We start from the raw sequence: 144,179 nt of genomic DNA on the forward strand, positions 1-144,179 counted from the left end.
ACAAGGTCCTCAGTGAGGGGGATAGAGCATGCCAATTGAATTTTCCATCTTGAATTCTGGAGCCTACCACCAAATCTCTATTGCTTTGATTGATCCAAACTGCCTCAGATTTACCTGGATGCAATTTAAGCCTGTGGGCATCCAGCCAGTCAGTCACTGCATTCCAATATGCATTCAAATTAGATAAGGCTGCAACCTGATCTGGACCCACATGAGCAACTAACTGAATATCATCTATAAAACTATGACAACAAATATCAGATTTATCACTTATATGATGAATAGGTCCCCAGTGGAAACATGAGAGTGGCAGTGCAGCTGATCACACCTCTAGAGTGACACTAATAGCAATAAAGCAGGGCAGCGGGCACTGAACTAAAACAGCAGGATGGTCAGCAGTAAAATCTGGAGCAGTCATGGCAATAGGGATGTGCATTCTCTTCAATAACATAGGAAATATCAACAACATTTCCCATATCATTTGGGGTCTTTTTCTGCCAGAAACAACAGGAAAGAACCTGAAATGTATTTTCCACATCGTAAATAGTCCACACTGCTCACGAAGAATGTGCTCTCTTCCCCAATACTGTGTATGTGCGAATTGTGTGGGTGTGTGCACATATCAGGAAAGAGTGCACAATATCCCCCCCCCCCCCCCGATTCTATATAGCACGACTTAAGTTGTATGCGCAAATCAGACATATTCTGGATTTGTACATGCAACCAGGGGCGTAGCTATGTGGGGCCACGGGGGCCTGGGCCCCCATAGATTTGGCCCTGGCCCCCTGCCGATGACCCTCTCGACCCCCCTTCCACCACCAACCCACCGTCAACCTGCCATCACCGTCTGCTACCTTTGCTGGCGGGGGACCCCAACCCCTGCCAGCCGAGAGCCTCTTCTTCCTTCATTCTGTTTCTGAGTCTGACGTCCTGCACATACAACGTGCAGGACGTCAGACTCAGAAACAGAACGAAGGAAGAAGAGGACCTTGGCTGGCGGAGGTTGGGGTCCCCCGCCAGCAAAGGTAGGCGATGGCGACTACGGGGGAGGGTTGGCGGCGGGAGGAGGGTCGAGAGGGTTGTCAGCAGGGGGGGTCAAAGTTGTTGTTGTTGGCGGCGGCGGGGGGGGTGTCAGCAATGGCGGGAGGGGGTTGGCAGCGCCGGGGGGGGCTAAAATGTGCCCCCTCAACTCGGGCTCTGGACCCCCCTCCCGCAGAAGTCTGGCTACACCCCTGTATACAACTTAATTAGTTCACAAGTCAATCAGCGCTGTTAATTGCCAGATAACAAGCAATTAATGACACTAATTGGCATTGATTAGAATTCATGTGCACAACTGTTTAAGTGTACTCTGTAACATGATGCATCCTTCTATTATGCATCCTTCTATTATGTTATACTTAATTTCCTACTTTACATAACAAAATTCTGTGTTACCTATTACTATGTAAGCCACATTGAGCCTGCTTTTAGTGGGAAAGTGCGGGATACAAATATAATAAATAAATAAATTCTAAGTTGCCTAGTTGAAAAGGGGGTGTGGACATGGGTGTGGAATGGGTGGGTCATGGGCTTTTCTAAAATCTATGCACGTTGTTATAGAATACACCCGGTCCACCCCTAATTTAGGCATTAGCATTTACACCAAGTTTTACTTGGCGTTACTGCCTGTGACTAAATTTAGTCGTGCAGATGGGCGCTCAGTGTATTCTATAAACCACATGGAAATTTAGGCATACTTTAGAGAATACACCTAGGCGTATTTTTTTGGCACTGATTTTTTACAGCGCCATATATAGAATCTAGTCCTACGTACCAACAGTGCACGCTCCTTGCAAATAGTGTACACTCTGCCTAAAACAGTGCACACTGCTAGCAAAAATATGTTTTAAACCCCTGAACATAATATACTTTCAAGGTCTCCTCCCTCCCACCCTTCTACAATTTGATCAATAATCCGCCATTGTAGATCTGCAGTAGAATGATGATATATTAAATTACAAAGAGCAATATTGGATATTTACTCTGGATACGATTGAGCCTTCTGGACTAAATCGAGAAATTGATTGGCAGACTCTTATATGAATGATATACAATGAGAGCTGAGCTTCTGTGATTATTTTGACTTTTGAATTTCTATCAGCTGGCGGTCTGGGAGGTTGGGAGTGACGTTATACGTTGGTATACGTTAGTTTACGTCAGTATACGCTACCGGATATATAATCCGTAGAAAGCTTATGTCGGCCATCCCTGATGGAGACAGTTTGACAATAGCGTGGTGAGTAAAGCTTAACTGCAGGTCAAAACATAGTGCTATATATAAATATATATATATTGATTATAAATTTTTTTATATATAGGAGACTACCTTGAAACAGCGTTTTATAACACGAAACATGGATCTGTGTCGGTGTGACATCTGGTCTCCAGTCTTTGAAAATAAAAATAAGTGAATACCGGATATGGGAAAATCGGATAAGCTAAGTACCTGAAAATATTGTTTAACTTGGTGAAACTTTTGGATACATTAACTGAAAATAGAGATAAATGATTTAAAAAGAAAAAAAGATATATATATAAAAAAATATGGAAGGATCAATGAAGATTGCGCTACGCCCCTTCTAGACATATGCTAGGCTCATTTAGCCTTATTAGGGGAAGGTGCGCTGATCTGAGAGATCCATTTACAAAAATATCTATATATAAAAAATATCTATATAGATAAATACTGTGGTTTTGAACTCAGTAAGCTATGATAAAGGTATGTTGGAAATAGACCGAAGTAGAGCACTTTTTTTGGTTATCAGGAAGAAGTAGGCATGTAGCATTTTGCCTATTCCAGATGCCACTGATAAAATACATATAGTAGCCAGCTATGCCTGCAGCTGGGCATAGCGCTGATTATAAACACTGGGGATAATCCCTCTGGAAGCCACTTGTTAATTGGAGGTTAAGAGATGCAGTAGCTTCTTAAACCCTACATTCTCACCACCTGCATAAGTTGTCTATACAGGGCAATTATTTCCTTGATGCGCAGTGTCACTGCCTTTGTTGATATTAAATTCATGTAATGCCTTCATTTATACTCCACCATGATCACAGGGTTCAGAGTTGATTACAATAAAATAAAACAAAATGCAATTGCACCAGTAAGAGCATAATCTTTTCTCTATAACCCTAAACCTTTCCCATACTATTTCTTAGGACATTTAAGAATACATGTGCTGCACTGCTGCCTTCCCTCAGGATAGTCATGCCTAGCATCATTCCATCTCCACTGTGGTTCCGTGGTTAAATAGATATCAGAGCAACTCACATGCCACCTCATGGGTGAAAAGGCTGGGGGCTCAGCTTGGGAAACAGATTTCTTCCATTTGGAGCTTTCCTACTGTTGCTACTTGCAGTGCAAGATGGAGGTGCCAGCCTAGAATCAGCATCCTCCATTGATCCTAGCTTTAAAAGGCGCTGCTTCTGCAACATGCCCTTGTTTGAAAGATGGCTATTAGCTTTTCTGTACTAATGGTCTTCCAACAGTACGTGCATTCAGCATAATGCAGATCCTCTCTTCTTTCTTGGGGGCTGCTGCTACTACTGAGCCTGTGGCTGAGGGGGGAGCAGATGAAAGGCCAAGGGCATTGTTCACACTCTCCACTACCTCCTCTACCTATGGGATGTTCTTGGCCCTGGCAGTGTTATTTCCTACTTCCTCACCACTTATCATGCCAACAACTAGATTTTCCACAAACCTTCACAGTTACCAAAATTTCAATATGTAATTACTGGAAATCTATCAGAGGAAGTTTCATCAGATTCTATATCTGCCATAACCATCTCTAAATATTTGTCAACATGGAATACAGTGCACCTGCTATTCTGCTCTGTTTGACTTACCTGCTGCTGCTGATCTCTTGCCTTCCCCACTCTCTACCCTGTACTGTCTCTGTTTGTTTCTCTGTAGAGAAAGGAGCAGCCAACTGGTCTTTCACATTTCCACTGGAAACTGATGCTCTTTGGTACAGACATTTTGGAGACCTGGGATTATGTGGTGAAGAAAGGGAGGCACAGAAAATTCAGAACTCATATTGATCTTCAGTCCCTTCCCTAATTTATTCTCCCTTCCATTCTCCACTTTTCCTTGTCCCCTCCTACTTCTGGTCCTCTTCATCCTGAAAGCAGCCAGTACTATGAAGAGAGAGCAAGAGACTATATATGTTCACAGGCCCTTCAGTTGCTGCTTCTGCCTGGTTTGCAGAGCACTTATGGGGAGGAGAGGAGAACAAAGAGGCATGTGTGGTCTCAAGTCTTTCCTCTAGTCCCTGGTGTTGCTTTGGTTTTGCTCATGCTCAATGCTCATGCTACCCTTCCAGGGAGACTGGCAGAGGAAAACTCAGCTGGATGTCTCTACACCCAGGAGAATAAGCAATGGGAGAATTCAGGAAGTGGGAGGGGAGGCAGGCAACCAAACAGTCTCCCAGAATATGCAGGAAACATAGACCACCCGCTAGTACCCAATATGAAGCAAAGTGTGCGGGGGGGGGGGGTGATGAGAAAGGAAATAAAGTTGCATTTCAAATGTCAGAATAAATGGTGTTTGTCTTATGGATTTTGAACGATTAAAAATGAAAGCCATCACCATGCATTGATACATCTGTCCTTGAGCTGCAGCAGAAATCTGACTTTGTAGTTCTTCAAGCTGGAGCAAATGTCAAGCCAGGACTGTGCAGGGGATTAAAACCAAGCTTTGTGAAATAGCTGGAAAGTTACTTATGTTGAAACTGAAGAACAGCAGATAACCTATTCAATAAGGCATACCACAACGATCCATCCTAAACACCAGACAACGAATCTTATACCAGAACTGGACTTAACCTAACTCTCTATACCTGACTGCTTCATCTACTTTGTCACTGATGAACTTTAATGCAATACCACTTTATTTCTCATTCTGAAAATGAATTCTCTATACTTAACTGCTTAATCTACGCTGTTACTTATGAACTTTAACGCAATACCTATTTGTATTTCTTCATGCCCGAGATGGCGATCGCCATTACGGAATAATGTAAGCCACATTGAGCCTGGAATAGGTGGGAAAATGTGGGATACAAATGCTACAAATAAATAAATAAACTTAAGATGTGCTCTGCTGGGTAGAACCAATGCTTCATCAAGTCCAGCTTCCGGTCTCCAACAGTGGTCAGACTAGGTCTTCAGAAAGTATTCCAGTAAACCCTAATAGAAAAGTCCATTCCTTGGAGTCAGACATGGAGGCAACCTATAACTAAAATAGACAGATCCCCATGACATCAGTAGATAACATCTCTGCATGTCCAGCACCAAACCCTACATGTCCCCTATAACCTTTCCTTATCCCAAAGTGATAATGAAGCCTGCCCTTCTTTTAACAGACGTGTAACACCTCATTCAAACCCAAATGTACTTGAAAGAACAAGATGCTTCCTTTGCACAAGGAAACAAATGATGATTAATGTGCTAGTTGTAATTAATCTACAGTGACAGATTAGTGCTGCAGCTCTGTCTCCTCTCTTGCAGGAGCTTGCTCTGATAGGACAGGTGGTGCGAAGGGACACAGAATTCAATTTGCTCCTCATTTGCATACATATGACAACCATCTGCGCTAATAGTACTGCAATGTCTCTATTAGACACTGTTCTGGGTATGCAGACTGATTGCACTCTGCACCAATTAAGCTTTTAAGTGGGGATGCTTAAAACGTAAATATTTGTACAGGGAAGGGAATGGTTCAGTGAGTCATAAAATATTCCTCTTTGTTTTTCTCTTGCCTTGAAGATTGACTCCATTCCAAGTCATTCACCAATAGCCCCTTATACTTCAGGATGTTCTCTTAGGGATTCTTTTAAAATACCTTTTCTCATTGTCCCTAGTCTTTAGGAGACAAGGAGGGGACACAAAAAGAGAGCACCGTTTAATTAAATCTTTTTTTTTTTTTCATTGGGTGGTCTCCTATCAGTTTCCAAGACAATTCCCCTCCTTTCCAGCAGATTTTGCAGAGAAACTTTCTTTGAAAAAAATCTGTTCATTGTGAAATAATTAAGAATTAATAAAGAGACAGTCTGGGTTTTAGTGTGTTCAATAAGTAATGAAGGACAGAGGTAGGCAGAAATTATTTTACTGATTAGTGATGCTCAGGGTGGTTCAAAGCTTTTTGTTCTCTGCCCACCAGCACAACATGCTGCTGCTGCCTCAGTACATTTTTAATATAAGGGAAGTTAACTAGGGAGGAAGGTCTCGTATCCAGTTAACTCACACTGATCAGGTCACTGTTCGGAAAACAGGATACTGGGCTAGATGGACCATTGGTCTTACCCAGTATGGCTACTCTTACGTTCTTATGTTCTAATATCTGCTCAGACAACCTTGGAACTATTTGGTTAGTGTTGGAGGGCCAGGGGCAGAGCCAAGTTGGCAGAGCCAAGAAGGAGTGGAGGAGTGGCCTAGTGGTTAGGGTGGTGGACTTTGGTCCTGAGGAACTGAGTTCAATTCCCACTTCAGGCACAGGCAGCTCCTTGTGACTCTGGGCAAGTCACTTAACCCTCCATTGAGCCTGCCATGAGTGGGAAAGCACGGGGTACAAATGTAACAAAAAAACCCAATATTCACCGATGGGTACCCGGATAACTACCGATTAGGACAGAGAAAAGGCCATCTTAAGTTAACTGGATGGGGAGTTATCTGGGTATTACTGCTGAATATCAATAGCACCTGGATAAATCCCAGCAGTCACCTGATACCCAGATATTCAGCACCACTACCTGGGATTCAGCCTGTTGCTGAATGGGTATAGGAAAGCCAGCAGTGGTCAGCATTAAAAAAGAAAATCTGACTGCTGCACCCCTAAGAGTTTTGGGGCATTAAAGAATTTTGAAATGAAAAGGAGTAGTTCAGATTTTGATGCTCTCAGGGCACCCAAGTGATACTAAGTCATCAGTGAGCTTATTTTCTGTTTTGAATTTACTGTCCAGGAAAGTCCAATTTTTAAAATCCTCCTTCTCAAACAGATCTGAATCCTGCAAAGAGACCTCTCTCTACCGTTGACTGTCTGGTCCCAGCTCACTTTGGAAGAAGAGAGTGAGAAAGAAGAGAGAAATAGGGGTGACATCATAGGGATGTAGAAGCAGAAAAACTAACATAGTCCGAGCTGAAGAGAGAAAAGGAGAGACCAACAAACAAAAGGAAAAGAAATGCTAGTGGGAAAAGGGAGAGAAGCTGGAAATCAGGCAGAGAAGAGTAAAAGGAAATAAATCCTTGGGGGAGACACTTAAGGTCCCTTTTATAAAGTGGTGGTAGAGCTACCGCTACTTTGCAGTATGCCAAATCGGCAGTGGCGATCCTTGCTGCGCACCCCCCCTCCCCACCGGGTGCAGCGGTGTCCATCCTCCCCAGGTGCAGCACGACACCCCCGGCACATCAGCGTATCACCCCCTCTAGCGTATCACCCAAGCACCCCTCCCCCCCCCCCCCCCCGGGTGCATTCTTACCTGCTGGGAGCATCCGCAAGGCTGTCGGTTCCACTGGATCCCTGCTCCCTCTGCCCCAGAACAGGAAGGAAGCAGAGGGAGCAGGGAACCAGCGGAGCCGACAACCACAAGGCTGCTCTCTGCAACCCTCCAGCAGTGTGCACCCGGGGCGGACCGCCCCCACCGCCCCACCCTTGGTACGCCACTGCAAATCGGGACTACCGCTGGGCTACTACAGGAGCCTGGCAGTAGTTCCCACCCCCAGTGCATGCCATTTCTGGTGCTACAAAAATATTTTGTATTTTTGCAGAGCTGGGACTTACCCGGCAGTAATTAGGCAGCGCTTTGAGCTGCCCGGTTACCACTGGGTTAGCACAGGAGCCTTTACCATCACCTAAATCGGTGGCGGTAAGGACTTCCCCCAGAAATGGCCACACGCCAGTCCCTGTGATTAATGCACAGTCATTTCCTTTTTTTTTTTTTTAAACCCAGACTTTTACCTGCTGAGGTAAAAGGGGGCCTTGGCGTGCATCAAAATCATGTGCCGACACTATTGCAGGCCCCCTTTTACCGCAGCTTAGTAAAAGGGGCCTTTACTAAAAGGAGATTTTGAGTACATGAAAGAGAAGAGAAACATCCTGAAAGTAGAGAGTAAGGAGACAAGGTAAAGAGTAAGGAGTAAGGTTTGAGAGAGGGAATGAGGAACTTAAGAGAGAGAGAAAAGGTCGTAAGGACCCGAAGGTGGCACAAGTCATAGAAGACAGAAAGACTGGGAACAGAGAAGCAGTGATGGGGGAAGGAGTGAGAGGAAACTGATAAACTGGGTTAGACAGAGAGAGAGAGTGGTTTGGTAGAGAAGGTCCCACCCGTAATTCAGTGCTCTAAGCACTACATCTCTTCATGCAATGTTTGCCGTTCCACTTCTGTACACAAAGCCTGCAGCATCCACAAAGGATTCTCTGTTTTCATTTGTAATTGTACTAAACAGAGTAGCTCCTACAAAAGGGGTAATAGGGGTAATTATGGAGAGGGCAGATTGGTTTTTGTTCCCCTGTCAGCTGTAACATGAACCTTAAACCCTGCTTCAACAGGACATGCTGGAGGAAAGGGCTCTCCATGTATTGCAAGAGAAAGTAATTATCTTGTCTCAAGGTTTCAGGGCTTGTCCACCTTTTGAAACCGGGGTCCATTGCATCACATTAAACTGGATCCCATCACAAATCCACACCAAGGGCAGCATCAAGTTTCATAAAGAAATTGGAGCGGTTTTAGGTCCAGATAAGCTTTTAGAATTTTTTTTTATTGTGCAACTACCAGTCTCTCTCTCTCTCTCTCTCTCTCTCTCTCTCTCTCTCTCTCTCTCTCTCTCTCTCACACACACACACACATGCAACACAGAACTTCAGCTGTCTTTCTTTCTTTATCCAAATAATACATCTAATACTCAGTTTTATCAAATCAAAATTTACTAAAGAAATGTATAATAATGAATACAACTATTCCTAGAAAACTCCAGGTGTATTCTCTCCTCCTAAAGAAATAGGGCAGGATGAGCTCACAGGTGAGCATCATAGCAAGTTCAACTTATCAAAATTAGTTTAATTTGCTGAACTCTTGGCAGACAAATCCAAAACAAACCAGCCCAAGGGATCTGATGTCCTACCTAGGCAAACCTTCAGTTGTATGCCCCCTCCTCTAGGGGCAACCTAGGACCCTCCTCCCTGCCCACCATGGTCCAGCATCCCCCTTTCCCTTCTCTACCCCATCCCCCTAGTCCAAGATCTCCCCTTCCCTTCCCTTCCCTTCCCCCACCCCAGGTAGCCAGCAAGTCTCTTTCTCCTCCCTACTGCCCCACAAATGACTAGGAACCCAACATTCCCCTCCCTCTCTTCCCTCACTAAGTGGTGAGTATCTTATCTCCCTTTCCCTTCCCCCACCCCAATGAGAACGATCTCCTTCCTCTTCCTTTCCAGGCCTCCTTCACTGCTTTCTCTTTCCATGTTGAAAATGTTCTTGTTTTTTATTTATTTATTTATTTATTACATTTGTATCCCACATTTTCCCACCTATTTGCAGGCTCAATGTGGCTTACAGAGTTTGGTTATGACATAATCGTTCCATGATATCAGATACAATTAGTGATGTACAAAGATTGAGTAAGGGAAGAGAGAAGGAAGGTGTTAGGCAGGATAGAAGGTGGACTTTAATGATTGGGTGGATTGGTGAGGTAGTTGTGTAAGGCTACGGGTTCTCTTTGTAGGCCTTGTTGAAGAGATGTGTCTTCAAAGATTTGCGGAAGTTAGTTATTTCATCGATCCTTTCAGGGCTGTAGGTAATGCATTCCACAACTGCGTGCTCATGTAAGAAAAGGTGGTGGCGTGTATCAGCTTGTATTTCAGTCCTTTATAGCCTGGGAAGTGCAGATTGAGAAATTTGCGGGATGCCTTTTTGGCTTGAGTTCCAGAGAAACAGGGACTCCTGTTGGATTTCTGAGGATAAGCTTTTCCACACCTCCTGTCTATGTTTTGGCACTCTCTCTACTAGTTTTATCAGAGTCACCTCAGTGATCTAGAAGCACTTGGAAGTTAATCCTTTCACTGCTGGCAGAGGCAGAGCAAGTTCAGCAAATTCCTATGAGTGACTTTACTATGGTCTGAATGAATCCAATTAGGTTTTGCCATTAGCTGCCTGCAGGATTTGCGTGTGTCCCACAGCAAGCAACAATGTCTCTGTTTCAGGTTTTATTTCATTTAAAAAAAAGAAAACTCCAAAGCTTAACAAGGTTAATACTTAGTTCTTTATCAGTTCACTGGAACCTCTTTTAGTTGAGAGCCTCACAGTGGCATGACATTTAGCATGTGCTAATTCCTGTATTAACTGACAAACATGAATTGGGGTGGGAATGAGGCTGGAAATGGGTGAGGACTATACCTTACACTTAACATATGTATGGTACATGATAACTGTTAATGTAGTAGTTAAGAACAGTTATTTCCACATCATAAGTACATAAGTATTGCCATACTGGGAAAGACCAAAGGTTCATCAAGCCCAGCATCCTGTTTCCAACAGTGGCCAATCCAGGTCACAAATACCTGGCAAAATCCCAGAAAAGTACAAAACATTTTATACCTCAATAGGTCCCATCAAGACATGACAGGAGCTCTTTGGCCCTGGAAGCTGGAAGCAGTAGAAGTAGGGGTGCCATGTGGCTCCAGAAAAAGGAGGACAGGTTGAGCCAGTCTGCGTTTTACTTCCATTCCTTTCAATGGAAGCAAAACCCAGACTGGATCAATGTGTCCTCCTTTTTTTGGAGCCATATGGTAACCCTAAGTAGAAGGACCTCTGAGCTGGAATTGTGCCCTCTGTCCTCCCCCCCCCCCCCCCCCCCCCCACCATCCACTTCCCACCCAATGTGTGTTGAGTGCTAAATGTGAGCATTTTGAGATGTCACTATATATATATATATATATATAGTGCTAAATGTGAGCATTTTGAGATGTCACTATATATATATATATATATATATATATATATATATATATATATATATATATATATATATATATATATATATATATATATAAGTAAGTAAGGGAAAGGTTTTTTAAGATCAGGAGTCTCAAACTCTGGTCCTCAAGGACTGCAGAAATGGTATTTAATGCTGACAAATCATAGGAAGAAAAAAAAATCTCTGAACCTGGAAGATGTAATAGGGTAAACTAACAAACTAAGAAATAGGAAATTACCTGGGCCAGATGGCATATATCCCAGAGTACTGAAAGAACTAAAAAATGAAATTGCAGATATATTATTAGTAAGGTGTCACCTCTTATCAAATTTGTCTACGGTGCCTGAAGATTGGAAGGTGGGCATGTTGTAGGTGAGGTTATAACACATAAGTACATAAGTAATGCCATACTTAGAAAAGACCAAAGGTCCATTGAGCCCAGCATCCTGTCCCCGACAGCGGCCAATCCAGGTCAAGGGCACCTGGCAAGCTACCCAAACGTACAAACATTTTATACAAGTTATTCCCGAAATTGTGGATTTTTCCCAAGTCCATTTAGTAGCAGTCTATCGACTTGTCCTTTAGGAAACCGTCCAACCCCTTTTTAAACTCTGCCAAGCTAACTGCCTTCACTACGTTGTCCGGCAATGAATTCCAGAGTTTAATTATGCGTTGGGTGTAAATCATCACACTAACCATTCAAAAAAGTAGATAAACCTACCTAGGTTGGCATATTGAATAGTGGAACCAATATTCAAAAGCATTCATGCAGAGAGTAGCAGCCGCTATTGGGATAAGTGCCCCATCTGGGCTGTAGTTGTGAATGGTGCCACTGAAAACTCCTACAGTACAGACCATCTTGACACTACCTGGATTGTACTGAGGAAGAGAGTGTGGGAGTTCTGTCTAATGTTATGGATAGTTGGTGATATTCACTCACTAAGGAGGGGGGAGGGGGAGAGAATTCAATAAATGGCACCCAAAGTTAGGCACCTGGATGATCCGTGCTAAGAAATTATTCTGTAAAAGGTGCTATACACAGAATAACCTTTATAGAATACTAGCTTAGCATGTATTTGGCATCTAAGTTTGGGCACAATTATTTATGTCTGCCAAAAGCTAACTCACACCCAACTAATGGCAGTTTGACATGTAAATGAAAGTACTCTATAACATTCGATTTTTCAGACCACGGAACATAGATGGGCTGTCTCCCGTGGTCCGTGCTGAACCCAGATATTCAATGCTGGGTTGTTTCCGGTGACCGGCATTGGATGTCCAGTTTAGCTTTAGCCAGTCCAACTTTAACCAGCAAAGATGATATTCAGTACTGGCCGGTTAAAGTCAAACAGGTCAAAGTTATTCCACCTATTGTGGTAACCAAATATGGCCGCCAAACTTGGCTGGTTTGACTTTTAAAATCGGCAGATATCTGGTTATATCGCACGATATAACCAGCTATTTTTAAGCCGCTAACTGGCAATATTCAGCGCTGGATAGTTGGCTATCTGGGACTGAATATCACTGGATAGCCGCCTAAGTGCCGTTCTAGCGGCAATATCCTTCTGAATATCAGCCTCATTTTGCCTGATTTCTTGGATCGCCCCTGACCCCCCCCCCCCCCATGCCCCTCCCATGGCCATGCCCTCTTTGGAGTTGTGCGCTATGAAATTTAGGCACACATATTATAGAGTAGGGAAGATCCTCACATAACTTCTAATTACTGCCAATGAAGGGATCCTTTTACTAAGGTTCACTGAAAAATGGCTTGTGGTAGTATAGGTGTGGGTTCTGGGCACACGCTGATCCAGTTTTTAGTGCACCTGTAAAAAAGGCCCCTTTTTTGCCAAAAATGGACATGCAGCAAAATCAAAATTACCACGCATCCATTTTGGGTCTGAGACCTTACTGCCAGCCATTGACCTAGCAGTAAAGAATCCGAGCACTTGCGTCAAATACCACTTGGCGCGCGCCCATTACACGTGCCCAAAAATTAAAAAAATATTTTTCAGACACGCATATTGGACGATTTCCAAAAATGAAATTACCGCAAGAGCCACGCGGTAGTCGGGCGGTAACTCCATTTTGGCACGAGTAGATGCTTATGCGGCTTAGTAAAAGGGCCCCTAAGTGCTTAACTCTACTAATTGATTGTTAGTACCTAATTAGCTAATTAGTTTATGCACGGATCTGGGATCTGCACCAAAATGTAGTGCCTGTGGACGACCTGTACAGTATCCGATGGTATGTCTATGGTTATGTAGATAAAGTTAAAACAGAAGAAAGGCTGTGTTAAATCTGCAAAGTTATCTGAATAGTGCCATTCACCACTGACTACATACATTCAGCGTCGTCACTTCTGCGGAGAGCAGCACTGAATATATTTGGACAATTTAATGATTTTGCCAGCATTTTTAACATTTACTGCCTGCTGCATTTGAATATTGATTGGATTGATTTTAGGAGCAGGGGCGTAGCCAGGCAACAGATTTTGGGTGGGCCTAGGCAAGAAGTGGGTGGGCACCAAGTGTTGTCCTTCCCCACCCCCACCAAAAAAATATCTCAGTTGGCAGGAAAACGCTTCTTTATGCGCTGAAAACTGAGCAAGTGCAGGTGCCAGTATCATGGAGAGTAGCATTTTCATTACCATCAGGGAGAAGTCTTCAGCTGGTGGAGCTTGGGATCCCTATCAGCTACCGCTAAACGTGTGCTACTGTTGGGTGGGCCTAAGTGGGTGGGCCCTGGCCCAACCAGACCTACCTGTGGCTACGCCACTGCTTAGGAGGTATGCTATACACAGTAAAAGAAGAAGAAACATAGCAAAACATCATGTCATGCTAAAATCTAGCTTGTAATATTCATTGCATTGAGGCAGGCGGCATTTCATGTGACAGTTTGGAGTTCGAATAACCCCTGAAATAGGCATTTAGTGTGCCACGACATGGCCAGCATCTGGTTTATTTTTCCAACTACAAGTACCATGTGGTTTTTCTGGCATTAACAAATGTCTTTTAATACATTTTGCATTTTAGATTAAGGGCCAGATGTGCAAAGGCTTTCCTCCATTCTGTGTCGACGTGAAAAATGCCATAGTACATCTGGCCCTAAAATTGATTATTTTGGAAATGATTATAATAAGTAGGTCATCGCTGCAATGCTACAGCACAGAACCACAGCTCTACATGATACCAGCTGGGAAAGAAACGTTCAAAAGCTATTTACCCAGATAAATACCAAGCTTTTTTATTTTAATTTATTTCAGTTTTTACATATGCCAAGAATATAATCTTGTAACAGGAATAAAGGGAATCGTGGAGGAGTGGTTAGAGTACCAGTCTTGCAATCTAGAGGTGGCTGGTTCAAATCCCACTGCTGTTCCTTGTGATCTTGGGCAAGTCACTTAACCCTCCATTGCCTCAGGTACAAACTTAGATTGTGAGCTCTCCTGGGACAGAGAAATATCCAGAATACCTGAATGTGACTCACCTTGAGCTACTACTGAAAAAGGTGTGAGCAAAATCCAAATAAATTATTTGAGATTCTGTTGCTACTGTCTGAAATTTTACATGGAATGTTGCTACTATTTGAGATTCTACATGGAATGCTCCTATAGTGGAGGAGCGGCCTAGTGGTTAGAGCACCAGTCTTGCCATACAGAGGTGGCTTGTTCAAATCCCACTGCTGCTCCTTGTGATCTTGGGCAAGTCACTTAACCCTCCATTGCCTCAGGTACAAACTTAGATTGTGAGCTCTCCTGAGACAGAGAAATAACCAGAGTACCTGAATGTAACTCACCTTGAGCTACTACTGAAAAAGGTGTGAGCAAAAGTAAATAAAATTAAAGAAAGATAAACAATAACTATATCCTCTTCTAAATCTAGTCCCCAAACTTAGGGCCCATTTTACAAAGCAGCAGTAAAGGAAGTACCGCAGGTCTACCACAGCAGCCCGGCAGTAGTTCCCACCTCCAGCACGCATCATATCCGGCACTACCAAAATATTTTTTATTTTTGTAGCGCAGGTGTGTACCCGGTGGTAATTTGGCAGTGCCGCATGCTGCCTGGTTACCGCCAAATTAGCGCAGGAGCCCTTACTGCCAGCATCAGATGGTGAGATTTGCATCAAAAGATGTCTAAAGTCACAAAATCTCATGAGACAAAATTTGTATATATTTTTTACTAAATAAACATGTTAATCCACTTTTTTTCTTTTATTAAGTACTTGTTCGAAAAAGTTTAACTGAAGAAGACTAAAAGCAGTGGCATAGCCACAGGTGGGCTTGGGTGGGCCAGGGCCCACTCATTTATAGCTCAGGCCCACCCAACAGTAGCACATGTTTAGTGGTAACTAGTGGGAATCCCAAGCTCCGCCAGCTGAAGATTTCCCTCTGATGGTAACAAAAACGCTACTCTCCACAACACCGGCACCTGCGCATGCTCAGTTTTCAATGCATTACTGCTGCCAAGGTGGAAAGAAATGTTTTCCCACCAGCTGAGATTTTTTTTTTGGAGGGGGGGAGAACACTTGGTGCCCACCCAATTCTTGCCTAGGCCCACCCAAAATCTGTTGTCTGGCTACGCCCCTGCTAAAGGGACCAATTAATGATAGAAATCATGTTTTGTCAGTTCTGCTTCAGGGAAAATGGTCACCTTAACAGCAATTTAACAATTCTTCACAGTGGCTGCTTACTTAATACTTCTAGCATTAAGCCATCTCTCCACTCTATACCACCACCGTGAAGAATGTGTGGAAACTAAAATCATAAAACTGTATCCGCACTGGTTTCATTTATTGTTTCATTTCGGAAAACAAATATCCAACCTGTCCTTCTTCAAACTCAGTACATCTGAGTCATGCAGGGCTGTCCTTGGTCTCTCAGCTGAACTTTACAAGGACTGGATAGGTAAAGCAATACATTTATTTCTGATTTCCGAAAGAGGTAAGGATCACAACAAGCTAGTGACGTTATCAGGGTTGATAAAATAATGGAAAACAATTTTTGAGGGAAAGGGGATGGCATTTGATATACTGCCTATCTGTAGGTACAACCAAAGCAGTTTATGTATTATATACAAGCATTTATTTTGTACCTGGGGCAATGCAGGGTTACGCAAGTTGCACAAAGCCGCAAGGAGCTGCAGTGGGGATCAAGCCCACTTCCCCTGTTACACAGCCCACTCTATGAATCATTGCCTTTCGTTTTTAATCTTTGGGCTGCTTTTTCTAAAACCAGGATAATAGTGGCTGATTTTTGCTTACACTTGTATATGCACTGAAGCAATATAGGAAAGGGAAGGGAAATGGGACTTGATATACTGCCTTTCTGAGGTTTTTGCAACTACATTCAAAGTAGTTTATTACATATATTCAGGTACTTCTTTTGTACCAGGGGCAATGGAGGGTTAGGTGACTTGCCCAGAGTCACAAGGAGCTGCAGTGGGAATTGAATTCAGTTCCCCAGGATCAAAGTCCACTGCACTAACCACTAGGCTACTCCTCCACTAGCAACATTCCATGTAGAAGCCTGCCCTTGCAGATCAGCAACGCGGCCGCGCAGGCTTCTGTTTCTGTGAGTCTGACGTCTTGCACGTACGTGCAGGACGTCAGACTCACAGAAACAGAAGCCTGCGCGGCCGCATTGCTGATCTGCAAGGGCAGGCTTCTACATGGAATGTTGCTAGTAGAATAGCAACATTCCATGTAGAATCTCAAATAGTAGCCAACATTCCGTGTAGAATCTTAGATAGTAGCATCATTCCATTTAGAATCTGAAATAGGGAAAGGGAAATAGGACTTGATATACCGCCTTTCTGAGGTTTCTGCAACTACGTTCAAAGCTGTTTACATATATTCAGGTACTTATTTTGTACCAGGGGCAATGGAGGGTTAAGTGACTTGCCCACAGTCACAAGGAGCTGCAGTGGGAATGAACTCAGTTCCCCAGGATCAAAGTCCACTGCACTAACCACTAGGCTACTCCTCTACTATATATAGTCCACTATATAAACTCAGCTGTACCTCAGGACAATAAACTAAACCTGTAGCTTAAGCCTGCACATCTTCCCTGTCGAAAGCTTTGTAAGCGGACAGTAGTGATTTTCATTTAACATTTTACCACCCCAGACATTTTCCTTTTAAAGATCAAAAGACAAATTTATCTCCTTTAAAGCCATTCCTTTGAGGCAAAATCCAAATATCTCCTGCTATTAGGCCTTGAGAGACCTCCTTGAATTGTGAGTAAAGTTCTCTCTGAGCTGTGCAGGAGAAAAACAGCAACAAACACTTAATGGAAGCACTTGGAGACAATGATATGAGTCACAATGAATGGACAGAAGAGCTCCACCTTGAAGAATACAGTCACTGTGTCATAAGAGTTTTCTCAAATGTGCTTTAAAATTGAGCCATCGAAAGGCTGAAATAGAATTGATTAATTTATAGAAAATTATGAAGGAAGAAGTTAGAGGTCCTGGTAGGGGAAATGACAGTGCATCCCCCCCCCCCCCCCCCCAGACTATTTTCAGCCTCTCTCTAAGGCTGTTTCCCACTTTCCAACTCAATGTTTCTCTCTTCCTGATTTCTTCCTACTACTACTACTACTTAACATTTCTAGAGCACTACTAGGGTTATGCAGCGCTGTACAAATTAACGAATAAGGACGGTCCATGCTCAGAAGAGCTTACAATCTAAAGGACGAAATGTAAAGTTGGGGTATATGAGATTTCCCCTGAATTAGCACCTACCTTTCCTAAGTCCCTTCTTTACTATTACAGTTTAAATTCTCAAGTGTGGCGTTAGCAACCTGCGGTTGATGTGCGTGCTGGCATGGCTTCAGGGGCAAAGTGGGCTACATGGAGGTTCAGGAATTGGCCTCCATTTACATGGCCAGAAGATGAGAGGAGACATGATAGAGGTCTATAAAATAATGAGTGGAGTGGAACAGGTAGATGTGAAGCGTCTGTTCACGCTTTCCAAAAATACTAGGACTAGGGGGCCGCTTTCCAAAAATACTAGGACTAGGGGGCATGCGATGAAACTACAGTGTAGCAAATTTAAAAGAAATCGGAGAAAACTTTTCTTCACCCAACACGTAATTAAACTCTGGAATTCGTTGCCGGAGAACGTGGTGAAGGCGGTTAGCTTGGCAGAGTTTAAAAAGGGGTTAGACGGTTTCCTAAAGGACATGTCCATAAACCACTACTAAATGGACTTGGGAAAAATCCACAATTCCAGGAATAACATGTATAGAATGTTTGTACGTTTGGGAAGCTTGCCAGGTGCCCTTGGCCTGGATTGGCCGCTGTCAGGGACAGGATGCTGGGCTCGATGGACCCTTGGTCTTTTCCCAGTGTGGCATTACTTATGTACTTATGAGAAGGGAGTCAGCAACACAGATCAGCATGGCATGCCCAGGCCATATCTGGGATGTCTGGATTAACCCCACAAAGGCAGGAGCACAGACACAATGGCAATAATAGAAGACAGGAAATGGAACAGTGATCCAGTTGTGCTGGGGGAGCTAGGGCTGAGGTTCTGCAGGGTAAGATAGGTTGGGGTGTGGTACAGCAGAGCAAAGGGCTGTTATACAGCATAGCTTGCAAATGTCTTTTAGATGTCAACTAGTCTTTATGTAGGGACCCTTTTACTAAAGTGTGCTAAAATTTGCAGTTAATGCATTTTAACATGGGATTTTACCACATGATAAATGCAAATATTAAGTGGCACTTTTGAAGGCTTTCCCAGGTTCCTTGTTTTGCACATGGTACCCGTAGAGAGTTAATGCATGACACCAGAGGCATAGCCACAGGTGGGCCCGGGTGCACATGGGCCCACTCACTTTGGACTCAGACCCACCTAGCAGCTCTGCTCCCTTGACAATGCATGCATAGGGGGAGTAAGCTGGGCTCCGGAGGCTCCCATGGTCTTGCATTTCCCTCCCTTCTTTCCTTAACAATCGGTTCTTGTGAAAGGGTTGTTGGCAGCAGCAGTGATTCTCACATGCTGCCTGCGGCTAACCCGGAAGTTTCCCCTCACTGCATCATGCCCCCACTTGATGCAACTTCCTGTTTTTTGCCTAGGGGAATGCAGCAGAGGGAAGGCTTTGGGGTTAGTTTTGGGCAGCATGTGGGAATCACTGCCGCTGACAGCAGTCCTTTCACTAGAGATGTTTGTGAAGGTAAATGGGGGGGGGGGGAGATTCAGATCAAGAATCAGACTGGCAGAGAAATGCATGGGGGTGGAGGGGAGGGGAAGGAAAGAAGGAAGGAAAGAGGCGCTGCATGTGGGGAGGGAAGAGAGAGAGGGCTAATTATTGGATATGGGAGAGGGATGGAAAGATGTTGCATGGGGTGAGGGGAAGAGAGAGGAAGAATTGCTGGACATGGAGTGGAGATGTTGCATGGGGTGGAAGGAAGAGATTCTGCATGGGTTGGGAGGACAGGGAGAATTGCTGGATATGGGGTAGAATGAGAGGGAGAGATGCTGCATGGGTTGGGAGCGAGGGAGAATTGTTGGATGTGGGGTGGGGTGGGAGGGAGGGAGAGATGCTGCACAGGGGGAAGAGGAGTGAGAGAGGGAGGAATATTAGACATGGGGTGCAGGTGGTGGAAGGGAGAGGGAGGGAGGAAGGAAGAGAGAAGTGCATGTAATTCAAAAGGAGGCATGGCCATTGATGGGTCAGGGATTTCACAAAAGGTGCATAGTGTTACAGGATAGCAGGTTTCAACTGTGCATGGAATTTGGCGCTCAAGGCTATTCAATAAAGAGTGCTCATCCTGGACCACCCTTTATAGAATAACATTGAGCGCCAATTGTTATCAGTGTCTTAATTTTCGGCACCATTTATAGAATTTCTCCCTAAGTGCTTATCACACTTTAGTTAAAGGGCCCCTTAGTTAAATTTCTACACAACCAAATCAGTGCAATGCGACAGGTAATAAATACACTGCATTTAAATAACAGTAAGCATCTACCTGCAGACATTATTCCAGTTCTCAAAGGGAAAATGCAAGCATTGTTTCCCTTTTGAAAAAGTACAGGTACATATGCTCTATAAGACAACATTTACCATTGTATGGCCCCGAAAGCTTTGACCCAAATTGTAATATGAATATTAGGCGATGCCCTAATGAGTATCCTTCTCAATGCATGAAAATAAAGCCTAGATCCTTCAATAATCCCCAGTATCCAACACCTTGCATTTTCACAAATTTGGTAAGATTTGTTGAAGGAACAATGGAGAAATATACAGAAGAATATGGGGTTGATGTGCACTAATCCCACCATTGGAAAATAGGTATAAGGTTTTGTTTTGGTGGAACCTAACTCCCTTAGAGTTAGATAGGGGTTTTGTAAACTGTTCTCTGCTATGCCAAAGAATGTGGGGGAAAGAGGTCAGTGTTACGTATCTAGTGGGGTTGCCCTAAAATAGCTACATTTTGGCAACAAATTCTACATCTTCTGAAGGATAAGTGCAGATCAAGGTCCAATGGGACCCTGAGTATGTAATATTGAATGCAACCAGGCTTGGGTAGCGGCAGGGAAGTATTAGCACAATACCTTTTGATTGCGACTGTGTGCTGTTTAGGGGCGGCCTGGAAAAACACTCAAACTCCATCACTGGAGGAGCAGGGAGGCAGATTACAGGAGGTCTACATAATGGGGGCACATGTGGCAGAGATGAGACAGAAACCATTGTTCTTGTAATGGGAAATTCTATGGAAACACTAGAGGGAATGCAAAGGGAGAGAAGGGAGGAGTGGCCTAGTGGTTAGGGTGGTGGACTTTGGTCCTGCAGAACTGAGATCAATTCCCACTTCAGGTACAGGCAGCTCCTTGTGACTCCTGGCAAATCACATAGCCCTCCATTGCCCTGTGTAAGCCACATTGAGCCTGCCATGAGTGGGAAAGTGCAGGAAGTGCAGGGTACAAATGTAACAAAAATAAAATCGATACTATTGGAGATTCTACATGGAATGTTGCTATTCCACTAGCAACATTCCATGTAGAAGCCTGCGCGGCCACATTGGTGATCTGCAAGGGCCGACTTCTACATGGAATGTTGCTAGTGGAATAGCAACATTCCATGTAGAATCTGAATAGTAGCAACAGTGGAGGAGTGGCCTAGTGGTTAGGGTGGTGGACTTTGGTCCTGAGGAACTGAGTTCAATTCCCACTTTAGGCACAGGCAGCTCCTTGTGACTCTGGGCAAGTCACTTAACCCTCCATTGCTCCGTGTAAGCCACATTGAGACTGCCATGAGTGGGAAAGCACAGTGTACAAATGTAACAAAAAAAAAAAATACCACACCTGTATCAAGCAACCAAATGCAAGAAAGTAAAGAGATTATTTTCCTTTCTAAGACCTCTGGGAAGCAACATAGTGAGGTGTTGCACCAGGGTGGGGTTGGTTATTCTTTCTCTTGTATAGTGGTGGGGTAGATAGGGGGAAACTTCAGGAATGCAAAGAGATGCTATTACATCTGTATTGAATAAAACTTTATTTTCCCTTAACTACTATATTCTGCTCTTCATCTTATTAGAAAAGCTAAAGGTGTCCTCCATTTTCTTTTCATTCCTCCTGTACCATCGTGAAGATACTTAACATTTCCAAAAACTCTAGAAACTGGTGAATACGTCTTTTGGGGTGAAAGGACATATGATCTGTTGCTTATTAACATAGCCTCTTTTCAAAAATACACAGATCTTCCACAAGCAAAGATAAATGACTCTTTAAACATATCACAGATTTGGAAGAAGAACTCAAACTTCAGCTCGTGCCTTGTATTTCTGGTAGAGTTACCCCTGGTCGGATGTTTGTGCCCTCAAAATCTTTTGCATCAAAATTCTAAAGCAATACCTAAGTCACAGTGCCTCTAGAGCTGTTTTTTGTTATACAACCTTTAAAAAAATGCTAGCTCTCAGATTTCAAATGCATTTATCATAATTTAAGAAACTACATTTTCCACAAAGATATTTGGCTTCTGACTTTCAGAAACAGTTTTAACAGCCAGCCATTGTATTGTCATAATGGAACAAACTCTCACATGTCAAATGACATCATAAGATTTATTCTTTGTTTCATTATCCATATTGGATTGCAGATAATTGAACTATGATGTCTTTTAGGATGTGACAGACTGTCTTCGGTGGGGCTTGGATTCATTGGACCATTAATGCTATTTGCAGAATCAAAACAGAATCTTAAAACTATGTTGAGATAAATGATCATTTATTAAAAAAAAGGTGTTCTAGTAAGGAAGAGATGCCTACCCTGATCCTTTCCTCTTTTACATAAATTGCATGTGGTGTGTGGCTGAACCTTGATAATCTCATCCATGGAATGTGTGCAGTTGTGTACTTCTAAACCAGAAGCAGCACTGCAGAATATTATGCAAGAAGGAAAGAACAGAGTGCAGTGTGGAACTCTGGTTTCCTAGGTTATCCCTTCATTTAAAAGAAGGTTACTGAATGGGTGTGGGGCGGGCTCAGCTGGTGCAATAATGAAGGGGCTAACCTTTTCCTGAGGTGATCCAATGAGGTCTAGACAGCCGGGGCAGCTGCCAGCTGGAGGTTTTTGTGGTTAGTCAGGTGCAGAATGCACTGTGAGGTGTCTGTGTTGCATGCACAAATCCTTTCCTGCAGCAGACATCCCCCTCCCCCCCCCCCCCCCCCCCCCCCCCCGGGCCGAAAAACATTATTCATTTTCTCCCAAATTCTATAAATAGCGCCCAAAGTTAGGTGTGAAGGTATAGAATAGGGCCAGTTATGCGTGTAAAATTAATAACTAATTGGCACTAAATTGATGAGAGATACCAATTATTTGCATTAACAAGCATTGCCGCTAATTGCCATTGTGCATGCAACAGACATACCTCTAGTTCATGAATAGTGCACCTAGGGTCCCTTTTACAAAGCGGCAGTAAACCCAAAGCAGGCTTACCACACGCTAATCTGGAGCCATCGTCAGCCCAACGTGGCGCCGATGGTAGTTCCAGCAGCAATGCACGCCATTTCCTGCACTGGGGAAAATAGGTCTGTAATTTGGTCTGGTAGTAATTGGGCAGCATCGTGGGCTACCTGGTTAATGCTGGGTTAGCACGGGAGCCCTTACTGCCACCTCAATCAGTGGCAGTAAGTGCTCCCCTTCACATGGCCACATGGTAAAAGCAATCGTACTGCGTGGTTATGGCTATTTTCAGCCTTTTTACCCGCTGCAGTAAAAAGGCTGCAGCACATGGCAAAAACAGCACCCGCAGCTTGATAAAAGGACCCCTAGCTTCTCTCATGCACAAATGTGGAAAGGACATTGGTTTGTTAGGGGTGTTCCAACTATTATTGCATGAACTTTATGGAATAGTTGTATTTACACACTGAAATACCACATTTAGGTGCCACCATTTCACAGATTTCATGTTGTGAATGAGGGACAGGGCCAGTAAAATTATCTATGAACTGTCATCTTGCCTTCCTGCTTTCTACTTTCAGTTTTCTTGCTGGAAGTGGCCATGATGCTGCTTTTTTATCATGAGTAAGTGATGTCTTTCAGTACACATCGTGTGGAAGGCCTTCGTGCAACCAAAAGTCTGCAAAATACTCAAAGCCCATGAGTGCATAGTTCCAGTGGCGTAGGAAGGGGGGCGGTGGGGTGGTCCGCCCCGGGTGCACGCCGCTGGGGGGTGTCGGCGCCTCGCTGCGCACCCCCCTGGGTGCAGCGCGGCGCACCCTCCCCCCTCCGGAGTGCACCCCCCTCTGAAAACATACCTGGAAGGCAGTGAGGGGCGGGCAGGAGAGCCAATCCGCCGAGTGCACTCCGCTGGGGGGTGTCGGCGCCTCGCTGGTTCCCTACTCTCTCTGCCCCGGAACAGGTTACCCCCAGGGGGGTGCGCAGCGAGGCGCCGACACCCCCCAGCGGCGTGCACCCGGGGCGGACCACCCCACCGCCCCCCTTCCTACGCCACTGGAACTATGCACTCATGGGCTTTGAGTATTTTGCAGACTTTGGTTGCACGAAGGCCTTCCACACGATGTGTACTGAAAGACATCACTTACTCATGATAAAAAAGCAGCATCATGGCCACTTCCAGCAAGAAAACTGAAAGTAGAAAGCAGGAAGGCAAGATGACAGTTCATAGATAATTTTACTGGCCCTGTCCCTCATTCACAACATGAAACCTGTTCCGGGGCAGAGAGAGTAGGGAACCAGCGAGGCGCCGACACCCCCCAGCGGCGTGCACTCGGCGGATTGGCTCTCCTGCCCGCCCCTCACTGCCTTCCAGGTATGTTTTCAGAGGGGGGTGCACTCCGGAGGGGGGAGGGTGCGCCGCGCTGCACCCAGGGGGGTGCGCAGCAGCGACCCGCCCCGGGTGGCAGTTGCCCTCGCGACGCCACTGCATAGTTCCAACATGCTACATGCATGTCACCTTTGCCTTCATAGAATGGTCTCCCAGAAAACCGGACACAGCAGTGAAGGAGAAAAACCCAAGAACTGCATTGATGATAGAGGTGTCAGTGTTATGTGATTGTTCTGTGAATTGTGTGGAAAGAGAGAAGAACCTTAATACCAAGCAATGCAGTCAGAGACCAAGAAAATGTGGCAGAAAGATACAGAAATAGTTCCCATTCTTTGGGTGCCACAGGCTTGATCAAAAAGAATTTCCAAGCATGCCTGGATAGGTTGCTTATACATGTTATGTCTTATGAACTCCAGAAGCAGGGCTGACCTTAAGCAAGGGCAACAGGGGCGGCTTCAAAGGGCCTTGTGCTTAACTGAGTCAACTGTGCAACTAGTGGCTGACCAAAAGTTAAAGTTTCTTTTCCTTTTCCATCTGTCTCCTTCTCTCTCCCTTGGTAATTGTCCTCCTCAGTAAGACAATCTATATTCCTCCCACCGCACTACCAGCCAGCCCTTACATCTCCTCCCTCTCACTCCCCCTCTGGTTTCACTCTTCTCTGATGGATAACGCCTTTTTATTACCTTTTTTGTGCATGTTCTTTGGGTGGGCCCTGCAGTAGCGCCAATTAAACTCTGGAATTCATTGCCGGAGAATGTGGTAAAGGCGGTTAGCTTAGCGGGGTTTTAAAAATGTTTGGACAGCTTCCTAAAGGAAAAGGCCATAGACCATAATTAAATAGCTACCTTAAGCACCCTTCTCCTTCTTCTTTCTATCCTCATCTAACCTCTGCACAATAATAAATGTATATGTCACCTTGCAATGACAATGTCATCAAAACTATGTAAGCCACATTGAGCCTGCAAATAGGTGGGATAATGTGGGATACAAATGCAATAAATAAATAAATGGACTTGGGGAAAATCCACTATTTCTGGGATAAGCAGTATAAAACATTTTGTACTTTTTTGGGATCTTGCCAGGTGTTTGTGACCTGGATTGGCCACTGTTGGAAACAAGATACTGGGTTTGATGGACCTTTGGTCTTTCCCAGTATGACAATACTTATGTACTTATACAACTTGAATAAATGAATAGATTCCCAACAATGTTAAGGCCCAGGTGGGGGGGGGGGGGGGGGGGGGTACACTAAACTGGTCTGCACAGTGCCCCACAATTGCTAAGGCTGGTCCTGTTCAGAAGAAAGCTCACTTTAGCATGATGCAAGTCTATAAGTACATAAGTAATGCCATACTGGGAAAAGACCAAGGGTCCATCGAGCCCAGCATCCTGTCCACGACAGTGGCCAATCCAGGCCAAGGGCACCTGGCAAGTTTCCCAAACGTACAAACATTCTATACATGTTATTCCTGGAATTGTGGATTTTTCCCAAGTCCATTTATTAGCGGTTTATGGACTTGTCCTTTAGGAAACCGTCCAACCCCTTTTTAAACTCTGCTAAGCTAACCGCCTTCACCACTTTCTCCGGCAACGAATTCCAGAGTTTAATTATAGAGAGTGTTAGCAGTAAATTAGGAGTGGAGGAGTGACCTAGTGATTAGAGCACCAGTCTTGAAATCCAGAGGTGGCCAGTTCAAATCCCACTGCTGCTCCTTGTGATCTTGGGCAAGTCACTTAACCCCTCTATCGCCTCAGGTATAAGCCTAGATTGTGAGCCCACCTAAGACCGAGAACTGTCCATTGTACCTGCATGTAACTCACCTTGAGCTACTACTGAAAAAGGTGTGAGCAAAATCCAAATAAATAAATTTGAGACTGAGAACCTATTCACATACAATAGTTTAGGAGTGAGGTTCATTACTGTCATAGTAATTGCAGAACTAACTCATTTGGAGATGCTTCCCAAGAGAAACCATGGGGCCAATATTCAGACCATGGAGCCCAGCTAACTCCCAAGATGAGCAATCAGCCTGGATATTCAATGCCAGGCCAGTAACCAGCATTGAATATCCAGTTTATTTTTAGCTGATTTAATGTTAACTGGCTAGGTTGATATTCGAAGATAACCGGTTTAACTTTAAACCGGCTACAGATATACCAGCATTTAAGTGGCCCAATGTGGTCGCTTACAATAACAGGACATGGATTGAATATTCAGGGATAGCCGGCTATATCGCACGATATAGCCGGTTATCTCCTAGGTGCTACTTGGGAAAATTCAGCGGGGAATAACCAGCTATCACCCGCTGAATATCGACCGATAGCTAGTTAAGTGCCATTTAACAGGACAGGTGCTGTTCTTGGCCAATTAAATGGTTTTGAATATCGGGGGGGGGGGGGGGGGGGGCATGACATTTTCATGTTGTGCTGGCCTCTCAGGCTTCCATGTGACAGAGGTTTTCTAATCAATGAAATTTTTTATTCCCAGTTATCAGACCATTATTGCATTCTTATCTCTGACCTTTTGTTTTACATGTCTTATTCGGGCACTTCTCTGTTCATGTGACCGCCATACATTTTGTATTAAAAAAACGTTTTCTTTACACAACGTCAAAACATATCTTCTGAAAACTTAGCAGACACAATGGAAGTTGAAGTGAAACATGGGACAGAGCCCTTGGTAAGAGATCAAGTGCTACATGTGTACATGGCAATGGCGTGCTGTGGAAGATGAAATATGCACTGTACATACTGAAGGGTATAGATTTCCCTGCAGAGATGCAGTATGTGAATAGCTGCCATGTGTCAGCTATGAAGAATGGATTATGTCAACCACATTTAACACCATAACCCATATATAGTCATAGGCACTAACAGATTGTGAGTACTCGCAGGTGTTTTCATTCATTTCAAGGAGACAGACTTTATCTACCCCACGACACCCAAGTAGATGGGCAAGTGAAACACAGAAAATAATGTCTGAACAATGTCAAGGTTGTATAACACACAGAAACAGCTTTAAGATTATTCTGGAAGCACACATTGGACTGCAGCCTTGTTTAGTCTTCAGAAGCAAAGGGCCACTGTCCTTTCATTTGTGATTTTAAACCACAGGGATGAACATTTTAAGTCCTCTACAGAGTTTAATGACATTTTTAAGCTTTAGAAAAGTTGTAGTTGCTAAAACAGTTACTTTAAATGCAGTGGTATGGGAAAAGAAACTGAAGGGGAAAGCAGTGGGAGAGGAAAGTAAAGTACCAATCCAGAAATCAGCTTTTGGATGGACACAACTGAATGACTGGTATAGAGTAGGTTTGTCTGCAGTGTCTACAACAAGGTGAGTTTTGGGTGGTGGTGTTCTGCAGTGGCATACGGAACTGAGAAACTTGGATATCCAACCTCAGCGGTCGGAATTTTTGAATGTCTGGATTCACTGGTGACCCACTATCTGGATGGTGGCAATATTAAGATCATTATACTGATATCACACAAAATAATTTTAGGACAGCTTTCTTGCTGTTCTAACTTTATCCATGGACTACTCTGGCACTACTACTACTTATCATTTCTAAAGCGCTACTAGACGTACACAGCGCTGTACACTTGAACATGAAGAGACAGTCCCTGCTCAACAGAGCTTACAATCTAATTAGAACAAACAGGACAAACAAGAGATAAGGGAATATTAAAGTGAGGATGATAAAATAAGGGTTCTGAACAAGTGAATAAGGGTTAAGAGCTAAAAGCTGCATCAAAAAAATAGTGAGCTTTTAGCTTAGATTTGAAGACTATCCAGATAGTCTATAAGGATAATCAGAGACACTGTTTACATAGTGCTGTTGAATATCCCTGGATAGCCCCAGCAAAGAGAAATATCCAGATAAATGCTGCATTTTTTCTTAGATATTTCCTTTTGAGTATTGGGCCCCAGATTCTAGTCCTATCTCCACCCATAACTCATTATCTTCAACTAGTCCTTTAACATCATTCTATGGCAGTTTTACTTCAAGTGGGTCAATATTCAAAAGCAATTACTGGATAACAGCACCTGGATAAGAGCTACTGACTGGGTTTTCCAGAGGCGCTATCCAAAAGAACATAAGAATAGCCATACTGGGTCATACCAATGGTCCATTCAGCCTGGTATCCTGTTTCCAACAGTGGCCAATCCAGGTCACAAGTACCTGGCAGAAATCCAAATAGAAGCATCATTCCATGTGACCAATCCCAGGGCAAGCAGTGGCTTCCCGATGTCTATCTCAATAGCAGACAAAGGACTTTTCTTCCAGGAACTTGTCCAAACCTTTTTTTTAAACAAAAATGCACTAACCGTTGTCATCCTCTGGCAACGAGATCCAAAGCTTAAATATTCATTGAGTGAAAAAAATATTTCACCCTATTTGTTTTAACAGTATTTCTATGTAACTTCATTGAGTGTCCCCTAGTCTTTGTTCGCCAAATAGCAGATGTTTCAAGGACGTACCCCCCCATGTTAACTGCATGCCATACATGCCGACAAAAATCTTCACTGTCGTCATTAAAAAAATCATTAAAAAATTACAGATAAGGACCAATGACGACTCTGGGTGCTCAAATATGTCATTAAAGTCTATTAGCAATTTGATCCTCATACTGAGGTCTGTAAAAAACAAAAAAATTGGTGTGCTATATATACAAGCTCAGAGTTATTACTGCATGAGACACGCCTAAAGTAGGGCATGCAATGGCCGACTTAAGCTCTATTCTGTAACGGCGATGTGCAACTGCCATTTTAGAATTGGCATTTAGCATCCATGGGGCCAATATTCAAAGAGATTTAAGCTGGCAAGAGCCTTTTCTGCATGCTTGAATCGCTTTCTCCCGCCTAAATGGGGATATTCAGGAGCACTTAACCGGATAGTGCCACTGAATATTATCTCTGACCACCCAAACAAAATGTGGGCAGCTTAGGGGTGGCACTGGGGAGGATCTCCAGGTTATGCGGGTGACAGCAACATTCAGTGCCGGCACCTGCCTAGCTAAGCGGCTTCATTTAGGACAACTCAAGAGACTTTGAATATTGGGCCAGCACCCGCATAACTTTTTTTTCTTTAAAAAAAAAGTCCACGATCCCCCTCCCACCCACCCCCAACAGTCCCCTCTTTCCCTCCCCCTCCCTCCAGCCCAAATCAAGACCCCCCTCGCACGCCCCCCCCCAAACTGTAAAGGGCTTACCTACATCGCTGGTGGTCCAGCGGGGACATTTTGGGCAGGAGCGCAGACCCCTCGTTCCTTCACCTTGCAGCACCTCTGTATAATGGCTTCCATGACCTCTCCGGGGAGCTCACTGTACTTTGTGTAGTACATCAAGTTGTCGTGAGAGGTTGCGGCAGCCATTTTACAGAGGTGCCACAAGGGCCAGGAGTGAGGGTGCTCTACTCCTGCCCCAAACAACACCACTGGACAACCAGGGATGTATGTAGGCCTGGGGGGGGGGGGGGCGGGGGTCTTGATGAGGGCTGGGGGAAGGAAAGAGGGGACATTGTCAGGGGGGTGGGAGGGGGATCGTGTTTTTTTGGTTGTTTTTTTTAGAAAAAATAAGTTTTGCAGGTGCCGGCCTGATATTCAGAGCTGGCACCTGCATAGCTAAGCAGCCTGGTTAGGACACTGCCAGCACCCGCATAACCTGGGGCTCCTCCCCAGTGCCACCCCCAGCGCCGCCCTTGACCTGCCCACTTTTGTTTGGGCGGTCTCTGGGGATATTCAGTGGTACTGTCCTGTTTTGTGCCACTGAATATCCCCAGTTAGGTGGCAGGAAGCTATCTAAGCTCCTCCAATACTTCTTTAAGGGGTATGTTTACTAAGGTGCGCAATTAGCATTTTTAACACTTGTTAATAGTTGATGCAAGTAAAACGCTAATACACCCATGTGAAATGTATAGGCGTGTCAGCGTTTAATGTGCCTTAACTTTAAAGGTGCATTAAAAACACTAATGTGCCTTAGTAAACATACCCCTAAATATATACAGAATTCTGGAAGACGTTCTTGTAGGTAATCGTGAGTCTTATTATTTTGCATTTCATGCACCATATATATTGTCTAAAACTACTTCTATTAGAATGTCCAAAGCAACTGTTAACATACAGATATCACGGAATGTTGCAATCAGTTAATTTACCCCGGACAGTTTGGTTTTTTATTTATATATATCTAATTAGAGAGCTGTTGTTTCCTCTGCCAAGTACCATGCTTAATACCAAGTAATGGTAAGTCCAAAGCACGGAAAAGCACAGCTGCCTAAATCAATTCATTTCCAGTTTACAAAAGAAACAACAACACAGGCTTTCCAGAATGCTCACACCAATAAGGAATTTTTTTCTTCTTTTAATACATCAGACATTTCCTGGAGGAAAGAGCTCGCTTGTTCATCTAATGCCACATTCTGATTTCTGTCAGATTAATTTTCATGCACTGCTATGACATTAATATCACTATTTAAGTTGTTGTAAACACCCATGTTCTTCAACAGCTGCCTTGTACTGCAAAACATTTTCCCAGGTGTGTGACTAGTTGAGGTTTGTGTTTGTTTGTAATCTTTATGTTCCTGGTTTAATTTAATTTGTTTATAAAGCAGCTCTGTGGACTATAAGATAAATGGCTTGCTACTCCCGTTGTGAAGTAGGTTTCTTGTCCATCTACATGCATGGTTGAATGATGAGCAGTAGGTTTTGGCAGGCTGTGAACTAGATCCCAGCAGTCTGTGATATGGCTCATCTTGAAGAAGGTTCTCAGTCTCTACCTCTGCCAACAATCTTCTCATGCCAGTAGCTGTGAACTAGATCCCAGCAGTCTGCGATATGGCTCATCTTGAAGAAGGTTCTCAGTCTCTACCTCTGCCAACAATCTTCTCATGCCAGTAGCAGGGACAAGGCAGTGATTTAACAAAGTGCTATTTTCCTCAGTAGGTGGGACTTCTGACCTCACTGCTTTAAGGATGCCAGTACAAAATGGATATGCCTTGCTGTGGCAGCACAGAAGAGGTGTCAGACAGTGCAATAATCTGTGAGAAATAGGGAAGGTGGTTTGCAAAGGGTTTAGACAATCAACTTTGTGAGTCAGCAATCTAATTCACTGTCTAATTTTATGCCTCTTCTTTCACTTTCAGGCCGATGCTCAGAACTCCCACGGTAAAGCCAGCAGCGCAGAACCCATACCGCCGGAACAGCGTAGAAAACTAGCCCGCCAATGCTCAAAGGAAATGGTATTCAAAATTATAAGCACATAAGAGTAGCCACACTGGATCAAAGCAATGGTCCATCTAGCCCAGTATCCTGTTTTCCAAATAGTGGCCAAGCCAGATCACAAGTACCTGGCAGAAACCCAAATATTAGCAACATTCCATGTAGAATCCCTAAGATTAGCAAGATTCCGGAATCCCAAAGTGTAGCAACATTCCATGTAGAACCCTTAAGAATCTACCTCATAACTACCAAAATTCCACCTGAGCGCTATTCTGTAAATAACCACTTAACTAACACAGCACATATGTGCAAGGGGTGTGTGTACAATACTGTATTAAGAACATAAGAATTGCCATACTGGGACAGACCAAAGGTCCATCAAGCCCAGTATCCTGTTTCCAACAGTGGCCAATCTTGCCAGGTCACAAGTTCCTGGCAAGATCCCAAAACAGTACAATACATTTTATGCTGCTTATCCTAGAAATAAGCAGTGGATTTTCCACAAGTCCATCTTAATAATGGCTTTTGGACTTTTCTTTTAGGAAGGTAGCCAAACCTTTTTTTAAACCCTGCTAACTGCTTTTACCACAGTCTCTGGCAACAAATTCCAGAGTTTAATTACACGTTGAGTGAAGAAATATTTTCTCCAATATATTTTAAATTTACTACTTTGTAGCTTCATTTCGTGCCTCCTAGTCCTAGTGTTTTTGGAAAGAGTAAACAAGTGACTCATATCTACCCATTCCACTCATTATTTTATAGACCTCTATCATATCTCCCCTCAGCCGTCTTTTCTCCAAGCTGAAGAACCCTAGCCATTTCAGCCCTTCCTCACAGGGAAGTTGTCCCATCCCCTTTATCATATCGTCGCCCGTTTCTGTACCTTTTCTAATTCCACTATATCTTTTTTTGAGATATGGTGACCAGAACTGCACACAGTATTCGAGGTGTGGTTGCACCAGGGAGTGATACAAAGGCATTATAACATCTTCATTTTTGTTTTCCATTCCTTTCCTAATAATACCTAACATTCTATTTGCTTTCATCGCCACTGCCGCACACTGAGCAGAGGGTTCCAACTGATCATCAACGATGACCCTTTCCTGGTCGGTGACTCCTAATGTGGAACCTTGCATCACATAGCTATAGTTCAGGTTCCTCTTTCCCACATGCATCATTTTGCATTTGCTCACATTAAACGTTGGGAGGCGGGGATAGTGCTGGGCAGACTTATATGGTCTGTGCCAGAGCCGGTGGTTGGGAGGCGGGGCTGGTGGTTGGGAGGCGGGGATAGTGCTGGGCAGACTTATATGGTCTGTGCCCTGAAGAGCACAGGTACAAATCAAAATAGGGTATACACAAAAAGTAGCACATATGATTTATCTTGTTGGGCAGACTGGATGGACCATGCAGGTCTTTTTCTGCCGCAATCTACTATGTTACTGTTACTATGTATCTGTGGCATTTAGGTGCTTTACACCAGCTCTGTGGCTGGTGTAAATGATCGCACCTAGCTTTTAAGTGCATATTTAAGCAGTTAGGCTAGTGTTCTATAAAGGAAAAGAGATGCCTTTGTTCCAGTACAAAATAGGCTCCTATACTTTGCCCTCTTTACAGGTGCCCTGTTATACAGAAGTGCTAAGATTGTAGGAGAGTGGAGGTTGTGAAGAGAGCGGGGTCTGGAGGCTCCCCTGCTGATATTTTGTGGGGGTTGGCAGCATTAGGTAGCCATTTTTAGCCAAGTCTGCACGTATGTGTAGGTAGCGCTCTTTCAGATCTATATCCCCTTTCTTTCTCAGACCTTCTACTCAATGGTCTCCTTGTCCAGCTAACATACCCGAACTCATTTCTTTCACCCAGTTGCTGAATCCCCACTCTCTCCCTACCCAAAAGGTAATAGGCACATGATGCAGCATAAGACAGGAGTGGGCAACCACGATCCTTCAGGGCCACAACCCAGTTGGGTTTTCAAGAATTCCACAATGGATATGCATGAGATCTATTTTCTTTTCATGTGAGAAAGTGCTATGGAGAATTGAACCTCTTGCTTGAGGAAGATACGAAACTTGGCAATGTTATAAGTATTGCCACACTGGGACAGACCAAAGGTCTATCAAGCCCAGCATCCTGTTTCCAACAGTTGCCAATCCAGGTCTCAAATACCTGGCAAGATCCCCCAAAAGTTCAATACATTTTATGCTGCTTATCCCGTTACCGGAGACTCCGATTCTAATGGTTACTTTTGACATCAAGTCCTTATACACCATGATACCACAAGAAGAATTATTAAATATCATCTTTGACATCTTAAATGCCCGCCCTAATCCACATCAAGTCCCTACCAGTTTTATACACGAACTGGCAGAGTTGGCATTGTGCAATAATTTTTTCAGCTTTCAGGATGTGTTATACATGCAAAAATCGGGAGTGGCGATGGGAGCCACATTTGCGCCTACCTTAGCAAATTTATACATGGCGTCATTCGAAAAGAAATGGCTGCGTATTTCACCCTACAAAAAAATGCTGGGTACTTGGAGGCGGTATATAGATGATATCTTTGTAATATGGTATGGCAGCGTAGAAGAATTACAAGAATTCCATCAGTGGCTCAACCAACGTCACACCAGGATTCAATTTACTTTAACATGGTCCAATGACAGGATTCACTTCTCAGATGTAGAGATTTTGTTGTCCAAGAAACAGTTCATCACTAAAGTATTCACCAAAAATACAGACCGTAACACATTCCTGGAATTTGGTAGTTGCCATCCCAAAGCATTAAGGCAAAGTCTCCCCTTTTCTCAGTTTTTGAGATTCAAGCGCATCTGTACTACTGAGGATGATTATAAAGTACATTCAGAAGAATTTGGTACCAAACTACTACAAAGAAATTATCCACGTAAAGTAATCAAGCGTGCATACACTAGGGCAAAATTCAACAATAGAGATTTACTACTACAGGGATCACAACAACGACAGCAAGATGATCATATTATGACATTTGTCACCAGATACACCCCAGGTGGTGAATCAACAGCAGGGATAGTCAGAAAACATTGGGATATTATCAGATCCCATCCCGTGTTTGCAGACTATAACATAAGAACTGCATTTTCACGTTCTAAAAATCTTAAAGAGATTTTGAGTCCTGCTGTTTTGCCGACTATATCAAGGAATAACGGGCAGGTGAAACCTATAGGGCATTACAAATGCATGAAATCACGGTGCAAAACATGCCCAGCCACTATTGAAGGTACAAGCTTCACCCTCAATGATAGAACATTCACATTGAAAAGCCACACCACTTGTCGTTCAGTGGGCATTATTTATTATATAGTATGTCCGTGTGGCAAATATTACATTGGCAAATCAACTAGATCTTTACATGAAAGATTGATTGAACACCGCTCACGTATAAACGCCCAAAATTTCGGAGCACCTCTAGTCCATCATTGGGTGTCCCTCAAGCATACTATAGAAGATTTAAAATGCATGGTAGTTGAGCAAGTACTCCCCCTGAAAAGGGGAGGTGATCTCAATAGAAGAATTTTGCAACGTGAAACCTATTGGATTTTCACATTAGAAACAATAGAACCAGCAGGATTAAATACATATATCCAATGGGGAAGTTTTTTCTAACATATCCCTTGTAGGTTTCTTACAGTTTTTTTGAGTACATCTCCCCTTTGGTTCTTTTAAGTTCTGAACCAAACGTTTTGACAAGTTTTTATAATGTTTTTCCACGATGTTCTTTAATGCTTGTCGTAGCTACTGGTTCCAAGCTGTTTCTAAGATTCGTTATACCTTTAAGAGTCTCGCAATGATCCTCACGTATTAACGTTTGACGTAACATCATCAGCTGTGTATATGGTAATAAAAAGACGCTGTCGCCATTTTGTTTAGTTCAAACCATACAAGCTAGCACACATAAAAGCCTGGGGCAGGAATCGGGTAAGCCATTAGCCGTTTTAAGAAAATGTATGCGAATATTTAGATAAGTTAAACAATAGAGCTAAGGTATATGTATAAGAGACTTGACGTCTGTTTTTTGATTGTCTCTTTTTTTCTTTGACAGAACTGTTGTCACTCCCCCTTGACAAAGTCAATACGAAACGGGAACCTGTCGGGGTGTTAAGAGGGCACCAATCTGCCTAAGATAAGTGCAGTGTGCTTTTTTTGATAAGTACACACATATATTTAAAAAAAGCAGTGCAAGTCTTTTTTTGTTATCACAATTGGGATGGTGGAGGCTGAGTCAATGATTATGACATGAATACATGTAATGTATTCACCTATTGAGTGAAAGCAATATTACTAAGTACTTTGTATGAGACTCCCCTCCACTTTAGTCTACAATCATCTAAGACTATTATATTTGCATTTACACACTCTGTGAATTTTGTTTGATATTTCAATATATGGGACAGAGTGACGGTCTCAACTAATCAATAGTTATCCCAGAAATAAGCAGTGGATTTTCCCCTAGTCAGTTTAATAATGGTCTATGGACTTTTAAACTCCGCTAAGCTAACCGCCTTTACCACATTCTCTGGCAATGAATTCCAGAGTTTAATTACATGTTGAGTGAAGAAAAAATTTCTCCAATTCATATTAAAGTTATTACTTTGTAACTTCATCACATGCCCCCTAGTCCTAGTATTTTTGGAAAGAGTAAACAAGCGATTCACATCTACCCATTCCACTCCACTCATTATTTTATAGACCTCTATCATATCTCCCCTCAGCCATCTTTTCTCCAAGCTGAAGAGCCCTAGCCTCATAGGGAAGTCATCCCATCCTATGTCAGTGGAGGTTCTCACGGTCTTCAAAACAGCTGCAAGTTAAGTAGTGTCAATTGTATTAAAAAAGCTTTGAAGACTTTTGGACTGCTCTTAAAAAATTTTTTTATAAAAAGCTAACCAAAAAATTAAAATAACAAGTCAAAATGATGGATCGATGAAGATTTGCACATCGTTACTTTTGAATCTTTAGATAGCAATGTTGATGCTGTGAACTCTGATCCGTAAAAAAAAAAATTTAACTTTATGAGAATATGTGAAATTGTTTGTTAATATTTTGAAAAACTGGGGAAAAATATCTTTTGAAATGCGATTGTTCCTGCACTGTATTTTTGTTTAAGGTAGTTGATGGGATTTTTTTACTAATGCACCCCCTGGCATAAAGCATTACCTAATAAGGGTTAACTCTGTTTTCAAGCACCTTCTTCTTGGCACTTCTCAGGAGCCCCAAAATTCACCAGGAGACAGTGAAAGAAAAGGAAAAATACATCAAAGTATACTGCCCCCAAAATGTACTGACCTCTGAAATAAACCAATTGTGGGTGAATGTGCTCTCTTTCCTTTCCACTCAAGAAAGAATGACAGCAGGAATAATGTGGTGTTATGATCAATGGTGCTTCTGAATTATACAGCAGCGCTCTGGTATCTGAGAGAGGCAAATATGCTAATTACTCTTCACTGCTGAGAGGCCCTTAATACACTCTCCATACAGATTTCTTGACAGTAGAAAGCATCGCATACTTCACCGGCCTAATCACGAATCCTCAGCCTAAGCAGTATTTGGACTGTCACTAATTCTTCCAATATAAACAGGGGTGGGATGTTGACAAAATGCTCCCTGACAGTAAGGTTTCAAGCATCTGGAAAAAAAAAAAGGCTTATTTTGTTAAGGGATTCTGTCTGCTGTCAATCCAGATGGAAATTATGGAGCCAAGACATAATGAATTATCTAAACACTGCTGAAGAAATCTGGATGGAATGTTTAACAGCTGAGGACTATGGAAATGCTGTGTGTGAGCACCGAAGGCATCCGTTGAAGTGGTTTCGACCTATGCTAAAGACAGGACTAGTTAATAAAAGTGACTGTTTAAATTTAAGATCTGTAGGAATTCGTGTTTGTCATGGTTACCGGTACACAGTAGGACACTAGGGTGTCAATATTCAAAGTGATTTAACTGGACAGGAGAGGCTCCTGCCCGGCTAAGGGGCCTTTTTTACTAACGTATGGCGAAAAATGGTCTGCGCTGGTGTAGGCGCATGTTTTGGACACACGCAGGTCCATTTTTCAACAAGCCTGTAAAAAAGCCTCTCTTTTGTGGCCAAAAATGGATGTACGGCAAAATTAAAACCAGTGTGTGTCCATTTTCGGCCTGAGACCTTACCACCACCCATTGACTTGGCAATAAGGTCTCAAGCGCTAACCGGGCAGTAAGCATCAACGAGCATACACTGCCGATTAGCACCCGGTTAGTGCCACCCAGATTCTTTACCGCTAGGTCTATGGCTGGCGGTAAGCTCTCAGACCCAAAATGGATGTGCGGCAATTTTGATTTGGGGTTTAAAAAAGGTTTGGACAAGTTCCTGGAGGAAAAGTCCATAGTCTGCTATTGAGATGGACATGGAAGAAGCCACTGCTTGCCCCAGGGTTGGTAGCATAGAATATTGCTACTAAATGGGTTTCTGCCAGGTACTTGTGACCTGGATTCAGTGGTGTGCTGGAGCAGGCTCTCACGGGCTCGCGAGAGCCGTTTGTTAAGTTTTTAAGAATTTGGGGAGCCGGTTGTTAAAGTAGGCCTCCCCATGGCTACTTTAACAACTGACTCCCAAAATGTGGGCTTGGGCCCCCTCCTGAATTCTCTTTTACTTTGCTGGCAGTGATGCTGGCCCCACCAGCCAAGTAAATAGACTGCTGCTGCTCCCTGCTCCTTGTTTCTGACTCTGAGCATCAGGCTGGGACTTTTCATGCAAGCGCAAGAAGGTTCCATCATGCTGCTCAGAGCCAGAAACAAGCAGCAGAGAATGGTGGCAGTCCATTTATTGGCTGGTGGGGCTTGGCAAAGGTATGCCTAGTGTGCCCGCACAAGGGAGGGGAGAGAGAGGCATGTATTCCCCCCCTCCCCCCAAATTTCAGGGCCGGCTATGTCCGGAGAGGGAGCCCGTTGTTAAAATTTTACCAGCACACCCCTGCCTGGATTGACCACTATTGGAAGCAGGATACTAGGCTAGATGGACCATTGGTCTGACTTAGTTTGGCTATTCTTATGTTATGTTCTTATAAGCCAATTAATGAAGATTATGAATGATCACAGTGGATAGGATGTTTTGAGTATATAATAAGTTGTGTAATCATACCAAACCAAATAAATACTTGTATTATAGACCTTTGCTGAAATAATTACCCCAATACCTCCTATAACTAATATTGTTAACTAACTCCCAAAATATGTGTAGTTAAGAATTCATCTCACCCAAGAATGTTCCAAGAATGTGGAGTGTACCAGGCGGCAGTTCCTGGGGATTCCTTATCTTCTTCCTCCTCACGGTTGACATGTTCCTTCTGTGCTTTCTTTGTTGTTACTGCTTTTTTCTGCTCTCTGATATTATTTCTTCTGCTTCCAACTTTTTTGACACAAGACCACATTCGCTAGATGCTGGCCTAGTTCTGTTCCAATGACATCATGCAGGGTTAGAGAGGGAGGATAGAAGGTTCTGAGGCAGACATGACCTTTTTGTAGGGTCTTGTCATTCTGCAAATCACAATCTCACTGCCCCTCTTGCCCCCTGCACAGAGAGGACCAGGCCAAAGGTTAAACATTTCAGACATCAGCTGTCAGTTGCAGACACTTTGAAGATATTCTTGGACAATTTCAGACAGAAAGTACAAGTGCACCTGCAGCTGGGGTGTTGCTCAGTCTTTTTTTAACATATTGGTTAGTGTGTGACCTCAGCACTACTTGTTCAGCATTGAAGGGGGGAGGGGGAGTGGTTCAGGTCCACTCGCGGTATAACAGTGCTAGATTTCTGCCCTCGCCTCCCTTGCTACAAGCGCCCTGAACTTTTGCTTTTCTCTAGCTGTGTTCTGTTTCTGTAAGCAGCTGATCATACTTTGCTGTCATTTCCCTTTAGCCAAGCATCTATGAAGCAAATCATGCAACAGGCTCTGGCATTGATTGTTCATTGTCAAATGGAATTTTATGAATATCAAAATGGATTTTGACAATGCTCTCGTATTGTCCACAGGCCTACAGTAGACTCCACAATTTGAAGCTCTCTACCCCCTCTTTCTGTCTCCTAAAGCTTCAAAAGAGGACACTGTGACCCTTATCTACTACATCATTTGGAGTATTGTATATGTAAGAGCCAACATTTAATGACTTGCTGATTTGGCAACGTACATGTGTATATTTAATTTAATTTCACACTTATAACCCACTTAATCATTGTCATTGCTCAAGGCAGGGTATGATAAGAATATTGCAAATAAAAGCATCATTGACATAGGATCATCCTTGTCATTACAAAACATAAATTCATAGTATCCACTTATAACTCAGTTGCATCTCACCACGAGGGAACAGGAAATGATGTTGTTGAGGGCGGGGCCCAGCAGAGGGAATGCCTGCGGAGTTCCACAGGCAGCGAAAATGAGTTGCTGCGGTTACTGGAGATGCCTCTGGGGTACACCGGGGAGGGATGGGGCAGGGGGGGTTAGAGAGAGGGGCAGCTACTGGTCCGTGGATGGGCGGAGGGGCTGAGAAGGTTTAAAAAGAACACAGTAGTTTATATATCTATGGGGGGGGGGGGGGTAGTATGTAAGGGCTCACCTAGGTTAACACTGGGCCCATTCAAAACACTAGGTGTGGCTATGCCACTGGCTGGTGCAAATCCTATATTTTACAACACACAGTTGACACTTATTCCTGCCTCAAGAATGGTGTAGATGCTGGTACCCACCTTTTTTAGATATATATGTGTATTCCAATTAATTGGAAATAAGTAAATACTTTTAATTTTTACTCAAACCATTTAAAAAGTGCCTATGATAGTGAAAAACTGGGCTAGTACGAGCATTATTATTTATTGCTCTTGTATCCCACATTATCCCACCTATTTGCAGGCTCAATGTGGCTTACATAATTTTGTTATTATATTATCATTACAAGATATTAGGTACAATTAGTAAAGTATTGAAATTGGGTAAGGGAAGAAAGAAGGAAGTGTTTAGAAGGAAGTGTTCAGATGGCTTAGTGAAGCTCTTGGTTCTCTTTGTAGGCCTTGTTGAAAAAATATGTCTTCAGAGATTTGCGAAAGTTATTTATTTCGTCAATTGATTTCAGGTCTTTGGGTAGTGCGTTTCATATCTGCGTACTTGTGTAGGAGAAGGTGGTGGCATGCATCAGCTTGTATTTTAGTCCTTTACAGCTGGGGAAGTGCAAGTTGAGAAATTTGCGGGATGTTCTTAAGGCGTTTCTAGGAGGTAATTCCACGAGGTTTAGCATGTATATTGGGGCATCTGCGTGAATGATTTTGTGTATCATTGTACAGATCTTGAACGCAATGCGTTCCTTAAGTGGGAGCCAGTGGAGTTTTTCTTTTAGGGGTTTTGCACTTTCATATTTAGTTTTGCCAAATATGAGGCTGGCGGCAGTGTTCTGGGCTGTTTGGAGTTTTTTGATGGTCTGTTCTTTGCAGCCAGCATACAGTGTGTTGCAGTAGTCCAGATGGCTTATTACCATTGACTGTACCAGGGTGCGGAAGATGTGTCTCAGGAAGAAAGGTTTTACTCTTTTGAGTTTCCGCATGGTGTAGAACATTTTTTTCGTCGTGTTCTTTGCGTGGGTATCGAGAGTGAGGTTTCGGTCAATAGTAACCCCAAGGATTTTCAAGTTTTGTGATACAGGAAGAGAACAGTATGGTGTGATTATGGTGGAGAAGTTTTTTGTGTTATGTTGAGAGGTGAGTACAAGACATTGTGTTTTTTCTGCATTAAGTTTTAGTTGAAATGCATCCGCCCAGGTGTGCATGATTTGGAGGCTTTGGTTGATTTCGTTGGTGATTTCATTTAGATCATGTTTGAACAGGATGGAGATTGTGACATCGTCAGCATATATGTAGGGATTGAGGTTTTGATTGGCTAGAAGTTTGGCTAAAGGTATCATCATCAGGTTGAACAAGGTTGGTGAGAGGGGGGATCCTTGGGGGACTCCGCATTCAGGTGTCCATGGAGGTGATCTTTCTGCGTTTGTTGTTACTTGGTATGATCTTATTGTCAGGAATCCTTTGAACCATTTGAGGACTGTGCCTCCTACTCCGAAGTATTCTAGTATATGTAATAGTATTCTATGATTGACCATGTCAAAGGCATTGGACATGTCGAATTGTAGGAGGAGTATGTTGTCACCCGTTGCAATTGCTTGTTTGAATGAGTTCATTGCGGACACCAGAACAGTTTCAGTACTGTGATTTGACCGGAATCCTGATTGAGAGTCATGCAAAATTGAGTGCTTATTTAGGTATTCGGTAAGTTGTTTCGTCACTACTCCTTCCATGAGTTTGGTTATGAGCGGAATGGATGCCACTGGGCGGTAATTGGTTAGGTCCAGTGTGTTTTCTTGGCATCTTTTGGTAACGGTGTGAGTAGCATCAGATGGGCAACACAAATTTTTTTTGACTGGTATGAGGGCAGAGCTCAAGCTAGCAAAACTAGAAGGCTGACTAGCAGAGTATCCACTCACTCCTCAAACTCCTTTCAAGTCAATAAAGAGTCTCACACAGTTAGGTATGCTTCAAACTGCAGTTAGTTTAGTTAAATAGGGACACTGCTTCCAACAGCTATTTACATTGCATAGTCCATTCCAGAAAAGTTGTTCAAAACAGAAATCAGCACTTTCAAATCCACAATAGTCTTCTTCCTAATTCTTTTTTCCTATTTACAGTCTCATAATATAGCTGGTTCCTTCCAGATGGAAGTCTGCAGGATAGAGAGTCTTTATCTTGGGTGTTCTGGATCTTGGTTTTCTCTTCTCTCTGCTCCTCTCAGGCAATGTTGGAGAAGAAGCCCCCATACCTGTGCTCTGTGGAAGCAGTCCAGCAGCTTGGTAGGCTCTGAGGCTGGTTCCACTCTTGACTTGTCAGGGTCAATAATTGTGTTAGAACCAGACTGGTTTTCCCCTATTATTTATTTATTTAACACATTTGTAACCTGCATATATCTAAGTGGGAATACAGAAAAAAACATACAAAATCAATCATAAAACATGAAAAATCAACAGTATAGAAACATACTTCATATAAACCATAAAAAAACAGAAAGCCAACAACTTACAGTGTACTAACATTACATAATTTTCTCTAAGCCTCCAGACCATATACACACATGAAGAACACATATTTAATACGTTTTTTAAAGCTGAGTGTATCAGACAATGATCTAATATACCTAGCTAGGTGGTTCCAACACTCAAGACCAGAAAAAAAAAGGCACCACTTGTCTCTACAAGACAAAAATTATTTTAGGTATTTATAAATGAATTTGCTGCAGCTTGGAGGTTAAAAATGATGGTTAATCTCCTTGCATGATTCTGATGCAATAGTCAGGGGATGAAAGACCAAGACAAAAAAACTTTCCCTTGGGCTGGATATATATATGAGACCAAATTTCCCTCCAAGGGCTGGATCTTCCCACCCTGCCAGTCAAGCAGGGAGTCACAGCTTCTCTTCTGGAAAGTGCAGGGGTTAGTGAAGGGTCAAGTTTTTTTTTTCCTGGTAGCGCACTGGAGGTTCTGGTACTGCTGTACAGGCAAAAGCTCAGTTGCCTCTACACAAGCTTTCCTCATATCTTTTAGCTTCCTCACCTCCTCGCCCATTGGATTTCTTATATCTTGCCTCCACTAAGATTTTGGGTGAACATTGAAGGTTTCTGGCAGGTGGGTGAGGAAGCAGAACATCTCAGCCCTGTCACATTTGTGATAGATCCTCCAGTGACCCATTGCTTTGTGGTTTCCAGGGCTACAGAAGGAAAGAAAATTTAATTTTGGATCCTGAGGGGCAGGCCCTAGCCTACAGATGACATTTCACCCTCACATTTGTCTTCCATTCTCACTCCCAACAGTCCATTTTTAAAGGAAACAAATTACTTAGTAATTGTGGTTAAAAAGGATAGTTTACTGGATTAATCAAAAGAAAGCAGTTCATATGTTACTTCATATCCACAAATTAAAAGGATATGAAAGGAAATTCAAGTAGAATATGGAAGGAGAGACATGGGATACTTGTAGTATAATATTTTCCTCATTAATCTCTTCCATTGCACTCAATACATGGTCTGTCCATTCAGCTACTCCTCTATTACAGTATATCTTGGATGATCCTCTGGCAGGATTTCTCAAAGCAAGTTATATTCAGGTACGTAGGTATTTTCAATTACTATATAGCAATCATCCTTAATAGTTTCAAAGTTCCTTCCTGGATACTAGAAATAACTTCTGTGTAAATGGTCCTGGGATCCCCTATTCCTCTGGGACAATCCTTAGTACCTGCACTCCAAAGACGATGATGTGCTATATCCTTTTCTCTGTTTCTTAGTGCCTGAAGAACACACTCTTCAGGATCTCTTCTTCACTCCTCTTGATGTGAATAACTGAATGATACTATTGGGAACATTTTCGAAAGAGAAGGACGCCCATCTTTTGACATAAATCAGAAGATGAGTGTCCTTCTCACAGGGTCGTCCAAATCGGTATAATCGAAAGCTGATTTTGGATGTCCCCAAATGCTTTCCGTCGCAGGGATGGCCAAAGTTCAAGGGGGCATATCAGAGGCATGACTAACACTAGGACATCCTCGACCCATAATTGAAAGAAACAAGGACGTCCCTGACGGACACTTGGATGACTTTACCTGGTCGTGTTTTTCTTATGACCAAGGCAAAAAAAGGTGCCCGAAATGACCAGATGACCACTGGAGAGAATCGGGGATGACCTCCCCTTACTCCCCCAGTGGTCACTAACCCCCTCCCACCCTCAAAAAATATCTTTCAAAATATTTTGTGCCAGCCTTAGATGTCATACTCAGGTCCATCACAGCAGTATGTAGGTCCCTGGAGCAGTTTTAGTGGGTGCTGTGCACTTCAGGCAGGTGGACCCAGGCCCATCCCCCCTACCTGTTACGTTTGTGGAGGAAACAGCGAAGCCCTCCAAAACCCACCAGAAACCCACTGTACCCACATCTAGGTGCCCCCTTTCACCTGTAAGGGCTATGGTAGTGGTGTACAGTTGTGGATAGTGGGTTTTAGGGGGGTTTGGGGGGCTTAGCACACAAGGTAAGGGAGCTATGTACCTGGGAGTGAAGTCCACTGCAGTGCCCCCTAGGGTACCCGGTTGGTGTCCTGGCATGTCAGGGGGACCAGAGCACTACGAATGCTGGCTCCTCCCATGACCAAATGGCTTGGATTTGGTCGTTTCTGAGATTGGCGTCCTTGGTTTCCATTATCGCCGAAAATTGGGGACGGCCATATCCAGGGACGACCATCTGTAAGGTCAACCTAAATGCAGAGATTTGGGCGTCCCGACCATATTATCGAAACGAAAGATGGCCGCCCATCTTGTTTTGATAATACGGGATACCCCGCCCCTTCGCGGGGACGTCCTGCGAGGATGCCTTCAGGAAAACGTGGGCACCCCGTTTGATTATGCCCCTCTAAGTGGATTAATGCAGGCAAAATTTCTACTCTTGGCAAAAATTTCTAACATGATTCAATATGGTTTCCAGATCCTGTTCTGGCACACCCACAGAAGCCAAAAATACCCAAAAAATACAAAAGAGAAGATGAACAGAAAGGTGGTATATTAAATCCATGACCTTTAAAATGGGATCTGGAAGCTTCTACCTCCTCTTCCCCTCCCCACCCCCCAACCACCAAATGACTATAATATAAGTATATAAGTGTTGCCATACTGGGACAGACTGAAGGTCCATCAAACCCAGCATCCTCTTTCCAACAGTGGCCAATCCAGGTCACAAATACCTGGCAAGATCCCAAAAAAGTACAAAACATTTCATGCTGCTTATCGCAGAAATAGTGTTTTTTCCCCAAGTCCAATTTAATAATGGTCTATGGCAGGGGCACAGCTACTATGGGGCCACGGGGGCCTGGGGCCCCGTAAATTTGGCCCTGGACCCCCCTACCGCAACCCTACCGCAACCCTCTCGACCCCCCTTCCCACCGCCCAAAACAGTACAATACATTTTTTGCCACTTATCCCAGAAATAAGCAGTGGATTTTCCCAAGTCCATCTTTATAATGGCTTATGGACTTTTCTTTTAGGAAGCTATCTAAACCTTTTTTTTAAACCCCGCTAAGCTAACTGCTTTTACCACATTCTCTGGCAACGAATTCCAGAGTTTAATAATAATCTTACAGGAGTGGGTCTAGAGCCTACAAACCCATATAAATGGAGCCTGCTGCCCTGCACAATACATAACAATAGCTTTCAACTCAATTCAACTTTGACTCTTTGGAATTCTCCATAAATAGGCACCTAACACTCCGGGATGTACCACTACAGCAGACCTAATGGGGGAAGCACAGCAAAATCAAATCATCCCATACCATACACTATCCCAGTGCTTCTCAACCCCCTCCTGGAGGCACACCTAACCAATTGAGTTTTCGGAATCACCACAATGAATACTGAATATGCTTGAGATAAATCTGCATATAGCCAAGATCCATTATAAGCAAATCTAACTCATACGTATTCATTGTGATGATCCTGAAAAACCTGACTGGCTATGTGTGCCTCCAGGAGAAGGCTGAGAAGCACTGCGCCTGATAAAGAATTAATAAGTCTCTTTTATTTATTGTATGTGTTATACAATACATTCAAATTTAGTTCACAATATGAGGGCATTTTTAAAAACATTGTTTTTGAGAACCTGTCTCCCACCCAAGGAAATGCATGTATGTTGTCCACAGATACAACACGGAGGGCAGAAATAGGCTGATCTGGCTGAAATAAATGCTGGGATTTAATTTTGGACACCCTGGTATGTTTGTTACCCTGTACACTTTGCACCTGCAAACTATGTAGAGTTTGAATATTCCAACAGCACTGGGATTTGCAAATCAGATTGCATGCCAGCAGCCACCAAAAACTGTCCTCTTGATGTATGAATAACTTTGTCTAACTCAAATAACATATACTGAAATTGACTCTCCCTTGCAGTATCAGTTTCTAGAACTTCCTGAGACGAAAGCTGAAATTAATTTATTCATTTAAACTTTAGTTTTCAAAAGAAAAGGTAAATAGAGGCAGAAGAAGGAAAGATCTCCAGCACAGTGATGCCAGAATTTCAGCTGAAAAAAAGGTTTCATGTGATATTGTATATAATTTTGGTCTCCTTTCAAGCTAAACAGCATCGCCGTATTCTGTTACAGAAGGAACCAAGTGTGATTGAGGCAGCAGTGCCAAAGGGATGTACATAAAACAGATGTTTTATATATTTTGCCTTCTATCTTTTATTTTTAATTTCCAATAATTTTATGGGATTTTAGGTTATTTCCACTTGGGGTCTACGATAAACAGATTTACATCTCCAAGCATACTGGGATAACACTGAATTCCTTCTCTTTAGTCAACGGAAACTCAGATTCCATAGTACAAGGGTAGATTATTGATTGTAAAAGAGTAAATAGAAACAAAGCTGGAAAAATGAGTGGACAGTAGGAGGGAATAGTCTTCTGCGGATTAGGTATTGGTTATTGGACAGAAAACAGAGGGTAGGGTTAAATGGCCATTTTTCTCAGTGGAGGAGGGTGAACAGTTTCTCAGTGGAGGAGGGTGAATAGTGGAGTGCCGCAGGGATCTGTACTGAGACCGGTGCTATTTAACATATTTATAAATGATCTGGAAATCAGAACAACGAGTGAGGTGATTAAATTTGCAAGCAACAAAAAACTATTCAAAGTTGTCAAAATACGTACGGACTGTGAAAAATTGCAGGAATACCGTAGGAAACTAGAAGACTGGGCATTCAAATGGCAGATGAAATTTAATGTAGACAAATGCAAAGTGATGCACATTGGGAAGAATAATCCAAATCATAGTTACCTGATGTTAGGGTCCATCTTGAGAGTCAGCACCCAAGAAAAAGATCTAGGTGTTATTGCAGACAACATGCTGAAATCTTCTGCCCAGTGTGCAGCGGTATCCAAAAAAGCAAACAAGATGTTAGGAATTATTAGGAAATAGATGGTAAATAATACCAAGAATACAATAGTGCCTATGGTGTAACCTCACCTAGAGTATTGCATTCAGTTCTGGTTGCCGTATCTCAAAAATGGCATAGCAGAATTAGAAAAGATTCGAAGAAGAGCAACCAAAATGATAAAGGGGATGGAACTCCTCTCATATGAGGAAAGGCTAATGAGGTTAGGGCTTGCTTGGAAAGAAGATATGATTGAGGTCTACAAAATCCTGAGTGGTGTAGCATGGGTAAAAGTGAATCAATTTTTACTCTTTCAAAAAGTACAAAGACTAGGGGACACTCAAAGTAGCTACATGGAAATAGCTTTAAAACAAATGGCAGTGCACATTCAAATTGTTCAACTAATGCAGTTCACAAAAAAAAGAGTATAGGGCATTGGGAGCTCTGTGAATATTTTACAGTACTGTCACCGCTGACTGCAGTTTTGAGATAAGTAGTTGCTATTTTTTACATCCTACTACATATCAATGTTTTAGCTGTTTTTTGTATTTTGAATGAAATAAAATTGAATAAAAATTGACTGGGTACTGTTAGCTTTGAGGCACATGATTGATAAGCGAGACAGAAGCTTTGATCTGAAATAGCTGTTAAAGATTTATCTGATACCTCTAATATAACTATTTAGATTTCTGCCAGGTCCTTGTGACCTCAATTGGCCACTGTTAAGAACATCTAAGGGCCCTTTTACTAAGAAGTGCCGAAAAATGGCCTGCGCTGGTGTAGGTGCATGTATTAGTCAAGCACAGATCCATTTTTCAGTGCGCCTGCAAAATAGACCCTTTTTTTTTGCTGAAAATGGACGTGCAGCAAAATAAAAATCAGCAAGGGCCCATTTTAGGCCTGAGACCTTACCACCACCCACTGACTTAGTGGTAAGATCTCACGCGTTAACCAGGCGGTAATCATCAGCACACGTACACTGCCGATTACCGCACGGTTAGCACCATGCAGTAGAAAATAGAAATTATTTTCTGCCGTGCGTTTTGGACGCATGTCAAAATTAGAATTACCGCCTGAGACATGTGGTAGCTGGGCAGTTCTAATTTGACGCACGTTGTATGAGCATAGGCACCTAGGCGTCTTAGTAAAGGGCTCCCTAGTCCAGTATCCTGGTTTCATGTAGGATGGGAAAGAGTGGACTTGGAGGTAAGGCAAAGTGTGGTGGGAGCAAGTGGCTGTGACTTAGGGGTCCTTTTACAAAGCTGAGGCAAAAGGGGGCATGCGCTGGCAATCGGCACGTGTTTTTGATGTGCGCCGAATCCCCCTTTTATGGCAGCAAGTTTAATAGTAGTAGTAGCAAGTAAAAGGCAGGGTTTTAAAAAAAAAAAGAAATGGATGTGAAGCACTTGCCGCGCACCCATTTTGGGTGGCAGCACTTACTACCACAAATTGAGGTGGTGGTAAGGGCTCCCACGCTACCCCAGCGGTAACTGGGCAGTGCATGGCACTGCTCGATTACCACCCGGTACACACGGGCACTATAAAAGTAAAAATATTTTTTCTAGTGCCAGAAATGATGTGCGCGAGGGGGGGGGGACACACCTACCGCCAGGCTGCTGCAGTAGCCCAGCGGTACTTCCCTTTTAGTGAGCGGTAAGCTCACGTTCGGCTTACTGCCGCTTTGTAAAAGAGCTCCTTATTGAGAGGACTGTGCTGTAGAACTCAAAGTAACAGCAGTAGGAGGAAAGCAGAGGGAAGACATCAAAAATGAGAGGAGATGAGAAAGCATTCCTACACTAAACCACTTTGCTCTATTCATACAGAGTCCGCACGATATTCAGATTGATTTAAATGATCCAGACAGGCTCCTGGCTATTTAAATTGCTAGTCCAGGGCTAGCCATGAACATTCAGTGTCATTTAACCATTTAGTACCGCCGAGTGTTTGTGGTTAGCATCTAAGCTGAAACTGGATAACTTGTGGATATTGCAGGGGCTGAGTTAGCACTTATGCGGTTAAGTTCCAACTTTCAGCCCTTAACCGCATAAGATTACTGCATAAAAACAGTCCTATCTATTTGGTTCATTTTATGCGGTTAACGGCTGAATATTGCACTTAACTGTATAAGACTTAGCGAGCAATATACAACTGGATATTCAATGCCAGTGCCCAGACATGGTCTGATATGAAATAAAAACGCTGACTGACGCTGGCTGCATGTTGGCTGGAATAATTTTATAAAGGCACTGTCATGTGTATATGTCATTATACATATGGAAAATGCCTCTTATAATATCATCCAATGCATATAAACACATGCAATGACAAGATCATGTGTACTTGTATGCAACTTTAACCAGTGCGCGTCCATTTTCAGCCTGAGACCTTACCACCCCCCATTGGGAGAGGAAAAATATGTGCATAAGAGATTTTGAACTATATGTGTGAATTTTCCCATGTGAAGTTGTACTGTACACATCTGCTTTGCGGGGGGGGGGGGGGGGTGAAATTTCAAAGGGAAAGTGCCTTCCTTGTTTTCTTTGAAAATTGACCCTTTTCTGCATCAAATCTTGGAGGACAGTTATCAAAAGTGCTTGCACTGATGCAAAGTCTGTGGGCAGTATTGCCTGGGGGCTTTGCAATAGTATTCAAAGAGGAAATGCAATTTCCCTTTGAAATTGCCTTGGGGGAAAGTACCTACAGATATTTTCACCTGTTTTTTTTTTCCATGGGTACTTATGCCCTTGAAAATACTATGCATAAATTTGAAAATGCAATCTACATGATTTATTTTCTTCCTCTGCCCTTAAGATGCCCCTGAGAATGCCTCCTCCATACCCAGGTATAAATACACATCATTGATCCCACACATCCTTTTCCCCAAGGGGTGAGAAACTGTCATCCAGGCAATTTATGCATAGTTTCATATTTAGACACACAAGTGCATACATTTGAAAATATAGCCCTTAAGGAAAGGAATGGATGGATCCCTGGCTAAAATTAGCATGGAAAGACCACCAATACTTGATGTTTAGGAAGGTTCCCCTCAAACGGATTTTTGTGTTTTACATTTTAAGTGATTCTACTAATAAGTTGTAGGTACATATTTACAATGAAATTAGCATGATAATCAGCAAACAATAAGGGGCCCTTTTAGTAAAGGGTTGATGCGCAGTAACAGGCTTGTAGCAAATCCAGAACTACCGCCAGCCCAATGCGGGTGCGAAAATGTCCACCGCCACTAGCGCAGGGCCCTTTTTGACCACAGCTTAGTAAAAGGGTCCCTAAATTCTTTGGAAAAAAAAAGAGAATAAAACATATAACAAAAACGTTATTCATATTTTTCTGTCAACTAGGAAGCTCACGGATATAGGAGGGTCTTAGGGACATGCATCAGTCAAAATGTTTCTGAAATCTTAGCACTGAGATATTTTCAAAGCTGCTTAGGGCCCTGTTTACTAAGCCGCGCTGTAGGTGCGCTAATGTTTTTAGCACAAGCTAACACTAGAGACACTAGGAATATATGGATGTCTTCAGCATTACCATGCACTAAAAACGCTAGCACGCCATACTAAACAGGGCCTTTAGTGTCAAAAAAATATAAATAGTGAACATAGTGAACAGATAACATAGTAAATAGTGAACAGATAACAAAGAGGGGCATAATCGAACATCGCCGGCGAAATAGATCGCCAGCGATCTATTTTGGCGGCAGCGCAACGGCTGGCCGGAACCGTATTATCGAAAAAGATGGCCGGCCATCTTTTTTTTCGATAATACGGTTTAGCCCGGCCAAATGCCAGAGTTCATCGGGTTTGAGATCACCGGTTTTGTTTTTCAGCGATAATGGAAAAAAATGCCAGCCATCTCAAACCCGACGAAATCCAAGGCATTTGGTCATGAGAGGAGCCAGCATTTGTAGTGCACTTGTCCCCCTCACATGCCAGGACACCAACTGGGCACCCTAGGGGGCACTTCTAAAAATTTAAAAACAAAATACAAATAGCTCCCAGGTGCATAGTTCCCTTCCCTTGGGTGCTGAGCCCCCCAAATCCCCCCCAAACCCACTCCCCACAACTCTACACCATTACCATAGCCCTTATGACTGAAGGGGGCACCTACATGTGGGTACAGTGGGTTTTGGGGGGGATTGGAGGGCTCAACACTTAGCACCACAAGTGTAACAGGTGGGGGGGGGGGGGATGGACCTGGGTCTGCCTGCCTGGAGTGCACTGCACCCATTAAAAACTGCTCCAGGGACCTGCATACTGCTGTCAGGGAGCTGGGTATGACATTTCAGGCTGGCAAAAAAAAGTGTTTTATTTTTTTAGTGTGGGAGGGGGTTGGTGACCACTGGGGGACTATGGGGAGGTCATCCCCCATTCCCTCCAGTGGTCATCTGGTCAATTGGGTACCTTTTTGAAGCTTGGTCGTGAAAATTAAATGACCAAGTAAACCCGGCGAAATATTGCTTAAAGCCGCTTTTTTTCCCATTATCCGCGAAAGCCGGCCATCTGGTAGCCACACCCATGCCCGCCCATGTCCCGCCTTCGCTATGCCGCCGACAATTTTGATTTTGCCACACGTCCATTTTCGGAAAAAAAATTTTAAAAGGCCTTTTTTCACAGGTGCGCTGAAAAATGGATTGGCCGCGCCTACAGTACCGCAGGCTATTTTTCAGCGCACCTTAGTAAAAGGACCCCTAAATATTTATAGAGGGTTCACAAATAAATAAATGGATTTATGCATGAAGCATCTACAAAAATAAAGAAAGAGAGAGAGAGAGAGATTTTGCACTATTTACTTCAGGAAATATCGTGACCCACTGGCATATAGCACAAAGTCAAAGCCTTATTACAAAATTATATCCATTTCAAAAACAAAAGACACTAAAAGAGTATTGTGGCTATATCTCTTCTAGGAGTGGTCCTTGAGGTATACTGTCAGGTTCAAACTGTCCATAGTTGCTGATCCCTTATGCTGCTTTGAAGGAAGATAGAAATCTGCATTCAGGGGTGACAATTTCCCAAGTACCTTCAATGTTTTCTTCAGATACCTCTTAAACAATTCTGCTGGACTAGCTATCAAAACCCTCAGGTCAATTCACTGTCTCTTCTTTTCAAGCATCTTATGCTATAGTGCTACATTGTCCTCTCAGAAAGTGAATGACAGTAACTATCCTTTCATAGACTCCAACTTCCCAATATGTTGAATTATAATGAATTCCAGTTTAATAGGCAATACCTTGAGAGTTCTAGGACCAACACAATGTCATCCAATATTTTAGTGACTGTATGCACCGGGGTGTTCATGTTTTTTTACCATATAGGGCTTTATACTTGGATATTCAGTGCCAGTCCATGTCTGGGCACCAGCATTGAATATCCAAGCATGCATGACTGGATAAAACATAGGAAGTTAATTGTGATATTCAGTAATTAATCAGATACGATTAACCGCATAAAGATAGGACTGTGGTTTATGCAGCCCTGCATATACAGATATCCTAGCCAATTAAGGGGTCCTTTTACTAAGGCGCGCCAAAAAATGGCCCGCGCTGGTGTAGGTGTGTGTTTTGGACACGCGCAGGTCCATTTTTCAGCATGCCTGGAATAAAGGCCTTTTATTTTGCGGCCATAAATGGACGCGTGGCAAAATTAAAACCAGCGAGTGTCCATTTTTGGTTTGAAATGATACCGCCACCCATTGACTTAGCGGTAAGGTCTCACATGTTAACCGAGCGGAAATCGTCTTCTACCGTGTGTTTTGGATGCGCTTCAAAATTGGAATTGCCACCTGGGGCACGTGGTAGCTCCAATTTGACGCACGTTGGATGCGCGTAGGCACCTACGCACCTTAGTGAAAGTGCTTCTAAGTGCTGAATATCGGCACTTAGCTGGTCAAGTTTCTCCCCTCACCCCCAAGAACACCCACAAAGTAGCTGGTTTTGGCTTAGGTACTAACTGGGCATTTCCAGTGGCATCATCTGGTTAAGTACCACTGAATTTGCCCGGTTAGCCCCAGACCATTCTTTAAACTGTCAGGAGCCATTTCTGGCCATTTAAATCAATTGGGATGTTTGACCACGGCAATACAAGACCTGGAGAGATGGATCTTAAAAATGCTTGTTTGTTGATGAAAGAAAGACTCGACACAACCGTTGTGTTTAGGCTGTTAGACCTGCATCAGGAGTCTCGCTCGACGGTGTTACCGTATAGTGGGTCTCAAACGCCGGAAAACAGCTGATGCGTGCATTAGGGAACATGTAATGTGTGGATCTATGAAGTGGGTCTATAAAAAGACCTTTCACAAAGAAATATGCTTCATGCGGACAATCTATTTGTCTACGAGCAAGTTCCTTCGTGAAAGCAGTACTTATGGGGGCAGTTGGATCCCCTGCCTTAACACCAAGCCTTCATTTTCCACCCTTTCCTGGCAATCACCAGCCATATTCATACTTTCTGGTACAGTAGCCATTTCCAAACATGTGGCCTACAATATCTGAGGAAACTCCATCCCACCTAAGACAAAGCCCAATAACGATGGAGTTTTAGCAAGAGGCACATTTCTTTGTAACAATGCTATAGAACCTATTACACTGCTCACTCACTTAGGGGGAGTTCCAGCCAGGAAAAGGTTGAGAGAATCCTCAGCTTCCATCCAAAAAGAGGCTCCCTTCTATCTCCTGGCAGCAAGAAATTCCAGGCCTGAGTTTTCCATGCTCCCTCTAAACCACGAATTGCTGAAATGAAGGCACTCAGACATAACCTTTCCTGTTCCTCCCACAAATTGGAAAAAGCAGATAATAATGCAAAAATCTTCAGCAGCATCATAATTCAGAGAACAGTATCTTAGCCTAGAAACATCATCTATAAAATTCCCCTTGAAAATCAATGTTACTCAGGAGAACATTGCTGTAGGTCTTTGAGAAGTAACATATTAATGCAGTAAGAAGATTATCAGGAGCTGCCCAGATTTAGGTGCTAAGAATGGTTGTAACTGCCAGTATTTTAGTCAATGAGATGCACAAGTTACAGCACACGTGTAAATGATCATGTATAAAACCAGTGGCATAGCTACGGGGGGCCACAGGGGCATGGGCCCCCAAATTGGCTCTGGGGCCCCCGGTTTGGTTGGTGGGGGGTCCCAAACCCCTGCCAGCTAAAGCGTTTGTTCCACGCTGGTCTCACATTGCCTGGCGCCCTGTCCTGTTTTCAGTCTCTGTTCCCCAGGTAGTAATTCCATTGTTTTATGCGCATCCAAAACACGCAGTAGAAAATATTTTCTATTTTCTAGGACATGGCATTTACCTGGCAGTAATCAACAGTTTACGCACGCTGACCATTATCGCCTGGTTAATGCGTGAGGCCTTACCGCTAAGTCAATGGGTGGCGATAAGCTCTCAGGCCGAAAATGGACAAGCGCTGGTTTTAATTTTGCCGCACGTCCATTTTCGGCCACAAAAAAAAAGAACTTTTTTCCAGGCGCGCTGAAAAATGGACCTGGGTGTGTCTATGCTTTAGGTATCCCATGTGTATATTGTACTCCTTTTTTAATTCCACCACCATTTTTGCTTTCAGTGTCATGTTTCCAATAAGAAAAGTGCCACCATGCTGAACATCAAGAGAAAAACTATGAGATATGACCAGCCTGATGCAATGGTTCCCAAACATTTTCAGTTCACCGCACCCTTCGTGTCTGAGCAATATTTTGTGGCACCCCCCCCCCCCCCCGGCCACACAGGTCTCCGCCCCCCCCCCCCCCCCCCCCCCCACGACCGCATAGGTATTCCATCTTTTTCTCTGCACAAATATAACAGTGCTAGGGTGTCCCTATAACCAGCCCCTCCAAATGACACACTGATTATGATTTATAACAAATTACTACTCTACCTATGAAAAGTTATTCAGTTATTATACTTCCTCTTTGCCTATGTTCTTTATTTAGAAGGTAAAAAAGAAAAATCAGATTTTCTTTTGTAAGAACCAATAAGACATACAGTATTATCTCAGGTATAATACATACTTTAAAAAAAATTACTCAAAGGCTGGCCTGCATATTATGCATGGGAAAAAAAAGTTTAAAGATGTCCTTAGGCTTTTTGCACGGCTACACTGATCATGCGAGAAGACCGCCAAGGCATCAATTGGCAGCTACAGAACTGGAAGGTTACAATATTTCACGAAAGAATGATTTTTATCAACGCATTTTCATTGCTGACAGTACTTCCATGGTGTGCAAAAAACTTTTCATCTGGCACTCTACTGTAAATGTTTTAAAGCACTTGTAAGTATTTAATATAGTGCTTCCAACCTCAAACTTACATTACATGGACAGGCTGAACTCCACCTGCATATTATACATAGATTATTACATTTTTACATTACAGTAAAGTTTTTGATTCTATCAGCCTAATATTTAAAGCCATTTAACTGGTCAGGAATGGCACCTGGATGGTTAAATGGCACTTAACTGTCTATCCGACAATATTCAGTGGGAGATCACTAGCATTGAATATCTGGGCTCCACGCCATCCATGGGATGCACTCCAGCTAACTCCCGTGGTCTGAATATCAGGACCTAGGTGCATATTATATACAAGTGTGAATTGTATTTGAGATAATACAGTAATTACACTGCATTGCATTAACATAGTAACCTATATTCAGACTACGGGAGTTAGCTGGGTCTGAATGTTATGGAATAGGGCATAGGGCAATGCAAAGTAATTACCATACTATCTCCATAGATAATAAGGTAATTACATTAACATATTATCTATGGAGATAATACGGTAATTACATTGCATTGCATTAACAGTGACGATAACATTAACAGAAGGGGAATAAATTTGAGAATAAAGTCAGAGTACAGTTTTGATTGTGCCTATCTGTTCACTTCGCTAGTATTAATGATTTTTTAAAAAGTCATTTTCCTCTATAACTTTGGGCTTCTTTTCAATTGACCAGTACTGGAACTGCGCAGAAATGAGCTGTGGCAGAGCCCAGCAGGGACTGGAGAGTCACAAGGGAGAGATTAAACAGTTCCTGTAATATGCAAGGCTGGAGAAGACAGGGAAATTTTTGTATAAAACACATTATTAACTCTGAATGGTAGCTGTACAGTGCTATAAATTTGCACGCTCTGTAATCACAGTATGTCCACAGGGAAGCTTCTCATCCTACCTGGCTTTGTAGTTGACTGTATGGAAAGGTTGCTTTAATCTGATGCCACATCTGTGAATCAGAGAGGCAGTACCATGTATACAGAGTCAGAATTAGCAGATGTCCCTATAAGCAGAAGCAAAGAAAAAAAAATGTCTACTTTGTTCCCTTCTATCAATCATCAGGCTTGCCTTGTTGATGTGTTATTCACTGACAAGCAGCAGACAGTAAAGAAAAATTGTTCCAATAAACTGTGCCCTTCCAGACAGAAATTAGTCAATACAAGGGGAGGGAAAATAAGATGTGTGAGTGCCAAGATCCCGTCATCTTGCAAGCCTTTATTTCCGACAGCAGACATCCTGTAGGCTACACAGGAATTCTATTTTATATGAAAAGGTAACCCTATGGGGAAGACCACTGCAAGCCTTGGAATCTGAGGATAATAATATATTGATTTTCACCATTAAAATTACAACAACGTGAAACACAGTAGTAACCTATTGAAGAAAGTAACATAAAAGCATATGTTTAGCATTGTTTCAAGTTTACTGAAAAATTACTATCCCGACCAACAGAACAACCATCTTGGTGGCTTACAATCTTAAAAAAAAAAAAAAAGGGTGGGGGTAAGCACAGAACAACAGAGATAAACATGCAACAATAGGGTAAGAACTACAATGTAAATAGGAAAGAAGAGGGGAGGAAAAAACAGAAGGGAGGGAAGAGAGTCTCATCGGAAGCTTTAGGAAAAGGCGTCCCAAAAAAAGAAACATTTTATGCTCAGATTTGAAAAGTGACAAAGAAGTAAAAAAAATAAAAATCAACATTAAACATATAAACAAAGTAGAAATAAATTAGTTCTCAAGGAGGCAAGATAGCGAGGGAGAAGTGCCGAGCGTTTAGTCCTTAAACCATGCTCCTCTTTTTTCCTCTAAATTTATCTCTTCTCATCTTGCTTTATGTCTCAGAGGGAGGGGGACAGCAACCACTCAGGGATTAAGAAAGTGCCATGCCTTAATCCCTTCCGTGGACAGCTGCTCAATCTGAGCACCTTTCTGTAGTTTGGATGATCTTGAAATATGTCTAAATAAGGACCTCCTTCTTTTTAGACATGGACCGTTTCTTCCCCTTCAGTAATCACTGTTGGACACCCAGATTTCAGGACCTCCCTAGCCCCACCCAAAATAGGCTCAGAACACGCCTCCTTGTTATTTGGACATACTGCAGTGTTGGACATTCCTATTCTGCCTCTGTAAAAGTGGGATTTGGACATTTCAAGCACATGGATGTTCGTTTTGGACTTTTCAGAAGTCAAAATGCTTTGAAATGAGTGCCAAAGGCACCCATGTGTCTTTAAACATAGCCTACAAACAGGCACATTCTTCTCTTCTGAATCCAGTTTTCAAGGGTGCAGTCAGCCATTCATTTTTTTTTGGGGGGGGGGGGTTCAGGGGTGGATGGGGAGGGGCAACACATTTCCTCCTTCCCATGCATTAAAGATAATACCTTCACTGGTGAGGATGCTGAAGCCCTACCGGCCAAAAAGATTTGCTGCGAGAGCTGCCCCCCACTCCTCCTCATGTTGCTGCAAAACAGAGTAAATTGAGGGCCCCTTTTACAAAGCGGCGGTATGCCCAACGCGGGCTTACTGCTCGCTAAAAAGGAAGTACCGCAGGGCTACCACAGCATCCCGTTGGCAGTTCCCACCCCCAGTGTCTGTCATATTCGGTGCTACAAAAATATTGTTATTTTTGTAGCACCGGTGTGTACCCGGCAGTAATTAGTACGGGAGCCCTTTACTGCCACCTCAATGGGTGGCGGTAAGGGCTCCCCACCAAAATAGCTGCTCGGCAAGTGCTTCACTTACCACACGGCCATTTCCTGAGAAAACAAAAGAAAGACCTGCTTTTTACCTGCTGCAGTAAAAGGGGGCTTCACCGGGCGTCAAAAACACATGCCGACACCAGCGCAGGCCCTCTTTTGCCGCAGCTTCATAAAAGGGGCCCTGAGTGCCTCCAGCTATCAATGCTGGACCCCTCATATGCAAGCTCCGTTCCCAGAGCCTAACTTTAGGCAGGGCCGTGCCGATGCGGTAAGCGGGGTAAGCGCCACAGGGGGGCGCTATCCTCTGGGGGCGCCGCCGCTGCGTGCTTACCCTGCCCTCCCGCTCCCATGTAGGAACTGCCCGCCCTCTTCTCCCCCCCAAGATCCCGTTCCTTTTTTTTTCTTTTAAATTTACCTTCCTCCGGCAGCGCAGCGTCAGTGAAGGAGGCGGCGCTCCCAGTCCCGACGTCTCTAGCCTTCCCTTGTTCGCTGCTCACTGCCCCGCCTTCTTCTGACATCAGAAGAAGGCGGGGCAGTGAGCAGCGAACAAGGGAAGGCTAGAGACGTCAAGACTGGGAGCGCCGCCTCCTTCACTGACGCTGCGCTGCCGGAGGAAGGTAAATTTAAAAGGAAAAAAAAAAGGAACGGGATCTTGGGGGGGAGAAGAGGGCAGGCAGTTCCTACATGGGAGCGGGAGGGCAGGGGAGTGAGGGGAATCGCTGCCTTGGAGCCAGGCAGGTGCGGGGGGGGGGGGGCGCCAACTGGTAGTCTGCAGTGGGGCGCTAGAGACCCTTGGCACGGCCCTGACTTTAGGCATCCTTTTGAGAATTTACTGTGTGGTATCAAGTTCCTGTGTTACCTGTTAGTGCAGTGTGTCTTAACAGTTAGTGCACACTAATTACCATTTAAAGCATTTCATTAAAAGGCCCTATAGACCTTTCCTTGCCTAATTAAATCCAGTGGGTCATCATTCAGCTGCTGCCATCAACACTATTTTTAAATGACAGTAAAATCAGTTTAGTTTAGTTTAGATTATTTGGGACTTGATATACCGCCCTTCAGGGGAAAATCAAACAGAGATGTCCAGTGCTGCCACAGAGATACCAAGCCTCTATCTGGAAGGCAAATCAGATATATTTAGGATGGCCATTTTTTCTAGCCTAATTTCTTTCCAGGTATTTATTGTCATGTCCCCTACCTCAACGCAAGCGGTGTCCTCAGGCTCCACAGGGTCCTGTCGACATGCACACTTAACTGGCACAGCCCTGAGCCATGTGTGTTTAGTTCTTCTCTGGCTGCAGGTTCTTTGATTGCTTTGCTTCCATGCACCTGCTCTCTGTCTGGCTTCTAGGCTCCTTGATTGCTTTGCTTCCACCCACCTGGGTCTGCTCTTCCTCTGCCTGGCTTCCCTTGCTTCTCTCCTATTGGTCTTCTGGGTCCTCCTTCCCCTGCTCTTGTCCTATGGCTGTGCCCCTTCTCCCTGCTGATGTCAGATGCCAGCACTTTATCAGCTGAGCTCTCCCTAGACTCCTTTCTTCGGCTTCTACTTTGGTAGGTGTTACTTGCTCAGTAGTGTGCTTCTCCTCTACTTTGTTCCTCATTGCTGACTCTGCCTGTACCTGGATTACTCTTGTGTCTGCTGCCTGCCTACTGACTCTGCCTGTGCCTGGATTACTCTCATGTCTGCTGCCTGCCTATTGACTCTGCCTGTACCTGGATCACTCTCTTTCCTGCTGCCTGTCTGGCCGTCACATTCATCACCCCACTTCCTGCTCCATCTTGTAAGCCCTGCAGGCCGCACGCACCTAGGGGCTCAACCTCTGGGGAACGGCGGTCAGCGCAGGTGAAACCCGGGGTTGTCCGGCCACCAAGCAGAACCTGGTCCGAGTACCGGGCTCTGCAGCGCTCTACTTGGTACAAGAACTCACAGGTCTGACATTTATCCAGACTATAGTTTGAATATTGCTGTTCTCCTAATAATTTTCTGCTCTGCCCCATGCACTCCCCCGACACTATCTGCCATTGAACATCCATGGATAGTGGCGCCTAAGCTATTTATCCAGATATCAGCAGTCACTATTGTTTTGATATACCACCTTTAGGGGTCCTTTTAGTAAGGTGCACTGAAAAATGGACTGCGCTAATTTAGGCACATGTTTTCGATGCGCGCAAATCCATTTTTCAGAGTGCCTGTAAAAAAGGCCTTTTTTTGGCCGAAAATGGATGTGCAGCAAAATGAAAATTGGCACACATCTATTTTGGGCCTGAGACTTTACCGCCACCCATTCACTTAGTGATAAGGTCTCACACTTCAACCGGGCGGTAATTGTCAGCGCACGTACAATGCCGATTACAGCCCAGTTAGCGCTGCGTGCAGAAAATAAAATATATTTTCCAGCATACGTAGTGGACACAGGTAAAAAATGAAATTACCACCCGGGCCACGTGGTAGCCGGGCGGTAGTTCCAAATTGGCGAGCATTGGGCGCACGTGGGCACCTACGCGGCTTACCATATCAAAGCGGTGAAAGGAACTCCAATGCATACAGAGAAAGTGGAAAGTGAAAGATGGAGAAACAATCGTACAGTCCATCATTAGAAACTAATACAAAGGATAATTCTGCCCATAACTCAAAAGGTAACAAATTCCACTGGGTTTGAGCCAAAAAGAAAAATGCCGACTGTTTTTGTTGACCCCAGGCCTGTACGAGAAGGAGGCAGTATGGTCAATAAAAGCTCAGTGGATAGCGGCAAGGGATAACCAAGACCAAGTAGGATGGAGTGCCTGTATATAATGCTTTATGTGTTAGAATAAGAATTTTGAACTGAAATCAGAAACCAATGGCATTTAAAAGGAAGGGTGGATATGTGGTTGAATTTTCATGCATGGCATAGAATTCTGATATCGAGCCCCCAGGAGTTTGTTGTTACAATTCAGAAGCAATACCAGAGTAGCCCTTGACCTGGTCCCAAGCAACTTCATACAGGCCAGTGAGTGCTTTAGATTTTCCTCCACAGATGGCTCAACCAACAATTCTAGAAAACTTAAAAATTTATTTCAGGCTTGTCCAATTGTTTAGAAGAATTGAGTGGTCATGTGTCTCAATAGGCAGCTCATCAAATAAGTGCAATGTTTAAATTCATGCCTACCAAACTGCAGGATGTCTGTTGTGATGAATCATCCTCCTGCTGAGACACCCAACTCAGGACTTCCACTGAATGGCAACTACAGTGGGCCTGGCCACTATGCATACTAGTCATCTGCCTAGGGCAGCAGCATTTGGGAGATGCCAGGAAAGCAACATTTTCTCTCCCTATCCCTAAACCAATCCCGTGTCCAGCTTCTGTCACCTGTTCCCTGACTGCCATGTCTGCCCTAGCTCTTTCTGGGCCCAGGCCAAAATTGAAAGAAGTCAGCATCAGCACATAGGCCCACCATCCAGTAGTGTTGTTACATCCTGCCTCCTCCTGAGAGGATTCTTCTGTCAGAGGGAGGTAGGATGTGGAAGTGCTTTAGTGCAGGTGTTGTTCCCTCTAAGATGAATGGGAGTCCTCCATCTACAGTCCTGCCAGTGAGCGGTGCTGCTCTGAAAGTTGCCGTAGAGGTTGAAAACACAATCGTAAAGCAGCACCCCCTACTGGCTGCAATGCAGATTGAAGACTCCCAATCAGGTCTGTGTGTAAAGGCCACTCACCACTGCTGAGTCTGCTTTCAACTTTTCTCTGGATCTGGAAACAGGTATGGTAGCCAAAGCAGTAAGGGGGGCAAGGAAGGGGGAGATGCTAGACACAGGATGGTGGTAGAGAATGAGAGAGGAGATGCTGAATGGAGGGAGGGTAGGGAATGGAAAGGAAAGTGCTGGCCACCTTGGGAAGGGATAGGAAGGGGAAACAGGATGCTGGACTATGGGTGGGTTAAGAAAGAGAAAGGAAAGGGAGATGTAGGACTACAAGGGGCAAGGTCTTGAGCCACCCCAGGATAGTGGCTGGAAGGCATCAGATACTCTTGGGCCAGCCCTGATGACAATCAATTTTGAATGTAAATAAAAATAAATTTGCAAATATTTTTTCAAACAAATTCATAACTCTACTTTCAGTGCAATGTTCCCAGTCAATGAAATGTTGAAGCCATGTCAGAATCATACTCTTATTTTCTTTTCTACTGGATAACACATTCCATCTCATGACAAGATTTATACCTACTGGACTTTTAATATTGCCCTGATGAATAATGCACATAGGGAGAGGTCAGCTCTGCAGCAATAAAGGTTAACACCACTGTTATTTCCTTATGTGCTGGGCTTTACTCAAGCGACGGTGTCGTATGGTATCCAATAAAAGTTGGTGATGGTGAAAAGAGCCCAGGCATTAACTCCTCCAGCATTGGGGCATAAACTAAAATAAATCTCGGGGAAGATCATTTAAAAGGGTGCAAGTTTTCTGATCTAGTTTCCTGGAGGTAATAAATAGGGTCTCCATAAATAGAAGAAACGTATCAGGAGAATGCAGTAATTGCCTACGGCTCCGGCTTCTGCTCCTGCACTATCGAGACTGAGATTTGGGATTTTTAAATGAGGCATTAAGAATCAGGCATACCCAGCATTTTTCTCACAGGGTCAGAGGCACTAAAGGCTTTTTCCCCATTTTGGGGATCTGTTTTTAACCCCCACACCCGTTACCCTTCCCCTTCTGCTCCTGATTTAGCTGGCTGGATTTCAGCAGGCTTTCTCTGGGAAATTAGCCACAAACTAATCTAAGTAGTGGTTGAAAATGTACTCAAATGGCTCAAATCTAGTCAAAATTCAGCACAAAATGGGTTTTGAAATTGGATTATATATCCTCATCGTTGGACACGTTGAGACACTTTAAATGCGGAGAGTGTCAATGGTGTGCAACTGCACTTGAAGGACTTGACTGGACGCATCCAGTCACCTCACATCGGATAACAGCTCATGCCCACACCAATTGCCAAACTAATAAAGTACTTATACACTAGCATTTACGCCAGCCTTTCAGCTGGCATAAGTGCTCATGCCTAAATTTAGGCGAGAAAATATGGACGTATACTAGTTCCACACAAAACTGCCGTTATAGAATTGCCACTCAACCCCCAAGTTCTAGAAAAGAGGAGAATAACTGAACACGCAAATTTGAGCGTGCACCCAATTTGTGTGCATAATTTAATTGAACAAGCTAATTAGCGCTAATAATTGGCTTGTTAACAACCAATTATTGGCACTAATTGCATTTATTTGAAATATACAAGGGTAAATTGAGGCACTGCATCCACACATAAATTTTATGAGCGAGTTCAAAAAGAGGGCACAGAAGTGGGAGGGTCATGGATAGAACGGGGATGTTCCTGACATTTACGCTTGTTCTTATAGAATGAGAGGGATAAACACCTAATTTAGGCATGTATATTTGCACCATATTTCAGTGCAAATGGCCGTACCTAAAGTTAGCCATGATTCCCGAGCGTAAGTGCTTTGCTATAAACTGCACCTAGCTTTATGCGCTTTTTTGGTGCTGATCTTTTCACCCATTAGCACCCAAATGTTTGGTACCTAACTTTGGCTAACCTTTCTTGAATTTACTCCTATGTGTCCGAGTCCAGCCCTTGCAAATATACACTATGCATGCTACACACATATTTACAGAAATAGCACTTATGCACAAACTTGACATGTATGCACCTATGTATTCTAAATATTTATGCATGCATAAATGTTAGTAACCTTTTTACAGAATTATCCCCCTCATGTGTGTAATAGTTACGAATAACTCACATGACATGCAGAACAAGTAGGACAACAAGAGAATATGGATGGCACCTTGACAGGATCAACAAATGTTTAACATTCTACCACCTGGGTATGGCCGTGGTCTCAAAAGCTTGCTTTTAAAAATATTCATTACCCTAGTAAAGATACAGTTTCCATCTTACTGTGAGGCTGATGCTCAAAGCCAGGCACTAAAGTCCATAACACAAAACTCCATAGCGCAACAACAGCACAGAAAAATAGCTAAGCAATGCTCAAAGGAAATGATATGCAAATAATATGTGCAGTTAATTTGTGCTAACAGACTGAAAGCAAAGGAAGGTTCATGCCCAGAACATGACCACAAGGGTTTTGCAGCAAGCACAGCTCTTGTGTGCATGTCCAGATAAAATTGGAAGTGCATGCACACATCTGCGCTGTTCTTCTGCACTTTTAAATATGAGCCTTTCAAAAATCGATTGCAGTAACAATTTTTGAAAGCTTCATATTTAAGTACAGAAAAACAGGCGCTAATGTGTGCTTTCACTTTTGCTTGGACTTGCACACGTTTGTTTCTCACTATCAGCGCTAAAGGTTGCACAAGTTTCCTTCCGCTTGCAAAAGAAGATAAAATCCCTAGTTCAGTGTGGAAAGTTGACAAGAAATCTTCTCCTGAAAACTTTCTACACTGCCCCTGACCTGGTGGTAAATTTCGGCATTACAACCAGCCATTTCCTTCCGTGCATTGCAGAGCTTCCATTTTTGGATTGGGAAGGAAAACTTATTGACCTCATTAACATCCATTTAAATACAATTTGTGGCAATCTGTACCATGTGCATTAACACTGGTGCTTTGAGCCCTCTGAGCATTCAGCACTGTAACATGTATGTAAGTGCAAACCCATCGTTAACCACATGGTAACGCTGGCGGTAACTTTGAGCATCGGCCCCTGTGGTTCTATGGAAAACATTGTCTCTTTTGGAAGCATCTAAGCTCCAGAAGTGTGCTTCCAGGCCACCCACTGGTCAACCAGCCGCTCGAATGTTTCTAAAAGAGCCAAACTGTTTATGAAGTTTTATTTAGTTAAGCTTATTTCAGTACAAGGTCTACCACATTTGTTTCTCTCTGTGTATACCCTACAGGATGCTGTTGCCTGAGTATTTTTCTTGGATCTTAACCTCATGGGCCTACAGGTTTCCGGATTGATTTAACACTTGCTTTGTTTCTGCCTGTTTATTTTTAGATATGGGCCAAGCCACTCTGTATTAATCAGAACCCCTCTTCAAACCACGATCTGTGAAGAACAGTCCAGATTCAACAAATCGCTGGCTGGAAATATGGAACCTCCTTCCCCGCCCCCCTAAGGCATAGCGAGCTGCTAGGCAGATTTGTAAATCTGGATCCTTGGATCAAAATTTTACCTCTGTCTTTCCTAGATGGGAGAAAGTACTAATGGGTTAGGATAAGCTCTGCTTTGCTATCCATAAATCAGGCCTGTTGCTCATTAAATTAGGGCCTCAAAGGCAAACCAAACTGAATTGCAGGAAGCACAGTGCAAAAATCGCAGTAATGAATCATGCAATGTAATATCAAAAGCCCAAAGGAATCACTTCACAATAAGGGACCTGTTTACCAAAACAAAATGATGTGCATGTTTGTGGTACATTAAAGTGTGTTGTTAGCCAGTGGGATCCCCTGGTTGCTAACAATTCATGTTATACTGCCACAGTATGCATTAACACGTGCCTTACCTCATTCTGGCAAATAAGTTCATGAGCAATAATTCACACATTAAACATTTTGGATAGATATATTTTTGTTATATGATTTATTCATACAGGAGCAACATCTTTACCTACCCTCAATGGACTTATCATGGATTAAAACATACAGCTAAATCAAATTAGATTGTTTTATTTTTAGAAGGGAAAACTTTGTGTCCCACAGATGTTGTCTAATTTCTCTCACCTCGACTCTCACCACCATTGTTTCAATTAAGATGCATAAATGACTACCAGCACCTTCCTTCCCAGCAGCCATGCACTTTAAGCATTTCAACATGGGGATAAAAAGGTTATCATATTTTATAGAGAGAGAGAGATAGAGAGAAGAGAGAGAGAGGGAGGGGGAAAGAGAGAAGTTAATACCCTTTTGTTGAACTAACAATAGATTTCTTGACTAGCAAAATGGCAGAAACTTTGGTCAAGCAATACTTTGGAGAACCCAAGCTACAGTCAAATTTCAAAGTAGGAAAGGAACTACAATAAAAGAAATGAAAAAAAAAAAACCCAACGCATCTATGCTAAGAAGCAGTCAAACTTAGCATCATAATGAAAATAGGGAGGAATGAAGGGTGAGGAGGAAACGGGGACAGAGACAGGTAGGGTAGATGGGAAAAGGTAATGGAGTAGCAGTGGATTCAGCTGTAGTGATTTTATGGAACCTTAAATAGAGTTGAAACCTTGATGAAAAAGCCAGGTTTTTTTTATGGCAGTCTTGAAGCTTTTAAATGATAATTCAGCACGAATGATTAAGGGAAGGGAGTTCCAAAAGAAAGGGGCCATGAAGTAAAAGGCACAGGGTCTGATAGATTCAAGCTGAGCAGATTTGTAACTGGGAAGAGCCAGATGATGATCATTAAGGGAATGAAGAGGACCAGTAGGGGATTTCGGAATAGTAAGAGCTGCCAGATATTCTGTGTTATCCAAGTAGAAGAGTCCTAACTTCTTTAGCCTGTCCTCATATGAAAGCTCCATCCACTTTATCATTTGGTTGCCTTTCTTTGAACCTTTTCTAATTCCACTATATATTTTTTGAGATATAGTGACCAGGAATGCATGCAATACTCAAGATGAGGCAGCACCATGGAGTGATACAGAAGCATTATTATATTTTTCATCTTATTTTCCATCCCTTTCCTAATAATTCCTAGCATCCTGTTTGTTGTTTGGGGCACTGCCACATACTGAGCAGAATATGATACCTAGATCTTTTTCTAAGGTGGACCCTAGCATCAAGTAACTATGATTTGGATTATTCTTCTCAATGTGTGTTATATTGTATTTGTCCACATTAAATTTCCTCTGCCATTTGGATGCCCAGTCTTCCAATTTCCTAAAGTCTTCCTACAATTTTTCACAGTCCACATGTGTTTTAATCCATTGCAAAGTGCTAAACCTGTTTCACTTGTTTTAATTGACAATGCTATTATAAACTTTGAATCCTCTATGAAATATAAAATTATCCTAAATGATTTTTTTTACATGCACACCCTTATGTCCTTAGCTCTCCCTATACATACATGATTGAGCACAGTTTCAGCTACAGCTACAGGATCAGAGAGAGAGAGAGAGAACTTTGCTCTGGTTTTATGACTTCATTGGGAATCTCTGAGAATCCATGAGCAGAAGATAACAAATTAGTTCTAGAGCAAATCACCTCACTCACATGTCTGCAGCACATTTCATAGAGCTCCTTCTCAAAAGGAATCAAAAACAAGAGAAACAGGAAGCGGGACAGGGAAGAAGTAGGAAATTACAGGCTGGTAAGCCTCACATTGGTAGTTGGAAAAATAATGGAGTCACTGCTGAAGGAGAAGATAGTTAACTTTCAAGAATTCAAAGGGTTACAGGATCTGAGGCAACATGGTTTTACCAAAGGAAAATCTTGCCAAATGAATCTGATTGATTTCTTTGACTGGGTGACCAAAGAACTGGATAAAAGACATGCGCTAGATATAACCTACTTGGATTTCATCAAAGCCTTTGATATGGCTTTTCACAGAAGGCTCTTGAATAAGCTGAGAGGGCTGAACTTTGGACCCAAAGTGGTGAACTGGATTGGAAACTGGTTGACTGACAGGTGACAGAGGGTGGTGGTAAATGAAATTCACTCAGAGGAAAGGAAAGTGAGTAGTGGAGTGCCTCAGGGGTCAGTACTGGGGCTGATTCTGTTTAATATATTTGTGAAGGGTTAGAAGGAAAAGTTTGCCTTTTGAGGATGACATGAAGATAGCCAATAGAGTGAATACCCTGGAGGGAGTGGAAACCAGAAGAGATCTCCAAAATTAGAAGAATGGTCAAAGGTCTGGCAGTTAAATTTTAATGTGAAGAAATGCAGATTGATGCACTTGGGGTGCAGAAATCCAAAGGAGTTGTATGAGATAGGAAAAGAGAGATTGATAAACTCAGCTTGGCAGAGGGACTTTGGGATGATGGTATCTGAGGATCTCATGGTGACAAAACAATGCGACAAGGCAGTGGCCATGGCCAAAAGGATGCTAGGCTGCATAGAGAGAAGCAGAAAAAAGGTGTTGATGCCCCTGTACAAGTCATTGATGAGTATTGTGTTCAGTTTTGGAGGCCACATCTTACTAAGGACATAAAAAGACTTGAAGTGGTTCAGAGAAAAGTGACGAAAATGGTATGGGGTTTGCGCCACAAGACATATGAGGAGAGACTTGATGACCTGAAGATGAACACCCTGGAGGAAAGGAGAGACATAGGTGATATGATACAGACATTCAAATCATACAAACAAAACCTTTTCCAGAGGAGAAAAAGTGGTAGAACTAGAGGACATGAATTTAGATGATTTAGAGGGGCATAATCGAACGGGGTGCCCAAGTTTTCCTGAGGGCGTCCTCGCAAGATGTCCCCGCAAAGGGGCGGGGAAACCCATATTATTGAAACAAGATGGGCATCCATCTTTCGCTTCGATAATATGGACGGGGATGCCCAAATCTCAACATTTAGGTCAACCTTAGAGATGGTCGACATAAATGTTGAGATGGTCGACCTTAGAGATGGTCGTCCCCAGTTTTCGGCCATAATGAAAACCCGAGGACGGCCATCTCAAAAACAACCAAATCCAACTCATTTGGTCATGGGAGGAGCCAGCATTCATAGTGCACAGGTCCCCCTGACATGCCAGGACAGCAACCGGGCACCCTAGGGGGCACTGCAGTGGACTAACTGATGCACTAACTGAACGGAAAAAGCTCTTCCCTTACTGATCCCTTAGCGATTCGGAAAGGAACGGGTATGCATGAAGGAAATCGCATGCAAATGAGCTGCTCGCTGTTAGCTCATTTGCACATGATTTCCTTCCTAAGGAGGGGAAACCAGTGCAGAGCAGCCATGTATAATAGCCGTCTACAACCTTAAAAGAACACAAGTCCAGGTGAAAACGTCCAAGTGCTAGTCAGGGACGTCTTTTTTTTTTTTAGTATGGGTGAAGGATGTCCAAGTGTTAGGTGCCTTTGCTATGCCTCCGTCCCTGTGAGGGGCAGTTGAGGACATCCAAAATGTGGATGTTTCTGTGAAAAGGATGTCCATGCCTTTGACACCCTCTTTATTTATTTATTTGGATTTTTGATCACAAGTAGCAGCAATGGGATTTGAACTGGCCACCTCTGGGTTACAAGATCAATGCTTTAACCACTAGGCCACTCCTCCACTCCACTCCCTAGAAATTTGGCCATCTCTGTGGGGGGGGGGGGGCAGTTCAGGACGTCCAAAATGTTTAAAAGAAGGACGTCCATGCCTTCGCTATGCCTCCGCTGACACACACCTCCCCCCCCCCCCCCCCCCCCCCAGGAACCCGCATACTGCTGCGATGGACCTGAGCATGATATTTGAGGCTGGCAAAAAAAGTTTTTAAAGTTGTAGGCTCAATGTGGGCTTACATAGTACCGGAGAGGCATTTGCAGACTCCGGTGTAAATAAATACAAAGTGATATTGTGGTAAGATAAAGTTCATGTGGCACAGCCACATTAGGGAATCGTACAACAGAAGAGTTGTGTTATGTCCATTACGTACTTTAGTTTTGTTGTGTTGCAGAGATCAGGCATTTATGTTGGATCGGTAGGGTATGCCTGTTTAAACAGGTTAGTTTTTAGTTTTTTCCGGAAGTTTAGGTGGTCGTACATAGTTTTCAAGGCTTTTGGTAATGCGTTCCACAGTTGTGTGCTTATGTAGGAGAAACTGGATGCATAAGCTGATTTGTATTTGAGTCCTTTGCAGCTTGGGTAGTGCACATTTAGGTACGTTCATGTTGATTCGGATGTGTTTCTAGTTGGTAGGTCGATCAGGTCTGTCATGTATCCCGAGGCTTCACCGTAGATAATTTTGTGAACCAGAGTGCAGATTTTGAAAGCAATGCGTTCTTTGATTGGGAGCCAGTGTAGTTTTTCGCAGAGGGGTTTTACGTTTTCAAATCGCGTTTTTTCCAAGAATTGTCCCCACATATATGTGTTGATAAATTTATAAATAAAAATAAACAAATAAACGGTGTGGTTCTATTAATAGGTACATTACATACATTTTCCAGTGCTATCCTAGAACTTTTATATTTCCCTCTCCAGCTCCAGCCCTAGGAACCAGGGCCGTGCCGACACGGTAAGCGAGGTAAGCATGGCAGGAGGGCGCCATCCTCTGGGGGGCGCCCCGCCGCACCATGCTTACCTCGCCCTCTTTGCCCCAGATCCTTGTCCTTTTTTTTTGTTTAAATTTACCTCTCCGGCGCGTGGCAACGTAGCGTTAGTGAGGAGGCGGCGCTCCCCCGCCCCGACGTGTCAGTCTCTTCCCTTTGCTCAGTTCCGCCTTCTTCTGATATCAGAAATGATGTCAGAAGAAGGCGGGACACTAAGCGAAGGGAAGAAGACACGTCGGGGCGGGGGAGCGCCGCCTCCTCACTAACGCTACGCTGCCACACGCCGGAGAGGTAAATTTAAACAAAAAAAAAGGATCTGGGGAGAAGAAGGCGGGTAGTGTAGCGATCGTTTTTTTGGGGGGGGGCGCCGGCGGGGCCAACTGCAGGGGGGCGCCGGAGACCCAAGGCACGGCCCTGCTAGGAACCCCTGAGAACGCATGATGATAACCTGCATAGAGCGGCATTTATAGCTCCAACTGTCTTACTGGGCAGACTGAATGTATCATTTCAACACAGCAACCACACAGTCCTTATCCACCGTCATCTGCTGTGTTGTCATATGTGTAGGATTCTTACTCATTTTGAGTTACAAAGGATTCTTTGTTTAACTCGGCAAAACGTTTGTTAGGATACCAGCCCAAGCATCAACATTTTGGAACATGCAACCAGAGGTTTGGTGCCAGCATTCAAAATTTTAACTGACAGCTCTATAACGATGATTTACACTTGCGGGAAGTAAGGAGGAGGCCTGGTTTTCTGTAACCGTGGCTCAATTGGACATGGCTTCCAGCTCTTCCAGCACATTTTGCCTTAAGTGGAATTATTTTGTCCTGCCAAAGTGCAACCTTCTGATTTAGGCACTGCAAGGGTTCCATCTTTTGCTAGCCAGTGAATAATTGTTATCAAATTAAATAAAGTCATGAAAAGAAATTAAAAATGGCTTTTAATGGCAGAAGTAACTGACTTGTTAGTCTCACTTATACATACGAGGAGTGACACGGGCTGTACATACTGCAGCAGGACATGTTTATCAACTCCTACCCTAGCTGAGATAATATTTAACCATCTCTCTGACTTCATGTGAACCTTTCTTTAACTTAGTCACCTTATTTTCTAACTCCTCTTACTCTCTTACCTATCTATATGTTTGATCTTTGCTTATACCCTACACTTTCTATTAAAATGTTCTATTGCATATTGCATATTGCATTGACATTGTAAGTAGTATACTATCCCATACTTTGTATTGTTATTTGAATATTTCTACTGCTGTAATTGCCTATTGCTCATGTTTGATTTAGTCTTACTGTATACTGCTTTCAGTGAATTCCTTCAAAAAGGCGGTAAATAAATCCTAATAAATAAAAGTGCATATGCATCAGTTGCTGAGCACTGATGTGCTTTTTCCTTAAAATGCTGGGCCAGACCATACATTTTGGATGGATAAGTCAATGTCGTCCAAAATGCATCTGTTTACTAGGGTCCAGGGGTGTTCTACGGCTGGGCCTAAATTCAATTGCTATCCAGAGTGGAGGAGCAGCCTAGTGGTTAGAGCACTGCTCTTGACATCCAGATGTGGCTGGTTCAAATCCAGCTGCTGCTCCTTATGATCTTGGGCAAGTCCAGGGCTTTTTTTGAGGGGGTACTGAGTACAGGCACCTTTTCCATTGTCTGCTAAAATTGACCCATGGACCCCAAGTTTTAATGAAAGAGCTGAGGCTCTACATACCAATTCTGCCTTGTCATACATTCTGTGACCGGTTGCAGGGGGCTTGGCTATTGTGGGATGGGTCCCTCAGTGATTACCCCATCCCTGAAGAGTGGCCTAGCATTTGAGTACCGGCACCTTTTTTACTAGGAAATACGCACTGGGCAAGTCACTTAACCCTCCCTTGCCTCAGGTACAAACTTAGATTGGGAGCCCTCCAGGGACAGGGAAATACCCAGTATACCTGAATGTAACTCACCTTGAGCTACTACTGGAAAGGTGTGAGCAAAATCCAGTAATATTCGTTCCCAATCTGCGAGGGTCACCAATGGGTCAGCAGCTATGAGTTTATCTTGTTGGGCAGACTAGATGGACCGTGCAGGTCTTTTTCTGCCGTCATCTACTATGTTACTATGTATGTATGTATGTTTTCAGGATCTCCATAATGAATATACACGAGAGAGATTTGTGCATGATAGAGGTAGTAGACATGCAAATCTTTCTCATGTATATTCACTAGGGATATCCTGGAAACTTGACCCGTTGGAGGCCCTCATGGACTAGGAGTGAATACCAAGAGGTCAATATTCAAAGCAATTTAATGGATCAGAAATGGCTCCTGGCTGTTTAAATCGCTTGTTCAGGCCTAACTGCTAATTTTCAGCACCTCTTAACCAGTTAGGGCCGCTGAAAATAACTGGTTAGCGCCAAACTGAAAATGGGCTATTTGGGGAGCACTTTGGGGGCAGAGTCAGCAATTAACTTGGACCTTATAAAAGTCAGCCCTATCTTTATGCAGTAACCCATAGCCTGTTAAGTGCTGCATATCCCACTTAACCTGCTATGCATTAGCCAGTTCTGGAAACCCGTAAATTCAATGTTGGTGCCCAGACATGGCCCAGCATTGAATCTGCGGGTTTAATGCCAGCAGCGGTCAGCACAATGCTGATCACCAGTGGATGAATACCAGGTCCCAAGGGTTTATGAGAACTGCAGAAAAGTCAGTCTTAACTTTAAAGGGGTAAGTTATCCATTTAAATTTACAATAGCAAATCTAGGAGCTGTGAACAATTTGAATTAATGATGCTGCTCTTGCCCCTTCACTAATTGCTGAAAGAAATTATTCCTGCTTTACTTTTATTAATGGAGTGCCATTCATAAATGGTAATCACAAATCTGTAAGTTATTCACTTGCAATTCATTACCTAGAAACACGTCACAAATCCCTTAAGCTGCAGTGTCTTTCTCTTCAATGTCATCAACATGGAACAACTGCAAAACAAGACCCCAGATAGCTCTGAGCACTGCAAAATTGAAATCAAAATCAGCTGAATGGAAATAACTAGAATATCAGCTAGTAACACTCTTCATACATAAAAATTAAAGAATAAAGGGGTGTTTTATGAAGGTGCACTAGTGTTTTTAGTTCCCGCTAAAAATTAGCTGGCGCTAAAAGCTGTGATGCCCATAGAGTGCATATGAGCACATTGCCTTTCCTATTTCTTTTGGAGCACCCCTTCATTCAGAAGTAGATATTATGCTGTTTTTTTATTTCTTTGTTCCAGTTTCTATTGACCGTTAACCATTTGGTTGTCATTATCACACAGCACACTGTTGATTTGATGTTGAAGACTAATATATAGTCCCCTGACGCAGCCCTCGTTGGGCAAAACACGGCCTTTGTCGGGCATTCTACTTTTGAGATTCTGCAATAAAGAACATTTTGGACCATTCATTGATCTGCTGTGTTCATTTCTACATTAGTATATCTAATGCCACATATTCTCAATTCACTGTATATTAGTGTAAAAATGTATCTGCTCAGTCACTATCAACAACGGCTTCAGAATTATCCTTTAATTATACTAAGTTTCATTATGAGTTCTCAAAAACTTTTGCTTGTGTCCCTCAGAAAGAAACAAATGAGATCAGTAAAATCTACCAAAAATGTCACCAATCAGAGAACAAATATTCAAACTAATCGGTGGCTTCATAATAGTGAAGCTCATTGGGTCTCAAGATTAAGCCCCATTGGCTGCACAGTTTGCTATTTATACAGTTGCTTGGAAAGGGGGAAACAGAAGGAAAGAGGCTGGATTAGAGAGTAGACTGACTCCTAATTCTACTCTGTGCTTTACCCCCTCCCCTTCCTGGCCATGTAAAATTACTTGAGAAAGGAAAGACTGGAACAGGAGCCAGAAGGCTATTCTCTGCTCCATGAGATTCACTGGCCAAGAGTGATCAGACAGAGTCCCATGTGCTCGGGTATATCAAAGTCTCTTGTGCTGCCCCCAAAATTGCTGCACAGTAGACAATCACCTAAGTCTGACTACTGGAAGAGCCTACCCTGGGTAAGGACTTCAACAGCAAAATATACAGTCATAGATACTTTTGGGTTGCTACCAATTTTCTGGCAGATTGAAACAAAGAAAATACGAAATTTGTTTGTATAAGGTAGAATATCAAGCACAAAGAATCAAATCAAATCAAATCTAATTAGGGAAGAAAAAGACCAACCTGCTTATAATCGAACGAGAAAAACGCCCAAGTTCCAACCTAAATCGGGAGATGGCCGTTTATCTCACAAAAACGAATAACGCGGTATAATCGAAAGCTGAACTTGGACGTTTTCAACTGCACTCCATCGTGGAAGCGTACAAAGTTGACGGGGGCGTGTCGGAGGCGTGGTGAAGGCGTGACTGGGGCATGGTTATCACCCAAACAGAGATGGGCGCCTTTCGCCAAAAATGGAAAAAAAGTATGCGTTTGTAGCTAGAATTTAGGGCACTTTTCCTGGACCCTGTTTTTTCACGAATAAGGCCCCAAAAAGTGCCCTAAATGACCAGATTACCCCCAGAGGGAATCGGGGATGACCTCCCCTGACTCCCCCAGTGGTCACTAACCCCCTCCCACCACAAAAAATGATGTTTCACAACTTTTTATTTTCACCCTCAAATGTCATACCCACCTCCCTGGCAGCAGTATGCAGGTCCCTGGAGCAGTTGTTAGGGGGTGCAGTGGACTTCAGGCAGGTGGACCCAGGCCCATCCCCCCCCTACCTGTTACAATTGTGCTGCTTAATGCTTAGTCGTCCAACCCCCCCAAACCCACTGTACCCACATGTAGGTGCCCCCCTTCACCCCTTAGGGCTATAGTAATGGTGTAGACTCGTGGACAGTGGGTTTTGAGGGGGATTTGGGGGGCTCAGCACACAAGGGAAGGGTGCTATGCACCTGGGAGCTCTTTTACCTTTTTTTTTTGTTTTTGTAAAAGTGCCCCCTAGGGTGCCCGGTTGGTGTCCTGGCATGTGAGGGGGACCAGTGCACTACGAATCCTGGCCCCTCCCATGAACAAATGCCTTGGATTTATTCGTTTTTGAGCTGGGCACTTTCATTTTCCATTATCGCTGAAAAACAAAAATGCCCAGCTCACAAATTGTCAAATAAAACATGGACGTCTATTTTTTTTCGAAAATACAGTTCGGTCTGCCCCTTCACGGACCCGTTCTCGGAGATAAACGCCCATGGAGATAGACGTTTTCGTTCGATTATGCCCCTCCATATGGCTTATCTATTCTTCCCTTCAAAACCAACATTTCATTTTTTACAATTCAATCCTCTCCATTAGAGATCCTTGATGCCAATCCAATCCACTGTCCTTGTCTTCGCCACCTCTACTAGAAGGCTACTCTATGCATCCATCACTCTATCTGTAAAAAATATTTCCTTAGATTACTCCTGAATCTTATGATCACTCATGCCAAAATCTCTTTTCCATTGAAAGAGGTCTATCTCCTCTGCATTCATAACTTACTGTATGTCTCCTTCCCAGCACCCATGCTTGCTCTTTTCCCTTTGTTCCAAATCATGTCTCCCAGTTCTTTTCCCCATCACAGTCCATACCCCCTCTCACAGCTCCTTTCACTCTCTCTACTCCTCTCCTACAGCGCCACTCCCAGATCTTGTCCCCATCTAGGGTGGCAAACAGGGCAATTACCCTGGGCCCCAAGCCTTCCTGAAGCTGAAGAAGGCATAGCCTGCAGACAGGCTTTGGGAACTCCACCCCAGTGTCTACCCTGAGCCCCATAATGTCTAACATAAGTCCTGTCCCCATTGTCTTGATTTCCTTCCCATTAAGTTTCTTTCTTCCTCAGTCATTCATAGCAGCATTCATAGCAGCATTCATTCTCATAGACAGTAATCACTTTTGATTCCCCATGCCCTTTTGCAGCCCTTCTATTCCTCTCCCAATATTTTTCTATCCATTTCCCATTTTTCAGTGTCCATCTGCTGCTCTTATCTCCACTAATAGCTGCAGGCAGCCACAGCTCCCTCCTTCCGTGGCAGCCCACTGGTTGCAGGGGGAAGTGGAAGCAGCACCCTACAGAACAGAACTACAAAAAATATATTTATTTTTGTAGCGCCAGAGTGTACCCGGCAGTAATTGAGCAATGCTGCAAGCTGCCCAGTTACCGCAGGGTTAACGCAGGAGCCCTTACTGCCACCTCAATGGGTGGTGGTAAGAGCTTCCACCCAAAATGTCTGCGCAGCAAGTGATTCACTTGCTGCACAGCCATTTCTGTAAAAAAAGAAAGACCTACCTTTTACCCACTGTAGTAAAAGGAGGCCTTGGCATGCCCAAAGTTAGGTGCAGTTATAGAATAGCACTTATGACCAGTCATCACACCTAACTTGTCCATTAGCACCAACTGAAATGTGGTGCAAATGTGCACACCTAAATTGGGTTTGTATCTCCCATAGTCAATAACAACATGCATAAGTGGTAGGAATGCCCCCATTCCACCCAACACCCTCCCATTTCTGTGCCCCTTTTTTTCACTCGTTTGTAAAATTTAGGCGTGGATCCCATGCCTAAGCTTATGTGCATAAGTTCTAATTAAATCTAATTAGTGCTAATAATTGCTGGTTAAAAAGCTGATTAGTGGTGATATTTAGCTTGTTATCCAATTAAATTGTGTATGCAATTTTTGGCAACATTTTTAGAATTAGGGGGTTGAAGGGCAAATGTACAACTTAAACACCTGCATTTGCATGCCTCTTGTTCACACAAATGTTAGGAATACTAGCACTTATGTGAGGGTAATTCTCTACTAATTAGGTACAGGGAAGATGCGCAGCAAGGAGGGAATTCAATCAATGGTGCCCAAAATTCAGTTCTGAAAATCTTGAGCACTAACCCCTGGATTCTATATAGTATGCCTAGAGTTAAATGCGGTTAGAAGTGTAAATCTAGGTGTAAATCTAGGTGTATTCTATAACTATGTGCGAGGATTAATTGTTTTAATAGGCTGTTAAGTATTTTTAACAGCTCTTAACAAGCAATAAAGAGCACCAATTGGCAAAAATTAGAATTTACGCGTGTATATTGCTAAGTGCATTCTGTAATATACTATGTCTAAATTCTAATGCGCGCAGGCAAAAAGGGGCATGCTTAGGGGCATGCAAATGGGCATTTCGTGGGCATTCCAGAATCTACACGCATTGTTATAAAATATGGGCCAGTGCACGTAAATCTACATGCAGGGAATTAAACCAGCTCTTTGTTGGTGTAAATGGATGTGCATAGATTTAGTCGCATGAACTATGCCTAAGTGTATTCTAAATACCGTGCGTAGATTTACACATAGTATTTAGAATACATTTAGGCATAATTGCCTAACACTCATTAGTTTTATGTGCCATATATAGAATCAGACCCTAAGCGCTATTCTATAAAGGGAGTGTGCCCTATTACTACTACTACTACTACTACTATAAATCACTTCTATAGTGCTACCAGTCATACACAGCGCTTTACAATTGAACATGAAGAAAGACAGTCCCTGCTCAAAAGAGCTTACAATCTAAATCAGGACAAATAGACAGGATCAATAAGGATAAGGGAAGAACAGACAGAAGGACACAAGGATAAGATAAAAGTGACAAGTCAGGAGTTGAAAGCAGCATCAAACTGGTAGGCCTTTAGCCCGGATTTGAAGGCAGCCAGGGATGGAGCTAGATGTAACGGCTCAGGAAGCCTATTCCAGGCATAAGGTGCAGTGAGATAGAAGGAGCGGAGTCTGGAGTTAGCGATGGAGGAGAAGGGTGCAACTAGGAGAGATTTGCCTGGTGAACGGAGTTCTAGGGAAGAAGTGTAGGGAGAGATGAGGGTGGAGAGGTAGTGAGCCCTATGCAGATCCCACGCCTAACTTTTGGAAGCGGTACTTACACATGCAAAGAGCAGTAAATGCCACCACCCAACCTAGGCATGCTTCAGTGAACTTTGCAAATCTGTGTGCAACTTTTTGCAATGCCGCCAACACATCCCTGGCCATGCTCCCTTTTCAGATATGTCACACAGCATAGCCAGTTAGTGCCGACTGGCTCAATTTAGTGGCCAGATGAATATCGGCTTAACCGACTATGTGCATAGTGACCAAAGCCCCCCCCCCCCCCCCCCCCGAAATTCAATGCTGGTCTTTAAATATGGCCTGGCATTGAATTTTTCTGTTTGTCACATGGGAGATAGTCAGGCATATTTAGTATGATAACCAAAAATAATGTGCTCAGGTTCTGTTTGTTTATTTATTTATTTATTTATTTATTATATTTGTATCCCGTGCTTTCCCACACACAGCAGGTTCAATGCGGCTTACATATTAAAAAAAAGAAACATTACAAAAATCCTGTAAGAAGAATATTACAACTGTAATAAACATAATAATAGTAAGGTTTAAGAATATATGAATTGAATTGGATATGGGGAGGTAAACAAGGATAGGATAGGTAAGAGGAGAGGAGATTGGATAGGTAAGAGGAGAGGAGATTGGGAGGGGTATGGTTTAGAAAGAAGGAGAAGAAAAGATTGGAGGGTGAGTATAAGGAGATTTGGAGATAAGGTCAAAGGTATAATCTGTGTCAGAGTCGGTGTCAGAGTCAGTGTCAATGTCAGAGCAAGAGTAGTGTAGATGGGCTAGTAGGATTAAGTTGGGTCATTAGTGTAAGCTTGCTTGAAAAGATGTGTCTTCAACATTTTCCTGAAGGGTAGATAGTTGTTAATTGTTCGGATGGATCTTGGTAGCGCATTCCAAAGCTGACTGCCCAAAAAGGAGAAATTGGATGCGTAGTAGGTTTTGTATTTAATTCCTTTGCAATTGGGAAGGTGTAAATTAAGGTAAGTACGTGAGGACATTGATCTATTTCTAATTGGAAGGTCGATCAAGTCATTCATATAGCTAGGGGATTCTCCGTACAGATCTTATGAATCATTGTATGGACCTTGAAATATATTCTCTCTTTGATGGGGAGCCAGTGAAGTTTTATCCGAAGAGGTGATGCGCTTTCAAATCTTGACTTGCCAAAGATAAGTCTGGCTGCTGTGTTCTGGGCAGTTTGAAGTCTTTTCAGGACTTGGGTTTTACAGCCAAGGAAAACACTGTTGCAGTAATCTGTATGGGTAATGACTGTGGATTGTACCAGGTTCCGGAAAGTGTCCAATGGAATATATGATTTTACTAGTTTCAGAATCCACATCATATTGAACATTTTTTTCGTGGTGAGCTTAGCGTGGTTATTGAAAGATAGATGGCTATCTATCGTGACTCCAAGGATCTTTAGACTGTTAGATATGGAGAGAATAACGTCAGGGGTGTTGAGAGTAGTTGGGAAAAGTGGGGAGTATTGAGATTAAAGGACAAGGCACTGAGTTTTTTCTTTATTTAATTTCATCTTGAAAGCATTATCCCAGGAGGTTAGGGTGGTCATACCAATAGTAATTTTATTGGAGATTTCTGATAAATTGGATTTAAAGGGGATAAAAATGGTGACATCATCAGCGTATATGAAGGGATTAAGGCCGTGTTTGGTCAGTAACCTGACCAAGGGGATCATCATAAGGTTGAAGAGTATCGGGGAAAGCGGAGATTCCTGTGATATCCCGCATTCTGATGACCATGGGGCTGATATATTTGTGAACCCTTTGACTTGATAGGATCTTGTGGTGATGAAGTCCTTTATCCAGTTGATAATATTGCCGCCAATCCTAAGTTTGTCCAAAAGTTTAGTAAGGATAGTATGATCAACCATGTCAAAAGCGCTGGACAAGTCAAATTGTAAAAGGAGGATGTTGTTTCCAGTTGCTATTTCCTGTTTGAATTTGGAAATGAAGGTAAGAAGGACTGTTTCAGTGCTGTGGGCAGAACGGAAGCCCGACTGCGACTCATGAAGGATGGAGAATTTCCGAATATATTCATTGAGCAACTATCCTGTTTATAATCGAAATAGAAAAACGCCTATATTGTGACCCAAATCGGGAGATAGACGTTTATCTCACAAACACGAATAAAGTGGTATAATCGAAAGCCGAATTTGGACATTTTCAACTGCACTCCGTCGCGGATGCGGACAAAGTTGATGGGGGCGTGTTGAAGGCATGGTGAAGGCGGAACTGGGGCGTGGTTATCGGCCGATCAGAGATGGGCGCCTTTCGCCGATAATGGAAAACAAATATGCGTTTTTAGCGAGAATTTAGGGCACTTTTCCTGGACCCTGTTTTTCCATGAATAAGGCCCCAAAAAGTGCCCTAAATGACCAGATGACCACTGGAAGGAATCGGGGATGACCTCCCCTGACTCCACCAGTGGTCACAAACCCCCTCCCACCACAAAATATGCCGTTTTACAACTTTTTATTTTTACCCTCAAATGTCATACCCACCTCCCTGGCAGCAGTATGCAGGTCACTGGAGCAGTTATTAGGGGGTGCAGTGGACTTCAGGCAGGTGGACCCAGGCCCATCCCCCCCACCTGTTACACTTGTGCTGGTAAATGAGAGCCCTCCAAACCGCCCCCAAACCCACTGTACCCACATGTAGGTGCCCCCCTTCACCCCTTAGGGCTATAGTAATGGTGTAGACTTGTGGGCAGTGGGTTTTGAGGGGGATTTGGGGGGCTCAACACACAAGGGAAGGGTGTTATGCACCTGGGAGCTGTTTTACCTTCTTTTTTTTTTGTAAAAGTGCCCCCTAGGGTGCCCGGTTGGTGTCCTGGCATGTGAGGGGGACCAGTGCACTACGAATCCTGGCCCCTCCCACAAATAAATGTCTTGGAGTTATTCGTTTTTGAGCTGGGCGCTTTTGGTTTCCATTATCGCTGAAAAACAAAAACGCCCAGCTCAAAAAAAGATAAACGTCCATGTTTTTCGAAACTACGGTTCGGTCCGCCCCTTCACAGACCCGTTCTCGGAGATAAACGCCCATGGAGATAGATGTTTCCGTTCGATTATGCCCCTTCACGCATACTATTTCCATTCAATGCATACTATTTTCACATTTAAAAAAAAAACTGCTGAGAGGGGGACTCCTTGTGTGGTGTATGTTGTGGGTGATGTTTTTTTTTTTCCTTTCTTTTTTCTCTTCCCCATGTAGGTCTGGGGTGTTATAAGAATCCAAGCAGCTCAGTATTTAATATTTCTTGGTAGAGTGCAACTGGGGACTAGTTTTACTATTGTTTTATCTTCTCATTTTGTTTTGTTTGTTTTTGTACATATTACTATTTTGGGTTTACTCTCTGCAATTTTGTGTATCTATGCTAGGAATGGGTAGGTTCGGATAAAGGGAGGGATTCTTCTTCAAACATCATTCATTTGTGTTATCCTCTATAATCACTGTCTTGCCATAGTTTGGAGGCAGGAATGGGAGGAGAGAGTAATTTACTTAAAAATTATATGGTGATTACCTTCTGTTTTGATGTTGGTTGTTGCTCTTTTTTGTTTTTTTTTACCTTTTCAGATAGCATATGCAGTCATACGTACTTGTATTGTTGTTATCACCAATAAAAATCATTTAACCATAAAAATAAAACCTGCTGAAAAAATCAGGTGCAAATGTTAGAATTGCAGCAAGGTATTTGCCCGATGCACACAACATGAAAACTGACCCAAAGGGTGGGGGAGGGGGTATTCAAAACCACTTATGCCATCAGCAGTGAATGCTGACCACATAAATGGTTTGTGCTGAAATTACCTGCCCAAGAAATGCATAGCACATGTACCAATTTCTACCAGCCCAAACACACACCTGTCTCGAAGCAGATGTAACTTTGGAGCTTTTTACTAAACTGTGGCAAAAAGGGGCCTGCGTTGGCGTTGGCGTTGGTGTGTGTTTTTGATGTGCGTCGTGGCCCCCTTTTACCACAGCGGGTAAAAGGCAGGTTTCCCTTTTCTTAAAGAAATGGCCATGTGCAGCCATTTCAGGGGGGAGCACTTACCGCCACCCACTGAGGTGGTGGTAAGGGCTCCCACGCTAACCCAGTGGTAACCAGGCAGCATGCAAGACTGCCCAATTACCGCGGGGTACACACCGGCGCTACAAAAATGAAATATTTTTGCAGCACTGGAAATGGAGAACGCTGGGGGAGAGAACTACCGCAGGGTTGCTGCGGTACCTCAGCGGTACTTCCCTTTTAGTGAGCGGTAAGTCATCAGTGGGCTTACCACTGCTTTGTAAGTGAGCCCCCTTGTGCAGGAGCTCCTGGGAAGGCTGAACTGCCTTCAGTTTGATTAGCTTTCAAGAACTATGCTTTCCCTGGTTTTGCTTTATATCTATGTACTCTGGTGGACAATCTCACTTCTCTATGACAAGACCAAAAGAAGTCAACTATTGCTCCAAAAGTCAGATATAGCACTTTGGAAATGATATGATAGTGCTGATACATTCCCCCTGCAATATCCTGAATATAAATGGCTTCCTTTCCGCCGTATGTCAAAGAAGATTAATTAAAAGCAGAGATAAAGTATTGTAAGTTAAAACACTCACTGCCCTGGGTGCTGTCGCATTAATGGGCCTTGCATGTAAACATCCTGGACCACGAATCCATTTAGGCTGGTCCCTGAGACCACACAGTACATCAGCCTTGCCAATCAGCAAAATTGCTCTTCGCTTCTAGGCTCTTTGCTGTTTCCATTTAGCATGAAGAAAGGAGCCTCGATGAAGGTTAAGCCGCCCAGTTATTTGTTATGAACTTTCAGAAAGAAGTGAGTATTGAAAGAAGTCTTAAGTGTTTCTGTGACAAATGTTTAACATCACTTTTAGAGATTTATGGCTTTTTTTTCTTTGCCCTGTGAAAGCTTTTACTTGGGTGGCAGAGGTTACCAGCCCGTGATTTGGATATGTGGGTTTTATGCTGCTTTAGCACTGACCAGAGAGTAATACCACGTTTCAATGATGAGTAATGGCACTTTCAGCTCCCCATCATCGTTTGTCCTACAACCATTATTGTCCTTCGAGAGCAATCTGGCTGATGTAAATGCTCCTGGCAGCTGGTGCGTCAGCATTTCACACCTCCACAGTTGCTAGGCCTGTGCCAGCAGGAAAGAATAAACCCTTCTAAATGCAGATCTTGCTCTTCCTGTACAGACATAAGTGCTACTGTTGGTTTTCTACAGGATTGCTTTTGGGAGCCAAAGAGCTTACTACAGAAGAACTGGTTCTGGTTCTAGTCCTAGATAGCAAAAAAAGAGAAGAGCGAAAAGCACAAAAGGGCCTCCAGAACTGGAACAATGGTACAATTTTAATGAAATGGACCTGACACGGGCCGTGTTTCGGCGCTCAAAGGCGCCTGCCTCAGGGGTCAAACTGATATTGCTTTTAAGTTGGAAATAATCTAAAAGGTCCTTTTAAAAGAATGTTTCAGTCATTCGCAGATTGTACCAGACGCTCCCGAATACAGTGGTGAGGGTCAGAAAAAAATCACCAAACCGTCACCACTGTATTCAGGAATGTCTGGTACAATCTGCAAAAGACTAAAACATCCTTTTAAAAGGACCTTTTGGATTATATCCAACTTAAAGCAATATCAGTTTGACCGCTGAGGCAGGCGCCTTTGAGTGCCGAAACACGGCCCGTGTCGGGTCCATTTCATTAAAGATTATACCATTGTTTCAGTTCCGGAGGCCCTTTTTTGCTTTGTCTGCTGCTCTGGTTCTGTCTCCTATAGTGGGGGTAGAGTGGGTGTTATGGGCTGCTTAAAAGCCTGTGTACAGAAAAGAGAACATGTGGAGAGTTGGAGTCTGCTATCATCCCCTAATGATCATGGTTTAGGGATGCGGTCAGCATAAGATAACATCTAAGACTGTTTCAAAGTAGGGTGAAGAGATAGACCATAAATGTAAAATAACATAACTAAAAAAGGAAAAGGGCAAAAGACTTCCCCATATCAACAAAGTACTATACCAACATGGGGTCTAAAAAATAATATTCAAAATAGAAATCTATATTCACAAACTTTTATATCAAAAAGAGGTTCCTTACAACAATTCAAAAAATAACCAGTCAATATTCAGATTCTTTGACTGCCTCTGAAAAACAAAACACACTCTTTTTCAGGGCTGGCTCAAGGGATTGTGGTGCCTTAAGCCAACCTTTGCATCGGTGCCTCCTCCTACATCTACTTCCTTCTAGCCAGCCAGCCAGCCCACCTGCCCATTCACAAAATCTCAACTCACCACAGAGGTTTTGCAGGGGTGACAGGGGCAAGAGCAATCCCTGCTTGTTTCTGCCCCCATCGCTGCCTTCTTCAAAATGGTTATACTCACGTCTAGTGGTAGTCTCATAGTATTACAGCTACGGTGTTCTCTTTAATCTTTTCTCACATTTAAACAAATATACTGGTAGAGTTACTGAGCTGTGCTAAGTGATTTTTGTTAAGATACATGTGTTTACACTATAATGTGTGATATCTTAATACTTCACATGTTACTTTGACACGCTGTGTGTTGAGTTGTGAGTGATTGTAGGGAAATCAAGAGAAAGGGTGTTCTAGTTGTTAGGGTGGTGGACTTTGGTCCTGGGGAACTGAGGAACTGAGTTTGATTCCCACTTCAGGCACAGGCAGCTCCTTGTGACTCTGGGCAAGTCACTTAACCCTCCATTGCCCCATGTAAGCCGCATTGAGCCTGCCATGAGTGGGAAAGCGCAGGGTACAAATGTAACAAAAATAAAATAGATACTATTGGAGATTCTACATGGAATGTTGCTATTCCACTAGCCACATTCCATGTAGAAGGCTGCGCAGGCTTCTGTTTCTGTGAGTCTGACGTCCTGCACGTATGTGCAGGACGTCAGACTCACAGAAGCAGAAGCCTGTGCGACCACATTGGTGATCTGCAAGGGCCGACTTCTACATGGAATGTTGCTAGTGGAACAGCAACATTCCATGTAGAATCTCAAATAGTAGCAACAGTGGAGGAGTAGCCAAGTGGTTAGGGTGGTGGACTTTGGTCCTGGAGAACTGAGGACCTGAGTTTGATTCCCACTTCAGGCACAGGCAGCTCCTTGTGACTCTGGGCAAGTCACTTAACCCTCCATTGCCCCATGTAAGCTGCATTGAGCCTGCCATGAGTGGGAAAGCACGGGGTACAAATGTAACAAAATGTTCAAAAGGTGCACTTAAATGAACCTACATTTTTGCTGTTAACATGTGCTGTGCCACTTTGGGGAGAGGCAAGTAGCAGGGGTGGATTTAGTAAAGATAAAATGCATCATGACCACCAATTCTACCTGCTAGCCAACCCTTTTTTTTTTTTTTTTGCGTGCACAGACTTAAATGTCAGTTTTCTGAGCTGGAGATTCTATACAAAGGTATCCTCCATCTCTGCAGGATTGACAGAGGAAGGTGACCCAGACACACCATCGGAGGCATGATTTATCTTCCTATAAAGTGGCTACAAATATTAGTATTCGATTATGCTTTGTATCACTATGTGAAAAGCTCCACATGCAGTCCACGTTTAAAATGTCCAGGTGTCATTCCACTGCAAAACTAGCTAAACATCCTTAGTGCTTGAGAGATAACCAACACTTGCTATTTGAAGAGTTCTGCAGTAGCCAGTAACATGGCAAGGTCATCTGGAAAGGGGCTATTAACATCTATGAACTTAAAATAGTCAAATAGACTAAGGCAAAGTGAGATAATGTACCTTTTCCAGAAACTGAGCTGCGACAAATCCAGGACTAGAACCCAGAGCCAGATTTATGTATAAGCTGGACAAGCTATAGCTTAGAGCCTCACATTACAAAAGGCCTCATGCTTCAATAGCATGGAAAACTATTAAACCCATAACTCGTTTCCTATGTAACCAAGGGGGAGGAGTCTAAAATGCAACAGCTTAAGGGTACAAATACACATAAATCCGGCTCTGCTAAAACCAATAGTATTCTGCATTCTCAGTCGCAGTACTAAGCTCTAAGCACTGGATTGTGCAACAGCCTCGCTTCATTACTTAAAGGACTGATGCTTTTGAACCCTTAAAAGTAGAAATGAATGCCACTTATTATAGCGTCAAAATACAAATGCACAAGTCAACAGGTATGCTGTGATCATTCCATAAGTATTAATAAAATATAAAGCTCTGCAATCCAAACCTACCCACAATGATCTGAAATATTGATATTCCATCTGCACTGTAGTCACAGGGGAAAGTTGTTTCATGGGCAGCTTGAAGAGATAAAGAAATTTGTGCAGTAAGAACAGTGGTGTCTTCAGCTGCAGAGCTCTCCACTGTACTTAACCAAAGAAGATGGGCCCATTAATGGAAATATTGATTATTTCTGAGGCTCAGTACTGTCAAGCAAGCTGCACATATGGCGCTGGTTTTATTGATACATGAATGAGATTAAGCATGACACCTGTGTCAAGTGATTCCCTGGATGCCATTTAACTAACACTTACAGCAGCTGCCATTGTAGAGAGCCTTCAGACACAAGGCACCCAAGCAAAGCAGTATCCACAAAGTACTTTCTCAGTAGTTGCCAAATGGGGATTTTGCATGGCAGTATAATTTAAAAATATCAGTGCACGTTAATCAGAAAGGCTTTGGGGAGCATGTTCTGTGTTTCGATACACTGTGAGTACAGGTCAGCCAGTCCTCTGTGGAACTCAAGATTGCATCTTCAAAGTGCTTTTTAAATACTCACTTGGTGGCAGAATGGAAGCTTCACTGAAGGTAATATGCAAACATTTTATTGATAATAAATTACTCGGTGAATATTTACGAATGGGGAAAGACAATATTGAAAGGCATTTCTGTGGAAAAAAAACACTGTTTTACCTGCAGAAATGGAGACTTTGATTTTGCATGCTCTCAAGGCCAGGAAAATTAGCCATATCCTGCGAAAATAGGTAACAGTGCCCACCTAGAAGTGGGGAGACAGTGAGCTAAGCAACAACACACATACTCTTTTGTTTAATCCACTATGGGCTAGATTCTATATATGGCGCCTGAAAATTTTGTGTGGGAAAAATATGCCTAGGCATATTCTCTAAAGTATGCCTAAATTTTATAGAATTTGCTTAAATTTCCATGCGATATATAGAATACTTCGAACACCTCTCCACATGAACAAATTAGGCTGCATCCATTTAGGCCATGTTTTACTTGGCTTAAATCCCAATGCCTGTATTAGGCACAGATCGGTTGTATTCTATAATAATGCGCATAGATTTTAGAAGCACCTATTCCATGTCCATAACCACACCCCTTTTTCAACTATGCGACATGGAATTTATGTGTACCACATTATAGAATACACTTAGCGAGTTGTGCGTGTAAATCGTAATCAGTACCAATTAGTGCTAATTGCTTGTTAACATCCAATTGACAGCACTGATTAGCTAGTTAACCAATTAAGTTATGCACATTTTTATAGAATACACTTCAATTTCCACCTGTTCATCTGACGCGTTTGCAACAGCTGCATCTGTTTTGTCCCTCTCCACATCCTTAACAAAGCTTGCCAGATTGTAGCAGTTCACAGTGGTTGCCTGTGCAACATGATTCCAGGCTTCTTTCTGCATATGTAGGGAATCCAACAGTGATAGATTACGAGCCAGTTCAACAGCACATTTATCCTTGCCAGTCTGGTCATCCATAACGCTCATCAGACAACATAGCACAAGAGCCTGATAATGTTTTTTGAAATTGGCTATTATGCCCTGATCCATAGGTTGGATCAGAGAAGTAGCGTTCGGTGGCATGAAGACTACCTTGATGTTAGACAGCCTGACATCATTACTGTGTGCAGCACAATTATCACAAAGCAACAAAAATCTGATGCTTTTGTGCCCGCATTCTAGTGTCTAACTTCTTTAGCCACTGCTTCCAAATTTCCCCAGTCATCCATGAATTTGCATTAGCCTCGTATGACACAGGAAGTTGCTTAACATTCTTGAAGCAACGGGGCTGTTTGCTCTTTCCATTGACGAGTGGTTCCAACTTCTCACTCCCATCCATATTGCAGCAAAGGAAGATCGTCAGTTGGTTCTTCAACGATTTACTTCCTGTAGTTTCAGCTTGTTTGAATGCAAGTGCTCCATCAGGAATCGCTCGCCAGTAGAGACCGTTTTCATCAGCATTGAAAATGTCACGAGGTGCAAACTTGTTCAAGATGGTAGGAAGAATTGAAACAACCCAATTTTCAGCAGCAAAGTCATCAGTGTCTTGTTTTTCACCATGCTGTTTCTTGAATTTTATGTTCCTCTCCTTCCATCTTTCCAACCATCCAATAGTGGCTTTGAATTCAGTTAGTACAAGGCTTTCAGCTAGCTGATTAGCTTTCTCCATAAGCAGTGGACCACTGACAGGAAACTGTCTGCTCCTGACTTGAGAAAACCACCAAAAAAGAGCATCTTCTACATCCTCAGCTTTTCCCGACCGTTTACGTTTCCTGTGTGGATTTGTATTGTTTTGCCAGTCTTCCAGAAGCTGATCTTTCTGCTTCAAGATACGTAAAATTTGACTGGGATTGACACCATATTCTGTAGCAATAGATGCTTGACTTTGTTTTCTAATTTTTAAGAACTTCTATTCGTTCAGCCAGTGTTAAAGTCTTACAGTTGCGCGATGACGAGGACAACTCCAGTGTACACTCTAACAACTTTCTTTCGCTTATTCTGCCTGTGGCAGTTAACTAATGAGATTTCAAATTTATTGCCCCTTTGTCATGTGCCAATCGGCTTCCATATTCTGTGCGTGCGCTTATGCGGAGTCTTTTCTGCAGAGGAGTGGTCTTAAACCAAAAATATAAGCGAATCTTGCACTTATCAGTGGTGCGCTAAACCGAAGTTTGTCCCCATAGAAATTGATGGCGCCAAAAACGGAACCGAAGTACGGCATGCAGTTAAACAGAGCATGTGCTTATCTGACGTGCACTTAAATGGAGTGCACTGTACTTGTGCAAATCACAGGGATTAAAAGTAGCTGCAGGGATTTGCACCAACATGAGCAGTTTGATTATTCCCCCAAAATATGAGGTTATCATGGGCTTGACACACCAAAAGTATTTTGGGAATGACAAAAATGGTCTTGTTGAAAAGGAACTTCCTGAAGGGAGGTCTTCGGGCTGAGAAAAATAAAAAAGTGTTTGTTGCAACTTAGTAAAATAAATTTGCCACTAACAGTCACTCTAGACTATTTATTTATTTATGGCATTTGTACCCCGTATTATCCCAAACTAGTTTGGGTTCAATGTGGCTTACATTAAACTTTTAAAGCAAGTTACAATAAAAGAACTATAACGAAAATAGAAAACAATAATAGGTAAAAACATCCAAGCAGTAAAATGACTCATTTTGAAATAACAAATTAACTAAAAGAATAGCAATCATCAACAGTGATGATGAATTCACTAAATAAGAATGCTTTCAACAATTTACAAAATTTCAAGTAGCCAGTAACATATCTGAGTGACTCCGGTAGGGAATTCCATTTCCTGGTAGCTTGAAATATAAAGCTTGCATCATGAATAGATCGGTAATGAAGATTTTACAACATGGAAAATCGAGGAGAAGATAGTCTCTCGACGTTGGATGAGCATTACGTAAAGGTAATTCTAACAAGCATGCATATAGTCAGGTAAAAGACCAAATAAAATTTGATAAACAAGTACACATACCAGCTTATTTTCGAAAGAGAAAAATGCCTATAGTGCGACCTAAATCGGGAGATAGACGTTTGTCTCTCAAAGGCGCCCAAATCGGTACAATCAAAAGCCAATTTTGGGCGTTTCCAACTGCACTCCGTCGCAGAAACGAATAAAGTTGACGGGGGCGTGTCGGAGGCGTGGTGGAGGCGGAACTGGGGCATGGTTATCAGCCGAGGAGAGATGGGCGTCTTTAGCTGATAATCAAAAAAAAGGCGTTTTGACCACAATTTTGGGTCACTTTTTTTTTACCCTTTTTTTTCACGAAGAAGTCCCAAAAAAGTGCTCCAACTGCCCAGATGACCACTGGAGGGAATCGGGGATGACCTCCCCGGACTCCCCCAGTGGTCACTAACCCCCTCCCACCAAAAAAAAAACCCACTTTACAAACTTGTTTTCCAGCCTCTATGCCAGCTTCAAATGCCGTACCCACCTCCATGACAACAGAATGTGTTCGATCCTCTCACAGCCTTTCCCTGGGTCAGATGTGGCTCTCGGGTGCAGTACAGGGCCACATCAGCATTGCATTGTGGTGGGTGTAGGGTATTGGGCTCCGTGATTTCATTAGGTGTGTTACAGTCTCATGATGTTGGTAGTTGGTAGGCTCTTCTCCCATGGTGCTTTTCCCCCTGCCTACTGGGTCAGAGTGTGCCCTGTTGTGTTTCGTGTTGTAGTCCATGCAGTAGTGGCCATTTTTGTAGGCCAGTTTTAGTTCCCTTTCCTGTGTTAGCCACATTAGACAACTTAGTTCTTCCCTTGAATGTGGCTGAAAGAGGGCATTGTACACCATTCTGCCAGCTCTGACCTACTGCTAATCTCAGTACCAGGGAGACTCGTTGCCAGTGGGGCACAACATCTGATCTGCAGTTAACTGTGAGTAGAGGCGGTTATTCCAATAAAGGACGTTTTCGGAGAGATTAGTCTTCAGGTGTCAACTGGTGTGCCAATGTTATATAGCAGCAACCAGTCCTAGAGGCCTGCATGTATGCAGGTTCCTGGAGCACTTTTAGTGGGTACCGCAGTGCACTTTAGCCAGGTGGCCCCAGGCCCATCCCCCCCCCCACCTGTAACACTTGTGCTGGTAAATGGGAGGCCTCCAAAACCCACTGTACCCACATGTAGGTGCCCCCTTCACCCCTAAGAGCTATGGTAGTGTTGTACATTTGTGGGTAGTGGGTTTTGGGGGAGGGGAGTTGGGCCTCAGCACCCGTGGTAAGGGAGCTATGCATGTGGGAGCTTTTTCTGAAGTCCACCGCACTGACCTAGGGTGCCCAGTTAGTGTCCTGGCATATCAGGGGGGCCAGTGTACTACGAATCCTGGCCCCTCCCATGACCAAATGGCTCAGATTAGGACGTTTTTGAGCTGGGCGTTTTTAGTTTCCATTATCGCTAAAAAAAACAAACGCCCAGCTCAAAAACGTCCATTTTTTTCAAAAATTCGGTTCGGCCCGCCCCTTCACGGACCCATTCTCGGAGATAAACGCCCATGGAGATAGGCGTTTCCGTTCGATTATGCCCCTCCACGTTTAAAAGTAACTCTTGTATTCCTAGGGGCCAAGATTCAAGTTTTTCCTGATTTGAATAAAGAAACGCAGAAAAGAAGGCGAGAATTTTTGGTGCTAAAACCACGAATACTCGCATTAGGTGGATCTTTTGTATTGAAATTTACCTCTAGATGTTGTGTATCTTTAAATGATGTTAATTATGTGTTTCTTGTCCCTGAAAAATTGCAGAAATGGGTAGTTGACAAAGAGGCGAGTGGTGGTATCGGAACCACCTGAATCTTCACACAGTTCGATATGCTAGTAATATCGGCTAGTTGGTTTATGTATCTTTTCCTCTCAACTTATTTGTAAGAAAATAATTCCTTTAAAAAATATATATATATATTCCTAGTATCTTGTCCGACAAATGGTGGTCAAAGTGAGAAATAACATTACCTATTAAGGCTTGGAGATATTCTGTAATTTTTATTTCTAACATTCTTCACATGTATATACATGGTTTGTATTATTTGAAAATTATAAATAAAATATTAAAAAAAAAAAAAGTAACTCTTGCATCTATTGGTAGCCAATGCAGTTTGATTAAAAGAGGAGTTGACATAGGTGAATCAAGGGGCTTTACATACGAGATGAGTCACAGTATTCTGAGCTGTTTGAAGTTTTTTTCATAAGAAAGACTTTTAGGCCTCAGTAAACAGCATTACAGTAATCAAATTTGGATAGCACTAAAGATTGAACTAAAGAGCGAAAAAGCAAATTTGAAAAGAACGGCCTCAGTCTTTTCAATCTCCAAAGAGAATTAAAGACACTAGAAATCATCACAGAAACCTGAGGTTCAAATGATAGGTATTGGTCGATAGTTATTCCCAAGATTTTCATGGTGGTAAAAAAAGGGTAGGACACAATTCCTGGGATTCTATATATCACATCTTAATTTCCATGTGGAAATCGAAGCGTATTCTATAACAATGCATGTAATTTAATTGGTTAACTAGCTATTCAGTGCCGTCAATTGGATGTTAACAAGCGATTATCAGCACTAATTGGCATTAAGATTTGTGCGCACAACTTACTAACTGTATTCTGTAATGTGGTGCGCTTAAATTGTAAGTTGAATACTTGAAAAGGGTGTGTGGCCATGGGCAGAACATCAGCATTTCTAAAATCTATGAGCTTTATTATAGAATACACCTGCTCTGCGCCTAATTTGAGTGTTGGGATTTACGCCAAGTAAAACATGGCCTAAATGGCTGCAAATAAATTTGGACACATGATGAGGCTTTTGGCATATTCTATATACTACATGGAAATCTAAGCCTATTCTATAAAATATAGGCGGGCTTTAGAGAATATGCCTAGGTGATCTTTTTCCATGTGGAATTTTCAGGCGCCATATATAGAATCTAGCCCATTATCAATAGTGAAGTTTTTATTAGTCATTGTGTGAGCAGAATTGGTTAGGATTAGGAACTTGTTTTTATCCTTATTCAGTTTTAATTTAAAATTGGCAGCCCAAGATTCCATCAGTTCTACTACTACTACTTAACATTTCTAAAGCGCTACTAGGGTTACGCAGCGCTGTACAATTTAACATAGAAGGACGGTCCATGCTCAAGGAGCTTACAATCTAAGAGACAAGTTAACGGACAGTCCGATAGGGGCGGTCAAATTGGGGCAGTCTGGATTTAGTGAATGGTAAGAGTTAGGTGCCGAATGCAGCATTGAAGAGGTGGGTTTTAAGCAAAGACGTGAAGATGGGCAGGGAGGGGGCTTGGCGTAAGGGCTCAGGAAGGTTGTTCCAAGCATAGGGTGAGGCGAGGCAGAATGAGCCAGACTTAATTCTAGGCAAGATTTCATCTAAGTTTTCTTTAAATGGTATGTAAATAGTGACATAATCAGTGTAAATAAAGGTATTAAAGCCATTTGATTCCAATAATCTGCCTAGTGGGACTATCATTATATTAAACAGAATGGAAGAAAGGGGGAAAATCTGGGACACTCCACACACAGAGAGCCAGGGTGAAGAAATGTTACCAGATAACTTTACTTGATATTGTCTTGACTTTAACAAACCATTGAACCATTACAGGATTTCACCACAAATGCCAAACTGGTCCATCAGACTCAATAAAATATTATGGTCAACCATCTCAAAAGCGCTGGACATGTTAAATTGTAAAATCAAAAATGTCTTGCCCTGACTCCGTCCTGAAATAGGTTATCAAGGTGGTAAGAACTGTCTCTGCATTATATGCAGGTCTAAACCCCGATTGAGAACTATGTAAGATATTATGAGTCAGAAGGTACCATTCATGGAGTTTTCTCCTTCCTTCTTCTTTTTGCTTTTGAGTCAGAAGGTATTCCATGAGTTGACTGGACATTAGACCTTCCATCACCTTTACTAACAGTGGTATAGAGGCCACCAGTCTGCAATTGGATACTTCACTCATGCTAGACTTGGGGTTCTTAGGAATGGGCATGAGAATTATTTTGCCTTTGGTCTTCAGGGAATATGCCTTGAGACAACATAAAAGAAAGGTTAGACATAAGACAGCTAACGAACAGGTCAGGTGCCGACTTCAATAAATAGGTAGGGCATGCATTTAACAAGCAATGCGAAGATGAGTATTTGGAGAGAGAGAATTTTGCCAAATCAAGAATTGGTAGAGAGAAGGAAGACCAAACCTTACCTCCAGGTGAACCTAGGGAAAAAATAATCAAAGAACTACGTTGGGTGACTAAGGTAATATTAGTACTATTTAGCTTGTTTCTGATTTTAATAATTTTTTGCTCTAATCATTTTCTGGTCCTCAGATGGGATAGATACATTGATTGCAGCTACTGAATGAATATAGGATTAGTGCTTTGTAATGCTAATTTTGGGACCACCAATATGCTTCGCGTAGTAAGAAGTTTTAGCTTTCTTAATTGCGTGTTGTATTCCTTACATAGTTTTCAGACAGTGGCAGTCAGTGTTATCACCAACACCAAAATTATGCCCAGATATTCAAGGCTGGGCCATGTCCAGGTATCGGTATTAAATATCCGGGTATGTGCTGTACGGAGTGACCACTTTTGACACTAGACAATGAAAAAACAGATAAGGGGCAGTAAGTTACTGAAGGGTGAGGTTACTGGAAAATCCCAGCTCACTGACAAATAGGTCAGAAGAAAAAGGGAATTTTGCACCTGGTGACAGCTGACCTGTTTTTCTGAAATATAAGATATTACATTTGACAGTTGAGATGCTGAGGTGATGGAACAGTGCAAAGGGTACAAGTGTATAATAGGAGAGAGCATATGGTGGAAAATGTGAAGATGATGTAGGTCTGATGGAAAAGATGGTTGGAGGCAGCATTTAGGGAAACTCCAGAATAATGTTGGACACCTGAATATATGGCATGTGAACATGTTTTTCAGCCAAGTCCTCAGCTTGTATAAATATAAGTATATTTCAGCAGAAAGGGGGACATGGATTTCTCTAACTAGTGAACCAGAAAGCAGCAGTATTCTCTCTTTCTAACCTTTTCCCCTTTGCATTTGCCTTGTTTTGCTTTGAATTTCTAACCTGTTTTTATTTCTTGCTCTTATCATAATAAACTAAGTAATTGTTTATCCCAGCTTTGTATTATTTTCTTTTCATTTTTCTAAGTAACTAACCTGCTTATTTTCAAACAAGAATGCCGGCCATCTTCCGACACAAATTGGGAGATGGCCAGCCATCTCATAAACCTGGCCAAATCGGTATAATCGAAAGCCGATTTTGGCCGGCTTCAACTGCTTTCTGTCGCGGAGCCAGCGAAAGTTCAAGGGGGCGTGTCGGCAGTGTACCGAAGGCAGGACGGGGGCATGGTTACCAGATGGCCAGCTTCAGCCGATAATGGAAAAAAAAAGGCCGGCTCTGATGAGCACTTGGCCGGCTTTACTTGGTCCATTTACTTTTAAGACCAAGCCTGAAAAAAGTGCCTGAACTGACCAGATGACCACTGGAGGGAATTGGGGATGACCTCCCCATACTCCCCCAGTGGTCACCAACCCCCTCCCACCCAAAATAAATTATAAACATTTTTGTGCCAGCCTCTATGCCAGCCTCAAATGTCATACCCAGGTCCATCACAGCAGTATGCAGGTCCCTGGAGCAGTTTTTAGTGGGTACTGCAGTGGAATTCAGGGAGGCGGACACAGGCCCATCCCCCCTACCTGTTACACTTGTGGTGATAAATGTGAGCCCTCCAAAACCCACCCGAAACCCACTGTACCCACATGTAGGTGCCCCCCTTCACCCATAAGGGCTATGGTAGTGTTGTACAATTGTGGGGAGTGGGTTTGGGGGTTTTGGGGGGGCTCAGCACACAAGGTAAGGGAGCTATGCACCTGGGTGCAATTTCTGAAGTCCACTGCAGTGCCCCCTAGGGTGCCCGGTTGGTGTCCTGGCATGTGAGGGGGACCACTGCACTATATATGCTGGCTCCTCCCATGACCGAATGGCTTGCATTTGGCCGGGTTTGAGATGGCCGCCATTAGTTTTCATTATTGGCGGGAAACCAATGGCGGCAATCTCTAACACCGGCCATCTCTAATGCCGGCCCAAATGTTGAGATTTGTTCGGCCCCGACCGTATTATCGAAATGAAAGATGGCCGGCCATCTTGTTTCAATAATACGGTCGGGTATGCCACTTTACGGGGCCGGCCTTAGAGATGGCTGCCCATATAGATGGCTGGCCCTGTTTGATTGTGCCCCTCTAAGTGATTTTAGTATAGTAATTGGTAAGTACGTTTTTTTTTATATCCCTCAGTGGGTACGTTTTTGTGTGTGAGGGTTGGAAAGTAGTGTGGCCTCCCCAGTTTTGGGAGACAGTACTACTGCTCCGTATCGATCACAGTGCAGATGGATGATACTTAACTAGATACGTGTCAATATTCAGCCCTTAACCAGTTGACTGTCGGCGGGATGAGCATAGGCTATCATTGAGGGGACTTCCTTGATGAAACGATTTAGCGAAACACGTGCCGTGTTGGAGAAGAGAGTCTCTATGCCGACCAGATTAGAAAAACATTTTTTCAAGGTGAGTACATTAACAATTCATTAATATATTTAGAAGCAGTATAGAATAAGTTTATTTATGCTTAATAGGATTTTGTATTATACTAATAACACAGGAAGTTGGCAGCCAACGAACCAGTGAAGATTGTAACATATAAGTCACTGTATATAAGGAGGTTAATACGGTGCATTACCATTGAGATTCACTGGTCAACCCTCCATTGGCTTCGATTTTCTCTGGAACATACGGAGATCTATGAAGTATATTAGACATCCCAGATTGTAGTTCTGAGCATCCAGTATTAAACTGAAGGTGCCTCACTTGATTTGGTCCATTTCCTAAAGCAGACACATTCCAGTCATTAAGGGGCTGATATTCAAATCCACTTAACTGGTTAGCATGCAGTGCTAACTTGATAAGTGTTGGCGAGAGGCATATTCAGCAGCACCAATTGGATAATAGTGCTGATATGCCTTCTGATCGCCTGAGCATTATATGGACAGTTCTGGGATGGTTATCTGGCCATATTCATATTGCTAACCAACCAGATCGAGGGACCATTTTATAGACTGGCAGTAAGCCCAACACGGGCTTACTGCTCACTTTTTTGGGACTACTGCTGGCCCAAAGCGGTCCCACCCTGAGCGCGCGCCATTTCCAGGAGCTAAAAAAATGACAAATCAGGTGGCCCCACCATTAGGAAGAAATCTAAACATCCCTTCCTGCTTCTGGTGGCTGATTGGTTCACTTCGGTCTCAAGAATCAATCAGCTCTGAGGTGTGGGAGTTACTTAGCTGGGTTGAGAAGCACCTTCCATAGAAATGGAAGGTGAATGTCACTTTCATCTTTATCTATGGCTCTGTCTGCCTGTCTCTAATTCCATCTGTAGGTCTCTCCACCTCTCCCTGATTCTCAGTCAATATGGATCTATCTATATCTATTTTTCTTTCTGCCTGTGTGTCTCTCTTCAACTCTGTATGTGCGTATGCATGTTTGTCTGTCTCTCTTTTCTTGTATGAGCATATCGATTTGTGTTAATTTATGCTTATGTATATCTCCATCTATATGTCTCTTCTTCTTCATTTAGGTTCTGTGTCTGCCTGTGTCTCTTTCCATCTATATGTCTCTCTCCCGTTGTTTGCATCCATCACTATTTGCCTCTTCTGTCAGGGACAATTTCTCCAAATGGGTTAGTTTTCTGCATACCATGACAGGAATGAACCTCTTTCCTAAGCCAGGACATATGGACTATGACTTCAAACTCTCAAATTTACTGCTAATGCTTGGAGTAAAACTTGCATTGTGCTAAAGAGAGCTTCCTTCTGGAGCTCATAAGACGCAACTCGTATAGGCAACCTATCCAAATGTGTTTGAAAATTCTTTTTGATCAAACCTGTCTCATCTAAAATGATGGGAATATTTCTGTATCTTTTTGCCACATTTTTTTCCTAGTATCGGCCATTATCCTTTCCTATAATGTTTTTGGTCTCATGCATTACACCAGTGGTCTCTAATTATCGGCATTTGTCTCACCTAGAATGTAAACCACATGAAACCCTGGAAAGGGGATATTAGCAGTATACAAGAATTGATTTGAATTGAATTATGTGCATTTCTTGGAACTTGAGGATTTTCTCTCTATCCATGCGATTCACAGAATAATCAGTTGAGACTAACATCTCTATGATTAATGTCATTCTGTCAGGATGGGGATATCCCAAGTGATCATAACTTCTGTATCTGGGTGGATGTGTCTCTCGTTCCCTCCATCTTGTATAGGTCTCCCTCTGTTTTGTGTGGTGTGTGTATTTCTATGTCTTTTTCTGTTGAGGTCTTTTTAATATCTGGTCCTGAGATGCCCACTGGTACAGAGTTATTGCTAGACTTTATATTTGCTTTGCTGCAGATGCAAAGTAGGCCAACAAAGTGCAAGCAGGGATTTCAGAATCAAATCCCCCACGTATATTTTGTCTCTCATTGACTCGTCCATTTTCCCAGCAGTTAAAAGCATGTGCCATCTGAAAAACATCATTCTTTGGGTTGGTCCACTCTTGGCATCTCTGGATTTGAAACGCTGTATGTGGTCTTTTATGTGAAAAGTATTGGGGACCCCTGGGTTATGTCATCTTGACCTAGTTTGGGTAGGTTGTGAGTGAACTGGGAGTCAAAGAAACAGGAGAAATCTGTTAGAGCAAAAGAAATTACTTCAAAACTAAACAAACTCTACACCTGCATTGAATCAATTGGCTCCTGTCCTTGAAAGTTCATCTGCTTTGTTTATTCACCATTTAGGCTCCAGTTATGTCATGTGACAAATGAAGCCAAAATGACTGTCACTTAGCTAAGATTTCCAAGCCTATGACTGACAGCCCATTATCCACATGTTTCCAAAGCCTTTCCAAAATCCCCACTGCAGATGTGTCACACTGAGCCAGTACTCGTTAAATGTTTCAACACTTGGCACACAGTGGGCTTTTCTTGCCTACAAGCAATGCAAGGTTTCTCCATTACCATCACCTAGTCTGAATGAATTCAGCTTTGGATATTTTTAAGACTGAGGAAGAAGCCATTTTTGCTCCAAAGTCTGCTTGCTGTGTTTAGGGATTTTATTTAAACTTCTACCTCTAAGAATTCTAAGATTTATAGTCTCGCTTTTTCCACTGTAAATGCCCGTAAAATGATATTATCACAAGCAGGGGGATTTCATTTATTGCATTCCATTTTGAAAAGTGTATCATTTCACTTTGTGTTGGCATAATTTATTCCTGCCTTTCTGTTTCCTTATTATCTTATCTAAAGGAGGTCTCGCTTACTCTTCTATTTCAAATGAAACTTACATTAGTGCCCATGGTATTAAGTCAATTAGATGTTTTTGAAGTGTGTAGTTTAATATCTGTTTATTATTGTTGTATCTCACTTTTATTGTTTGTCTTTTTATTATTGTTGCATCTGTTTATTATTACTGTATCTCAGTTTTTATTGCTTGTCAGACGGTCTTTTTGAAAACTACTTTTTGGACAACTTACATACTTCTTGCAGATAGTGCATGTTGAAATTTTTAGCACATACCCCTGGATTCTATATAATGCACCTACAGATCTGCACTGACATCAGTGCGGATTCTATAACAATGCACATAACTTAATTGGCTTAACAAGTTAATCAGTGTTGATAAGAGCTCTTAACAAGCAATAATGAGCACAAATTGGAAATGATTCGAATTTACACACACAACTCACTAAGCATATTTTGTAATAAAGCGGTGCCTGTAAATTCTAATGCATGTTGCCAAAAGGGGGTGTGGCTATGAGTGAGGAATAGGCAGGTCATGGGTGTTCATAAAATGTATGCGCAGGGTTATAGAAATCACCTGCTCTGCACCTAACTTAGGCCTAGTGGTTAGGGTGGTGGACTTTGGTCCTGGGGAACTGAGGAACTGAGTTTGATTCCCACTTCAGGCACAGGCAGCTCCTTGTGACTCTGGGCAAGTCACTTAACCCTCCATTGCCCCATGTAAGCCACATTAAGCCTGCCATGAGTGGGAAAGTGCGGGGTACAAATGTAACAAAAATAAAAAAAAATACACCAGGTTTTACTTGGCATAAATGAACGCACCTAGAGTTAAAGTAGGAGGCAATCCACTAGGTGGATGAACACAGACTCCCATGAAAAACAAAACTATCTGATAGGGAGTGGGAAGTGGACCAATGACTCCAGGGAAACAGGACTATGGTGGTAAAAGAAACAACTTTATTCACAGACTCAACACAGTACTGTGTTTCGGCCACAGGCCTGCCTCAGGAGTCTCGATCAATCCTTGAAGCTTGAAAAGTGAATGTAATATCGGGTAGTCTTGATAAAGACTATAACGATATAATTCAGATAATGTAGCGTCACTCTCTGATGTACAAAAGACATTCACTTTTCAAGCTTCAAGGATTGATCGAAACTCCTGAGGCAGGCCTGTGGCCGAAACACAGTACTGTGTAGAGTCTGTGAATAAAGTTGTTTCTTTTACCACCATAGTCCTGTTTCCCTGGAGTCATTGGTCCACTTCCCACTCCCTATCAGATACGCACCTAGAGTTAGACACAGGCATGGCCACAAGGCACATTCTATAAACTAATCTAGGTGCAGTTTATAGAATACAGCTAGGCAGAAGTTATTTTGGTGATGATTTTTCAGGCACCATATGTAGAATCTAGTCTTATATGTGTACTGTCATCCTAAAATAATGACCTTCAAATCTGTGTGTACCCCGAAAATGTATGTGTTCATAGCAACCTTTGTAAGATCAGAACTAGTATATGTATGCCAATTACATGGATAAGTCAGCTTTTTCCATATGTAAATGTTGTCTAATAAGACGTGTGCAGCCAAAATATTTTCATTTCGTCTTGTTTTCCGTGCAGTTTCTGGCAATGTCCGCTTTGTTCATGTTTTTTTCCCCCATATTTCATCAGAGAAGCAATGTCGTTAAAAGTGCGTGTTCTTTCAGAAAGAGCAAGCAATTCTTTCGACAAAGTGGCATTATTCACTGAGTGTGCACTCTTTCAGAAGCATATGCACTCTTACCTTAAAGTGCACTTATGCACGTACCATTTGCACATGTGCAATGGTTTACGTATGTGTGCACTCTTCTGAAAGTGCATACACTCTTTGTGGATAGTGTGCAGTCCTTCTAAAGAGTGCAAGCTCTTTCCAAAGAGTGCATACTACTAACGGTACACAAACCACCCCCCCCCCCCCCCCCCCCAATGTAGTGTTTTTTCTGCTCATTTTCCTTTGACAATAACATGGAATGACAAATGAAACATCATTGACATTTCCTATGTCATTTCAAATACACATCCCTAGTAGCTAACCCTTCCATAATCACCTCCAAAATGTTTTAGGGAGTGCTAGAATGACATGAATGACGTAGATAATTTTTTTTGTTGATATTTTCTTTCATTTTCGATGGGAAATGCCTCAAAAATGATTATCGCTAACCGACAGCACTGATGTTTTCATGTTGTTTTAGAACATCAACACATCCTGAACAACAAGTCCCAGTAATGCTTAAAGATGGAACTTTAAGAGCCAGGTCAGTGCAAGTGGCTAGTTCATGGCATGACTTCCTGTCTTGTGCTTACCATGGTGCAATTATTCATCTGGTAGAAGGTGCAGGTGGCATCAGGATGCATCTGTGAAGTACTATCAGTGATAGTATAAAATGGCAGAACTGTTAATGTCCACTTGCTGAAAGGGAATGCACATAGAGATGCATCTCACAATTTCAACACATGGCGTTAAATTTTTATTTACTTCAACTAGTTATTTGCTTCTTTGACTTAGACCAAACTAAGTAACAGATAGAATCGCCAAAATCAACAATATAAAACAAATTAGGATATAGTAGTCATTCACCAATATAACAAATATATAATCTACAATGTTTAAGAACAAATAATTTAAGAATACAATGTACAAAAATGATCCTTCAATAATACCAAAATGTACTGCAACGCTGAGGTTGCATTCCCTGTCTGCGTTATTGGTATACTGGACTGCCAAAGATGAATGAATAAGGTTGACATCCCTCTGTGAATGGGAATAGTCCTCCATTTACTTTACAAGATCACCATTCTTGACCATTGAGGAAATCAAGATAGCTCCGTGAGCCAGATCAAATCATTCCAAGTAACAGATCAGCTGAAGAAAAGGGTTGGAGGCTTCAAAAAGGTTCTTTGGTCTTAGAGAAAGAGGGCAAACACAAAATAGTCTGACTCCACAGATTCCACAAATATTTATTGTTCCAAACAAAAAAGCCAAAGAGTCACCACATACCTGAAACGATTACACTGGATTCCTATTCAGAATAGGATGCTATTCAAAACATCTTGCCATCTCTTCCAAATCGTATATGGATCAATCTCTGAACTGCTAATTAATATATTCAAAGACTTCATGTTTGGTCAATCTGCAAGGATACGACACCTCCTGATATTCTGCTCCCCAAGTGCAAAAAAAAAAAAGATTTGATTCTTCAAATTCTTCAATACTTTCTTTTCATTCCAGTGTATTCCTCAATGGAATGCCCTGCCCACCACAATCTGCCTAGCATGCTCTTACCCTACATTCAGAAAAAAACTGAAAACGAAGTTACTCAGGATAAAGACCCAATACCAATCATGCACACTGTTTGCCTAATGTAATACACTAAAATATGTAACTGTCTAGAATAATTTACTGTAAACCATAGTGAACCCCCCAGTGGATAAGATGGTATACAAATAATAAATTGATATTAATATTGATAGTAACCCTCTCTTTCCTATGAAATTTATGTTGCAGACCCATAAACTCAAACATGTCTACGTAACCACATGCTCCTAGTTCTAGAATTGCCACTACAGCTAAGCAGTTTAATTTAGGACTGTATTTTTACAGCATCGAACTGTGAATATTTATTTATACATTCACCACCTCCCCCCTAATTCTAGAAGGTTGCATGGTTAAATTTCTAATCAGCGTGCAAACTTTTGCCTATAATTTAGTGGCCCTTTTACTAAGGCACACTAAAAAATGCCTGCACTGTTGTAGGTGTGTGTATTGGATGCACCCAGGTCCATTTTTCAGTGCGCCTGCAAAAAAGGCCTTTTTTTGTGGCTGAAAATGGACGTGGCAACATTAAAATGAGCGCACGTCCATTTTGGGCCTGAGACCTTACCATCACCCATTGACTTATAGGTAAGGTCTCATGCGTTAACTGGGTGGTAATCATCAGCACGTGTACACTGCCGATTACCACCCGGTTAGTGCAATGCGGTTGAAAATAGAAAATATTTTCTGCCACATATTTTGGACGGGCGTCAAAAATAAAGTTTCCGCCTGGGGCACATGGTAGCTGGGTGGTAGATCTAATTTGACATGCGTTGGACGCGCATAGATGCCTACGCACCTTAGTAAAAGGGCCCCTTATAGAATAAGGCCAGTTGAGTGTGTAACTTAATTAATAAGCTGCTAATTGGCCTTAACAATCCATTATTGGATATAACTGGTGCTAATTGGAACTAAATGGCAGTTTGACACATAACTGCCCTTAGTCAGTATTATATAAGTTGAGCGCTCAAATTCCAGAGTGCACAACTCCAAGGTGGGTGTGGACCTGGGAGGGACATAGGTGGCTCAGGGACATGTATGATAGATACACACGTGAACTATAGAATGCTAACATTTTTACGCCTAACTCCCTAAAGTTAAGCATGAGCATTTACGCCAGCCATTGAGCTACCGTAAGTGCCCGTGACTAAAGTTACACTCGTATTCTATAATGGTACTTGTGCACACAACTGCCGCTTTAGAATTTGCACCTAACTTTAGGTGATCTATAAATAATTACACCCCTATGGACTGCAATTAATGACTGCCCAATGCCCACAATGCAGATAATAAAATTGTAAACAATAAACAAATAACCCCCATATTCTATATATCATGCCTTAATTTCCATGTGGAAATTGAAGTGTATTCTATAACAATGCACATACCTTAATTGGTTAACTAGCTAATCAGCGCTGTTAATTGGATGTTAATAAGTAATTATCAGCACTAATTGGCTTTAATTAAGATTTACGCACACAACTTGCTAAGCATATTCTGTAACATGGTGTGTGTAAATTCTAAGTCACATAGTTGAAAAGGGGGTGTGGCCATGAGTGGGGCATGGGCGTTTCTAAAATATATGCGCATTATTATAGAATACACCCGCTCTGCGCCTGTTAGGTGCTGGTATTTATGCCAAGTAAAATATGGCCTAAATGCACAACAAAATTTGGCCATGTGGAGAGGTGCTCGGTGTATTCTATATACCATGTGAAAATTTAAGCCTATTCTATAAAATTTAGGCATACTTTAGAGAATTATGCCTAGGCGTGTTTTTTTTACCGCACAGATTTTTCTGGCACCGTCTAGCCCTAAGCAAATACTATAGCACAGAAAGAGGGGTCTCTTTTCCACTCAGAAAAGAGTCACATCCATTTTCATGGCCATGATCATAGCAAAGATTAAGAGAGCTGAATGTGAACACACTTGATGTGCAAAGACCGAATCCAGTACCTGCTTTTTCATTACTGTTAAGTACTGGAGTAAGCAGAAGTTGTCGATGATTTCTCCCTATGTCATTATCCACTGTTGAAATTCAGCACCTGGGAAATGTGTCATTTCTTCTGGAATCAAGTATCACTCTATCCTGCTCTGCCTCAGTTACACAAGTAATGAACGGTGCTGTTTCCTAAGTCTAAGTTTTTCTAAAACTTTTTTCTCTTTGGCTGTTGCCTCTTCAGCCACCATGTTAGGACTGGCAGTCGCTCTTCTTCTCTTGCATGCCTCCTGCATTAGTAAAATGTTTCTCCTAGAACGCTATGTGATATTTGCACACCTCCTTCCTGGACTAGCTACACTGTGTACATTGCCAGGTTCTCTAGAAAATGGGCATTGCTTATGGTTAGATAATCCATCCATCTTTCCAAAGTTAATGGCAAGTGTGCTGTTGGCATATGACTCACAAGTGGCATACTAGATTAATAAACAGTCAACCTTGGAAGAAATGACATCTGTGTCTATCCCTTTCCCCCTCCCTCCCTCTTCTCTCTCTCCCTCCCTCCTCTCTCTCTGTTCTACTTTTCTCTGCTTTCCTCCTTCTCTGATATCTTTTTATTTCCCCTACTCACTTTCCCCTTTCTTTGATCCCCCCTGTCACTCTCTCCTCCCCACCTACCCCCATTTTCCTCTCTCTTTCTTTGCATACCGCACCTAGGTCTGATTCGCAGCTCACTTTTGTTTGCTGTATTGGCATGACCTGAAGTCAACTGTTGCCAAACTTGATTCAAGAAATTGCAGCGATGTACATTCCTGATGCCCCTGTATGGCCTCAGGAAGGGTGAGCAAATCCATAAACCTGACTGGCAAGGGTCTTTTAAAAAATGGTATTTAGGATCTATTTGTCAAAAAAAGAAAATATTTGCACACTGCCTGGAAAAAGAAAAAAAGATATTCGAGCCATGCAAAAGGACAAACAATTTGTTCAACATCTTGCCTACCAGTCTACAGAAGTCTATAATACGTATTCACCCAAAGGCATGAGTGCTTTTAACTTTACTCTGGGAGACCTAAGTCTCAAATATATTTATTCCTGTGTAAGTCAGGATGAAAAGTAACCACAACCACCCAGCTCCCCAGTTGTTTCTCCTGGAAAAAAAACTGCTATTTGTGTGGACAGAACAGGGCCTACATATTAATATGCATATTATATTAACACTCATTATTAATACAAGTTAATGCAATACTAGGTAACGCAAGACCCATTATTCTCAATGGGGCCTATTTACTAACTGCGCTTAACTTGAATTAATGCATATTAATGCACATTAACATATATTAACACATTCATAGATACTATTTTCTCCCCAGTTTAATCACGCCCTCTCCCATTAACTCTATTTTAACCTCATTAAAAGGACATACATTGAGGAAAATATTCAAAAACTCACCAAGTAGGTAACATGACCAGGTAAATTTGCCTGTCTATCTTTAGCCAAATTATCAGCTGAATTTAACTGGCTAGGCGTTCAGCTGGAAATTTGGCTAAAGGTTGACACTCGGGTAAATTTTCAGCCAGCAGCGGTCAGCATTTTCTTGGATATTCAATGCCAGGTTATGTCCGGGCCCTGGCTTTGAATATCCAGAGTTATGCGCCCGTCTATTTCTTATCTGGTTAAGTGCTATATTCAGCACTTAAGGGCTCTTTTACTAAGTCGCGTAAGCGTCTAGGCGTGCCCAATGCGTACCAAAATGGACTTACCGCACGGCTACCATGTGGCCCTTGCGATAATTTCATTTTTGGTGCGCATCAGCTATGCGCGCCCAAAAAATATTTTTTATTTTCTGGTGCACATCAGACTTCGCCGCTAGGTCAATGGCTGGTGGTAAGGTCTCAGACCCAAAATGGACACGCAGCAATTTTCATTTTAAAAAGGCATTTTTTGCAGGTGCGCTGAAAAATGATTCTGCATGCGCCCAAAACATGCGTCTACACTACCACAGGCCATTTTTCAGCGCACCTTAGTAAAAGGACCCCTTAGCTGCTTATGTTAAAAAGAACAAAGATAGGACTGAGTTTTATGTGGACAATTTATCCGGTTAATTTAGGCAGTTAAGTGATGAATATAGGCACTTAACCATGTAAGTGCCAACTCCGCCCCAGCACCACCCATAAAGTAGACAGCTATGGCTTTAGTGGTTACTGCTGATATTCAGTGACATTAACTGGTTAACCCCTCAGAATTTAACTGATTTATTTATCTACTAGTATAGAAGGCCCGTTTCGGTAGGCAATGAAACGGGCGCCAGCAAGGTTTTCACGATATTGTGTGTGTGTGAGAGTGAGACAGAGGGATTTGAAGAGTGTGTCTGTGTGTGTCTGATGGAGCATGTGTGTTTAAGACAGATTACCTGCAGTTTCACATGAGCTCTTGGTGAAGCGGTTGCTAAGGGGCGTGGCTAATTGGTGACGAAGTGCCTGAAACCTGAAACACGGCTCCGTAGACAGCCAGCTAGCTTTGGCTGTTGTCTCTGCAGCTGCTCCTCCTCTCCCCTGTGACGTCGCTGCACTCCTCCGGGGTTTTCCTGCAGGGGCAGTGACGTGCAGGGGAGAGGAGGAGCGGCTGCAGAGACAACAGCCAATGCCAGCCGGCTGTCTACGGATTTGTGTTTCAGGGTTTATAATTTTATTTTGCATCCACTTCTCACTCTCAGAGATAGATTGAAATCATACCAGCAATACTGAAACCTTCTTGCCAGCCTGCAGCACTTCACAATCACATTCACACTCGGTTCCTTTCCTAACCACACCCCCCGCCATCTTCACCAATCAGATTTCTGAGAACGTCACCAGCACACGTCGAGCTGTATCGCTGTCCAATCCTCGGTGAGCATGTGTTCTTGAACTGAATAGCAGTGGGTTTCGGGATGCAGGCCTTGAAAATCGCTGTTTTTGCCCAAGGTCTTTTCCTGTCCCGAGCCATGAATACTGCACTTTAGATGTCCAGCTTTAGTTTATTCCAGGATATTTATTTATCTTCGTTTTGGGGTAGGGGCTTGGGTGTTGCGTTGTGGGGAGGGGCTTGGTTGATGCGCCGGGGGAGGGGCTTCTGTGATGTGCCTGCACGGAGGGGCTTTGCTGTTGCACCGGGGGGGGGGGGGTGCTCTGTGAGGTGATTCGTAGGCAGGGAGAGGAGTAGGGAAACACGCTCCACGTGTTTCCCTACTCCTCCCCCTGCCTGGCTTGTAGTGTTGTAGATGCCCCGCCTTCGCATCAAATTTGATGACGTCATGGGCGGAGCGATGTGATTGGTTGAGTGCCTTTGCTCCGCCCTCGACGTCATGACATGAGACGCAGGGGTGGGGCAAACACTCATGGGTGAATTCTGGGTTTCACCACCATGCATTTAGAACGTTGGGACTTGTGGAGGCTTCATAGAACGTTGGAGGTGCGTTTTATATAGAGATATTTGGATTTATTAACCATCTTTATGAAGAGATTCAGCCAAGGTGATGTACACTAGACACAGTTTAACATAACACTTATAGTTTTGTTAGCATAACAATAGTAAAATAACCAAGAATAAACATAAGTACAATAAATGAGGTTAATTTGAAAGCAGTAAATTGAAACCTAATAATAGAACTATCGTGAAACAGTATCAAAATTATACACATTTAACAGAACTGGAATTCAAATACCAGAGATATAATACAATGTTAGCATAACACTAATGATACACCTAATAAGCATGTATTAGAATATTCAACTAACATAGATATGATGCTAAAGATTTTCTACAATACGGCTTACCATATAGCTGAGGGACCAAGAGATGATATATGATGGGAACAAGTTGCGTGGTACAGAGTCAGTTGGGATAATTCGATTGCTAGTGAAACTCAAGGCAAGTTCGTTGTATAGTTAAGCAAGAGATAAGGAACTGATCTAAGTTACAGTGTGCATAGCAAGCTAGTCCAGGTGCAGAATGAGTGTATAGTCAGTCACCCTATGTATTAAAGGCTTGGGAGAAGAGCCAGGCTTTCACCTGCTTCCTGAAGTAGGGGTAGTCTCGAGTTATACATTGAATTCAACAGCATAACCAGTTAACAAAACAAAATCAATTATCAAAAACAAAACATAAAGCCTTCATACCCCCTCCTTGCATTTTTTTAAGTAGGTGGCCCCTGAGCCTCATCGCTTTCCTGATCCCCTTCCCAACTTTCATAAAAAAACTGATAGCATTCCAACCAGTTGCCCTCTTTCGATCCCCTTCCCAAGATTAAACAAAACTCCTAAGTGACCTCACTTTCCTCTTGAACCCCCCACCCCAACATACCTCACTAGATCCTGGAACAACCCATAAAAGTCTTCCAAAGTCAAGGCAAGAGAACATAGGGTTACCCCCCCCCACCACCACCACCACCACCACCACCAGAGCATCCAGCATTCCATCTCTGGCACCCAGGGTTTTGTTTTCAACAAGTCACTGGCCTTAAACGCACTGTACTCCATCTTGATCTCTGAACTCTTTGGGGCAGCGTCTTGGAATCCATGTGATCCTTTAGATTGTAAGCTCCTTTGAGCAGGGACTGTCCTTCTATGTTAAATTGTACAGCGCTGCGTAACCCTAGTAGCGCTTTAGAAATGTCAAGTAGTAGTAGTATTTCACCTAATGATTTTTTCCCACTTAGGACTCTAGAAGTGATGGCTATCCAAACCCTGATGAAATCATTTTTAAAAATTAGAGCAGTTTCTTTTTAAACAACTGACTTTGGGTCTTTGAAGACTCAGTACAAACTGCCATAATACGTCTATATGAATTCAGCACAAAGCTGAGTTGTTCTCTTCCTGGCATGGATGCAAGAGTAGTGTTTGATCTTTGCCTTCAGTTTTCGGACCCTCATAAACACAAGTGGGTTGTTGGTTTAGGCTGCAATGTACAGTATACCAGCTGTTTCCTACAGCCTGTTACAGTGGGTGCATTGACCTTCCTCACAATACACCAAACAAGTATAAAGCCATTTTTACACCCACCCACCCCCTGCCTTTTCCATCTGCCTATGTGCTTTTCCCTGTCCAAAAAAAAAAAAAAATTCCTTACAGCTAGGAGCTCCATTCAGCTGGAGAAGAAATTTAGCAGTTAAATTGCTCACTGGTGAGTGGTATAGCATTATGATATGTAGTTTCTATGTGCTGTGGCTTAAACTGACTGTAATTAATTATAATTTTTTGGATTCATGTAAGATCCTTCATACAAGCAAGTTTTTATGAATCCATGCATCAATAAACACTTGTGCAAGCATCTCTGGACTGGGTGGTCTAGCTGAACATTTCTGGCACCTGTAGTTATGTAGTTTCCAGTCTGCTTCAGTTGAAAAATTATCTGCTGTCCTGTTTAGTGCCAATCTCTTAAAGTACAGGATCCAGGATACATATTGGGATTCCAGAGTTTGCTGCAGCTGGCCACAACAGATTGAGAGGCAGACTACAGTCTGGAGACTGACTGTTTAAAAACGGACAACGCCGGAGATCAGTCTGTCTGCACACTTCAGTTAAAGGCAGACAGGTCTCAGGATCTCCTCTGTGCATAGTTCAGATGATAAGATATCCTGGAAGCCAGAAGCATGACAAAACTCAACCATATTTGGGACTCTTATACAGGGGATAAGGGAAACTCTTTACAAAAGAGTGTTCCCTCTTTGCAAATTCTTTCCAGAGAGAGCACCCTCCTTGCAAAGAGTATGTATCTATTTGCAAAGACTGTTGTGGTTTTTCTTCTTTTTTTTATTTGTTAATAACAAGCAATGACATGGGAAGCATTGTTGATATTTCCCATGTCATTGCAAACAACAGTCATGCCTAGTACATAAGTATTGCCACACTGGGGCAGACCAAAGGTCCATCAAGCCCAGCATCCTGTTTCCAACAGTGGCCAATCCAGGTCGCAAACACCTGGCAAGATCCCGAAAATGTTCAATGTATTTTATGCTGCTTATCCCAGAAATAGCAGTGGATTTTCCCCAAATCAATTTAATCATGGTCTATGGACTTTTCCTTTAGGAAGCTGTCCAGACGTTTTTTTAAAACGCCACTAAGCTTACCGCCTTTACCACATTCTCTAGCAATGAATTCCAGAGGTTAATTACATGTTGAGTGAAGAAAACTTTTCTCCAATTCCTTCAGGTACAGTCCTTATTAGGGTTGCCAACTAGCTCCAACTCCAACTGTTCAAAATAAGCCAGGGGTTCTCAACCTAGTCCTCAGGACACACCAGCCAGTCAGGTTTTCAGGATACCCACAATAAATATTGTAACACATCAGCTGTGTCAGGACCCCAGGGGTCATGGAGGTTAGGAAGTAACTGGTTGCTATACCCAGTTAAAACCCAAAGGTCCAAAAAAAAAAAGCAGAAACAAAGGTTAAATTAGATCCTTACCTGGGAAATGTGCCATCCAACAAAAATACCTTTGATCAAGCACGGAAGCATTGGGGGAAGGGTAGCTGGGAACCAGACATGAGAGAGTCACTTCACTGGCTCCCTATCCGTTTTCGCATCCTGTTCAAACTTATTCTACTAACCTATAAATGTACTCACTCTGCTGCTCCCCAGTATCTCTCCACACTCGTCCTTCCCTACACCCCTTCCCGTGCACTCCGCTCCATGGATAAATCCTTCTTATCTGTTCCCTTCTCCACTACTGCCAACTCCAGACTTCGCGCCTTCTGTCTCGCTGCACCCTACGCCTGGAATAAACTTCCTGAGCCCCTACATCTTGCCTCATCCTTGGCCACCTTTAAATCTAGACTGAAAGCCCACCTATTTAACATTGCTTTTAACTCGTAACCACTCACCTCCACCTACCCTCCTCTCCTCCTTCCTGTACACATTAATTGATTTGATTACTTTTTTTTTTTTGTCTATTAGATTGTAAGCTCTTTGAGCAGGGACTGTCTTTCTTCTATGTTTGTGCAGCGCTGCGTACGCCTTGCAGCGCTATAGAAATGCTAAATAGTAGTAGTAGTAGTAGTAGTAGTAGAGAGAGGCTCAGCAGGCAGCCTGGGAAAGAAGCTGCATCTGCTGGGAGACATAGTGCAGAAGCCTGTTGCTTCCCAGGTGGGAAAGGCACTAATGGGCCAATGATCAGAAGCAAACATAGGAGCTAGAGGCTGTTAGCGCCATACTAACGCCTGCATTTACTACCACCCCATTATCAGAGCCCCCGAACAGGTGAAACAACGCGCTCATGGGCTCTGAATGCAACTAGCATGCAAATGTATGCAAAACAGGGCTAAACCTATTCATCCTCAATGATCAACGACTAGCGTACCAAAGATTGGCTCACTGCAGCAAACCCTACGCCAACTCAGAGATGGTGTTAGGGTTTGCAGACCATTGGGGAGGAATAGTGAGCCCTGTCCAGCATGCATTTTGCATGCTATAGGCCCCCAATCCCCCCAATGCAGCACACCTGCAGGAACCCCGAGCTGGCCTGACCCGACCGACCCCCCTAACTCCCCCAACATCCCTCAGTGGTCCCTAGTGGCCCAGTGGGCTGCGGGTCAATCCCCCCTACCTGATGGTCTAGTGGTCCTTCCCCACCCCCCTACCTTAAGTTGGAGGAGGGAGGTGGCCTTCCTCTTCTTCCATTGGCGCTGCCTGCAAAATGGCGGCGCCCATCCCTGCCCAGTGCTTCCTGAGATGTGCACTTTTCCCTGCCTCCATGCCATGGACAGTGGTGGCACCTGACCTCATATGGTGCATCCCAGGGTCAGTCTGTCAACTAAGGGATTTTTTTTTCCTGATATGCTGGTCTGGGGTGGAGATTACCAGGGATGTTTTTTAAAATATTGGAGGCAGGAGGGTTGGATCAGGGGGCGCGAGGGGGACTACTAAACCAATAGCTCATTGGTTTGAGGGCCATTGAGAGGTGAGGAGTGGCCGCTAGATACTAGGATTATTTGAGGGGGCTTCAGAGGTTTGGGGTGAGTGATTGGAGGTCATCTCAGGGGGTATTCGGCGGCCCAGGGGACTATTAGCTTTTCTACCATGATGCAGAGGATGAGTTAACTCTTCTACATTGCCTCAGACTTGAAGGTAAATTTCCCCCTTTAAAACTCCTCTGCATCTGGACATTAACTTAATATGTTGTGCACTAGTCTACAGTATGAGCTAACTCCTGCACTGCACAACTTTCTGCATCATTTACCCAGTAACATGAGCCCATTAATGTCATTAACCGCACGCTGCTGCCTGCAGTAGTTCTCTGCATCTGCCCCAAAGTTTGTACCTGAGGAAATGGAGGGTTGAGTGACTTGCCCAAGATGGCTAGTGCTTGCAATGGGTTTGAACCGGTTCTCAGCCTGCTGCTCCAACCGGTAGGCTACTCCTCCACTCCAAGGCAACTTTTTCCAAGTTTGACAGACAGTTCTGCGCAGTGTCATGAACAGGTTTCCTTTCTCAAGCAGCCTGCAGACTGTCTCTTATATGGCAGTCCTTTGATGACACATTAAACAGGTCTGGCTAGCAGTGCCATGAAGGAGCTCTGACACACCCTTTTCCTGATGTGCTGTCCCATATACAAAGGCTAAAATTTGCCAGTATAATTTAAAATTAACTCCACTTTGGAGCGGTTTTTCCTATAAATATTCAAAGAATGATGTATGCAGTCTCTGTATCCTGTTGCATTTATATATTTTCATAAAGGGTTTCAATTCCAAACTTTCCATTAAATTCAGGAGTAGAGTGAAGTGACAACACAGATTTACGTATACAATAATATCAGATTGCTTCTGATCTTTGTTCTCCTAGATGACTGTCCATGGTTGTGTTCAGTCTGCTAATAGGAAAGGTCTGTGAACCTCAAGCATAATAATGAAAATTACAAGCTCTTACCATGATCTTTATGTATTTATTTGCCATTTGTTTACCATTATTCACGAAATAGCATCATAGCGGTGTATAAAAACCCAAGTATCAACTTTCACATTAAGTAGACAGATGGAGACAAGATATCCCTGTTTAACTGAGATTAGTCTTTCCTTGTCATAAAAAAAGATATAAATTAAATAATTTTCAGGCTTATTTTCGAAAGAGAAGGGCGCCCATCTTTCGACACAAATGGGGAGATGGGCGTCCTTCTCCCAGGGTCGCCCAAATTGGCATAATTGAAAGTCGATTTTGGGCATCCTCAACTGCTTTCCATCACGGGGACGACCAAAGTTCACGGGGGGGGGGGGGGGTGTCAGAAGCATAGCGAAGGTGGGACTGGGGCGTGCCTAACATATGGGTGTCCTCAAACGATAATGGAAAAAAGAAGGGCGTCCCTGACGAGAACTTGGGCGACTTTACTTGGTCCTTTTTTTGTTACGACCAAGCCATGAAAAGGTGCCCGAACTGACCAGATGACCTCCCCTTACTCCCCCAGTGGTCACTAACCCCCTCCCATCCTCAAAAAAAAAAAATGTAAAAAATATTTTTGCCAGCCTCAAATATCATACCCAGCTCCATGACAGCAGTATGCAGGTCCCTGGAGCAGTTTTTAGTGGGTGCAGTGCACTTCAGGCAGGCGGACCCAGGCCCATCCCACCCGAAACCCACTGTATCCACATGTAGGTGCCCCCCTTCACCCCTTAGGGCTATGGTAGTGGTGTACGGTTGTGGGTTTGGGGGGGTTGGGGGGCTCAACACACAAAGTAAGGGAGCTATGCACCTGGGAACAATTTCTGAAGTCCACTGCAGTGCCCCCTAGGGTGCCCGGTTGGTGTCTTGGCATGTCAGGGGGACCAGTGCATTACGACTGCTGGCTCCTCCCACGATCAAAGGGCTTGCATTTGGTCATTTCTGAGATGGGCGTCCTCAGTTTCCATTATCGCCGAAAATCGGGGACGACCATCTCTAAAGTCGACCCCAACCGTATTATTGAAACAAAAGATGGACACCCATCTTGTTTCGATAATACGGGTTTCCCCGCCTCTTCACCGGGACATCCTGCGAGGATGTCCTCAGGAAAACTTGGGTGCCCCTTTCGATTATGCCCCTCCACGTATTTCTTGAAACACAATAATGTACAAAGTAGAAGCAATAGGACTAATTCAGAATCTGGACAGGATTACAAGACCATTCCTAAATATTTGGGACTCTATACACCCTCAGTCAGATAGATAGTCTACAAATGAAGACAACAGTAACTTTACCCAAAGTGGTTTTCTTGCCATGATCATCCTAAGAGCCAACTGGAAAATCATCCATAAAGTCACGAGGAATCCCAGGCTATCATCTAAAGGCTTGCAAATCTCTCCCACTGTGGCGGATGTGAGGGGTCATGTATCAGGAAAAAATTGAACATTGCCTGTCTCAGGTTCAATGAAAAGCATCTGAATGCCCGACAAGACATCTGGAATAATATTACTAGAAACGATGTGATAAAATTTGAACTTCTCAGTCGCAATAGCTAATGTTTTGTTTGGTGAAAATCAAACCCTACATTCCAAAGTAAAGACCCTGACTATCTAGCAAGGTGGTGCATTTATTATAGTAGAGGAGTGGGGGGGGGGGGGGGGTACAGGCTGCTTTGTTGAATCAGTCCTTGGACAGCTTGCCATGATTCATAGAATCATGAATTCTGCTTTATATCAACATATTCTAGAGGGGGATGTCAAGCCACCCATCCTTGAGCTGGGGGGGGGGGGGGGGGATGTCAAGCTTATCCATCCTTGAGCTGAAGCTGAAGTGAAAGTGTGTCATGCCACAAGCTAATTCTAAACATTCAAGTAAATTTGTAACAGAATGGCTAAAGATATTTAATGCTTTGGATTGCTCAAGTAAAAGCCCAAAAAAACCTTCTTGAAATAAATATTGACCCTCTGGAGGTACCTTTAAAAAAAAAAAGCCCAATTTTGTGCAACAGTGACAGATCTTAAAGGCTTCTTATGGCCCAAATCAGAGTCCCCCTGACCCTCCACCTGCCTGCCTTATTTGGCAGCCTGCCCCCAAAAGTAGTACTGTGGCAATACCACTAAGGATCAAGCAGTAACATTTCAACTGTGGCAGCCACCTGTGCGGAACCTGCTCCTCTCACCCAGAAGCGGGGTTCACGCTCAGGAGGTGAACTCCTTGAGCTAATCTTGGAGTTGGATGACTGGATGTGCGCTACTCACATCAGGGTCATTCCAGGTCACACGCAGGAACCAAACAGTAGCTGAGAGAGTCAAAGAAAATAACTGAACTTTATTTAACAGTGGTCATAGGAATCCTCAGCACACGACTTTAATGGTAATCATATTTGATCTTATAAAGTCACATGGGCAATTTGTGTTTCCTTATTGGGTTGTGCACTCATACACGACCCCTTCCGCCTGACCTGCAACCAGTTGGCACTTCATAATCAACTTCTCCATTGCATCACCAACACCAACGAAGAACTGGATCCAGCATTCACTGTCCAAGCTTTTCAGGGTTTCACCATGAAAGGAATCCCCATCCACAGGCAGACAACATCCCACCCTTAAACCCAGTTTGTGGCGAGACTCCCCATTCTCCAGCCCACAGGTTGGCTTCTCTATACATATCAGGAGCTTAACAGCAAAAGCTTTAATCCTGCTCATCTCTAAAGATTTCTTTAGCTTGGACGGGTCACTTGGTGGGAATTACGGACTTCTTAGATACTGCTAACCAAGGATGTTTCATGGCGCTGCCCTTCCTTAAATGGTAACTTATCAGCTCCACCCACACTGTGACTCCACGAATCAGGACATCCTACAGTGTGGGATGAACTCATGATTCTCTCTATGCTGGGTTCCTCCCACACAGGGCTCAAATATAACAGTGGGTTACATATGCACCCTCACGAACTCTTCACTCCTCTGAACAGCATCTTCTTACTGTACCGTCCCATTGTCACATCTGGTTGGATATCATTCACAACTCTTGCTTCAGTGTTAGAACTCCATCCCTGTAGAATTCACTCCCAATTTCTCTACTACTACTACTATTTAGCATTTCTATAGCGCTACAAGGCATACGCAGCGCTGCACAAACATAGAAGAAAGACAGTCCCTGCTCAAAGAGCTTACAATCTAATAGACAAAAAATAAATAAAGTAAGCAAATCAAATCAATTAATGTGAACGGGAAGGAAGAGAGGAGGGTAGGTGGAGGCAAGTGGTTACAAGTGGTTACGAGTCAAAAGCAATGTTAAAGAGGTGGGCTTTCAGTCTAGATTTAAAGGTGGCCAAGGATGGGGCAAGACGTAGGGGCTCAGGAAGTTTATTCCAGGCGTAGGGTGCAGCGAGACAGAAAGCGCGAAGTCTGGAGTTGGCAGTAGTGGAGAAGGGAACAGATAAGAAGGATTTATCCATGGAGCGGCGTGCACGGGAAGGGGTGTAGGGAAGGACGAGTGTGGAGAGATACTGGGGAGCAGCAGAGTGAGTACATTTATAGGTTAGTAGAAGAAGTTTGAACAGGATGCGATGGATAGGGAGCCAGTGAAGGGTCTTGAGGAGAGGGGTAGTATGAGTAAAGCGACCCTAGCGGAAGACAAGACGGGCAGCAGAGTTTTGAACCAACTGGAGAGGGGAGAGGTGACTAAGTGGGAGGCCAGCAAGAAGCAGATTGCAGTAGTCTAAACGAGAGGTGACAAGGGTGTGGATGAGGGTTTTGGTAGAGTGCTTGGAAAGAAAGGGGCGGATTTTACGGATGTTGTAAAGAAAGAAACGACAGGTCTCGGCAATCTGCTGGATATGAGCAGAGAAGGAGAGAGAAGAGTCAAAGATGACCCCAAGGTTTTGAGCTGAGGAGATAGGGAGAATGAGAGAGCCATCAACAGAAATAGAAAATGGGGGGAGCGGGGAGGTGGGTTTGGGGGGGAAAATGAGAAGCTCGGTTTTGGTCATATTTAATTTCAGGTGGCGTTGAGACATCCACACAGCAATGTCAGACAAGCACGCTGAAACTTTGGTTTGGATGCAAGGTGAGATATCAGGGGTAGAAAGGTAGATTTGGGAGTCATCAGCATAGAGATGGTAGGAAAAGCCATGGGATGAGATTAATGAACCAAGGGAAGAAGTGTAGATAGAAAAGAGGAGGGGACCAAGAACCTTGAGGTACGCTGACAGGCAGAGGGATAGAAGTAGAAGAGGATCCACCAGAGTGAACACTAAAGGTGCGGAGGGAGAGGTAGGAAGAGAACCAGGAAAGGACAGAGCCCTGGAATCCAAGTGAGGACAGGGTATCGAGAAGTATGCTGTGATCGACAGTGTCAAAAGCAGCGGAAAGATCAAGAAGAATGAGGATGGAATATTGACCTCTGGATTTAGCCAGTAATAGGTCATTGGAGACTTTAGTAAGTGCAGTTTCGGTTGAGTGGAGAGGGCGAAAACCAGATTGTAGTGGGTCAAGAATAGCATGTGAGGAGAGAAACTCAAGGCAGCGGCGGTGAACAGCACGCTCAAGTAATTTGGAGAGAAAAGGAAGGAGGGAGATGGGTCGGTAATTAGAGGGACAAGTAGGGTCGAGTGAAGGCTTCTTAAGGAGAGGTGTGACCACAACATGTTTAAAGGCAGCAGGGACAGTCGCAGTGGAAAGTGAGAGGTTGAGAATGTGACAGATAAAAGGAATAAGAGCAGGAGAGATGGCATTAAGAAGGTGGGTGGGAATGGGATCAGAGGAACAGGTGGTACATTTTGAGGAAGAAAGGAGAAGTGTATTTTCCTCAATAGTAACTTCAGGAAAGGAGGAAAGGGAATGAGGGGAAGGAGAGAGAGGGGAACGGACTAGTGTTGAACCTTTTTACCAGAAATTCAAAAGCTGCCTTAAACCGTTTACCTTTTCAGACAGGCTTTTCCACAAGTATAGCCCGGATCTTTATTCTAAGATGATGCTGCATTGATGCTCAGCTGCAGCACATTACTCTGTGTTTTTGCCATACCCTACTTATGCCTTAACCCTCGGATTCTGTAGAGTGTAACCGAAATTGCACACCGAAATCCAGGTGTATTCTGCATTTGCAAATGCAATTAGTTAACAAGCCAATCAGTGCCGATTTTTCAGGCGCCGTATTTAGATTTGGGTCCTATATATATATTTGAAAATACATTTTAAAGTAAAATTTCCATTCCTCTTGTACTCGCCTCATGTTAGCAGTGTGTTCTATCCTAGCTGTTCCCTTTTCCCCTTATATTAGCTGTAAACCGCTTAGATATATCTTTTTATGATTTGCAGTACATCAAAATTAATTAAATCTTGATTCTTTTCTATTTATGCTCTTCATCAGGGCTGAGGGGCGGAGGGGCTGCTGGCCCACCAGAGAGCAGTTAATTCTATCTAGCAAATGCCAATTGCATATCGATCTCTTTATCATTAATCAACTTCAACCAAATCCAAAGAATGACAAAAGTCAGCCTCTTGCAACTACATAATTTCAATAGATATAAAGAGCTAAATATGAACTATAATGTTGTACATCTGATTCTGTCTGCAAGCTGGGTATACTTCAAAGTGACCCAGGACCACACCACACACATTCCTTAAAAACGCACATGCAAAAAATGAGATATAAGATCAGTACCTGAAACAATATCATCCATAAACATGAAAATTCAAAGCAATGAATTCACCCAACTACAATCACAACCTCTGTGCTTGCTGTACTGATCTAGTGCACTCTTCCAGGCAGTGGCGTAGGTACGTGAGGCCACGGGGGCCTGGGCCCCCCAAAATTTCTTCTGGCCCCTGGTTTTGCCGGCGGGGGTTCCAAACCCCCGCCAGCTGAAGCCTTCATTCAGCACCGGTCTCTGCGCCGCCATGTTGCCTTCCCTGCTCGCTCTTCCCCTCACGTCCGGCACGCTCCTTTTAGTGAAACTGAGCATGCTCAATTTCACTAAAAGGAGCGTGCAAGACATGAGGGGAAGAGCGAGCACCAGCGCTGTATGAAGGTTCCAGCCAAGGTTTTAAATTGCAGGGGCAGTGGAGGGGCGGCAGACCAAAATTCCCCCCCCCCCCCACCTCTGGCCCCCTCCTGCCGCGAGGTCTGGCTACGCCCCTGCTTCCAGGTTTGAAAAAATTGAACCAGAGCTTAATGATAGCTGCCAAATTTATACAGATTGCCTTAAACTAACTGTATCCAAAACCAATTAAAGGAGGGGGGGGGGGGAAAGAATAGTTTATCTAACCACAAGATCAAAATTAAAATATCATAAACAACATGGATGTCAAACCAAGGAAAAATTATATAACACTGATGTCATTTTCCACAAAAGCTTAAAAATTTGTGAACGTGTGCTCAGATGTGTGATCACGTTGTTACAAAGATAATGCTTGAACTTGCCCTTCTCAATCACAGTATACACAATAATTGTGAATTCCAACATCCCGTACAGTGTACAAAAAAAACCCCCATAGTTTATCTCAGCATTGAAGAAACTTCCATTCAATAAAGTACAGAACTGCAGAAATCATGTTTCTTCTTTAATGATGTATCCAAATATCTTCCAAACCCAAATTCCAAATAATTTCTTTTTAAAGATTCCATATTTCATCAAACTACCTGGATTTGACCTGCCAGACATACGAAGAGTTATGGTTAGCCAAACATGAATCAGTAGAAAACACACCATGGGGAAAGGTGCCTCAAGTCATGCAGGACCTTCCTTACAACAAGAAAGTTAACACACTATTTTGAGTGGAGGAGTAGCCTAATGGTTAGTGCAGTGGCCTGAGGAACTGAGTTTGATTCCCACTATAGATCCTTGTGACTCTTGGTAACTCGCTTAGGGCCCCTTTTAGCAAGCTGCAGCAAAATGAGGCTGGTGCTGGCATCAATGCATGTTTTACTCATGCGCCGAGGCCCCCGTTTACCGCAGCTGGTAAAAGGGAAGTCTCAACTTCCTGCAGGAAATGACCATGTGGTAAGGGCTCCCGCATTAATCCGCCGGTAACCGGGCAGCAAGCAGCACTGCCCGATTACCTCAGGGTACACTCCAGCGCTACAAAAATTAATGCATTTTTGTACCGCCAGAAATGACGGCACTAAGGTTGGGAAATACCACCAGGTTGCTGCGGTACTTCATGCGTAGCGAGTGGTAAGCCCGTGTTGGACTTACTGCTGCTTGGTAAAAGGAGCCCTTAACCCTCCATTGCTGCAGGTACTGAAATTCAGATTGTGAGCCTCCTATGGATGGAGAAAGTATGTGCATATAATGTAAACTGTTTTGATTGTACCAGAGAAAGGTGGTATATCAAATTCGTGACCCTCTCTGTTCATGAGGAGATGTGGCATTTTAGCATAGTTCTTATTGGACCTCAAAGCTCCTAAATTGTCTTTGTAACCAAGTCAACAAGTCAAAATGTGACACCATGAAATAGAAATATTCTACGAAAACCAGAAACCTGCAATTTTGGTGAAAGCTAGACCTTGCAACGCTATTTGGCTTGCTTACTGCTCAAGGTGACCCCTACATGGTGTGGAATTTTGCTGAAGTCAACTCAAAAAATATTGAAATGTTCTCATTAGTGAAAAGAAATATGACTATGCTGGCTAGACATGAGATGCAGTAGACCACGTATTGCCTTTGTGGAAATTTAAATAATTGCTCCATATTTGTAGGGTCTTCATTTTTTTTATTTCTTTCTCTCCTTATTGTCTTCCCTTTCTTAACTTAGATGTTTCTATTGTTTCTTTTTCTCTTTTTGTCTTAGTTTTATTCTTCCATTGCCTTTTCCCCTTTTTTATTCTATTTTGTCACTCCCTCTATTTCTCCACTTCCTTCTTTCATTCCATAGCTGTCTCTTTTTCACCCGTTGTCTTCTCTCTCTTTCTCCATATGTCTCCTTTTTTCTTACTGGTTATTTTCTGAATACATATTATTGTCATGGCTTCCCCATTTTAAGATGGTGACAGAAGGTTGCAGATCAGGCGTAAAGTTCTCTCACATTTTCCTACATCCCTTTTCCCCTTCCCCATTTAACTAATTTGCTGGCAGCTTAAACACGTTATCCTGATTCCAAAGAATACAACAAGTGGTTTCCTTCAAAGTCAATGAGGTGCTGATAAATTCTTGCTGATAAATTCTTTCCTCAAGCACAATGAATGTACAGCATATGTCTACTGAAGACCTCCAAAGATCTTTGGGTTTTTTCGGTATGTCTTCTAGCAGCTGGTTCCTTGTTGACAGTCAATGATTTGTAATAACTCATGTCAAGTTGTAAGTAATTCTTCTTTAATATCCCCAAGGTTATTATTACTGGAATATGTAGGTTATTCATCTAAAATAAATTTATTATCATACATTTCTAGCATGCATCTCCTACTCAACCAAAAACCCTTAATCCTTTGAATGTGTCACGGCCTCTCAACTCTGTCCAGGAAGAATGCTCTGTTTTTCAAAGTAGTATTTGCTGTTTCCAAAACTAGATGAAATAAAAATAAAATAAAAACAGGTTTTGTTCCTCTTCTTTTTCAGCACTATTGTCTTATAAGCTTTTTTACATTTTATTTTGTTTCAGAATGAATACATATCCATAATGGATTTGCACACTGTGGCACTCCGATATTCAAAACTATTTAGCCGGTGGCTCCTTAAACGCTATTTAATTGATTAAATAAATAATGTTTTAGTGTCTAACCATGGATAGTCAACACCAAACCAGCTATATTGAACAGTCAAAATAGGCCACTTAATTAGCAGGCCTATCTTTGACTGCTAAAAAGTTAACCAGTTACCTCCAGATTCTATATATCACACTGAGATTTCTGTGTAGAAATTGAAGCATATTTCATAACAATGCACATAACTTAAGTAGTTAACAAGCTAATCGGTGCAGATAATTGGATGTTAACAAGCAATTATCAGCACTAATTGGCATTAATAAGAATTTATACACACTACCCATTATGTGTGTTCTGAAAAATGGTGTGCATATTCTAATGCATGCTGCCAAAAAGGGGTTGTGGCTATGGGCATGGAATGGGCAGGTGATGAGCATTCCAGAAAAGTACATGCAGAGTTATAGAATACACTGGATCTACGTCTAACTTAGGCGCCGGTATTTACATCAAGTTTTACTTGATGTAAATGGCCACACCTAGAGTTAGGCACTGTCATGGCCACTTAGTGAGTGGAGGAATGGCCTAGTGGTTAGGGTGGTGGACTTTGGTCCTGTGGAACTGAGTTCAATTCCCACTTCGGGCACAGGCAGCTCCTTGTGACTCTGGGTAAGTCACTTAACCCTCAATTGCCCCATGTAAACCACATTGAGCCTGCCATGAGTGGGAAAGCACAGGGTACAAATGTAACAAAAAAATATATACCACATGGAAATTTAGGCTTATTTAAATTAGAGTGTACTTTATAGAATGCACTTAGGTGAATTTCATTGTGGCACCACATTTTTAGGTGTGATTATATAGAATCTAGTCCTTAGTGCTGAATATCGGCATAGCTGGTTAACTTTTTAGTAGCCACAATAAATCCAGATATTCAATGCCAATTGCCTGATGGTGGACAACAAACGCATTGCCTGTTGCCAGCTGAATATCAGGCCCTGGGTCTTTAATGTATGCGCAAATATATCATGACTATTTACTATGGATGTCCTGACAAACTGATTAGGCATAGGCACCCCTGTATAAGAGGCTTGCCCAACCGTGACCTTCCCCTGGCTGCCTCCTCCTTAAAAATTGTATCTTCCTCTTCTGTTCACACCAGCGTCCACCTCCCCCCCCCCCCCCCCCCCCCACTTGTGGTGCCAGCTGCTCACTTCGTCAACCTATAACGGCTCTACGTTCCTTCCTGCCTCCCCCCTGCATGTTTAACCTTTTTATTTTCAGTGGCTGCGATGGTAGTGAAGAAAACAGCACTGCAGGCTCGCCTCCAGCTTCTCCCTTGCTTCACACAGTGTCCCGCCCTCGTGGAAACAGGAAATACATAATCGCAGAAAGCGGGACACTGTGTGAGGGAAGGCAGAAGCTGGAGGCGAGCTTGCAGTGCTTTCTTCACTGCCATCGCTGCACTGAAAATAAAAGGGTTAAACGCATGGGGGGGCAGGAAGGAACGGAGAGGAGTGCTGTCGGGGAGCTGAGGGAGGGCAGGGAGAATCGCTGGACATGGATGGGAGGAGAGGGCAGGGGAGAGAAGAGAACTGGACATGGAGAGGAGGGGAGGGCAGGTGAAGAGAAGAGATTGCTGGACATGGAGAGGAGGGGACAGCAGGGGGAGAGAGGAGATTGCTGGACAGGAGAGGGGAGGACAGGGGAGAGAGGAGAATTGCTGGACATGGATGAATGGAGGAGAGGGCAGGGGAGAATGGAGAGTTGTTGGACATGGATGGAGGGCAGGTAGAGAGAAGAGAACTGGACATGGAGAGGAGAAGAGGGGAGGGCAGGGGGAGAGAAGAGATCGCTGGACATGGAGAGAAGAGGAAGGGAGGGCAGGGGAAGAGAAGAGATCGCTGGACATGGCAAGGAGGGAAGGGCAGGGGAGAGAGGAGAATTGCTGGACATGGATGGATGGAGGGGCAGGGGAGAGAGGAAATTTGCTGGATATGGATGGATGGATGGAGAGGGCAGGGGAGAATGGAGAGTTGTTGGACATGGATGGATGGAGGGGAGGGCAGGGGAGAGAGAGGAAAATTGCTGGACATGGATGGATGGATGGGGCAGGGGAGAGAGGAAATTTTCTGGATATGGGTGGATGGAGGAGAGGGCAGGGGCGAATGGAGAGTTGCTGGACTTGGATGGATGGAGGGGAGGGAAGTCAGGAAGGAGATGCACATGGATGGAGGGGAGGGAAGAGAGGAGAAATGCTGGACATGGATGGAGTGGAGGACAGGGAAGGGAGGAGAAATATTGGATAAGGATGGAGGGAAGGAAAGACAAAGGAAGGAGATGCACACGGATGGAGTGGAAGGGAGAGAGGAGAAATGCTGGATATGGATGGAGGGGAGGGAAGACAGATGAAGTAGATGCACATGGATGGAGGGGAGGGGAGTAAGGAGAAATGCTAGATATGGATGGAGGAGAAATTGCTGAATTTAAAGGCTGGATCGGAACACTTTGAGGACAGATGCTGAAACTGGAGAAAGGATAGGGACAGGGCTACAGATGGTAGACAGGACACATAAGGACACAGGAGGATGGTGGACATTTTGAGAGAAAAAAATATCAAATGGAAAGAAGACACTGCATAAAACAGAAGACACTGGGACCAAAGCGAATAGAAAAACTAAATGATCAGACAACAAAGGTAGAAAAAAGTATTTTATTCAGAATTTATTAATTGGAATATGTCAGCTTTTGGAAATGTGCATCTGTGATATTTTGCTTGTAATTTTCAATTTTTCTAGTATTGCTGCATGCTGAGTCTGACTTCTTGAGGTAACTTTCCAGTTCAGTATTTTGCCTTCATATCTGTTGTGTCATGTGTTTTTCATGTGTGATCAAGGTGCAGTATTCTGCTAGCATGTAGTATTTGCAGCCCTTTTTGTTTTGATTTTCACTAGGTTGTGTACTGGTGTTTTAGAGCCCGGTGTAATTACAGTGCTGCCTTTCCACGCATAAGGTTGTAGCTCGTCCTGTCCTTGGAATTAGTGCTGTTATGGTTTGGTAAGGTTATGAGTGTGTTTTTGCATAAGTTTGTATATAGTGCTTTGCAGTGGAGAGATTGTGTGTTTGCCTTACTGAGGTGGCACCAAAACATCAGAAAGGGTGTAGAGCCTAAATCATGACACACTACCTCTTGAAGGATCTACATATGGTCGTTAATAAAAGGAGCTCATTGTGAACACTATCTACCCTAAAAGGGTGTTTTCTGGCTCTACATGAGAATTGTGATATTATGATCCCTTGTTTCATATTGTCGACGGTCTGCATTTTCCATATGGGTGGTATATTGGTGTATTAGGGTCTGCCCAGTGTAATATTTATGGTACAGTAAAGTTCTGAGTGTGATTTTGCACAAATTTGTGCATAGTGTTTTGCAGTTGAGCCATTGTGGTTAGTACAGTGATACCTCAGTTTTCGTTGATAATCCGTCCGAAAACAATCAATGAAAACCGAAACAGACGAAAACCGAGGCAATTATTTCCAAATGAATCAATGTAATCCAATGAGCAGGAGAACGCATGAGTTGCCCTTTGTTTTCGCAAAATTAGCAGCGAAAACCGAGGCAACCAACAAAATCCGAGACAAATTTTCACTGAAAAAATCAACGAAAACCGAAACCAATGATAATCGAAGTCAACGAAAACCGAGGTTTCGCTGTATATGCTTTCAGCAACCACTTTATTCTTTGACATATGATACATATCTAATATCTAAATTTAATAAAAGGAATTAATTGTGATTATTTTATTTTTACTTTTTTTTTTTTCTGTGTGTTGTCAGACAATTATGGATGTAAGCCCCACCCCTAGCCTCCCCAAACGGGCCACTGACCACCTATGTGGTTAGGTGTTTCTCTAGGATACAGTTTAAAATCTTTGCCATATGTAATCATTTTTATTTTTCTTCTTTGGCATGGAGGAGTAGCCTAATGGTTAGTGCAGTGAGCTGAGACCCTGGGGAACTGAGGTCAATTCCCACTGTAGCATCTTGTGACTTGGACAGAAACTTATAAATGGGCCCACTAGGGACAGCAAAGGTACCTGCATCTAATAAATGTAGACTGCTTTGGATATACCACAGGATATCAAATCCATGACCCATAACTCCCTTCTGCTTCTCCCATAAAGGCTCACCAACCTTAAAATATGTGTTCCATTATTTCTCCTAGTGTTTTAGGGTAACAAAGGCCTACAGGGGATAGAAAAGTTTATTCTGTGTGGAGAATCCATGTTCCTCTGATTAGCTCACTAAGCCAATTAAGTATGCGCATTGTTATAGAATATGCCTGGATTTTGGTGTGGATCTCTACCGTGTTATGTAGAATCCGGCACTATGCACATATCTTCAGCATTTAGGTGCTCTCAGTTATACCAGCTCTATGGCTGGTTTAAGTAGTTGTGTCTAAATACTGCGCATGTATACTACTTGTTACACTAGTATGTTACCAAGAGCCCTGTTATAGAAATGCCGTCCACATGTACTGAGGTAATTCCTACTTACTCCTACATCACCACAAGCCCTCTGAAATTTTCTAAAGATGTCAGGACTTTCCCACACTGGATAGCTGTCCAAATTAAATATTGGCATTGGACATGACGAAGCAGCGCAGACTGGCAATTTGTTTACCGAGTACTGAATGGTATATTGTGTGGGGACAAGAGGCCTAACACCATAGACATGATGACAGAAAATCAGCCTTTTCTATCTTATAGCTGCTTATGAAGCAGCTATTTCTGTAGCAGCATTAATCTAGGCTGTTTCAAATGGTAATGTTATTAAAATTTGTTTTATGGTTGTTGGCAAAAGGCTTCTGTTCAGGTTGCTAACATCTCTGCCTCCTAATGGGAATCACTTGGGGATGAAATAGATTACTGCCTGCAATCAGAGACAAGGCCTTTCATCTGTTCTTCCTGCCTCAGGTTCACCTGGATGTAGAGGATCACGACTCAAACAGGAGAACTGCACATGGTTGGTAGCATGGTGAAGACTGTCCAAGGCCAATATGAGTGGGAAAAGTGTGGCAGAAAGCTGTCCTCTCCTGGACTGGCCACTGTTGGAAGTAGGATACTGGGCTAGATGGACCATTGGTCTGACCCAGTATGGCTATTCTTATGTTCTCGTGTCCACCACTTCAAATGGAAGGCTGTTCCACATATCCAAATATTTCTCGAGTCTCAGCCTCTCTCTTTTTACCTTCATCTTATGCCCTTTTGTTCCAGTACTTCCTTTCAATTAAGAGGCCCTCCTCCTGCACATTTATGCAGCAAACGTATTTAAGGTTCGATTCCATATAATATTTTAAGTCTTTCGCCATACAACTTATGATAAAGACTACTGACCATTTTAATAGCCACCCTCTGGACTGACTCTATCCTGTTTATATCTTTTTGATCATCTGAATTGCACACAGTACTCTAAATGACAACAGACTTGAGGCATCATCACCTCCTTTTCCTGCTGACCTTTCCTTTCCCTATGCACTCAAACATCCTTCTGGTTGTTGTGGTCTCCTTTTCTACCTGTTTGGCCACCTTAAGATCATGATCAAACCAGGTCTTGCTTTTCTTTTGTGCATAGAAATACTTCACCCCCCATACTGTACTGCTACCTTGGGTTTTTGTAACCGAAATTCATGAGCCTGTATTGTTTAGCATTAAATCTCAGCTGCCAAATTCTAGACCAACTTTCACCTTCCTGCACATCTTGGTGTCATCCACAAAGAGACAAAACTTACCTGATAGTCCTTCTGGATATTATTTGTTTCTAGTGTCTTTGTAAGAAACTCCAGAATGTGGAGGATCGTCAGTCGGTCCTTCTACATTTTACTTCCTGTAGTTTTGGTTTGTTTGAATGCAAGTGTTCTATCAGGAATCGCTTGCCAGTAGAGACCGTTTTCATCAGCATTGAAAATGTCACAAGGTGCAAACTCGTTTAATATGGTAGGAAGAACTGAAACAACCCAATTTTCAGCACCAAAGTCATCAGCGTCTTGTTTTTCACCATGCTGTTTCTTGAATTTTATGTTATTCCTCTCCTTCCATCTTTCCAACCATCCAACAGTGGCTTTGAATTCAGTTAGTCCAAGACTTTCAGCTAGCTGATTAGCTTTCTCCATAAGCAGTGGACCACTGACAGGAAACTGTCAGTTCCTGACTTGAGAAAACCACCGAAGAAGAGCATCTTCTACATCCTCAGCTTTTCCTGCCCATTTACGTTTCTGGTATGGATTTGTATTGCTTTGCCAGTCTTCCAGAAGCTGGTCTTTCTGCTTCAAGATACGTGAAATTTGACAGGGATTGACACCATATTCTTTAGCATTAGATGCTTGACTTTGTTTGTTTTCTAATTTTTTAAAATTTCTATTTGTTCAGCCAGTGTTAAAGTCTTACAGTTGCGCGACGACGACGACTCCAGTGTACACTCTAACAACATTCTTTCGCTTATTCTGCCTGTGGCAGTTAACCAACAACATTTCAAATTTACCGCTCCTTTGTCACACGCCAATCGGCTTCCATATTCTGTGCGTGCGCTTATGCGGAGTCTTTCCTGCAGAGGAGCGGTCTTAAACCATGCATAGAAGTGAATCTTGCACTTACCAGTGGTGCGCTAAACCTAAGTTTGTCCACATAGAAATAGATGGTGCCAAAAACAGGACCGAAGTGCGGCATGCAGTTAAACAGAGCATGCGCTTATCCGACATGCACTTAAATGGAGTGCACTGTATATATATCAGGAAGAGAATGAAAGGCATCTAGGGCCCCAATAATCAGCCAGCGGCAATCTGCATTTTGGTGACCTCTGCCGGCATTAAACCCAGAAATTCAATGCCAGGCCATATCCAGGCACCTGCATTGAAGTTCTGGTTTTCTAGAGCTGGCTAATACATGGTCAATTAATATTCAGCACTTAGCCAGTTATGGGTTACCAAATAAGGATATAACTGAATTTTATGCGGTCCTATTTATGCGGTTAATCTGGCTGATTAAGTGCTGAATATCGACACTTGATCAGCAAAGTGCCAACTCCACCCCCCAGAATACTCCTTATAGCCAGCTTTCAGTTTGATGCTAACTGGTTATTTTCAGCAGCACTAACTAGTTAAATGCAGCTGAAAACTAGTGGTTAGCCCTTAACCGGTGATTTAGCTGGCCAGGAACTTTTTCTGGCTGGCGTGGAGGAGTGGCCTAGTGGTTAGAGCAGCAGTCTTGCAATCCAGAGGTGGCCCCTTCAAACCCCACTGCTGCTCCTTGTGATCTTGGGCAAGTCACTTAACCCTCCATTGCCTCAGGTACAAACTTAGATTGTGAGCCCTCCTGGGACAGAGAAATATCCAGAGTACCTGAATGTAACTCACCTTGAGCTACTACTGAAAAAGGTGTGAGCAAAATCTAAATAAATAAACTAAATCATTTTGAATATCGACCTTCTTGTAGCTGCTGGACCAGTTTTGTTCTAGAAAAATAACAGTCTTGTTACTCTCAGGAATATGTGCTGTCAACATGATAGATGGTTTGTGAGTCACACTTGCCAAAGTAAACCATGAGCCAATTTTATAAGCTTGCGCTAACATGTCAAAGGTGCCTTTAATTGGTGGTTTTGCCACTGCTGTCCCTGGGGTTGATAGCATGGAATCTTGCTACTCTTTAGGATGCCGGAAACTTGCTACTCTTTGAGATTCTGCCAGCTACTTGTGACCTGGATTGGCCACAGTTAGAAGCAAGATTCTGGTCTAGATGGATTATCGGTCTGACCCACCAAGACTATTCTTATGTTCTTATGCTATAAAGTAACACTTACGTGCTAACTCCACGGTGGGTATAAATGTGGGAGGAGCATGGGCCAATCATGGGCATGGTGCCAAATAAGGCATATAATTTATAGAATACTATCAGATATGCACATCACTTAGTATGACCTTTTACACCTGCCACTGAAATAAGAAGTCATGCCTAAGTTTTGGTGCGCCAATGCAGGTTTGCGCTAGTATTTCTATAACGAATTAGGAATGCCTATGTTTCGTTATAGAGCTGGTGCTAAGTGCCCCCGCCCATTGTAGCGCCTAAATCGAGGCACCAAGTCATAGAATTGCCTCCCATATGTTCACTCCAAGTCAGGATGCAGAATTCCTGCCCAAGCATTTTGAAGGCCGAATGATATATTCATCCATTAATCCTTAAAGACCAAGGTATTTCCTGGTAACTGAAGGAGCTGACTTGGGCAGAGCTGGTAATCTAATTTTGTGACCTTAAAGGCTTGATGGCTAGTGGTTTAGCTTCTAAATCAACCCATTCTAGTCCTCACAGTACAACTTTTAAATGAACAATTACCTATGGTTCATAATAGAGATGAACTCACACATTGCCATGTCACCAGCACAAACAATCAGTAAACACATGAACAAGTAACTAGGAAGGACAAAGCCTCAGAACTATTCATTAGCATGTTTTTCAAAGACTGTGCTTAACACATTCAATCATAGGCAAAAAAAACCAAACCCTTCTTTATGTGCACACAGGAAAACAAAATGACAGCTCTTTTGTATTAGACAATGCTCCCAGCTTCCAAACAATGGTCTGTAGGTAATGTGTGAGTTCATTATTAGAGCTTGTGTTTTGACAAATGTACTCCACATCCTCAGAGCTGATTTTTCATAACAGAGATGTGTGCCTTAAAAATACAGGGGATCTTTTACTAAACTGCAGTAAGCTGTTCACGTATGAATTAGAACACAGTAACTGTTGTCGCACAAGCATAGCGACTGTTGCTGCATTGGAATGAGGGTTAGCATGCACTAATTTTTGCGTTAACTACATTTTGAAAGGTCCTTTTACTAAGCTGTGGTAAAAAGTGGCCTGCGGTAGTGTGGGCGTGTGTTTTTAGTGTGCACTGGGCCATTTTTTACCGCAGCTGGGAAAAAAGTTTTCTTTTTTCAGTGGGGGCAGTAAATGGCCGTGTGCTAAAATTAAAGGCAGCACATGGCTATTTCCTGCCTGAGCCCTTACTGCCACCCATTGACCTAGCGGTAAGGGCTCAGGTGCTACATGCGTGGTACTCAAGGAACACATGCCAATGTGGTTGCACTGATGATAACCACCAGGAATGCCCCCGCAGTAGAAAATAGAAAAATATTTTCTACCGAGGGAAACAGCGCATGCCAACTTCACCATTACCGCTGGGTGGGTATGTTACCCAGGCAGTAGTATCATTTTGGCACATACTACACACACTGTAGTCCTACCGCTGCTTTGTAAAAGGGCCTCTGAGTTAGGGGGCGCAAACTAGGCATGCCATGAGCAAAGAATGGGTGGTGGGTTCATTTACTTGCTAAGTACATCTGCACAAATTGCAAACAGGTTTTTCAGGGGAATTCTATAAATGGTGCTTAATGTTAGGTGCTACTTTTCCATGCCAAATTTTAGCACAGAAAGTGTTCTAACAAATGAAAGGCACCAAAACGGTGCAAACATGGCAGATCTGAATGAAAATACAAGCACCCATTTATAGAATCGCGCCGAAGTGCTTCCATGTGGATTTGCAAAGAGGGCATAATGGTGGGAGGAAACTTTATTTATTTATTTGTTGCATTTGTATCCCACATTTTCCCACCCATTTGCAGGCTCAATGTGGCTTACATTGTTCCGTCATTCCAGAGTAAAAGATACAATTGGTAATTACATAACGAACATGGGAGACGTGGAGGGGCATAATGGAACAGAAACGCCTATCTCCATGGGCGTTAATCTCCGAGAACGGGTCCGTGAAGGGGCGGACCGAACCGTATTATCGATAAAAAATAGACGCCCATGTTTTATTCGCCAATGTGTGAGCTGGGCGTTTTTGCTTTTCAGCGATAGTGGAAAAGGAAAGTGCCCAGCTCAAAAACGAATAAATCCAAGGCATTTGTTCGTGGGAGGGGCCAGGATTCGTAGTGCACTGGTCCCCCTCACATGCCAGGACACCAACCGGGCACCCTAGGGGGCACTTTTACAAAAACAAAAAAACAGGTAAAAGAGCTCCCAGGTGCATAGCACCCTTCCATTGTGTGTTGAGCCCCCCAAATCCCCCTCAAAACCCACTGCCCACAAGTCTACACCATTACTATAGCCCTAAGGGGTGAAGAGGGGCACCTACATGTGGGTACAGTGGGTTTGGGGGGGTTGGACGACTAATAAGCATTAAGCAGCACAATTGTAACAGGTAGGGGGGATGGGCCTGGGTCCACCTGCCTGACGTCCACTGCACCCCCTAACAACTGCTCCAGGGACCTGCATACTGCTGCCTGGGAGGAGGGTATGACATTTGAGGGTGAAAATAAAAAGTTGTGAAACATCATTTTTTTGTGGTGGGAGGGGGTTAGTGACCACTGGGGGAGTCAGGGGAGGTCATCCCCGATTCCCTCTGGGGGTAATCTGGTCATTTAGGGCACTTTTTGGGGCCTTATTCGTGAAAAAACAGGGTCCAGGAAAAGTGCCCTAAATTCTAGCTACAAACGCATCCATTATCGGCGAAGGGCGCCCATCTCTGTTCGGGTGATAACCACGCCCCAGTTCCGCCTTTGACACGCCTTCGACACGCCCCCGTCCACTTTGTCCGCATCCGCGACGGAGTGCAGTTGAAAGCGTCCCAAATTCGGCTTTTGATTATACCGCGTTATTCGTTTTTGTGAGATAAACGCCCATCTCCCGATTTAGGTCGGAACTTGGGCGTTTTTCTCGTTCGATTATAAGCTGGATAGTGGAAATTAAGCAATCAGGTATAAAGAGATTACATTCAAAATAACAGATAAAGCGGTAATGCATTAAAGTTCATATTATGGATCGTTGTGGTATGCTCTGTTGAAAAGGTAGGTCTTCAGTGATTTCTGAAAGTTGATTAGGTCACGCATTTTTTTCACGTCAAGTGGTAATGCATTCCAAAACTGCGTGCTTATGTAAAAAAAGCTGGATGCATGTTAATTTGTATTTTAGTCCTTTGCAGCTGGGGAAATGGAGATTCAGGAATGTGTGTGCTGATCTAGGAGTGGAGGAGTGGCCTAGTGGTTAGGGTGGTGGACTTTGGTCCTGAGGAATTGAATTCAATTCCCACTTCAGGCACAGACAGCTCCTTGTGACTCTGGGCAAGTCACTTAACCCTCCATTGCCCCATGTAAGCTGCATTGAGCCTGCCATGAGTGGGAAAGCTTGGGGTACAAATGTAACAAAAATAAAAATCTTAGTGTTCCTAGGTGGTAGGTCTATGAGGTCTAACATGTAGACCGGGGCATCTCTGTAAATGATTTTATGAACCAGGGTGCAAACCTTGAATGTAATACATTCTTTGAGTGGGAGCCAGTGTAGTTTTTCTCTTAGGGGTTTTCCACTTTCGTATTTTGTTTTACCAAATATGAGTCTGGCTGCAGTGTTTTGGGCTGTTTGAAGTTTCTTGATGATTTGTTCTTTACAACCAGCATAGAGTGAATTGCCGTAGTCTAGGTGACTTAGCACCACTGATTGTACCAGGCTGCGAAATATATCCCTTGGGAAGAAAGGTTTTACTCTTCTGAGTTTCCACATTTGAGTGGAACATTTTCTTTGTTGTATTCTTCACATGGCTTTTCAGTGTGAGATTTCGGTCAATGGTAATGCCAAGGATTTTCAGGCTGTCTGAGACGGGAAGGGTAAAGTTTGGTGTGATTATAGTAGTGGATTTACTCAGTTGTGTTGTGATGTGAGGATGAGACATTGAGTTTTTTCTGCATTAAGTTTTAATTGAAACGCATCCGCCCATGAGTTCATGATTTGGAAGCTGTGGTTGATGTCATTAGTGATTTCGTTTAGATCATGTTTGAACAGGATGTAGATCGTGACATCATCTGCGTATATGTAAGGATTGAGGCCTTGGTTAGATAGCGATTTGGCCAGAGGTGTCATCATTAGGTTAAAGAGAGTTGGTGAAAGTGGTGATATTTGGGGAACTCCGCATTCAGGTTTCCATTGAGCTGATGTATTCGAATTAGATTTCACTTGGTATGATCTTGTGGTTAGGAATGAGTGGATCAGGGGCATTCCCTTAAGATGCGTGCAGTGTTTTATAGAATATTGCTGATTCAAGCTCACCTTTCATGCTGTAATTTATACCTGGTTTCAGTTGGTGTAAATCATCACACCCAAAGCACAGCGCCGATCCAAGCACAATGCACTATTCTATAAAAGGCACCGATCCCAGAAGGCGTTTTCTAGAATACAAATAGGAGAAAATATGTTTTCACTCAATGAATAGTTAAACTGTGGAACTCTTTGCCGGAGGGTGTAGTAATAGCAGTTAGTGTATCTGGGTTTTAAAAAGGTTTGGACAAGTTCCTGAAGGAAAAGTCCACAGTCTGCTATTGAGACAGACATGGGGAATCCACTGCTTGCCCTGGGATTGGTAACATGGAATGTAGCTATTATTTAAGATTCTACATGGAATGTTGCTACTATTTGAGATTCTACATGGAATGTTGCTACTCTTTGGGGTTCTACCAGGTACTTGTGACCTGGATTGGCCAGTGTTGGATGCAGGATACTGGGCTAGATGGACCACTGGTCTGACCCAGTATGGCTATTCTTACATTCTTATGAATACTGTTCAGCGCCAAATCCTGAGCACCACTTATTAAATCCAGCCCATAATATGCACTAACGAGCATTTTAATGCAGGAAATGCAGAGGATATGCTGGACATGCCCCCAACATTAACATGCTTCCTTTGAGCTTATCGCACATTACTGTTTGGTGTTAAGGTATGTTAAGTGCAAAAACGTAACATACTTTAGTAAGAGGGGCTCCACAGAGCATACTTATGAATTAACATGTGTTAACATGAATTTACAGAATGTTAAAAAATTGTATGAAACAAACAAAAAAAAAAAGCCTTAAAATGGGGGAGGGGGGGAGAGAGAGAGAGAGAGAGACCAAACAAACCAAAACTAAAGTGGAAATTATTTCCCTGTGGATATTTCTAGTTCATAATTCTTCAGACCAAACTAGAATCTTTGTCTGATCTACAGTCAAACTGGTAACACTACAACTGCCTGTCATAATACATTCACATTTATATGTTTCAGTGGGTTTCTTCCAGTGATTTTTTTAAAATCAATATAAACACACAGACATACCAAACAGTTAGACCATTGAGGCACCCCAGATGTACATGGAAAGACATACTATGTTCCAACTAACCCGTGTGCAAGACTGAAATCAAACAGAACATCCTATCTCATTTCCAGTGGAGTTTGCAGTTTTCCCTCAGCATTTATAAAGCCATTCGTGCAACCACAAGAGGAAAATGAGGCTTTACATGTACCAGGCCAAATACATCTAACCTAAGTATAATATTTAAAAGAAAAAACTCATTTGTTACAAAGCCAGCCATGGAGTGGAGAAGCCTCAGCTTAGATAAGGAAAAGGTGGTCCTTTCATTCTCTTTGTGTTTTAAAGGTTGAAATGATGAAGTTTATATACAATAAAACAAAACAAAAAAAAACAGCAATTACTGCAGCTTCCCTACACAACATAAATGTGTGATCTAAGTATTATTGATTTAATTTGTGATGGTAAGTATTATTGGTTTAAACATGAATTTTTTTAAACAGTTTTATGATATTTATATAATACACTACACTATACATAAAATTCCCAGGAAAATCTTTTTGTTTCTGTTTTTGCAAACGCGAATAATGTTTTGATAGGGTTTATTATTTATGGGGCCTTTTCACTAAAACATGCTACATTATGGGCTTAGCGCATTGTAACACAAAACTATCTCTACTTCAGGAAGCAGGTGAAAGCTTGGCTCTTCAACCAGGCCTTTAATGGAAGAAGTAACTAACTTGTTAGTCTCACTCACACACACCAGGAGAAACACGGGCTGCACATACTGCAGTGGGACATGTTTATCTACTCTTAGCCTAACTGAGATATTATTTAACCGTCTCTCTGACCTCATGTGCAACTTGGTTTAAGGGGTCCTTTTACTAAGGTGAACCGAAAAATGGCATGCACTGGTGTAGACAAGTGTACTGGACACGCGCAGGTCCATTTTTCAGCGCACCTGCAAAAAAGGCCTTTGGGGGGGGGGCTGAAAATGAATGTGAAGCAAAATAAAAATTGGCATGCATCCATTTTGGGCCTCAGACCTTACCGCCACCCACTGACCTAGTGGTAAGGTCTCACGCGTTAATCGGGCGGTAATGGTCTACACGCGTACAATGCCGATTACCACCCGGTTACCGCCACATGACGGATTAATACCTTTCAGATATTTGAACGTCTGTATCATATCACCCCTGTTTCTCCTTTCCTCCAAGGTATACATGTTCAGGTCAGCAAGTCTCTCCTCATACGTCTTGTAATGCAAATCCCATACCATTCTCGTAGCTTTTCTTTGCACCGCTTCAATTCTTTTTACATCCTTAGCAAGATACGGCCTCCAAAACTGAACACAATACTCCATGTGGGGCCTCACCAACGACTTATACAGGGGCATCAACACCCCCTTTCTTCTGCTGGTCACACCTCTCTCTATACAGCCTAACAACCTTCTAGCTACGGCCACCGCCTTGTCACACTGTTTCGTCGCCTTCAGATCCTCAGATACTATCACCCCAAGATCCCTCTCCCCGTCAGTACCTATCAGACTCTCCCCGCCTAACACGTACGTCTCCCATGGATTTCTACTCCCTAAGTGCATCACTTTGCATTTCTTCGCATTGAATTTTAATTGCCAAACCTTAGACCATTCTTCTAGTTTCTGCAGATCCTTCTTCATGTTTTCCACTCCTCCCCGGGTGCCCACTCTGTTTACTAAGCTGCGTAGGTGCCTATGCGCGTCAGTTTTTAACTACTGCCCGGCTACTGCGTGGCCCAGGCGGTAATTTCATTTTTTACGTGTGTCCACTAAGTAGAAAAGGACAAAAGCAGAAAGTAGCCGGAGACAGTTCTTATAGTTTCCCCCTTATGAAAACACGAAAGCAAATAGTTCATAAAATCAAAGTAAAGGAATTACAAAAATAATTAAACAGCTTCATTAAACATATCCTTATGGGTCTCCGTTGCTCAGCATTGTCCAAATTCCAGCATCATCCAAAACCTTCTTATTCCTGATGGTGCCTTTATGCTCTCTAGTTGCTTCTCAGTAGCTCTGATCTTCTTTAGCAGTAAGAAATTTTGCAGGGCAAGGATTTAGCCCCGAATCGCCTCCTTCTTAGATGGCCAGCAGTATTTCTTTGCTTTTGTCCTTTATGGTAGTTGCTCTATAATTCTCCTGACAGTTCTATGTTCCCTTGTGTTTTGGTACTCCACCCCCTCCCCCCATGTCTACTTTTTTGGAACAGGTGTTATCCCCTCCGCTGCTTAAGGTATCAGTACTCACTCAGTTCTCCAGATTCCAGATCCCTTCCCTGACAGGGATTTTTAATGTTCTCAGCAGCTTCACTTGATTCTTCTTGACAGAACGTCAGGATCTAGTCTCCCTGTGACCAGATCCCAACTCCTTCCAGGCAGCTGTGGATCAGATTGGCAGCGCTTGATCAGTATCTGTGGGAACAAGTCTATCTCCTCCTTAATGCACCAGATCACAGCTGTGAACTAGGCTGGTACCCCCAGTGCTTGGTTCTTCTCCTCCCTTCTACCTTAGTCCCTATAGCAAGGAGCCAAGGCTCAGATGGGCCCCTGGGTGGGCTAACCCACCTACAACCATACATAATATTCATGATGTGGTTGATCATGGATCGACAGGCATTATAATACTGTATTCCCATGTTTATTTTATATTCCTTTCCAAATAACTTCCAACATTCTATTTGGTTTTCGGTCACTGCCACCCACAAAGCTGATAATTTCAATGTATGCTAAGTTAGAGACAGTTCCGCAGAAGTCTATTATTACAAACACTTTATGATAATGTAAAGGAAGGTGCATGAGTGTATGTTAAGGCCCTAGGATCTGTTTTATTTGGTGGTGTTTTTTTGGTTTTTTGTTTTTTTTTTGTTAACACCTGACTTTGTTCCTTTTAATTAACACAGTTCTATAAAAGACATCAGACTCCCTGAAGGAATATATTACAGTATCACGGTTAACTGTTGCATGCTTTGGTGCCCTAGAAAAATACTTGTTAATAAAATACATTTCTCTTACATTAAAGCGCTATGAATCAGCAAGAGGATCATTTTATAAGGCATTCCTGTGGGCAAAACGTCGTTTTAGCGCAAAAATATGCTTTTATAAAACTGCCTTTGCATACAGTTTGTATAAGACATCAGTTTGCCCAGACTGATCAGAGGCAGGGAAGAGGTTAGCCTGCACACACATGCTCTATAAGATAAGCAGGTAAATTCTGCCAGAAAATTTTTTGCAGGTATAAATGTATGTGCTTAAATTCTCTGGAGCAATTTTCAAATCAGAACTACATGTGTGCATTCATTTTGAAAATATATTGGTACCTGCCGAGGGAAAAGTATAAGCTTACAACTTCCACATGTGCTCAGTTATAAAATTACCTCCAAAGACAGCAGCTAGTTCTTTTCTTAACTTCAACCACACTTCCTTCAGAAATGTATAAATTAATCTAGATTTCTTATATTATCAGCTGGATTTTCTTTTAAGGTTATGTGGATCCACTTGCTCTTATTCCTGGTTCTCCTTTCCTTTTGTCCACATATATTTTATATTATTTTCCACTTTTTTTGAAATGAAAGGTGTGTACCTTTTTATTCTGGCCAAACTTCAGTCTAAATTTCCTCTCAGAGCCCATTCTTCAGTTGTCCAATCAACACTTCACCTGTTGAATACAAGAAAAATTATAAATGCTCAACATAATTTATTTATTTAACAAAAAGTATAGTCCGCACATTGTAACATGGAATGTTTAAAGTTATGTAAAAATAAGGATCAACATGCATATTATAAGTGTGATAAATTTAGTCTGATAAGACCGTGTCACCTGCAACTTTTGTTTCCAAGTAGACTAGCATGGCAACCATGGTTTTTTTCTCATGTTAATAACACGTGACCCTAATGGCCTTCCATCACTGAAAGTTCTCACCTCCAGCAGGTTATTGACTACCAATAAGTTTTTTTCATCTGTTTGTTCCTTACATCATTACACCAATGGTCTCAAATGTTTCTCATACCTCACACTAACACTACCTGCTTTTGTGTCACCTAGAATGTAAACTGCAATGAACCCTCTAAAGGGGATATTAGTGGTATACAAGAATTGAACTGAACATCATGGTCAAAACTGGACCAACCAAAACCATGGTAACCAATGTAAACAGACTGCCAGGTGGTGTGTAACCTGCAGAGACACCAAAGGTGGTCCAATTCAAAGAGTGAGATTGAAGACCAATGTGTGGTTTTTCTCGCAATGCATTCTGGGTATAAATTTGGCACTGTGGTTACTCGTGCACATAAAACATGAAGGCACTACTTCTTGTGCACATGTTTAGGTGCACATAAATTAATGATTTCATGTGCACCTAAAAATGGATTTCAGCATCATGCCCATCACAGTTTGAGGAGACAAGGAAAGAAAAGGTTGGTAGGTAGGAAAATATTGCAGTTTCCCCTATTCTCCAATAAAGAAGGGAACAGAGAGAAAACTGTCTTTACCTGAGCAAGTAGGCTAGCAGGTTCCTGGAAAACCTTGAAGGAGGAGCAGGATAGCAAAGCCCAGGAAACTAGATAGGCACACATCTTAGGGAACACAGAGGACTCTGGGAATTGTAGTTCTCTGCGAGTGAGCAGAGGATTCCTGAATTACCAGGCAAGCAGAGTGACAAAGGCAGACAGACAGTTTGAAAGCTGTAGTGCTGTGATCTGTTCATTGCAGGGGAAGCAATTAATCAGTTGCTACCTTCCATTTGAGGAGGGTGTGGCTCTCTGGTTGCAGCAGGCAAGTAGTATATTAGTAGGATCTGCCTGCACAGAAGGGAAAAAAGGGCCCAGGAGATGTGAAGCAAACTTCCTTTGCAAGGAGAGAAATTAGTGCTGGAGAGCCAGGTGCTGCCTTAGATAGCCAAGCAACGGCTGGGGGAATTAGGTTGTTTTTTTTAAGAGAATGAGATGCTGTGTTTGCAGGAAGGGATAAGAGGTTGGTGTGAAGCTCTCTCTGAAGGCTGCTCAGAGGTACAGAATAAAAACAGTGGGAAAGATAAGGTACAGCTAAAGGGCTGGGAGAGAGAAAGTTTTAGTGCTGCTCTGTTTGCACAATGGGAGGAATGCTTAAGGTAACGCTAACTCTGGGAAGGTGCACACAGGGCATGGGGAGGGAGAAGGAAGCTGGAGTAAAAGGAAGTCATGGGAAGGTGATTGCTCCTTAGTAAGGTTTGCTCTGTTTTTTTTTTTATTGCTGAGACCTCAGGGGAATGAATGCTGGGGGAGGGGCATGAAACCTATGGATAAAGTGCCATGGACATGGTTAGTCTGTTCATTGTTAGAGAAATAAAAGTAAAACCCTTATGTGTTATAATTATTCTCCTGAGTGGAAAGGGGGAAGTTTGCTGACTGTTATTATCCTCCTGCAAGAAAAAGAGGCAATTTGAAGTGTCCAATAAATGGAACCATTTATAGTATTTGTGTAGTCCACAGTTTGGTGCTTGGTAAGGAGTCCCTATGAGGCTTGGTGGCATAGTGTAAACCCCCTAGTCGTGGAGCAGGTAAATTACAATAATTAAATAAATAAATATATAGGAATGTCACAGTTTTAAATAGGGTTCCCAAATAAACTCAACACAACCAAGGGATTTAACAAGAAAAGAAATATTAAAGGTTTATTAAATGATAAAATAAATAGAAGCACTTGTTGGTTATGTTCCTAAATGTTGGTACCAATTGTTAAGCTTTGATGGTATTAAATAAAGCTAGTGCAAGGTGTTAAATACTTTGTGGTAAGTTACAAAGAAAATAAAGATAATAACATGTTCAAATTACAATCACCGTTATCAAGACCCCAACTCCACTTCTGCAATAACACAAAACATCCCAAACATGTATACAGCTCTAATTATTTCACTCAGATCTGATATATATATATATATATATATATATATATATATATATATATATATATATATATTTTTTTTTTTTTCAGTTTGTGTGCACACAATAGTGTTACCGGTATATAAAAACCTTCGCTAGCATCGCTGCTTTCTTGCGTTGGGTACCTTGGTCTTCTCCACATCCACGTCTCCTCGGTTGGTGAGGTCAGCTCACTGGCTCAGGAACTCCAGGATACCTACTGCTCTGACTCAAAAAAACTCAAAAAAGGAAAACCCTGACTCCATGTGCTTGGTGTGTGTACTAACCTCAATCAGTATTTTCTTTGGCCAAGGAGCTTGTGGACTAATTAAATTCAAATAAAAAGATAAGCAGGGGAAATTCCTAATTACAACGCCCAAAACATGACCCCTTTTCTTTTGTTCTGCTATAGCACCACCCTATAATCACACTGGTGGACTGCTAGACTAAATCCCATAAAGGCAGGCAGACTCTTAAATGCAGACGCTCCCAGTGCTCAAGGGCAGGCTTAGGCTGTCTCTCTGTCTCTTCTTGTGGGGCTTCTTCCCTCTCCGGATAAGCCTCTTATTTACAGGACAGACAGTCTCACGGCTGTCTTTCTCCTCTCTGGACAGGCAAACATCACACAGAGGGATGCGCTGGGGGGTCTTCTGGGATTCAGGGACCTCACAAAGCTGCTCTCTCTTCAGCTCTGCACTGCTCCCAACACACTCCAGGCCCCCTTCTCCTCCCCCTCTGCTGCTCTCTCTGCCTGAGTGCCCGTATTTTTTTCAGGACTCACCAGCTCTCTCTTCATCTGGAGCTCATCAGTGGGTCCTCTATCAGCCTGCAGCTGCCTCTTCTTGTCTTGATTGGATCTTATCCTCATCCAGCCTGCCTGAGCATGCCCCTCTCTGCCTGAGTCCGATTTCTTCTCTCAGGCCATGCTTGCAGCTTCCATTGTCTCTTGTCTTCCCTTTCTCCTGCAACCTCTGCACACTAAAACTTCTCTGTTCTACCCCACCTGTCCCCTGGATTGGCTTGAAATTCGCGCCAATCTAAGGGTCAGACTGCCCCCTGCTACTTCATAGGTCCAAATTCGTGCTCTTTAGCAGATCCTGGCTCCTATTGGCTGTCTTCCACACTGTCCCTCCTCTAGCTCTCAGCTTACTCTGGGCTCTCAGACAGCCAATCGGAAGGCTTGTAACAGGTTTCTCTACCCCTTCCACACAGATTCAACCTCGTGAGACTTTAAACACACATCTAGCTAGCAGCCATGGACATCTGAGTTCTTTGTACAACAGTGTTGGAGCATTATAAACACTCTAAACATTTTAACTAAAAGGTGTCAGTGCTGTGCTGCCCTGAGACCTCTGTACCTCCCTGTCCTCTGCAGGATGCCCCCCTCCCTGGAGGAAAAAACGGGGGGGGGAGGGGGGGACAAGGTAAAGGCTTCTTTTTTTCTATATTTACAATAGACTGAAGAGGAGAAGGAGGAGGAAAGGCCTCTTACTTGGGAAAAGAGGGTCAGGTAGACAGAGCCATACTATTTTCAAATTGTGCTAGTTACCAGAGGCAAACTCTGTTCAGGCAGGTGTCTAAGCCTGGGCTGGCTGGAGAAAAGGTGTTCGTGCGAGCTTGTGGTGGGGAATTTGGGGATAGAGTGCTGCTGTCATGCCTGCATCCCCCTGACAATATTTTAAACTCTGTTTGAAGCACCTAACTAAACTAATTAAACTACATACACATTTGTGGAAACAAATCAAGATCATTCAAGAAGAATGTGTCTCATAATTTAAACCTGATCAGACACAAGTAGGGTATAAACATAACTATCTCAACACACATTGGATCCTGAATAATGTTCTAAACCCTATCCGATGTTATGAAAAACTAAAATTATATTAAAGTTTTGATGTCATCTCAGTCAGTCCAACACACTATGCACAAACTTGTGCAAATACACAACATACTACACTGTAACAACAGTAATTCCAGGACTCAAAGAGCAACAAAATTATCCATGAAAAAGCAGGAGTGTAAATATTACACTGAGCCCTAAAACACCACCTAGTGAGAAATAAGAACAAACGGTACTGCTACAGATCTCTATATAGAAACTGCGTTAGCAAAATATTGCACCTTGGTGAACACACAAAACACAGACAGATCCTCAAACAAATATGAAACAAGAAGCCACAGATTAGTGATAGAGATATGAAGACAAAAAACTGAAGTGGAAACCTGAAGAAATCAGACTCTGCATGTACAGCAATACTAGAGAAATAGAAAATGAAACGCAATGTATCAGACATGTGCATTTCCCAAAGCTGGCATATTTCAATTAATACATTTAGAACAAAATACAGTGCACTCCATTTAAGTGCACGTCGGATAAGCGCATGCTCTATTTAACTGCATGCCGTACTTTGGTCCCGTTTTTGGCGCCATCAATTTCTATGTGGACAAACTTCGGTTTAGCGCACCACTGATGAGTGCAAGATTCGCTTATATGCATGGTTTAAGACCGCTCCTCTGCA

The sequence above is a fragment of the Microcaecilia unicolor genome, chromosome 6 (genome assembly GCF_901765095.1).
Source record: "Microcaecilia unicolor chromosome 6, aMicUni1.1, whole genome shotgun sequence".
Lineage (NCBI taxonomy): Eukaryota > Metazoa > Chordata > Amphibia > Gymnophiona > Siphonopidae > Microcaecilia > Microcaecilia unicolor.